General features: G+C 40.2%; 6 protein-coding genes and 3 non-coding genes across 29 annotated transcripts; 2 read left to right on the top strand and 7 right to left on the bottom strand.

Moving 5' to 3' along the window:
- Nucleotides 1–59,488: 59,488 nt before the first annotated feature.
- mfsd8l1 (major facilitator superfamily domain containing 8-like 1) lies at nucleotides 59,489–81,998 on the bottom strand. 6 transcript variants are annotated; one of them, XM_034531583.1, is made up of 12 exons: nucleotides 81,609–81,998; nucleotides 80,556–80,741; nucleotides 80,375–80,437; nucleotides 79,745–79,864; nucleotides 79,513–79,592; nucleotides 79,071–79,428; nucleotides 78,907–78,980; nucleotides 78,398–78,611; nucleotides 77,961–78,083; nucleotides 77,746–77,876; nucleotides 76,729–76,837; nucleotides 59,489–59,558 (listed from the first exon to the last, which is right to left on the bottom strand). In XM_034531583.1, exons 1-11 carry the CDS (start codon nucleotides 81,682–81,684, stop codon nucleotides 76,757–76,759), a joined length of 1,506 nt encoding a protein of 501 aa, XP_034387474.1. In that variant the 5' UTR covers nucleotides 81,685–81,998; the 3' UTR covers nucleotides 59,489–59,558; nucleotides 76,729–76,756. The 6 variants fall into 6 exon arrangements, with proteins under 6 accessions (XP_034387474.1, XP_034387473.1, XP_034387475.1 ...); XM_034531582.1 differs by lacking the exon at nucleotides 59,489–59,558 and adding an exon at nucleotides 71,695–71,969; XM_034531584.1 differs by lacking the exon at nucleotides 59,489–59,558 and having other exon boundaries at nucleotides 75,133–76,837; nucleotides 80,556–80,748.
- Nucleotides 81,999–83,741: 1,743 nt separating this feature from the next.
- polr2h (info polymerase (RNA) II (DNA directed) polypeptide H) lies at nucleotides 83,742–86,357 on the bottom strand. The gene is made up of 6 exons (XM_034530565.1): nucleotides 86,168–86,357; nucleotides 85,477–85,569; nucleotides 85,254–85,337; nucleotides 84,810–84,903; nucleotides 84,590–84,673; nucleotides 83,742–84,136 (listed from the first exon to the last, which is right to left on the bottom strand). Exons 2-6 carry the CDS (start codon nucleotides 85,547–85,549, stop codon nucleotides 84,019–84,021), a joined length of 453 nt encoding a protein of 150 aa, XP_034386456.1. The 5' UTR covers nucleotides 85,550–85,569; nucleotides 86,168–86,357; the 3' UTR covers nucleotides 83,742–84,018.
- Nucleotides 86,358–86,728: 371 nt separating this feature from the next.
- LOC117729467 (lisH domain-containing protein ARMC9) lies at nucleotides 86,729–110,705 on the top strand. Of its 16 annotated transcripts, none has more exons than XM_034530553.1 (26): nucleotides 86,756–86,917; nucleotides 87,124–87,292; nucleotides 87,759–87,884; nucleotides 88,183–88,353; nucleotides 88,736–88,891; nucleotides 89,103–89,195; nucleotides 90,924–90,948; nucleotides 91,297–91,454; nucleotides 91,725–91,823; nucleotides 92,412–92,447; nucleotides 94,406–94,440; nucleotides 94,528–94,639; nucleotides 95,011–95,103; nucleotides 97,281–97,371; nucleotides 97,999–98,122; nucleotides 98,453–98,592; nucleotides 98,991–99,067; nucleotides 99,566–99,640; nucleotides 100,057–100,147; nucleotides 100,585–100,637; nucleotides 101,377–101,475; nucleotides 102,171–102,286; nucleotides 103,033–103,202; nucleotides 103,677–103,782; nucleotides 106,384–106,574; nucleotides 108,896–110,705. In XM_034530553.1, exons 2-26 carry the CDS (start codon nucleotides 87,218–87,220, stop codon nucleotides 108,916–108,918), a joined length of 2,535 nt encoding a protein of 844 aa, XP_034386444.1. In that variant the 5' UTR covers nucleotides 86,756–86,917; nucleotides 87,124–87,217; the 3' UTR covers nucleotides 108,919–110,705. The 16 variants fall into 16 exon arrangements, with proteins under 16 accessions (XP_034386449.1, XP_034386447.1, XP_034386445.1 ...); XM_034530550.1 differs by lacking the exon at nucleotides 108,896–110,705 and adding an exon at nucleotides 107,587–108,473 and having other exon boundaries at nucleotides 87,229–87,292; XM_034530551.1 differs by lacking the exon at nucleotides 108,896–110,705 and adding an exon at nucleotides 107,587–108,473 and having other exon boundaries at nucleotides 87,223–87,292.
- Nucleotides 110,706–116,456: 5,751 nt separating this feature from the next.
- On the top strand, nucleotides 116,457–120,253 carry b3gnt7 (UDP-GlcNAc:betaGal beta-1,3-N-acetylglucosaminyltransferase 7). Its single transcript, XM_034531016.1, has 2 exons — nucleotides 116,457–116,814; nucleotides 117,672–120,253. Coding segments are annotated over exons 1-2 (1,257 nt in total). The 5' UTR covers nucleotides 116,457–116,812; the 3' UTR covers nucleotides 118,927–120,253.
- A 3,513-nt stretch (nucleotides 120,254–123,766) lies between these two features.
- ncl (nucleolin) lies at nucleotides 123,767–130,685 on the bottom strand. The gene is made up of 16 exons (XM_034530678.1): nucleotides 130,518–130,685; nucleotides 129,399–129,497; nucleotides 129,202–129,310; nucleotides 128,941–129,054; nucleotides 128,422–128,634; nucleotides 128,056–128,199; nucleotides 127,830–127,913; nucleotides 127,541–127,664; nucleotides 126,956–127,092; nucleotides 126,538–126,664; nucleotides 126,253–126,389; nucleotides 125,978–126,107; nucleotides 125,521–125,660; nucleotides 125,264–125,390; nucleotides 124,806–125,101; nucleotides 123,767–124,692 (listed from the first exon to the last, which is right to left on the bottom strand). The coding sequence occupies exons 1-16, from the start codon at nucleotides 130,533–130,535 to the stop codon at nucleotides 124,628–124,630; spliced, it is 2,064 nt and encodes a 687-aa protein (XP_034386569.1). The 5' UTR covers nucleotides 130,536–130,685; the 3' UTR covers nucleotides 123,767–124,627.
- LOC117730215 lies at nucleotides 126,740–126,876 on the bottom strand. Its single transcript, XR_004609433.1, has one exon. It is a non-coding gene; the product is annotated as a small nucleolar RNA SNORA57 (small nucleolar RNA).
- LOC117730216 lies at nucleotides 127,303–127,439 on the bottom strand. Its single transcript, XR_004609434.1, has one exon. It is a non-coding gene; the product is annotated as a small nucleolar RNA SNORA57 (small nucleolar RNA).
- Nucleotides 128,733–128,870, bottom strand: LOC117730214. Its single transcript, XR_004609432.1, has one exon. It is a non-coding gene; the product is annotated as a small nucleolar RNA SNORA57 (small nucleolar RNA).
- A 4,796-nt stretch (nucleotides 130,686–135,481) lies between the features above and the next one.
- Nucleotides 135,482–138,835, bottom strand: nppc (natriuretic peptide C). Its single transcript, XM_034531150.1, has 3 exons — nucleotides 138,623–138,835; nucleotides 137,250–137,543; nucleotides 135,482–135,893 (listed from the first exon to the last, which is right to left on the bottom strand). Exons 1-2 carry the CDS (start codon nucleotides 138,713–138,715, stop codon nucleotides 137,271–137,273), a joined length of 366 nt encoding a protein of 121 aa, XP_034387041.1. The 5' UTR covers nucleotides 138,716–138,835; the 3' UTR covers nucleotides 135,482–135,893; nucleotides 137,250–137,270.
- Nucleotides 138,836–144,179: the final 5,344 nt, after the last annotated feature.

Here is a 144,179-nt window from a genome sequence, read left to right as displayed (position 1 = left end):
TGAGAGCAGATGGGGACACAGGTAATGCCAAGAAATAGAAGATCCTTGGGAAATGTTTAAACAGGACTCCTGTCTGGGCAGATGCATTACATGGGTGGAACCAAACAGGAGAAAGGTTATTGCCATTGCAAATAGATGTGCGACGATATCAAACACAGTTAGTAGTTTTGCAAAGGTTCTTCAGACAACGCAGTGGTTGTTATTACACCAATCAAATTGAAGGCACTCACAAACAGGTTAAGTTTCAGAAAAGCACTTTTAACAGTTCATTTAACTACAACTCACCATGCATTTGGGGCAATACATTCAAATTATGCTGAATGAAAAATTTAGAAAAAAAGTAGTCAATGAGAAAAGTTCTACTCACAAAATATCACAATTACCTGAGTCAATTTACATTTAGACTAGCATTTTGCAGCAATTTCCACGCATGTCCACAGGTACCAGACCGTTCGATGGAGTCTCAGTTAGTGATAATGATAATACACCATGAGTGGGGGCTTGAAAATGTAAAATAGAGGTGAAAAAGATATTCTGCCAATGGCGCTTAATCAGCCAAGGAGGAACAGGCAGCTGGCTGACAGGAAGCATTTTTCGAGACCCAGTCAGTCCCAAAAGTCTCTCTCTCACTCTTGCTTTTGTCTTGTTGTAAATTGTCAGTTCAGTTTCTTTCAACTTTAATTTGGTCCAAGTCATTGGTGACCTTCTATTACCCTAAAAAATGTACTTGAATACTAAGTAACTTAATCTTTAGTATTATTAATATGAATATTATTACTACTATAATAATAATATTTTAAAAACTAATGAAGGCTCTGTGTTCTGTCTTTGAGTTCTACTGGATTATAGATAAATGCTGGTAATAATTGTAGAGGGTTGTTCAGGCCATGTAGTCTGGCTCTGTGGCACTCTGAGATTCTTGGATGAATAGTGCCTTACAAATATAATGCATTATTATTATTATTATTATTATAGTCTCAAAAAATGTGTCTGTACTACAACATAATTAGATCACAACTTAAAACCTGCATTTGTTAAATATTAAAAGTAGTTTTTTTTAACAAACACTATTTCTAAACTGTAGTTTCACAACACATGTTCACAACATGTATCTGTTATGTCTGAAAATCTATTCACATATAATAAATAAAGAAACATAGCAAGAAGAAATAGGACAGCAGTTACCCACCTTCTGAAATTAATTTGTTTTCTATCCACAAGAAGTACATTTTCTTAACATTCATCAATATTTATTCGATGGATATATTAAATTCATGGAGAGCTGCAGCTCCATGTTAAGAGACTTAAAGTAATTAAAGGAAGCTGGGGATCCACCTCGTAGTTGTGAGCACCTGCATCTCTTCTAATGTGTCTCCTGACACATTTCTGGTCACGCAAGAGCAACCTCAGCATAACTGGCAGGACAGTATATACTGTATATGTTTCTTTGGATGGGAAAGCTTTACTTCACTAATCAAACAATTCCTAACGTCATTGTTTACAATGTCTTGTGAAGGAGTCAGATCCACATTTATATATTTGCCAGTTGGTATCACACCCTACTCTTCTGTTATGGGATATTTAATGTTCACCAGTAAGATAGTCAGTGATGGTTTCTGTGCAAACACACACACTATCTATCCCTGTGCCTGTATCTCTCCAGACCGCTCATAATGACACAAACAGTCCTGCTCTCAGTGAGATGCATAACATCTGTGCTTATCTCTGTGCATTACAGTGAGTTGTGTTGGAGCAATGTGATATAGGCTACTTTGCAAAGGAAACCCAGCCAGCTATTTGTATGCATAATGCAGATAGTGATGATTTACAATACAAGATATATGTGTTGTTTTGCTTTTTTTGCAATGGACAGGCATGCAGTATCTGCTGAAAATGCCCCACAACTTCACCCTGTTAAGGGCAAAATCTACAAATTCATGATCTTGTCGTAACGCAAGTAAAACTTTTGAAGGTGCGTGGTTTGCAAACCACAGGTGAGTAAAGTCCAATCGATCAGCTTATCCTACCCTTGTCCTTATCATGGTCCTGCTGTTCACTGAGTCTAGATGTGATCAAATATTTAGAAGGAGCTGATTCTCCTATGGGAAATCTTAGCAAAGAAGAACTTTTCTACCTGTTCTGCCTGAGTGACTCTACTGATGTTTACATGGCTTACAGATGGAGGCCTGACCCCTCCACCACTGTCTTCCTCATCCTCCCACGCCACCAACCTTTGTCTGACACCATTACCAGTTTCTCACATCCTTTTGTAGCATAAATGAATCCTGCTTCCCTCCTCTCATCCTGCTTCTTGTACTGACCAGGGTGGGATTAAATGATAATTCACCCTTTATTCTCTTTTGGAACACTTAAGGGGCCGATTCCACTCTTGCATGTCTGATCCTCTTATATCAGCGCAGTCACTGTCACATGTTTTCACAATTCCTTCATTTTATTTTCCATGCCACCACTACCGCAGCCAACATAGCTTTTAGGGTGCCAACTACTTGTAAACATGGTAATGAAGTGAGGGGAAGCATAACCAAGAGATGGAAGGAAAAAAGGGGATTGTGCATCTTATTAGAGTTAAATATCGAGTGGTGTGCTGCAGAGTTCAGACTTAGAAATGAAAATAATCTTCGGTCCTTCTCTTCCTCTCCCTTATTTCTCCTCTCTGTTCATGTATAGCATGCTGATTGCACAAATACATTGTTATCAGTGAATAACAAATCAAATTCTGTGATCCCTGGCAAAAAAACTAATTGTCACTACAAACTGTATCAAATGGGACTTGGTCTCATGTCAGTGCACACATCCTGAAAAAATGTGACAAGGAGACTCAAGCAGCCACTTGTCCAATACAGCGTAATCTCACTTACATTGAGGATTACACCGTTTTTGATAAAGATCTCTACGTTTTCCTCTATATCTGACAATATTGTTATTCCTGAGCGGTAGAAGCTGCAGGAGAGCAACTTGTTCACTAAAGTTTGACAGTTAACCATTTGTTTTTCCATTAAATACATAGATGTATTCAACCCAACAGTTATTCTGGTGAATAACGTTTGAATAATCCGTCATCTTCAGGTTGATAGTTTTTTTTAACGTTTTTTTAAAATAATATTTGGTCTGCAATGCCTTTTGGTGAATTTTAAGCTTTTTATCAACTTTTAATGTCCTTTTTATTATTTAGTTTCTTTTGAAATGTGTCTTAAATTTTCCATGAATACTTAATATGTTGTCCTCTTGGGACACAGAAGATAAGAGCAAAAGTAAAATAGAACTGATTTCTGTTGATACTGAGAACCTGACTTCCAGCCGGTAGCAGCACACGGGTGTCTGATACAATCAACTTGAGATGAAAACCACAATGGAAGGTTTCTCTTCTGGGTTTTATATCTTTCTAAGTACATGCTTCCTTTCACTTCTAACCCCCTATGGCCACGGGAGAACAAGAAGGTTAATGTAGTATAAATTGATTCTTGTCCCATCATAATTTGCCTTGTCTCCATGTGGCCAGGCCATTGGTCGCTGTTGTTAGAGGATTTGAAGATGTGGGGGGATATTACAAATCATAAGAGCGCATTGGAGCAGCGATCAATAGGGAGAGCTGCAGTCAATCTTGTTTATTACTCCTATTGCAATTTCAGAATTCAGATTTTAAGGCAGGAATGGGAGATGAATGAGTGGGCACTGCAGTGCGAACACCACAGATTACCCAAACAGAGAGAGAGTAGAGAGAAAGAGCAGGAGGTGGAGGAGGCAGTCGCCATGGAGATGATGATAATCCTGGACACGTTAAAATAGCGTTTTGTTCTCCCCAACGTACAGGCTGCAGAGAGACAAACAGAACAATGTGCGGTTAATCTTCCCCGTATGCCTGGCTGACTCCACACAAATGTGTCGACTCAGGGTCTTAAAGATCAACATGACATTGGGATGCTCAGCTCTGAAACCAAAGAGAGCTGCAAAACCCTTGAAAACTTGGAAACAAAGTCGCCAGTGACAGAAAAATAGGAAATATAAGTGAACATGACTTATTTCTCAACACTGCAAGAAGTTATTGAAGTTATAGGCAAAGGTGTATAGACAGGATGCAACAGCAGCCTTTACTCCATTTAATCGCACTTCATTCTTTGACCACAGGACGGTGACTCCAGTGTGAAACCTTTAAGTGAAATGTGCAGTCCATAGAAAGGTCAGAATGATATTAGGCTTTAAGGGCAAGACTAGAACACAGCCCGACACACACACACACACACACACACACATACACACACACACACACACACACAGAGAGAGAGAGAGAGAGAGAGAGATTAACGTCTAACAATTTGAGACCCCTGAGTTTCAAGGTACCAGAGGAACAAAGAGACACTAATCAAGTGAGAATCAGATGGTTTGCTAGACACAGCTGAATGGTTAGATATGATATAATGAGTCATTGGGATTAAACCAAGTTGACCAAACCACTTGAAAGCTGCAAAGAACTGTAGAGTTGTAATGCTTACTAATATTGGCAGGATTACTAACACTTTTGGGGAACAAGGGATTATTTGATTGATAGTTAATATATAAAAAATATCATGCAATGGGATTGCAAAAGAACCAGAAGATTGTTTAATTTGTTGCAACTTGCCATTGGAGCCAAATTATGGTTCAAGGTTTCCCTGTCGGTGGATATTTGTGTCTATATTGAAAACATTTTTGCTCCTGTTATTTTCTTTTCTTTGTATACTTTCAGCCTTGCATTAGCTATGACGGGTTGTCAGGTTTTGATGGTACAAATTGGATGAAGGCCTGGGTTTTTCATGTGAGTTATTAAATCTAGAATTAGGACCCTACCTCAGGAAACAAGTTTGGGATATATATTTTTACAAACCATTTCACCTTTCTGTGATTTATCTAATTTGATGAGTATATGATATCTTCCACAAATACATATATACTGTATGTTCTCCGAGAATACTAGAGGGTAAAACCAGAGAGCAAAACACATCATATTTTTATATCCAAATAAATCTTAATTTTCACTCCCTGTTTATCTTCACCTGGACTAATTTGATTTACATCAGTAAATCAGAGTCTCCTAGCTTTCCATCTGCTCTGTTTTTCCATCGCCTGCTGTGTTGTTTTGTGCTGTATTGTGTTTTGAGCTGCTCTGCCTTTGCTTCTCCATCTTCTCGTTGGCTACAGCCTGCAGTCTGACGATGACACTGGAATGATATTTAGATATACACATTTAACTTGGTAAAGCAGTTATTGAACATATGCTAAGGTCAAAATGTAATTCAATCTCTCGCTAAAGTATTGGAGCAGTATTACAATTCTCTTGGCAACTCCACGGAATGCACATTTGTGTATGTATTGCACATACATATGCGTAAGTGTGTGTGTGTGTGTGTGTGTGTGTGTGTGTGTGTGTGTGTGTGTGTGTGTGTGTCATGTGCCTAGCCTTCATAAACATTGTGGCCCCCTCTGTTTTTCATCAGAATGTCTGTTTCAGCCCGAGCAGAACCAGAGACACAGGGAGAAAGCAAGGAGGAGAGAAGGGGAGAGACCCTGCTGCATCCCAATCAGCCTGGCTCACTGAGGCAGAACTGTGCCTAAAATGCCAGGACTGAGGTGGTCTGCGCTTCACACTCCCATTTCCAATTTACAATCACCACAGCCCAAATGCAATTCAAATAATAATAATAAATGGGGTAAAACTGGATGGATATGCTGCATGGTGAGTTTTTCAATACAGGGCGCAACTCGGGCACATTATGTGTCAGGGAATGCAGTAGTGCAGGTTAAGATGAGCAGGCTGACATTTTTATGTAATAATACAGCTGTTTTATCAGTCTCATAATGAAGAGGGGCTGCAACAGAGAGTCTTATCTATCCTAATTGATATGCTGGAGATATGCCCTATATGCCAAAATGAAATACTTGTGGTACCAGTTTTTTACAGAAAACCTACTCGCACAGACAGAAAGTTCACAATAGATTATTCTAACAAACTTTATGAATTACATTTTTCAGCATTTGATGCCAGTGTTTTAAAACTATATGTGTACTCCTTGTGGCATTAAAATAATACCTGATTAAGGTTGGGATAAGTCGGTGGTAAAAATCAATAAATAGGTAACTTGTTGGTCTGAAACAAAGTAAAAAAAGTCTCCTGTGTGAAAGTAGGCCATGCTACATGCCAATCCCCCCACCCTCACCTGCACAGTGATGGACAACATCTTTGTACAATATGGGCACACTAACACTGCCAACACTTTTGAATGTGAATTTCCAAAGGACACTAAGCTGATAAAGTATCACAAACTAAAATATTAAGAAATATGTTGTGTGCAGTGGAACATGATTTCTGAGATTACATTTTAGAATCCTCAAACTAGTTCTTGTCATCACAGGCTGCCAGAAGAAGTCAAATACAAATGCTCTCAAGTATTAAAAAGAATGTGTGCCCACAAGCAAATATGGTAATTTTTTTTTTTTCTCCCAAAAGTGCAGCATGTGCTGTTGAGATTGTTTGTGAATGTAATTGGACCCTTATTTGTATACATGCGTTGGTGGTTGCAGTAAGTACGAACTGCTGCAGTGACATGCAGTCTGTGCACAATCGATTCAGGCAACACTTTGTACCTGAACATGTTCAGCTTTGCAGCTGGCTCTTATGGAACCCATTTAGAATTGCACACACTGATATTCAACCCTACTTCTCTCAGTTGGAGCCGGTCCGCGTGCCCAGGTTGTTGCAGCCGCTTAAGGCTCAATGTTTCATGTCAGGCATTCAAATGAATACAGTTGATCTAGTGTCACCAGCAACAGAATTATCTCAGGGAAACTGGTTAATCCTGTGAAATGGTAGAGTGCCTTACACGGTTACATTTCTCCTCTCCACACCTTCCCCCCTGTCACACACAGACACACACAGAAACAAGCATGCCCAAATGCAATTCAAGAGGCAAATTGAAAACAAATTTTGGTCCATTTTCCACACAATGAAATGGTGGCTGTGGTAATCTGGCCAAACGACAGCGCACAAAGCCAGGATCAATCTACTCTCTAATCCTATTGTGTTTCGTGTACCTGCTTACAGTGGCTCAGGCTTGTATCCCCATCTCCGCTGCATTCCCCTCTATTATGAAGCACCTGTTAAAACAAGCACATTCACCTGAAAGGAAAGCACTCCGGGCAATTAGACCTTTGCCTAAAAGGAAAGTTGGGTTCATGAATGTCTTTATTGACGCGTAACAGCCTGGCTTTGGTTTCAAAACCCTCTTAATACAGTACTAATTACTCTCTGTTGTGGTTCTTGGATTGTGCTCACTTTCAGTTGAACAACTCTTCCTCTATATTGGTTTCTATTCCAGTTGTTGTTAAAGTTTTTTCGTACCGTTTTACAGTCACTAGAGGCAGATCTGTTTCATACAGTCTAAAAATAGATGCTTTAAATGGGAATCTGAGCTCACTGTGTATCCCACGAGCATCTTACCCTCTCTGTGTGTATCTAACCTTCAGGGAATGAATGATAAAATCAGGTGGAGCGAAAAGATGAATCCATGTCTCGGAGAAGTAACTGAAGCATATTACTTTTCAAAGAACGTTAGCTCACTTTCTAGTAAAACAACATTTTGATAAGGATGTGGGACCATGGACTTTTTAGAAATAATGCTCAAATCAGGAAATATTTATGCCATTGTTTATTTTATTGTTTTCATGAACCAAGAAAAATTGCTTCGTATCACCTGGTGTGTACTTCTGTTTTCCTTCTTCTTTTTTTGTTACTTTTATTATGAAAGAAATATATATATATATATATTTATATCCAGTGTCACTCTGAAGAATACTTGGTGTAAGCATTTACTCACCATAAGCTACAACACAATGTTTAATATAATGAGATTATTAAATAATACTGAAAGGAGTATGTGTGATTTGCGTCATGTGCAACAGCATCAAGAATCAAGGTATCAACCTCATCCACGCAGAGCAGAACAATTAAATCGTGGCACGTTTAGCGTGGTTGCTTCAGCAGCAACTCCTCATCATCGATCCGTCTGGCAGGTTTTTTGCCAATTACACGCAAAGCGCTTTCACAGAAGTCATAAACAAACACACTATTTGCCACCCTACCCCGCAGAACAGTAAGTAACACCCCCGTAAACTCCTGCTTTCTCCCTGCTATCTGTCCCCTTTCCTTTCCTGTGCTATCAAACCCATTTCTCAGTCTGCGACTCTGTCCTCTGAAGTGGTACAGGAGCTTCAGCAGGTGTGGAGGCGCCTGGCAGAGGTGAGACCAGCGCTGGCGCAGCTGGGAACAGCAGGTATAGTGCCCGACCAATGTGTCGGTGCTCGTAATGCGGCAGCAGGCAGCGCTAAGCCATGTCAGCCAGGCTGCCAGTGCCCTAACTGTTGTTGTGTCCTCTGGCGAAGAGAGTTCCTCCTGCTGAGGAGGAGAGAGGGTACAAATTATGTTGATTTTAAAAGAAATGTATTTGCACTGAATCAGTTCCATCACTTTTCGTTGAGTACAACATGCAGATTGTCATCGAAGAAATTAAAAAGAAAATATTGGATTGTGATGGCTCATTCATTCGTTATATTCATTGCACACAGAATTCAAAACCTAAAGGTTCTCCCAGCACATTTTCGAATGCCAATGGCTTCAATCAGGAGGCAATGTGTCCAATTGTTTTTGTCCCTCAAAATTACACGGTTGACAAACAAACACTGATCTCATCAGTGTTAATCAATTTGGCTATTACCCAAAAGTTGCCAGGCGTGATGCAATATGGATCTCAACTTATTACAGTCTGAACTTCCTAATATACAGCAACCACTATTATCTAAGCAAAGTGACTGCATTTTAAAAATCATCCTTATGTTTCAGAGGACATACTGACGAACTATGAGAAATAAGAAGAAAACAGCAGTTGCTCCCAAATAACTATGCTCTCTGTGGATGTTACTCATTGCTTTGTAAACTCAGTGACTGAAGGTATAATTCAGGGGACACAGACACAGTGTTTTAAAGACCTGTCTCAATTCAAATCCTTTCTTCTTCAACACTGAACATGTCATAAGGGGCTTGATGAGCCTATGCTAGTGTCTCTCTGAATATGGCTGAGAAATGAGTTCCTCTCACATAGACCTTTGCCTGAAGTTGCAATGCACACGTTTATTTTGGTCAACTGCTAATTGTTCAGGGAAACCCAGTCAGCTTCCTAAAGTTTGGGAATTATTGAGTGAGTTCATCCTATTAACCATTAATTAGTTTTATTCACTGGTGAATATATAACTAATAACATAACTAAATGCAAATAAGAATAGAAACCAGACATAAACTCCACCAATTGCTCTTACAACTTGGATATAATAATAATAATAATCCATTTAATTTATATAGCGCTTTGTAAGGTACACAAAGACACTTTAAATGTTACATTGATACACCTTAGACACAGCTACGGGGAGCAATTCGGGGTTAAGTGTCTTGCTCAAGGACACATCGACTAGGGCGGGGATTGAACCACCAACCCGCTGATTGAAAGAGGGACCTGCTAACCACTGACTACTGACCCACAGTCGCCCCATATTGATAATACACATTGTGGTGAAACTGTAGCATCTGAATGAAATGGCCACTATAAAGTCAGACAGTTTATGTAAATATATGCAAACCAAGCCAATGTTTGCATGTTTTACTGATCATATTCTTTCCTTGCATGTCATTGTTAGTCATGTCACCTTTTACTATTTGACGATGAGTCAAATAAGTAAAAGTATGAGCCTATATGGCTCACGGTAGGCATTTAAGTAAGACTGCATGTAGCAATATATATCTCTGTCACTCTCCTGACAGTGTAGCTATATGTGCATACTGTATTTTATTTATTTAGATAAAAGTTTCTGTCTGCAGGTACATTTCCAGATCTTGTACTCTGGAAAACCCAGCCTAGAAATGTACATTTCCGGTATTTAACACAGGCTCTTATCCTGTAAAACATGTAATAAGAGAGTGGAGAGGGATTCAGAAAATTGCCAGGGGACATTTCATCAAGATGCTTGACTGTTAAGGACAAATAAATGAGACCTTAACTGCCCCCTGGCACAAAACAAACATTATTTATCTGTGAGGAGTTAGACGGTGTTGGAGGTCAGAAGGTTCCAATTAGAATTGTTTCTTTTACTGGACCGAATCTTCAAGTATTTTGCCACCTCACTCCCAGCTATACACTAAGCCCCTGTTTATGCTGTCACATACAGATGATTCCCTTGAAGCAGGACCCCCCGCTGAGCAACAAAGACAGGACAAAGTCCTTCAAGAGGTTTGAGAGAAACAGCGGAGGCAGAGTTCAAGAAAACAGGAAGCTAAGGAGAGTGCAAAGTTGCTCTGTACCAAAACATTAAAACCACCTACAGCCCCAACAGGACGAAGGGGATTTAACTCTGGGCCTAAATGTAAACAAGCTACCGTAACCTTTGCCCCCTCCACATTCATCCTATTCATGACGATGAACACGTTCAGCATGGTTTCAGAAGAGAGCACTTAAAAATGGGGTTTTAGCTTTATGTTTCAACACAGTCAGTGTGTTACAAATAGAGTGTGGGACACTGCAGTGTTGGTGGAAATACACAGGAACACTAAAACACACTATTTTTTACATGAATGTAATTGTGTGGTGATGAGATCTTCGGCGATGGCTCATTGTCGGTATAAGTGATGCTCATTAAATTGTAAGCATGCCACACTAGTTCTACTCAGGCCTGCTTCTCCAAGAACTTTGCTGCAGAGCCACAGTGGTTAGCCTTTGAGGTTTAGTCTGCGCCTCTCCAAGTCTAACAGGGTTTTTAAAACATGGAGTAGCACATGGCAGGCAATTGTACAGTTAGATAGATAACTGTTAGAGTAAGTTTGCAGCAGTTATTGTGTTCCCTTAATTATCAAGTTATCCCCCAATCTATTGTCCCAGAGTGTATTTTCATGAGTCAGTTTTTATTACCTCCCGTTTCTAGTGCAGAGTGTTTCACCTTAAAGATAAATAGCACACCTTACACAATGGATTAGGAATGACACTTAGTGGTTACAAATGCTAAAACATGCTTGATTATGAATCATTTATATTATCTGATGTGTTTATGGGAGAGGGGGAATGTGTGTGTGTATATTTTTGTGTACATAATCATATCTGGCCTCATCTGTGGCCTTGTGTCACAGCTGTATGCTTATGCAACTGTTTGATCCTCTATGCACATTTGACCAAGACAGTGTTGAGAATAAATGGCTCCCTGAATCGCAATGTGCCAATGTTTAAAAGACAGAGTGTGGCTTGGTTGGACGAAATGCACCTTTATTCTGAGATTGAATCGATAGAGGCCGGCTGATCTGAGTGCACCCTGACACTGCCAAGCGCTGCCTACCATCATTTACTTCCAACACTTTGGTTAATGGAGTCACACCAATGTCAGATGGAAGGGAGTTCGTTGTGGCGGCCTGCCTGGATAAACTGTCAGATATTAGCTGGCCCAAATGATCATTACAGGACCTGAAACCAAGCCCTGATTTCTATTTAATACACCTGATATAGTGTAATGATGTGTTGCAGGGGCAGAGATTGGATTCGAGACAGGGTTGGGAATGTGGGATAAGAGGCTTGTTACGTTCGTAGCTACTCAATGTTATTTCCAATGGGTTTCATTGAATTTCCCTTTGCCTTGTAGAATATGTAGTGGCGTCTTTACTAAGAACTCATTCAAGGGTGCTGAGCAAAATGAAGGAGGGAATATGTCAATATGTGGATTTGCATGACAGAACATTACAGGATCAAGCTGACCTTGGAGAAAGAGAGTCCAGATTTACTTATCTTTGATTATTGCCAACTTTCCCTTGATTCAATGTTAATCACATTTCCATTTGGCTCGGGGATATTCTCATTAGATCAGGTCAATTCAATTTGTGAAGGCAGCAAATAGTCAGTTTTTTCATTTCACAATTCCAATTCAACAGCAATCTTGGATTACGCCAGGGGTGGAAAATGCCATGAATGAGCTATAATTATCTTAATGTCCAGTGTGCAGGATCTAAAGGGCTTTATCGGCAGAAATTGAAAATCATACTCATAACTATGTTTTCATTGCTGTATAATCACTTTTGGAGATAATAATCACAAGAATTGTAACGTGAACCCCTGCATGAAAAATGTGGTAATGGCAGCTGCCATCTGAATTCCGTTGCTCCTAAACTAAGCAAGGCAAAGATGCCCCAGCGTTACCATGGTTTTGTACTCGATGTCTCACATTGCCACAGGCTTGGAATGGAAGGGATGAGTGGACGGGTATTCAGTTGATCGCAATCTGCAACTTCATAGCTAGATGCCACAACATCTTGCACACTGGATTTTTAAGCTTTAATTAAAAAGAGAAAGGTTGTGTACTGTGCATCATTGACCATCATTCACACAGCTCATCTCCTTTGAAACAGTACTGGCCGAATGCTTACCATAATCATGTAATCAAATATTAAGATTTATTATCTTGATTTCCTTTTTTTTTTTTTTATTGCTGAGATAAGACAGTTACAAATATTTTTTAGGCAAATTGTCACTTTAAAAAAATTACATCAGCATGGCATGCATATAAGGGACATTTTTTAGTAGAGGATTTCACACCAGGAAGTGTTATCTCACCTCTCCTCCATTTTATCCTAAATGAAAGCAGGATGATGAAAACCTGCTAGAAGCCATGGACATTAAACTCCCTCTTACTTCTCAGCATCACGACTGTGAATCAGTGGAACCAAGGTCAAACAAGACAGAGCCTAACCTACTTTGTCATTGGATCAGACAAGGTGATGTCATCACGCTTCGGGTCTAACAGAACAATGAATTAGAAAGTTGGGTGTTTTATAGCTTGTGTTAGCTCAGTGACATTGGCCTTCTTTATAGCCTGGTTCTAAAAGGTAGGAATGAAGGATATGGTAAAAGTGACCGTAAAAGTAAAATAAAAAATGTCATGAACGACATATGTTTAGCATCAAAATAACATGACATTTTCTGTAGTCAGATGTGATTGGTTGAGTTAAGTTGATTAGTTGTGAAAAGGCAATTAGAAAGACTGATATTTTTCATCATGTCAGTCAAAGCAACATTATACTGTTATTAATGTATGAGTATAGCTGGTGTAAAACAAAAAACAGAGACATTTGCCATTAAATAAGCAAATCTGAGTGATTTACAGCAAATATTCCTTCACAGACAAGTGTTTGTTTGCAGATGGAGGTGATTGCCTCTCTTCCTTCCCATCTCTCAGAATGAACCCATCTACTCGACTCAGCGAGGTTATGATTTACATTGTGCAGCCCCGTTTAAAAACGTGTCACCCTACCGCAGAGCTCGCTATAAATCAGAGGTTGTAGATTGAGATATACCCAGATGATTATTAACACAGGGTCTGCGACCAGTGATGAATGCTGCCATAATCTGCTGATGCATGAAGAGGAAAGTACATTATTACCTCCTCCGTATAGAGCCATGACAATCCTACATTTTAGGCACTGCTCCCTGGCACTAAGGAGTAGGTAGGGGATCGTCTTTATCACTAAAGGTGTGCCGTAGTTTCAACTGGCTTTTACTGTTTACATGAAAGTAGGATAGGTTGATGTGTGATTGAACTAAACATGTTAAGCATAGCGTTCAACAATAGCCCACTTTTAGGTATGTCAATCTGTAAAGAAAGAAAATCCACCCTATATATTTTTTCCCCGTTTTTTAATAAATATAACTGTCTTTATTATCTACTGTCCTTTTCCTCAGTCTTTCATTTTTTTAAGTTAGTTGTTTCATACTTGTTGCCACAGATGGGCAGAAAACAGTAAGTTTGTAAACTTTGGGGCATGTATGGAAAGATAGTGGATGGAGAAACACACTTCCTTATAGTTTGGTTTTCACTTTTCTTGTATTTCTGTAAAGGACTTCTTCTGTCTGTTTTTCCCTTTGTTTCTAATTTCCAGGCAGCATGCAATATTAATGGTACTTAAACATTCTTCGACATAATATATTCATTTTGTATCCTCTTAGCACAGACATTATCTCCGAAACTTCACTTTTGATAAACTTAGTTATGTGTTGTTGGACATTGAGCTCTTTGCATTCATCTTGAGTCGTTCTTGATGACAGTGTCTACTAAGTGTTTAAATAAAAGGCACAAGATTATAGCTTGAGCTGAGATGAGATGCAGCCACCCATGTGTAAAAGTAAAAGCTTGAAAATCCCAAACCAGTAGGCTGCCAATACTTGGAACTGGTTTCTCTTTGCATGTGTTTTCTTCCCATCTGTGGAACAGAAGTGAAAGAGAGATGGAATGCTTGGCTCACTGGAAGGAGAGTGTGAAAGGGGAGGGAGCGGGGTCAATTACCTGAAAACAATTACTGTGTCTAACAACCGCCATCCATCACTTGCATCCTCCCTCAGCACCGCTGCAGCCATCCCATCCCCACATTTGGGTTGGCTTTCCCGCCAGATTGTCCAGACACTCTGTCATCCAAAAGAGGCCCCTCCTTGCACCAATTTAAAACCTGAGTGGCATTCTTAAACAATCTCTACTCGGATCCTCCTTGTCCTACTTGTCCTCTATTCTCCCCTATGTCCCTCACTTCAGCAACCTCTGCCTGGAGGTAAGCTGTCCTTAACAGTCAAGTCTCATGGGGCGAGGTTAAAAGACCAGATTGAAGGGTAGCCTTAGACCAGCCAGTTTATCAGGTTTGGAATTGTGCCAAGATATATATTGGCCAATGGGATGACAGACCGAATGCATGCTCACAATGTTTAAAATATCCAGTTGGAGATTGCCGTTGGAAGCTTGCCAATTTCCGAGATGTATTACTTACAAACTACCTGGTTTTGGCAACTGTTGAGCTTTCTGCACCTCTATGTCTCCACTAGTCTAATATAAATGGCATAAATTAACATTTCAGACTCTCATATTCTTTTTTCAAACATTTTAATAAATCATATTATTGACAAGTTAACATTGACCCTTCCCTCCTATTTCTGTCGCAATGGACCCTACATGGCTTGCCTGAATGAATTGAGTAATCTCCATAGAAAACACTCAGGACAGGCTGTAACAAGAGCCAGAGACGGCCCAGATTGCCTGAACTGTAATAAAACAATGAGAGTTCCCTTTGGGCCATATGGGCACTGCAGCTATGCAAGACCGTGTCGGCGGGCTGCCACCCTCGCAATATTAGATGGAGATTAGATCGGAGGTAAACTCTTTTTTTCTAGACCAGCCCAGAGGAAAGCTGTGAACTTGCTTTTCTTGTTGTATCCCACCTATCATTGAAGCACACATAGATTCAAACATATTCTCACAAGCACATAGGAGGATGTGAGGTGACTTAGATAAAAATGCATGATCAGAATAGTGATGAACGCCCAGAATGGCAGAACAGGTGTTGCTGGAAGACAGGTGAGTGGGTTGAGAGGGAGGATTGCTGAAGTGCAAGGTTATGTGGCTGCATGCCTAATGTGGGGCGCTGTAGCCACGGTCTTAGGGTTACTAAGGTTAGACCTTTGGTGCTCCTATTAATCATTACACCCTGTCTGTGTGGGTGCGTGAGTGTAACTGTGCGGTTCTAATATTTATTTCATTAGTCTGGTTTCATCGTTTTGCCCTTGAGAATAGGCCTGACTGAAATATTGATGCCATACTTTGAAAGTGCTATAGAAACCCAACACTTACTGTACACATTAGCCCATTTCTGTCCAGCAACTTTAAACTAAAATAATCTCTGAGTCTTCCTTTCTAATTTAAACACGCACAAACAGACATGCATATTAATTAATGTACTCACACACTGTTACAGAGGCACACAGAAGGTATTACTCCTCACCTGCAACTCCCTGACGCTCTCTCGGAGACGAGGAGAAACCTATCACAAAATGACTTGTCTTTGTCCAGTGGTTCTCTCTTGTCTTTTGGCCTTCCATGTCTTCTGACAACCTGCTCCATCTCTTGTTTCTTTACCTATGTATGTAGCCCTGGAGCCCAATTACCCACCAAGAACACAGAGATCCTATCATAAAGCCAGGTCACGCTCCAGTGTTCACCACGCTCACTATACAGGGCTGCAAAATTCCCAACATACCTGCCACCGCCTGGGGCATGGAGTTGACGAAACACTCGCCAACCCACCTTTTATCTGGCGTCAAGTCCAAATTCATCCACTGTTTGGATCTCAGAACCATTCACCTGAAGGGCATTTTGCTAATCGTGTCTCATATCTTCTCTACTGGAGCCTGGCAGCTTAATGCTTGTTAGCTAAATCTCACTCGCCACTGGAACAGATTGGAGTGTTATCAATGGACTGTGGATAACAGTGCTTTCAAACATTTAAGCAGTTGCCTTTAATTCAATGGTTTCCATTGTAGTAGCCGAAGGGCCACAAGTTCTCCTATTGATTGAATTGAGGCCGGCAACAGATTAAGAAAGTTGTGCAATGTAAGGTTAATGATCACTAAAGTGCCTTTGGTGCTTGACCACAAATTACTCAATTGTCTGTGAGCACCCGTTTTAGAAACCGGGTACCTCCCTTGATATTTCCTGGAACATAAGCACGCCAAATTCATTAGTATTCTTTCTGAGACCAAATATCTTCATTGGGATGATTTAGGTGTAAAGGTCAGCGTTGAAGACGTCTTTTGACACTATGGCCTGAGGTGTCTGCCAGACAATGTCACAATCAACACACTCAGGAGTATGCTGTACCCTGACACAGGACCACTAAAACGTAACCAGACTTGACAGTTTACTGCCTGCCAGAAAGGTCAAGCCCCCAAGCTATTCATCATTAGCCCGGGATATGGCCAGAAAGCCAATTCTGGGAGTTGAACCGCAGTTCGGTGTCCAAAGTGTGAAGTGAGCTCAAAGGACCCGAAAGTACTAGATTGCTCTTGCAGATGGAAGCTGCTCAGTCACAGCTTACTGTATATAGGTCAACTGCATTTGTTCCAGTTCAGCACACTACAGTAGGGTTTAACAGAGCAAAAAGTCATAGTGCATAGTGCAGGGGGTGGTGCAGAAGACATCTGCCTCCATGACTAGTTGTTTAGAGGAGAGAGAAGGATTAGAAAAGGGGGATATGAGGGCATGGGGCAATGATGTAAGAATCGAAATTGATGTTTTGATATAGGGGTTGATATGACACCAAGTGACAAGCCCTCTAGCAGCTCCAGTAATTATGAAGGGTGCAAAGGATGAATTTAGGTGGGGATATTATAGAGCCAAAAATTCTGCGTGCAGACAAAGTGGTGGAGTCAAGATTGGACTTTAACACAGGAGGATCCAACTGTTCCAACTGAGTGTTATGTTTCTGAAACGGGACCAATATGATTCCATAACCTTCATCACGTTTATTATTGATGACGAAACCATGATGTTTCCCCAATCATAAAAACCTATTACAACCAAAACCAGGATCTTTCCCTAAACCTGACCAATTTGTTTTTGTGCCTAAACCTAACCAAACCATAACCAAACATTTAAAGTATTAATTTTCCAACAGAGTCTTACAATGGTTTTGAAAGGCACAAGCAAACAATTATTTAAATTTAAGGCACAATTACACAGGGACCATTGCCTCAATGCAAAGATGCAAATCTCCTTCGCCACTGGAAGTAAGTGTGTTTTCAGCCAATCGCTCGCATAGAAGGGAAATCAATTTTGTGCATGCGTGACCTTGTGAGACTTATGTACATTAAATAAAAGCAATTAATTAAGACATAATCCTACAAATCGTGTTTATCACGTAAAAGAGAGGAAAGGCTAAACATAGTAGCATTAATGTGCTCTGCCACTTTACTCTCCCCTTTGCCGTCTGCCTTCTTTCTCCAACTGTTATCCTGATGAAATAACACACGCAATACGACTCCGAACGATCAATCGTTTGTTTTTCAAGACATAAACTTACAGACTCTCGTGACACTTCACTGCAGCAGGGGAGGCATGAATTTACGGTGTGAAAAAAAAGCTGGCTTTGGATTGCTGGTTGTGGAGAGTACACAGCTGTGAAATTCCAATAGATCTGAGATCATATTATGAAACTTCACCAACCCTACCCCAAGTATGAAGAATTCATGTTGTCAAGAAGGAATAATTTCACTATCAAATACATTACCCAGAAGCTAATAAAATGGTGGAGCGGTACCACTCAAACTATTCTGCCATGATGACAGGAAATGGAGCCTGGAGAATGTGATACATTTGTTATTTAATGTTTACCTTTTCTGAAACAAAGTTCCCTCTTGTTTCAATGTGATGACCATGACTTCCTAATAATGGGCTGTTATCCTATGGTAAACTGTGACTGTCTGTTTCCAAGGACATGTTTCCCTTTGATTTATAACTCCCCAGCACGGTCATAATCTCAGTGTTTCCTCCACTCCGATTTAAAGCTAGTTCCACTATACCCCAGACGCTTGCATCCATATTTGAGGTCCATCTCCAATCCATTGCTGGGCAGAGAGAGAAAGAGGAGATTCATCATTATTACTGCAGAGACAGGTCTATAACCTCCAGGGACCAAGAAAACAATAGAATAAAGTTTGCCAAGGAGCCATTCTGGAAAACTCATTGAAGGACTGTGCCAAACTTTTCAATTTATTTACTTTTGATGTGTTGTAATTCAAGTAATGCCTTGTTCAACACTGTTTTTAAAGCTTATTCTAAACTTTTCCCCTCTGCTGGTGCAGTCCACTATAATGTATAACGGGAATGGGCTTGTGAGAAAAGTACCATTTACGTTATTTTATCCTTTCATATGAAACAAAATATTGTAACCCAAAGGTTGGAGGAGAAGGGTTTTCAATTTAAAAATAGAGTTATCGCTGGTAAATTGTGTGCTGGGAAAATAGGAGAGTGAATGAGTCATGTTTTCTTTTCCAAAGCACAAATAATTGAGGTGCCCTTGAGCAAGTAATTTACCCTGCATGCTCCAGTGGAAACGTTCAGTATACGCTTTTTTCTTGGAAAATCTGAGTTATGTGTGTCTGTATGAATGTGTTACATGAAAAACTAAAACAGAAAATGCGGATAGAATACAGTGATAAAAAGAAAAGATTTTTTTAAAAAACAGGACCAGAAACAAAATTACTATCAAATCTGATACCACTTGATTACAAGCTCACATTCCCAAGAAAATATAGAGCAGTATCTCAAGGAATACCATTCAAGATATTCTGATCTTTTACTTCATGCTCCCCCTCCCTTTTCCAATTTCCTTTTTTCTATCCTTTGTTACCCTGTGAGTGTCATCACTTCCTTATCTTCCCGAATGGCTGTGGAGCGAGCAACGTTCGCACCATGTACCACCCTGATGTATTCCTTTCCATCTTTGCTGGCCTATCAGATGTAGCACATCTACTGAAAAATGTTGTTTTCCTTTGTCTATAAGATATTTTAAATGCCTTGTTTTCATATTATTTGGCTTTAAAGTTGGATCTCTTCTTGCACGTTTTCTATATTTCTTGGAGTAAGTAACTATAGGTTTCAGTCAAGCCAAAATAAATAAGGTTTTTTGCTGGTGGGCCCCTTCCTCAAAAGTGTTGAGGAATGATGCAGGTACTCAATTAATATGCTTGCCTGCTATTGGGCATGAGATGCAGCAACAAACATCATGTCACCCATGTTGTAAGCAACATTTGTGTTTGAAAAGTTTTCTTAAAAGTTTAGAGGAGCACTGGAGCAATCTCTTTCTGTTTCTTGTCAACATTATCAACACTAAAATCGTTGTCTTCGCTGTTATTGTCGACACACCTGCTAACCTGCTTGCAAAGCTACGAAGACACCATGCTGCCATATCATTGTAAGTCACAACAGAGAGGTGATAGGCAGCAAACGGCTGCACAAACATACCTGGCTAAATGCACTACTGGGATAGGATCGAACAGCTTGTCCAGCACTTGGAGCAAACACCTTTTTGCTAAAATAGCTGCCGGCTGAAATCACCCATGTGTGTGAGATCTTGAGTAAACGGGAGAATCTTGCCGTGTAATGTCCTATCTTCAACAAGGCTACGGATGCATGACGTACACTGGCGCATGAGATAAGTCCTCAAGATGGGAGAGAGGTGTGACTCTAGATAAGCCCAGGCAGAAGCTGAGGGAATGGGGGGGAGGATGTGCTGGGGGTGGGGGGTAGACAGGACAGGAGAGTTACTGCACATTCAATTTTGCAGCATAGTTGCCCATCCTCTGATTCAGTTTTCCCAGTTTCTTCTGATTTTATGAATCTGTGTTTGACAATAATGTATCTTCAAGCCTCCTGACTGATTTTATCAGAGTTCTATGTGGCTTTAATTCAGTCTGTATTCAATTGGTTTCCATATGCTCCCTAAAAAACAATCTTCTGGGACATTAAACTTATCTAACAATTAAGTGTGAGATCATTCTTCAGCTGAAGCACACCACATAGATTAAGCAGGATTTAAATGCCATGAAGTCACTCTCTTCATTGAAGACTCCATCAGTTTCAGCCAGATTGAAAGAGGCTGGCGCTCTTGGATCCAGGACTACGGTACCTTAAGGCCTTGATCTGAGAGCCATCTGTGCTTACTCCACTCATGAGCCAGTTGTGTGTTTCATAAGCTTTCCACAACCTAATAGCTTTATTTATGTGTCAGTGCATACTAAAAGAGGAGGCATGAAAACAGTGCACACCAGTTGAACAAAGTTACGTTATAGGCCAAAGCAAAGACAAACCTGGAATGTGGTGAAACAAATCACAGATAGTACTTTTCCGTGGATTATTTCCGTCTCTTATCAGGAGTTTCACATCAGGAGTCGTGATGAGGTTCAAGGCCTAATAAGAATATCTACTATTAATATTTCCAGTCCAGTTAATGAAATATAGATTAAGACAGCCATTTTCCAAATGAATGCCTGCCATCTGATATGAGAAAATTTACAGTAGCTATTAGGCTTTGATAGGGCAGCTGATAAGTGAGTGCAAGAGAGGTTTTCTCAGATAAATAGAATTTGACATGTAGCAATTTGATGAATTTACTTTTTGTGGTTCTTGTCAACTCACAACTTTGCTATCAAGTCACTTCATATTTGGTGTGAACACAGTCAGGGCTGCTTCCACCAGCTCACAAACTAGTTCAGTATACAGTACTGATGCATCTGATGGATGCAGAAGATCCATTTTTAGCTTCATGAATCACTGAGCAACAAATACAAATTACATTAGACGACTTGTAATAAAAGTAACTTACTAAAGGTAAAGTAAAGTAAAGTAGAAGTAAAACAATTTTTTTAACTGAAATAAAATACATTCATAAAGGCACTGACATATTTCACACACAACCAAGGGTTGCATACATTTGAGCCATACTCGGCTGCATCGCATCGGTGTCAATGGAGAATATTGTACAGCTGCATCTGGTCATGGTTTTCCTTTGAATGGCACGTTGTGAAATGTCAACCATGAGGGTTAAGTGTCTCCTCATCCTGCTCCTGCATTTGGAAGGTGGTTTCCTGCCATAAGACGTCACCTAGCTGTAGCTCTAGTCAATGCAGAGAGCAGCTCTCAGTTGTGGCAATGAGGGAGAACCTCTCATGGATCAGATTTGGCCAACATTCAAACTGAAGCTACCATGTTGAATAGAAAACGCCCTTGCATAAGGTTAGAATCAAGAACCGGCGTAGCAGGACAACTCAACAGACAGTTAGACAAAAGTGCATGATAATTGAGTACACAGCGTTTACGTCAATTTGATAAACACAGAAAAAGCTTTTTACTAAAAATGTACAAGTTGAAAATAATGTTTTTGTACAAAAGTACTAACAAGGTGTATGTTAGGATGCCCGATCGTCCACGGAGGCCAATGAGCCGATCAGGAGTCAAAAAGTAGTTTGGGATTATTTTATTTTATTTTCCTTTTTATTTCCCAGGAACTATAAATGGGTGGTCGGGCCCCCGGGGAAATATTTTGCCCGAACACCCTGAGAAGAGGTGTATATATATACACACACACAATATTTTTCTGCCACCTAACTAGACCTTTACCACAATTAAGTTCAATATGTCACTCACTGCAGTTGTCCGTTTGTCAGCAGGGAGAACAGAGGACCACTCTGTGTACCAGCTGAGCACATTCAGCATCCACAGTCCAACAATAAATACATCAAATAAACTTGTGTCCTCCTTGGGTCTTTCTTCACACCACATCTCACACACTACACATGGTCTAGGTAACGGCACTGCGTCGTTACAGTGTGCATATATAATCTTTCCTTAAATAATGTTTCAGTGATTCTACTGCGAAAGCAGTCAATATCATTTAAACAGACTAGAGAAAAGAAGCAGGGAGGTAGCTGGATGGGATGTAAACTCAGTCTTGAGCTTGCACACATGATAGACAATTTGTATGCTTGTAGTAGCATTGCACATTCATAAGCATGCTTATAGTCTCATTTGAATGTGACTTTTACTCATAATGGAGTATATTTCAACTGTGTTTTAATATTAGATCTGAGTACTTTTCTCCAAATGTTTGGGCAATTGGTTTTGTCATTGATACTAAATGAAAACAGAATTATGAAAAAATAAAAACGTTCTGCTTTTTGCAGACAAATAGAAAAGGGTGTGCAGGATTATTTATATTTCACAAATTATGTTTTTCTTTTTCTTTTTATAAATGTTGTGATTGACATAATCCCAAACTCTAAACCTCTACACTCTCCAGAATATAAACAAGGGCACTGTAACAGAGGGAGGAAGCAAGTAGTGAAGTGATAAATTGGGGTACCTGAGTTTGTCTGTTCCCTGTTTCTCCAACAACTGCCTCCAGTCATGAGTGATACAAATTACTTTCTGCTACAAATTAATTCTGTTTGCATGACACACCCTGGAGTTATGTCCATGTCTTGAATTTGTTGTTGTTGTTATGCTCCATTTTTCTCTGTCACCTGTTGCAGCCAATTATTACTATTGGCTTGGTTGTTGTCTGTACCCCTGCCAGGGTCTTGACACGTGGCAGTCGTACCGCAAGTCATTAATTAATGACCACTGCACACAGGAAAGAGATGCGAACGCTGATGAATTTGAGCTGGCCTGAAAAGACTGTGCTGACTCATTCTGTGAAAGATTAACATTTAATTTTCCATACATCATACATCTGTGAGGGAATAGATGACCTCATCTGTGTCTGTAAAATATGCATTGAATTAGAAATCATAGCAGTTGCATGTTCATGCACCTCACAGCAGCCTAAAACAATCCATTTATATTACAAATGTCAAGCTGTTTAGTCCAAGTTTTTTGTTTCTCATTTAGTCATTTCTTCAGAGATAACTATGATGGTCAAGATGGTTCTGCTGGTGGTGAAGATCAAGATGACGGTGATTGAACTACTTGTGATATTACCTATTTGTTTTAAGGAGATGCAGTATTGCACAAAGGTAGAAGAGAGGAAATTAACTCCATAAGTCACAGAAATGAGAAGATAAGAGATATAGAGATCAGAATCTAGCCAATGAAAAATAGCATCAGTGAGGGGAACTAAGACAAATGGGGGTAGTAAGAGGAAAAAAGGGTCATAGGTAGTTGGTGGTGGGAAAGATATAAAATAGAAGAGTACAATTGCAGAAATTAAGTGAGAAGCACCAAACCAATGAAGACAAAGCATATAAAAAAATAGATATAACTGAACAGAAGAGAAAAAAATCAGGATGGAACACAGTAAGTTGATGTGAAAGTAAAAGTAAACGACAGAACAATAGAAAACGGACGGTTTGTAGACAGCAAGAAAGAGATGGAGGAAGTGCAATTGGGACAGGTGGCAAAGATAAAGACAGAAAACAACAGAGCTCAAGAAGAGGAGATGAAAGAGAATACGGACTGGACAAAAAAGTAGGTTAGACACAGAGAATGATAGAGAGATGGAAGTATCATGTATTGGATAAGTAGCAAAGGATGTGAATAACAAGGAAGGGAGAGAAGGAGAAAGATGGAGGGGGTTTGTTCTGTTGGTCCTGACTCTGAACCGCCTGCTAAGCAGATGATGATAAATGAGGCAGTGGGGAGGCCGGCTCCCCGCTCTGTTTGCCGAATGGAGAGCCGCACACAAGTCTTTTCTCTCTAATTACCTCTCACTTACCATTAGCGCTGCCACAGCTACTCAGTTCCACAATCAGTTCCCAGTCCCGCCCTGTGCACCATCTCCCATTGGTCCCCAATAACCGGGAATCTCCACCTGACTTCACCGATTGGTTTTCTCTTATTAGTACACGCTCATAGGCACTCTGAAGGATGCACATTCACAGGAATACAGGTCGGCTTCCATTAGATCAGTCACAGAAACAGTGCTCTACATCTGGCTATCACAGAGTCTGGTAAAGCTAATTTTCATCATTATATTAAACAAATAACACTGCGCCATGCTACAGTAGGTAACCCTGTTTCGATTCTAATTAACCACAATGGCTACTTGAGCGCTGATTCATAAATAGCGTGTCAAAAGTCATTTATCTATTCTGTTTAGAGCTGAGATTAACTGGAGGGGAAGAGGGTTTGCATTGACAAGTGAGTCAAATAACTAAAAAAATTAAAATAAAACTTCCCCTCAGCATATAATAGACTAACTTCCCACATAGCTCACTGTCCTGCATAGTCTTATTTTGTATACCGATAGCAAGTCAGGGTGAACTATGCTGTGGTTTAGTTGCAGGTTAAAAGCTAAACAGAGTATTGGCATATATACAGATTACAGATATTATGATGCAATTTTTGAAGATAAAATCAACGGCTATTCTTTTCCATGCTTTTACTTATCTATCATTATTAATAAGATGTGAGGTCCAGCTCCAGTCTCTCCTGACTATTAATGATCATGATGATGTGAGTTATTTGTGACCACCAGAAAATATAAGTACACAATATAAGTCACTTGCTGCATGACTTAGATAAAAGGAATTTCATTTTCTCCCCTGCAGGTGAAGCAGGATGACCATTCTATAACCCTGGATCTATAAGCACAGGTGGAGCACTCCACTTTAAGATACAATAACTGCTGTAGTTCAGCATAAACCCAGCAGAACTCAAAAGGCAATGTTTCAATAGTTTTTTTGAAAAATAAGTGACATTTTCTCACACCCCTGCCAAGCTTTAAATAATTATTTAAATGATAGTGGCGGCTGGCCAATAGAGCCCCCCTTGAGCCACAAAATAAATTTAAAAAAATAACAAAATAATTAGAATAATATTAATTATATTTATAAATTATACAAATTGTCAATATTTGTGTTTTGGACATATGGAATATACCTATTAATATTTGTAAAATAGGATATCTGCGCAAAATATAGGCTTTTCCTGCACTTCCTGCACCTCCTCTCTTCTCCCCTGGCTGCATGTATCAGCTGCACTGAGGCCGAATCATTCTGGCCCAGAAGAGACGGGTCTAAGAAGCAGTTTAGCCAATTACTGATTAAAGATATAAATGAGTGATACACACTTTAGCCAATCCGCGTCCTAAAATAGGTTCAATTTTGGGCCAAAGTCATCTGGCCCAGAGCTGCGCGATCTCGTCGGACACCTTTTCTTTTCGGACATGAACGGCCAGCGCTCGCGCGAGAACACCAGGACACACATGATAACTCCGTCAAGCAGCCATATTGGGCAAAGTGAACGTCACTACCAGCTGGACGACGGACACAGGATTACTGTGAAGAAACACAATGAGGAGGTGGATAAAAAACAGGCACACTTTAACCCTAACAAGGTTAGGGTTAAAAGTGTGCAAGGTCCATCTTAATATATAAATATTTTCTATTATATATATATATATATATATGATATTTAAATGTATTATAATATATTTATGATATGTATATTGTATATTTACATTAGATGGTATTTATATATCATATTATACTGATTACTTATTATATGATATATATATATATATATATATATATATATATATATATATATATATATACTGAATTAAGTATATCTTAAAAATAAGATGTCCTTATTATGTCAGTGTTGGAATAAATGTTAAATATTTAACTACAAAGTAGAAATGCATGTTTGATACTTTTTTTGCATTTGAATCATACTGGGATATTTGCTGAAATTAATTGGATGGCCCTACCAAAAGAAATTCCACCAGCCGCCACTGGTTAAGGTTGCAAAACCTTGATAAGCTGTGATGTGGTACAGTAAATTATCTCAGTGGACCAACTAGCTTCCTGCCTTTTTTTGCTAATGCCTGACTTTCCATGTCTGATGAGGAATCTTCTTTCCTTTTCCAAATCAAGCTGCCCTATGACATTTTTTTTTCTCCCAAAGCTTATCTCTGTCTTGGTATGGTTGTTATTGATTGACCCAGAGAAGTCTGGACAGTCAGTAATTAAACAGAACGACTGGTGGGTGTAAAATTAGCCTTTGTGTCATTAGACTGGAACGACAGAGGGGGTAAAAGAACAAGTGCGGCTGAGATGACTAATGACTGAATGCCAATTAAAAGGCAGAGCAAAGAACTGATGAGAAGAATGGCTGAAGATGTCAGAAAGGCGTATGGATTTGTCTTGGATAATGAACTCTTCAACCACCATTGATCTGCTGCGAGACGGTGGATCAAGGATCCACTTTGAAGGAGCTCAGGGGAATCAGATAGTATACCTCAGATCTTTAGATACATTTGTAAATATCACACTGGGACAATTATTTTTTCAGAATAATCCCAGGAACTCTATGAATGCAATATAGTTGTTTTGATGTCTCAGCAATTACATGAGCAGTCTCTGGAGTCCAAATCCTTGAAGTTCTTCAGGGTATTCATCTCCACTTTTTGATGAATGTTGTGAACTTCAAGTCACCAAAAACAGTGTACGTTACTCCGATGCATTAGTGCTAGTAGTCTATAGTTATCTTGGCATGTCAACGGGATAATTGGGAGTTCTAAGCTTTAAATGACAAAATATGTTCTTTCAGCAATATCAGTTGGAAGACTTGGACTTGTTTGATGTCATCTATTGTTAGCAAGCATTTAAAGGCAAAGTTCAATATTTTATAATGTCAGACTCACTGTGCAAGTTTTGCATAAAACATATTGTATCTATTATTATCCTCTTATTTGAGACATTTGTATTCTGGTTGGTTGTTTAGAGTCACATGGTCCAGAGGGTGGCAGCCATTTTTCTGTCAAGCAAACCAGAGAACAGCATTGTTTAAGACCTTCTCATTTCAGCCTGTTCAATCTGCCTGTGTACGCCTTGGAAAATCTTCTTTTGTGAGGAGGCTAATCCATATATGTTTATAGAAATTATCTCTCCTCATATTTAGATTGCGGAGGGCCTTTTTATATGTTTTAAGACTATCTCGCCAAAGTAAGTGTGATTCTTCTAGATTGGTGGAACGCCATATGCTTTCAAGCTTTGGTGATGTTTGCGGGTCTGAGGGTTATACCAGGGAGCAAACCTTGTTTGCCTCATCGTCTTCTTCTTCAGAGGGGCTATCAAGTCTAGTGTCATTTTCAGTGAGCCTGTAGCACAATCAACAAGATGATCAATCTGGGACGGACTATAGTTAGCACAGGAGTCCTCCGTCACATTGAGACGTGGTATTGAATCAAATGCAGAATGAATCGCTTCTTTAAATTTAGCTACAGCACTGTCAGTTAGACATCTGGTGTAGAAACTTTTGACTAACGGTGTACACTCCGGTAGTATTAACTCAAAAGTTATGAGGTAATGGTCTGACAGAAGAGGGTTCTGTGGGAAGACCTCAAAATGCTCAATGTCAATGCCATATGCAAGAACAAGGTCGAGGGTTTGGCTAAAGCAGTTTTTCCAGGTTGGATGTGAAAGACTAAGAACAAGGCTTTCAAATGAGTTGTAGTTTAATTTAGGATTAGGATGTATTAATAGGCTTGAGTCATAGATGGCTGCAACTCCACCTCCTCAGCCGGTGCCTCAAGGAATGTGAATATTAATATGACTTGGAGGAGTTGTCGTATTAAACTGAACCGCTCTTAGTCTGGGCTTTCCCCCCTGGGCTTTCCGCTTGCCTACCAGGGGCTGATCTACCAGACCACATAGCTCCCAGGATCACTGAGCCACTCAAACTCCTCCACCACGTTAAGGTGGCGATTCGATATTTGGGTTGAGTCTGGATTCCAGTAGTACCAGTAGAATTTGGGTTTAGATTAGAATTAGATTAGTAAGATTAGGTTTCAAATTTAATGTAATAATATAATTAATATAATACATAATATAAATTAATATAACATAATATAAAATATACAATAAACTTCTCCGTAGGAAAAAAAGTTCTAACTAGTGGACGCTTTGTACCACCAACGTGCACAAAGGTGCGAGGGCCTGTACATCGCTGCTTGCAGCTTTAATTAATTGTATTCTTATTATTTCATAGCATTTTTGTATTCTTTATTTACTGTCTCACAATACTATCATTACTACTGCAAATAACTTGATCACATGGAACGCTGTCTCTTCAATGAATGGACATCCAAGTGTGTGTCGACAACTCTATGTTCCTTCATCATTGAAGCTACTTCAGTCAAGCTGATTAGGTAGAGTGTAGCTATCTCTTGACGTTTGCCTTACTACTTACTTAAGTATTTAGTTTTGAATTTTGAATAAAATCAGATAATATACTGCTAATTAGTTGTTTTTCTTTTAAATAGTGTGCATTATTTGCATATCTGCCACATCCAATGGGTCATATACATCAAATGTAGCATGTAATAGAGGAACAATTCAAGAGCTGTGTTTCTTTTCGTTCTAAAATATTAACACATGTGGTGTTTTTATGTAATATTTACAACAGTTTGGTAAAGACCAACAAAAGGAGTTCTGAATGAAAAGGCCATGACGTCAGCACAGCTTGCTAATCTCTGGAACCAATACTTCTCTCTGGCATGGCTGCTTCCTTGGCTAGTTTAATGAAATCAAGATTTGAGGAACAGGAAAAGGAGAAATAGCTCAGCATGGAAATGAATTGAAAGTCTGTTTTAAACACATACGCTCTGATTTCCTTTGGTAATAAATGTAGGTTGTCACAATAATAGAACCTTGACACACCATCTTGACATTTCCCAGCGGTGAGTTTTTTGAACACTGGAGAGAAAATCTAATGTGCAGTTTTATGAATGTTACAAAGCATGATAACATCACCGTGGGACAGTAATACTGACCATTGCATTGTGCTAATATTAGTCTAAATCAGTCTAAAAGTCCTGAAGAAACCCACTCTTCCTGAAGAAACCCACTCTCGACCCATCCGAAGTCAATAACTACAGACCTGTCTCTCTCCTCCCCTTCCTTTCCAAAACTCTAGAGCGAGCTATCTTTAACCAAGTCTCCTCCTTTCTTCACAGTAACAACCTTCTAGACCCCCACCAGTCTGGATTCAAGACAGGCCACTCAACAGAGACTGCCCTCCTTGCTGTCTCTGAGCAGCTTCACACTGCTAGAGCAGCCTCTCTCTCCTCTGTCATTATCCTTCTAGACCTTTCCGCTGCCTTTGACACAGTGAACCACCAGATCCTCATGTCCTCCCTCCAGGACCTGGGTATCTCAGGCACAGCGCTCTCACTCTTCTCATCCTACCTCACTGACCGCTCTTACCAGGTAACCTGGAGAGGATCTGTGTCTGAGCCTTGTCCTCTGACTACTGGGGTCCCTCAGGGTTCAGTCCTTGGTCCTCTTCTCTTCTCTCTGTACACCAACTCTCTCGGCTCTGTCATTCGCTCGCATGGCTTCACCTACCACAGCTATGCTGACGACACCCAACTGATCCTCTCGTTTCCCCAATCCGAAACACAGGTAGCAGCACGAATCTCTGCCTGTCTGACCGACATCTCTCAGTGGATGTCCGCTCACCACCTGAAAATTAACCCGGACAAGTTAACTGAACTTCTCCTCCTTCCAGGAAAAGGCTCTCCCACCCACGACCTAACTATTAACTTCAACAACTCAGTGCTGGCTCCGACTCTGACTGCCAGGAACCTCGGTGTGACACTCGACAGTCAACTCTCCCTGACTGCCAACATTACCGCAATAACATGCTCCTGTAGGTACATGCTGTACAACATCAGGAGAATACGACCCATTCTCACTCAGAAGGCGGCACAGGTTCTGGTCCAGGCTCTGGTCATCTCACGGCTAGACTATTGCAACTCCCTCCTGGCAGGTCTACCTGCTAATGCCATTCGACCTCTACAGCTCATCCAGAATGCAGCTGCTCGACTGGTCTTCAACCTCCCGAAACCTCTCTCTTGGTTTCAAACAGTCTGAATTATTGAATTCCAGTGTAGAGGTTACCATCAAAGGCAGCATGTCCTAAGTTGTGATTGTACACAGAAATATACAGACTAAGGTAAAGTGTCAGCGAAATTCTTGGCTTATCAAAAGTAAGTTCAGACACAGTGGATGCATTAAGTTAAATGTCAGCCAGATTACACTAATATTAGCTATTCTTCTCCTGGTCTGCTTATCACAACTGCATCTGTCCAGTCAGTGACACTGCAGCAGACGTATGGCTGCATTGAGAACCAAAGATTAACTTACCACCTCCCTTTTTTTCTTTTGATAGTGGCCATATGTAACCTGAGCCTCCAGATGGTTTGTTACATAGAACCATCTGAGAGGCCGTCATTGAAATTTGGAAAAGGGCAGGCAGTTTTCAAAGAATACTTGGCAGGTAATTGGATAAACCATCTGTCAATCAAACTCTGCCAAAGCCAGACAGAAGAAGAGCAAAACAATGTTTTCCACCGAGAAACACCGACAGTGCCATGAAGAAATATTGACCAGTTCTGATATAACTGATGCTATTGCAGCATCTACACTACACTGTTTGGCACTTGTCCGTTGCTGTCAGTTGCTCCTGCTTGCCGGACACAAATGTTAGTTGAAGCCGGACAAGATGGATTCTTGTGTGATATGTCACACATTTCCTTGCATTATTTTGTCTGAAGAGCTCTCGGAACACATCCATCCATCCATTTTTCAATACCGCTTATCCTCATTAGGGTCGCGGGGGCGCTGGAGCCTATCCCAGCTGACATAGGGCGAAGGCAGGGGACACCCTGGCCGCCAGTCCATCGAGGGCACATGTAGGGACATACAACCATTCACTCTCACATTCACACCTATGGGCAATTTAGAGATCAATTAACCTGCAGCATGTCTTTGGACTGTGGGAGGAAGCCGGAGAGCCCGGAGAGAACCCACCCTGCCACGGGGAGAACATGCAAACTCCACACAGAAGGACCGCTCCGACCGGGAATTGAACCCGCGGCCCTCTTGCTGTGAGGCGACAGTGCTAGCCACTACACCACCGTGCAGCCCATTATTTTGTCTGAAGAGCTCTCGGAACACATGTTGCACTTTAATTTATATAAGATTGGGTAAAAGCTTCTCACATCCACATATAAATTACTTCAATGTAATTCACTTTTTCGCACTCTATACTGTCTTGGTACTCTCATAGCCCTTTATCTCAGACAATTTATCAGCACACATCGCTGGGAAAGCTGAGAAGTCAGAACGTGTCATAAGTCAGTAAGTTGAATGACTGATTCTCGAAGAACAACCAATGGTCTTGTCTGCTGCTCCAACTTTGCAATCACTCAATCGCTCAGACAGCAGTGGAGAGTAGCAAATGGTTGGGGGAATGTATCAATTCTGCCCTTACATATGGTAAAATGCCCTTTGTTTGGCCTCGCAGTATTGATGGAAAGCCTATAAATGTAACCATGGAAACAAGAAAAGTTATTACAGGTCATGTCTGTTTTCTTTGGTCATGGAATTTCTTATCAAACTACTACTTTATCTAATGTGCAAAATGCCTCTCCGTGCAGGTCTTACATGTTTCTAAAGGTTTGTGAATTGGGTAGTTGTGAATGAATAGGTAGTTGTTGGTTATCTTGCCTAAGGCCAATAAGCAGGTTAATAATCAAACCTGTGACATTTTGCTTACATTATGAAAAATAAATGTGAATGAAGACATGACTACATCCACACACACATACACATATCATGTCACCATTGTCCTCATAATCTGAATCCTTAAATAAACCCAGCGCCCAAGGCTCTGAGGCTTATTAATATTGCAGCTCCGTCAGTATTCATTATGAATGAGAACAAGTGTGAAGACTCAGAAAGGGCTGCAAAACTGTAATGGCTTTAACAATGCAGGTCACAGAGATAATCAGCATGCCACGCCAACCTCAGCTTAACTGGCAGGTTCACACTTGGCACTGCTTAGAAAAACCTTGACAGGTTTCTCTTGTGTGAGTAAAATACCTGTTAGCATAGCAGATAGAATAAGGGATAATGTCATCACATTTAAGACCTCTGCAGTCATGTGAAAGAGGTTGAAAAAGGTTATTGAAAGAACAGTGACATGTGAGACGTTATGTAGATAAAGATAAAGCAATGTCGCGTATATTTATTTCTGCTTCGGTGATGAATGAGAAACATTTGTTTCTTGCTCAATATGATTAAATGTCAAAGTGTCTGTTTCACCATTTAACTCTGCCTCTGTCACAATGGCGTTCACATTTGCTGAGCAGAACATGTGGACCTCTAATAACTGGAATGTATCTTTATAAATTATTGACATTTTCTTTCCATTAAAATGCCCTGTGACATCTGTGACGCCTGACCTGGCACTGGAAACCGGTGGCAGTGGAGTGCCACAAGGTGCTGAACCGGGTCCTCCTGCACTTGCCTCACAACTTTGAGTGCTTCCTGATTTAGATCAACAAGGAGAGGGTGGGAGAGAAAAAGGAAAGAGAAATCAGCCACAGTCAAAGAGTACATCTTAATCCTTTTCTGACACAAAAACTGCTGTACCTTGTTACTGTGAAAGAAGTAATATCATTAGGAATAGTTCAAGATGTAAGGTTTGTTTTGTGTTGCACACTATTCTGCAATTGGAGAAATAAAGTTTAAATCAAAGTGTCATGTCACTGTTTCCACTGTTTCTCCTTCATTGTCACCCTCACTTTCACTTTCTTTATTTGCTATGTCTGAGCTTCAACTTGCCGTACATTTGAATATTCAGAGATGTGCACAATCTCATCCAGTCATTTGCCTTTACTCTAACCTTCTTCAAACAGACAGACACATACTTCCTCTGTTTCTTTTCTCTGTCACAATCTCTGACTCTAGTACACACACACACACACACACACACACACTCACCTCCATCCTCTGGTGGAAAAATGACTGTATCTATGCTGCCAGCTGCGCTCTCAGCGGTGGCTGTGACCCCAGACAGAGAGCTGCTCTCTGCTGCGCCACGGGGGATACAACGACGAAGCTTCTCCAAACATTTATTATCTCATCTGTCCTCTTCACTGCAACTGTCATCACCGTTATAAACTTCCATGGATTGGAACGCTGTACTGTTGACAGACAGTTTCTTGCTTTAGCCCTTTGGTTTCAAATACTTAAGTACTTTAAGTTGGTATGTTTTCTTTTTTTTGTGCAAACATATAACCACATGGAAAATTACGTAAATCTGCTATAATTGATATTTTTATTATAACAATGTATTAAATGCCGTGGTGAAAACAATGTAATTATATGAAAGGGGTTTCTCGTTATGATGAACCTACAGATAAGCTCCACTGCTCTCCTATTTCCAATGAAATTCAGGACGTTCACTAAATGTGTTCTACAGGCTGAAATTGTAGGGCATATCTTTGCTTATGACCGGTTCAAAAGGGAGTCTGTAAATATATTGCAATATGCTTAACTCTGCCAACATATATTGTTATTCTGTGAAGCCGAGCTGCTAAAGAGCGAGTGTCAGTTATAAGGTGTAGTAGATACAAAGAAAAACTAGAAAAGACAGTTCTGTAATAGGCAGAGCACATTTCCTCAGCTGTGAAGATGAAAACTGTATAAAATCACACTATAAAACTGAAGTCCAGCCATAACCACAACCTCCATCCATCCATCCATTTTCAATACCGCTTATCCTCATTAGGGTCGCGGGGGCGCTGGAGCCTATCCCAGCTGACATAGGGCGAAGGCAGGGGACACCCTGGACAGGCCGCCAGTCCATCGAGGGCAATAACCACAACCTGTTTCCAGCTAAAACATGTTGATGCTAAGGGATGACAAAGATGGACACAAGCTCATTATCACTCCCAATGCATCAAATACTGCAGCTTGTTCAGTGCTCCTCGGCGTCTGAAACAGACCAACGGATGCATGTGCATATGATGGATGTGCACGTGATGCCACCGGACTAAGCATGTAACGATCATATATTGACACCCCGAGGGGTACGTATGGCATCACGAGTGTGCGTTGTAGGTCCGTAGGTCTAAAACGAAGCGGAGCAGATCGATAGACACACACACAAAACACATCACTTAGTTTGGATTCTTAGCTTGCCTGCTTTTTGTGGTTGAAGAGAAAGAGAGAGAGAGAGAGAGACTGACATATGGAGACAGAGAGAGAGGAATGCAAGCAGCTTTTTCACCCTAGCTGATTTTGACAGAATAGTTAAAAAGTATTTAGCACTCTACTAGGGACTATTGTTTATCTCTTGTTTTGTAACCATGGACAATGCTGTTTGTTTTATGTTGGGGCGTGTGCATTGGGCGTGGGAGTGTGTGTGGAAGTGTGCGTGTAGGTGCAGCGCTGTCCGTAGTCCTGAAACGGAAAAGAGGAAATTGATAGACAGACCAATGAACACACCACTTAGTTTGAATTCTTAGCCTACTTGCTTTTTGTGGTTGAAACGAGAGAGAGAGATATGATTATGTTGTCTTTTTGATTTTTGAAACGGTGGCCTTTTGCTGTTGTTATTATAAGGACTTTCTGAGGCTATGCATGGCTGAAACAATTCATTTCATTTTATGAATAGTCCGCTCACTCACTTTATCATGGCACCTGGCCTATGTTTCAAACTAAAAGTGTTCTGTAACATAGCTCCATACTCATACATGAGTAATGGGCCTGCGTCCGTTTTTAATGCATATGCCCTCCACCCTCTCATACATGCCTTTAACTACACCCTGTTCTGATGGTTCTATGGACCACAGCATCAAAATTCAGCTGACGAATACGATACAAAGTTGTTTCAAGTCCATAATAGTACCAATATTTGTTTTCCCTGTTGGAATATGATTACATTTGTCGAAGAAATAATGCAATGCTTGCTTCAAAGATAGTGATGTATCTCAGAGAAGATTCAAAATGGATGCTGCTCTGTTTAGATTTCACTTTTCAAGCATAAAAAGCTAAAAAGTTAAAGAAATGTCCTCACTGTCGTGTACACGCAAGGAACCTGGTGCATCAATAAACAGCAGTGCTGGTCTAGCAGATCTCTCGCTATGCAACAGGTGTCTTTTACTACAGATTTGCCCACTGAATAATTCACAAGGCTCTTCCACCTTTAAAAGATGCCCTATCTTATTCATTATTGAGGCTCCTTTTCACTGTGGAGGCACCTTCAATTATTCAACAACAATATAGAGCCGAGCAAGGGGTTAATAGGGATTTTGCTGGCAGGGGAAGTAAAATGGACGGTGGAGGGTGGTGATGTAAGGTAAGGGGGGTGAAAAGATTTATGATACAGGTCTAGGGGCAAGGTGAAAGATTGTGGCACATGGAAATATAGTTGTGAGATTGAGGGTAAGATTGAGGTGGAAAATGGTTAGCGATAATGGGGAAGCATCAGTAGCACCACAGTCAACATGAAACATGTGTGGAGACATGTATGTGTTTGTACTGAAAGAAAAAAAAACCTCTTATTTGGTTCTGTGTCCTGAAGTTTATTGTTGCGGGACATTTTGCATGCTCACTTGTACTAAGAGGATCCTCGAGGTACCAGGCCCACCCGAATGTTGTTTTAATTTCAGTTAGTTTTGTCCCTTTGTATTCTTCTTGTGAGTGTTTCCTTGCTTTAACATGAGGGCGTGAGACTGTGGGTAGCTTCAGAAAAATTGTATGTACGTTAATCCTTCCTCTACTTTTGTTTTAGATATATATCCTTTGGTTTTTCTATTTATTCTATTCTATTTTATATATAAGTCCACATACGATAACCAGCAACAAGCAATGCAATTTTCAGATAACAATCATGCCCAAAACAAACATGTGCCAAAACAAAAAAACTTGTTCTTAACTTACAGTTCATTTAAATTTTTTTATTTTGAACACACTGCAAAGTGTGCAAACAAATTTGAGAACAAATGTCTGTTTCTCTCGAGGTTATACCCCCTTTAGGTTTAAAATAGCTTGGCTTCCGATACCAAATCTTCTGGTTTCAAAAAATGCCTTTCTCTCGTGCCCCTCAGCTCTGCTTTACTCCGGTTATCTCCCTCTCCATGGCACTCCTCACCTACTCCTTTCCTGCACAGCAGGAAGTGAGAAAGGTGCTCTTGCCAAAGGCTCAGGCACTATATTTACCTGACAACGACGACTGATGGAGGTTATTCAGGCCATGTGAACGAGACATAAAACGTGGATTGTAAGGCTTTAAATCAGTGTCTTCTTAAATTCCAGGACATTTTGACAAAAATGTTTAATTTGGTAATTTATAGATTTTTGAAGATTATACAGTTCATTTGGATTCATATTCTAAATTGGCACATCAGTGAAAAATATTTGGTATTATCACAAATATATATATATATATATATATATATATATATATATATATATATATATTTATATATATATAATGTGTTACAGCATCCTTTCTGCAGGATTCAAGAGGTTGGAAACAGCCATCACATCCAGTTCCTCTGACCATTAATTCATTAAATTAATCTGTACAGTCTTTCCTGTAATTGATCAAAAGCTATCATTTTGCAATGTTATCGTTATCATCACTAATTGATTTGATGATCCATGTGTCCCATTAACAATGTAATAGATGGGAGATTAAGAATTTAACTGTCCATTGCCATTAATGTGATCAAGATGTAATAAATGAATGAGCTACATTTCATTTAGTTTAATCAAACTCAATTTTATGCAGTCCAGTTTCAGCCCATATATCCCGTCAGCACACAGATATTAGATGCTTAAAGTAGAATGATGTGTAAAGGTTTTAAAAATATTATAATATAGACTTCAGTTTTTTACGCTATGGCTTCTCCATACAAATATGAATTCATCTGAGTGGTTTTCAAATAAATTGTAAAACACAGAGGTTGAGCAACATTATCCCTTTACTCAGACATACTTATTCAAGTATGAAGAGAGCTTTATTTTGGAAAAAAGAGCTAACACTATAATCACATATTGCCTTTTTACTTACAAAGTAATTTAGAATAAAAGCACCAATTTAAGTACAGTGATAGAGAAACTTGCTGAAGGGTCATCTCTCTCCTCTCTCTCGTCTCCTCTCTCCTCTCTCCTCTCTCCTCTCTCCTCCTCTCCTCTCTCCTGCTCTCTCTCCGTTTAATGCAATTAGAAATGCTGCAGCTCCCCTATTGGCATAGATCAGGTGGGATCCTTTTCGTAGATCAAAGTTTTCCAGCCTTATCAAACATACAGAGCTCTGTAATGCAATGCAATACTGCAGCAGGAAACAGTCCTGACCATGAACATTTGACACGTTTAAAGTGGTAATCTGTATTCATGATCTGTGCACTCCGGTTTGCCTAAATGGCAGAGCCAACAGAGCGATGCCGGACATGTCATTAAGGCATTATGAGTGTAATTAAGCATGCCTAATCTCAAATGTCATCAATAACGGCCTCATTCTACAGTACATTTGAGCCTATTCACTTTTCTTTTTATTCAGGAAAATTATATAAATTTACTGAGATCAAACAGCAGCGGAAATCCTTTAGTCACGAATGTAGTTAGTGGTTTATTGAAACAAAAGCACCCTTTCTCTTGAATCTCGAGTGCTCCGCTCTTGAGCTCCCTTTGTCCGACGATGCCAGCGATGCGCATTCAAGACGCTCAGCGCATTTCTTTTCCCTGAGATAATTGAAGAGGTTGATGCCTCGTTTGACAGCTGGAGAGCAATAGACACTGTGAGTGTCTCTCTTTCTTTTGGGGCCTTCCTCCTGATTTTGGAAAGCCCGGATAAGTACCTCTCTTCACCCCAAGCTCCATTCCCAGTGAAGCTCCAAGCTCCAAGCAACCAATTTTTCATGTGGTCATGAACTGCCTGGATAAGTGTTTAACATTTGATTTGTAGGCAGCCTCGGTTTAATCAAAATGAAATCCACATACAATAACCAAAACGTATAGTAGTAGTGTGCATGTATTTTCAGCATTTCTGTGAGACATAGACATTGATATTGAAATAAGGGCAGCATCCTTGAGTGAATAGGAATCCAAATTAAATTAAAAGAAAGCAGCAGCAGAGTTGAGCATGAAGGCCTGTAGTGTGTGAACACAGCCTAAAACAATCACAACTTTGAATTGATTTCCTCCCATTTCTCCTCCCTTTGCTTCTTCTAGATGCTGAAAAGGCAGATGTAAACCTTTGATACCACCATATGTCTCTCAGTCTGAATGCATATGTCAGTAAGGAGAAAGTAGGAGAAATATAAATATGTATGTGTAGATTACAGGTGGGGGAGGGGTTGGGGTTGCTGGTAAGTACATTTTGCCCCAGGTGACAGTTTGAACAAACTCCCCATGAAGCTCTCTGCCGAGAGAGTTGCATGCTGGGCCGCGCAGAAACAATAGACTAATTAAGGCGAGGCTCTCGATTCAGGGTTCATTGCAAGTCCCTGGATCTCGGCTGGACGGTGGAATGAGCAGGAAGGGAGGGGGTTTTCTCTTCCAGATTAAATTCAGATCAAGGCAGCTGACACAATCTGGCTTTAGTTGTGGCTTAACGAATGGCTCCAATGGTTTTCTCTGCAGGTTCTATCTGCTATGGCTGCAGTATACACAAATACACACACATTTGTGTAGTACCTGTGTAACTCAATGAATGCAGCATGGAACTATCAAATTTAAATCTCACTATATAAAGAGCCAGAAACTATTACACTGTCCAACGAAAAGGTATGTATTATTGCCTTTTTCCACATTATACAATCTCTACTATACTATATTGACACAAAGTGCCTGTGTGCGTTTCAAAAATGTCACATGCAGATTGTTAAATTGAGGCAAATAAAGACCTGGATTTAATCTATTCCAACCATATCAAGAGGAAAGATGGATTTGGAAAGTAAACAAGGGCATATGGTAAGACTTTAGGGAGATTAAGCTTTTTTATGTGGCGTAGGTGTAGGAAACGAGAGAGACAGACTATAGAAAAATCAATTCAACTGGGATATGAATGCAAAAAAAGGGGGAAACTATAATACACAGTTCAAACAAATGAGGTAAAGCATGTACCGTAACTCTGCATGATATTCTACAAAGTGAGTGCAACAAGAGGAAGAGCTCAGATAACAGTTTAGCACTGGACAATGTGGTCTGGTAGGAAACAGCATACATACTTACTTACATTTATTTAGGTCTTTACAGGATGTTTTGAGGCTATATATGTATTTGTAAAATAAATAGAACTACTGTATGGTGTGCTATCGGTGACATTGCATAGTAAAAACCAGGGAAAATCTGAAACGATCGCATTACAATCTATGGAGCACTCTCGTATGTGTCGAGAGTCGGGATTTAGCGAGGGGTTAAAATGTGTATATTCTTTCCATAAATCCAAGTGATGACATTTGGGAATCATGTTTAAAAGGTTTTAATAAAGTAAAATATTTAGTTTGTTACCATTTTGGAACAAATAGCAATTAGTAATGTTCAAGCTGAGTACAATCCAGAGCAAAAAGGGGGCTGAGAAACTTCTTGCTTTCAAAAGATTGCAGGCTTGTCTTTCTTTGTGATTGTGTGTTGCTGCTGTGTGAGTTGTGTGGGTCCTTGTCATCGAAGGTATGGCCGTGTCTCCTGCTTCCATCCCTGTTTTTTTCAACAGTTACTTGTTTGGGTGATTTTCACGCAACGTTAGTAATAGAGAATAAAATAGTTTGGGGTGGATATTACCATTGCAGGGAGACTGTGCCTTCACCAGACAAGGCTCACATGTCCCAGAAATGGGTGGACCGAAGGACAAGTTACCATTATTTTTTATTTTAACAATCTATAAAACAGATTTGGTCTCCATTTGGCAAAGTGGAAGCAAACCCCATCATGGCTGAGGTTAGCCAACTTTAAATTAAAGAAAGTTGTGTTTCAACTTAACCCACAAAACAAGAAACAAAAATGCTGCCAACAGTTCCTCAGTTCATATCTTCAAAATTCAATCTATGAGGGTATTTTCTTATGCAACACAAAGTAGATTTCAACTGTTTTTTAGGAAAGTGTGTATTTTCCAGCAAGGATCAGATAGCCTAATGTAAATTCAAAGGTAACTGCCAGGTGAAGAAAGAGTGTTAAAACAGGGCTTCTATTAAAAAATATCACTTTCTTTTGAAGATGGTGAGATGTAAGCTAAAATAAAAGCTTATCTGATTCAATGGGGTTGATTAAAGCTGCCAAACCTTTTGTGCACAGCTACACTGGTCTTATTAGCTTAAATCACTAAGAGCTGAAGAAAGATTATCTTCACCTGCCCAAATAGAAATCTGTTTGATTAGCTCCTCTTTACTCAAATGAAAGAATGGGTACATGTGTGAAATCTTCTCTACAAAATGCAATTCATCCTCCAAAAAGAAAAGAAAATGGGCTTTCCCAAACAGAAGGTTAGGCTTACATGCATAATATGTTGGTATACTTTGTAGAATAGAAAGGTACATATGTATGCAATTTAGAGCCAACAACACAATTAAACTGGCATTAAATCCACTCAAGGTCTTTTTTTAAAGAATATTATCCTTCTTCTTAAATAGCAACAACACTTCAACTAATCAAATGATCTCTTGAAATCAACACGTTCTAAATCAGTGAGCCACAGAAGAGCTTAATGTGGCTGGGAAGATACTATGATTAACAGTGTTTTATATTTGTATTTCAATTTGAAACAATATTATTTTTATGTACCACCCCCAATAACAAACACCAACATATTCCATCCATCCTCTAAACTCCATCCATCACTCTTGTTTACCGACAGTTTATTTTGGGGTTTTAGAATTGTTTGTTCCAACTTGGCTGTTTGAAGACTGGGAAACAAACACATGCTGTCATCTGTCTGCCTCTCTGCCTGTCTGCCTTTCTGTCTGCCTGTCTGTCTGCCTGCCTGCCTGCCTGCCTGCCTGCCTGCCTGCCTGTCTGTCTGCCTGTCTGCCTGTCTGTATGTCTGTATGTCTGTCTGCCCGTCTGCCAGCACGGACTGTGAGGTTCCTCACAAGTGACAGGTTGTATTCAGCAATCTGCCTTGTCTGCTGATTTGAATTGGGATTTGGTTGTGCAAGCACTGCAAGTTTGTAGTGCGCATTTATGTACGACGCAATTTGTGTGCATGTTTATTTGGAGTGTGTGTCTGCACATGTCAAGCAGATTGAGTTTAACATTTTCAGATGCAAGGCGCTAGCTTGTAACAGAACTGAGATGTGCTTTTGGAGCCAGAAACAAAACAACTAAACCAAAAGAAAAAACTTGTGTGGCAGAGAAGTAAACAATGGCATCACCCCCAACATTTCAATATCGAATATGTCTTCCCCTGAAATGAGACATTCAAAGTTACATTCTAACGCCACAATCAAAGCTTTGAAAGTAAATACATTACATTTGACACAGTCTTGTCTGCTGGCCAAGCCAGTTGAACAGGCAGGAAACGGACTGCTGAACCCAGCTGCTATTTGGTAAAGAGCAGGAGGGAGCCGACTGGAGCCGGAAGAATGTGGACGGGGGGGGGATTTTATTATTGTCATATTATATTACGTTATAAAAAGTTAGGAAAATGTCATAGTAGAAGTATAGTATGCCATAAAATTAATCATAGTATAATTTGTATGAAAAATGTCCATGAAAAAGTGTCATTCATATTATAGTATTTCATAAAAGTCATAAAAGATCCTCGTCATATAGTATGTTTTAAAATATCCTAAATATATTATAATAAATTACATTATAACAATATTTATATATGCAAAAATAAATGATGTAAATATCATAGTGTATTATGTCATTAAAGTAGTAAGAAATATCATAGTGTGCCATAAAATGTAAATCAAAATGAAATAGTGTAGTCATTAAAGTCATTAAAATGCCACATTATAGAATGCCATACAGGTAATTAAAAATGGCATAGTACAGTATGCTATAAATAAGTAAAAAAAAGATGTTAGTGTAGAGTCTGTAATAAAATGTCATATAAATATCATCATGAAAGTCATAGACTATCTAATAGTAAAGAATTTCATAATAACGAGTGCCGAAAAGGCTAGAAAAGCTGGTGCGCGGTTAAAATAGAAGCGCTACGTTACCATTTTTATAATTCTCAATTATCTAGGTCCAGGTCCGGATACAACCGCGTCTGGAGCGGACTGCAGTACACCTATTAGGTGACCCGTGTAATATAGTATAACTTATAGTATATTGTTACATATTTTAGCATACTTTTTTTACATTTTTATGATAATTTATGGTCATGGGGTTTACTTTTCTGGTTGACTTTTTTATGACTAATAATGTCATTTATTTGAGAATTTGTATGGACTTTTTGTTATGTCATTTTTATGGCACAGTGCTGCTCCTTTAGTGTTTTCTGGAGGACAGAGAAACCAAAAAACAGACACACAACAATTAAAACATTTTTTTAAATCATATAATTTGATTGTTGCTGTTTACAGCTGTGAACAAATGATAGTGTTATTCCAGTCCACCTTTCCTCACCTTGATGTCCTCATCTCCATCCAGTCTGCTAATGGTATTGTTAATTCATGTCTAATTTGAATACAATTAAGTTTGTATGAAAGTGTGTATTTTTAGGAAACGCTTAATAATTAATTAATAATTCATATTATTGGAGAGGACTGGATGTGACTTTGTTTTTGAAAGTTTTTTAGACTTCAGCATTGGCACACACTCAGACCTCGCCAATAGATGGAATTTGCACAGCTGGCACCATTGGAAAACTCCACCTATCATGTTATAGGTTGTTATTGACCATCATTCATCATTATGGTTGTGTTTGGTTCTACCTCAGGTCGGGATATATGGAAAACTAAAGCCCATTTGTGTCATGGCCGAACAAAGACTAGAACCCAAATGCACGACTCAAAGCAAAGTAACAACAAAATCTCAGTTTTAATTAACTGGAAACATACAAACAGAAAATCTACATGAACAAAGTAACAGAAAATCGTGACTGATGAATTCCATGAAAATGGCTGGTTCTCTGGCACAAAAGACCAGACGAACTGGCACAGGACAAAGGGAGACGCAGGACAATATATACACAGGGTGAGGGCACAGTGGAAACAATCAGGAGGAGGCAGCCAATCAGACCAGAGGAGAAACACACAGGGGAAGGAACAAGTTGCCTGAAACAAGAGGAGAGTTGACTTTCACAATACACAGGAAATCACAAGACAACATGGACACAAGACACAAAACTGATTATTTTCCTGGACATGACAATTTGAGGATGTATGCCTGTACTAATAACTAATGTAGACTATAATCTTTGAGATTGTTGAACAATGAACCTGAACCCCAAGTTGCTCCCCTGGCTCTTTATAGGTAAGGGTTAGGATAAGTTTGTCTGCAGAGGTCAATTTCTTCTTTTTTTTTAACACTTTTTTGGTCCTTTTCATCACAGATAGAACACATATATACAGAAATGAAAAACAAGTCAAAATAAAAAAAAGTAATTAAAAAAGCGGGGTCTGGTTTGCTCTGTCCTCTCAAAAACTTGATAAATCCTGATAAACATTCAAGCATTCTTATCTTGTGTTATCGTTGACAAGTAGAGAGGTGCAGAGGTGCAGAGGTCAAATGTCATGTATGTACCTGTATATATGTGATGTAATAAAGGTCCATCCTATCCTACAGTGACGATTATATTTCCTTCTCCTTGCATTGCTGTTACACGTTGTCTATCTTTATCTAGATGCAGGAGAGCCACCACTAAATGATTCACATTTTTAGACCACCTCCTGTTGCTATTACTTTACCACACTATTACTCTATGTTGTTGGCCTATAGCCATCTTTAATCTGTTGTGTTTTTTTTCAGGAATTCTGATTCATTAAAGAACATATTTCTATATTTTGAAATGACATCACACTTCTGCATGTTTGTGTATTCCTTTATCCTTTCTTGTTTTCTTGTTTTCTTTATTCCTCCAGACAAAACAATTGAAAGGCTGTTTACGTCACATATTCTTTGTATTATAAGTAAGACGATATGCAAATTGTTCAAACCAAGAAGTGCTGCATTGGTGCTGTCATCTGAAACTAAAGGAAAAGCAGACAGCAAATGAAATTGCTGCTGAGGGAATAGAGGGAGGGGGGAAAACACTGCAACATTTTATATTGTAAGTGGCTCCATCATCTATAGCCAAATAACTCAATCAGCAATCTGTCCAGACATTTAGAAAATGGGGTTCTCCTTCATTGCTGACTTCAGGCATTCACTCCCACTGTGATGGAATGACATCAACCAATCCTCTACTTTTATTTACTTTTGGCAATCCATCGCAAAATGTAATATTACAGCACATATTTCCACATCTGCTCTCACTAGTTTTTATCAGAGGTCAAAATGTTTCAAAAGCTGCCATGTGATTGCTGTCATTATAAGTTTGTCACGGAAGAATGATAAAAAAAAAATGTTGGAATCTGCTGTGTTGAGTTTTCAGTCTCTGCTATTAGGTGCCTATGGACTGTAAATGGGGTGCAGTGCACTGTGGAAGCTGCTGCCCTACAGATAGATTACACTTGTCACTGCTGATCTACGTGAAATGGCTGGCCATTACCGGAATGAGCTCAGGCCGCATACAAATGCACATTATATAAGCAGAGCACAGGTGGACAATCGGAATGAAATAGATATTTGATTGAGACAAGTATTGTGTATTGTAGTCGACATAGTGAAAGACAGATGGCTACATGCTCTGTAGTATAGTGTGCGTGAATACACACATAAAGACTCACCAATGGTCATCTACTCACATACACTGTATACACATGGAGCCCCAAAGCAGATACAACCATCAGTGGGATTAATATACTGTATGTGTGCTGTGGTGCATTGGGCCAAAGTACCCAGTGTAAACATGTCACTCACAGTGAAGCCAAACAGGCTCATGGATCAACCCAAGAGTCGGGGAAAAGATTTAAGTCTGTGGTTGTGTGTGTGTGTGTGTGTGTGTGTGTGTGTGTGTGTGCATGGTGCAGCTGACTAGCACTAAAACACTTAGGTGTAAGCTTGGAGGTACAGGTATAGTGGATGTTTCCTTCCTGGGATATGTCAGATTACATGAACTACTGTATTGTAGTCTGAAATAGCTCATTCCTTTGTGCCACAGATGTCCATTTGTATTTAAAAAAAAACTTTTAACATTCATTTTATTTAATTTGACATTAATGATATACACTGTTCCAGTAAGTGACCTGTTCTTGTACAATCAACAAGGGCACTATAGAAGTATTTTAGTCATCCCACATGCAGCCAAAACAGATCCCAAAATTCAACAATTGCTAGAGAAGAGTCCCCTACCATTTGAATAGAGTTCTTTGGCCTTTTTCTTTCTTTTTTTTAAAGCAAAGTATGTAAAAGGCAGGTGAAGGGGCCAAGTATTGGTGGTTTTGGTCTTTTCATAGAAATGTATGACAATAACAAAGATATAGAATATCATCAGCCTGATCCTTTAACACTACAATACAATTTTGCACTGAGCTCTTAAATGGTATTACAATAAAGATGTCTCAAACCCTTTTACTGTTCATATATATTCTGAAAGCTTTTTTAAAGATCTAGTTGCAATATTAGACTGCCTTTGTTCAATGGAAGGTTGCTTGCTTGACACATCTTATCATATCTATATTCTGAAAGAAATCGTATCTCGAGTTTGATGATGGGACTTCAAAGAGAGACCTTTGAGCCTTTTCCATAACTTTAGCTGAACAACAATTTTTCAGAAATTCCAATAAGTGGGAAGTTTTATTGATTCACTATCGATGAACCTTACTAACGTGACTAATGTTCATCTGTTATACAATGGACAGAGGCCAATGCTGGCAAATATGATGACAGTGGATTGTGGAAGGAGAAGCAGACACAGAGGATGTGGGCAGCACCAGGAGGAGGAGGGGTCTGTATGGGAAGTTAGAGAGGTCAGTGTCAATCACACAGGCCTTGGCAGTGGCTGAGTGGGAGGTGGTGACGGACCAGAGCAGGTTCCCGTTATCAAGAAAAAGGGCACAGAGGGGACACGCTGAGACGGGCGCACGATGAGTGAACCGCGGCTAGACTGAAACAGATAAATAAATTGGGTGAATTTTTAAGTAGAATAAAGAGAGACCGAAAGAGAGAGAGGAGCTTCACTGTTCGGGGTCCAACATCAAACAGGACCCGAGCTGTGGAGACCCATTAAGTGTGAGCTAGAGAAGGAGCGAGATTGAAAGAGAGACATGTGGACATGAGAGAGATTGTGGGTTTAGTGCAGAGAGCAAGAGAGATGGAGGCTATCACAACCGTTTTAGGGGATACACTGAGACAAGACAGGGAGAAAGATAATAGAATAGAACAGGTGGGGTCTTTGTTGTCCCGTTCTTCACAGCTGCTTTGAAAGCTTGATTACTCAATCTCTGCAACCAAATGGAAGGAGTTATCTCGGCTTTCTGGAAAGCAAAGTACACACAGGTCTGCCATGTGTCTTAAAGTAATATAGAAAGCCTGGATCAAGGCACAATAAAACTGAGATAGAAGATACATTTTACAGCTAATACACGGATCTAATCTAAATCTCGTGGAGAAAAAAAAATCAATAAAATGTAGCTCAGTCTCAGCCGACTTTTATTGGAAACAAGGAGCAAATAATATCATTTCATCCCATCTGAGCGTCTCGGGCTTTAAGCCACAGTGTGAATCGGCAGTGAGGTGTTCCACCTGCAGTCTTCTCTAGCAGCCATTTTGAAACAACAGGAGGAAAGGTGGAGGATGTACTGAAGGAGACAGAAAGCTGAGGTGGTGAGGATATGAGACACAGACCCACACAATCATACTCAATGAAATGTTAGAAAAACATTTAGTTTGATCTGTTTGGCAGCTATTTAAGGAAAGATAAGTAAACAAACAACGAATTGGGAAAAGGTTTTCAATGCCCACTTTTGGTATTCAGTTTTCAACACTCAGACACATTTCAGTCAGAAACTGAAAGTTCAATACCCCTGCCTATTCCCATTTGGCGTCTAATATCTGTATCTGTGTATCTGTATATGTGGAATATATTTGGAAAAGGATAACAATCCACCTCTGTAGAAGCAGTGTTTTCCTCTATTTCTAGCAGTTTGAAGTGTCAATGTTCAAATCAAGAGAGCCAGCCCAGACAAAATGAAAGCATCTGTACTAGCTTCAACATATGGGGAGGTGTCATGTGTGGACTGACGACTGACTCAGAAATACTTGAGAAAACAAGAACTGCTTTGAGAGAGAGAGTGAAGCACGAGTTAATCATACACTGGAACAGTTTTACGAAAAGAGATCTCATTAAGTCTCATGAAGAATTTTCTTTGAATTGGCTCCTAGAGAAACAAAAAAACATGGAAGCAAAGCATTTGCTTGTCAAAAAACTTAAACATGCGAAGACGTGACAAGTTTTTGGCATTGGGCAGCCACTTACTCGCCTCCTGTAAAATGTGTGAACTCCTCTAAATCACAGAGAAAAAGTATGAGAAAGACTAAATCACAACCTATGCACGCACACAACCTGCCAGTGAAGCCAAAACAGTGTCATGCAGCGCAATACGCGTGTCCAGAAACATTACAAGTGACGCATCTTAATGTGTTTCATCTAACCTCGGAAACAAAGATATGCTATCACTTAAACTTTCCTGGCGTCATTTGGGAGAAAACTGCCGATAGTCTTCCAACGGCTGCCTCCTGAGACTCATCTGTAAACACACCCAGTTACGATTGCATCACACATGTACCTCCCAATACATGTGGACAGTTAAGCAACAAAAGCCTTCCCATTGAAATCCATACATATTAGAAGCCACCCACACTCAACCCATACTCTCTCTTTCCCTTTCTCTCCCTCTTCTCGTCCCTCCCTGTCTCTCTCTTTTTCTCATGCTTCACCCAGGATGTCCGGATGAGCCTCTCTAACTCCTCAATACAGAAATGCCCCCCTCTCCCTTCACTTCTTTTCATGTCTCTGTTGGCCTGCTGCAGTGAGGTGGGAGCTGACAGCCAATAAAAGAGGGCAGCCTGTTTCTGCTTCCTCAAAACATAAAGAAAAAAGGGCTGATCCTTTCTCTGTTGAGTGGTTTGTTTTTCCTCCTTTCTATGTACTTTGTTCCAGATTTTGGCCTCTTTTAATGTGGTCTTAATCAGAGAGAGGGAATGATTTAACATAATTCATTACCCCAAGCTGGCAGGCCAAAGCATTTTCTGCACACACAGCAGCGGGACGTTGAAGTCTATAAAATTCTATAAAAGCCTAAACAGAGATATAGTGTTGGTGGGTTAGGGTGGGGGTTTAATGACTATAGTCAAGTCATCGTGTTCATTCAATTACAAAGATTAATTTCCTCCTGCACGTAGCTGACGGCTTTGGTTTGCCGCATTGATTGGATCAAACGCAGACCACAGATAGCCGCGGTCAGCGATGGGAATAAAATCTGCACTGCTAAATACATTCAAATGTATACATTTTCTTGTTTAAATAGTTTTTTGGTATCTGCAAATACAAAACCCACGAAAATGATGTATCACAACATCAATCTGTGCATCTGTTCTTGGAATCGAAATGCTATGACATGAACTACGGGATAAGTACAAATCTGCATGTTGTTGTACTCAAGGCCCTCTCCACCGAAACCTGAACTCTTAAAAGTTCTGTTAATATTTCAACCACCAGCACATCATTTTATTGTTAAATATTTTAATTCACTTCACTCAAATTCACAAAGGTCAAGCTCATGGTGGCTCGAGAGCAAAAGTCATTATGTTACATTTGGGCACCAGGGATATCTGTACGAAATGCTGTTGATTCAATCTAGTATAGTTTTTTAGCCAAGATTTAAAATGCACAGGGATTACATTTTATCCATTTTTATTGAGTGTTTTACTATTGTGTACTAAATGAAAAGTATAAATAAAGTAATAGCATCCTGGTACTGCAACATCTTAACATGTCTGAATACCTCAAAGGGAAAAGTTCCAAATAAGCCATTTTAAATTCATTACACTCTGCTGATCACAGGTTTCACATTTGCATTTCAGACAGGGCTTATGAGTTTGACCCGTCAGCCCTCCATCACTGCACCACGGCTCGAACAACTGGCCAGATAAGCAATGCAAAAAATTTAGTTTTATAAACTTAGTTCGGGAACAATGACCACACCCTGAACATATCTCATTTCCTCTGCACAAAATATATAAGCACAACTGACCCAGTGACTTCCTCTTCCACTTCAACATTCCCCCCCCCCCCCCCCCCCCCCCCCCCCCCCATAACCCCTTTCTCTTCCTATACATCTTCCTCCCTCTTTCTCCCCATCTCTCTCTCACATGATTACAGGAACCATGGGGGACTCCGCAGCGTCGGAGCTTCTGAAAAGAAAGTCCCCACCGGACGCCAGCGGTCCATCGCGGCTCCTCCATCTACCATTCCATGTTTTACCCTCCTCGTTCCTTTACCCTACGTCCCTCCATCAGTTGCTCTCCCTAAGGTGTCTTCCTTCTTTACTCCCGTTAAAGGGTTTTTTGGGGGGAGTTATTCCTGTACCAATGTGAGGGTCTGGGACAGAGCATGTCGTATGTGTACAATGTGTTCAACCACCCATCCATCCTGACTTCAACGTGCAATAAACCATTTGAAACCCTTATCACTAATTAATGAAATACACAAGAGCAGCAAAAAGCTGTCTCAGGAAAACCTCCATCACGTCAGAGTTTCCCCTGCCTGCCGTCCTGGGCCTCTCACAGCTCAAACGTAGGGGTTGTGGAGACAGCAGGGCTGCTGGGTCAGCAACCGGCACTCACTGGTAAACAAATGCAGGAGGAGGAGAGCGGACAGAGTGCTGATGGTGAGAGGAGAGGAGAAGAGAGGTAAGCAAATATACATTTTGAGAATTCAAGAGTGAGTGCAAAGGACAAGGGCGAGGGCAAGAGAGGTGGGAAACACAGTGAGAGAGAGGAGTGAGAGAGAGAGGAGAGAGACGTGAACTCAAGGAGAGGTGGAAGGAGGAAGTTAGGATCGCAGAAGCAAATTTGAGTTGAGCAACTAATGAGTCAGCGCTTGTTTGAGAGCTTTGCAGAATACAGAATTGAGAGTTTGAAACCATGGGGCGTGTCAGAGGATGTGTATTATAAGGGTGTATTCAGACAGAATGCAAAGCTAATTTTAAGAAGGTGCAACGGCATTTCATTTGGAAATATGCAAGTCGGCACAGGTTCACCCTGTTGGGCCATGCACAGTTCAAAGGTTACTACTGCAATTTAGCTAGTTAGCTTGCTGTAGCTGATGCTCTGGTTAAATATAGTAACCTAGTTACTGCTGTCTGTGTTCAACTCTGATGATACACATTACATCTCTTCAGTGACGTGCGGTGAGGTTCGTGGCTGGTGAAGAACTGACTGGCACTAAGATTTACATATATTTGAACTCAATAGAGGAGCTTAAATCACCATTCAAGGCATTCATGGCAGCTTGCACATTGATTACTGGTTGTTTTTCATATTTCATATCAGCCTTCTTTACAAAAACACAGTTAAGATACATATTTGATTCCACCAAGTTATAGCAGCTCAGAGAAAGAGCGCATTTTCTCTGCATCCACTGTGTGTTTTTAATTTCCCATGGCATTTCCACAATTCATACTCGTTCAATACAAATAGAATAGGCTATATAGCCTCCTGCAGTGTATGCGTGGTCTTACCTTTATTTGTAAATTAAGTCCATTCGTGTGCCTCCCCTCTGTGCTTTTTCACTGTGGTTTTATGTCAATCAGCAAGACTAAATATGTTCTACACATTCGTGAAATAAATTACCTATTCTATTAAAAGAAATGACATACAATAAAAGTGTCAACAAATATTGCAGTGGTGACAAACAATGGGAAAGCAAAAGGCTCAACTCAGTCTGTGAGGGATTGCACAATCTGAGATGAGGTACAGCTGTGTCCTCTCTGTTTGAGCATGCGCACATTCAGCAATTTTGATTATAGAAATGCTTGAAATTATTGGAACCATACATCAATTACATTTATAGCACAGATCAGTAGAGAAATATTAATATATATTTGCCTCACCTGCCTCCCCTGACCGTGTGTCCCTGCATCTCTAACCCATAATAAATGCCCAACGATATCAATGTGTTGGTAGTGAGAACAACAGCCTGTTTCCGATGGCCTGCCCTCTATAGGCACCTCTACGCCATAAAGAGGCTCAGGGATAGGACGATGTGTTGTTCACCTGACACTCAACATCAAAAGATCATCATGTCATGGGTTGTTGTTCTCGCACTAGTAGTGGCAAACATGCTCAAACAACTGTGCTGTGTCAGTGAATTCATAGAGCTTCACTGCTTACTGGCTCTTTTCTTTTGTTTCACCACAACCTAAAGATAAAGAATCTACCCTGAATCTGAAATGAATTCATCAAGACAGGTGCTGGTAGCGATTAGCTCACCTTGGAAAACTGATACACAAAGATACGCATGCATCGGGGTGATATGCTCGGCCAGATGAATCACAGTAGAAAACCGTTAAGTCTCATTCCATCACCCTAAGGTGAAATGTTAAGCAAGGTGAAAATCCCTGGAATCACCAGTCTGGAGATTGTAGACATTTTCCAGTTTATCTGAAAGATGAACCTTCACAGACCGGGTCAATTCATGTTGTACTATTAAAGACCCACACTGCTGTGGAACAATCAATACAATGAACAAGGCTCCTACTGTGAGGGCTTTTTTTTCTACAGTGAAGAAGAGTGTGTGTGTTCTTCAATGTCTGTGAGGTCTGTGAAGCCAGACCACCTACAGTTGTCCTGCCCTAGACAACTTTAATCTTTTACTACTGCAGACACATAAATATAAAGCATCTATCTGCAGTCTAAAATGGAGAGTGCAGGATGGAAGATTTAAGGTGTTTTACCCTCCCTGCTGAGACTCAGAGTCAAATGTCGGATTCCTTGATCTCCCCCAACTGGTTTATAGGCCTATTTTTATTGCGTCCACAATTTTTTTCCTGCATAGGTTATCTGGTCAAATTTGTTCATGCATAAAACCACTCTGTCTCCTTTATGCTTTACTATTTGGCCGCATTGCAAAGACAGTAAAATGCTTCTTGAAAGAAGTCGTATTTACTTTAAAGAAGATAGCCACCAGTCGATGGATTGGAAAGCAGCATCATTTCAGGCTTCAAAGAAACAAGATATTCATTAAAAAAGTTGTCGGATCACATCCCAAAGAACATTTGCAAGAAGAACCTAAAAGAAAAACCTGAAATACTACAGTTCCAATGCCGCATTACAACACTGAAACCCTACACACAGGGTTATTTCATTTTGCAGACATGATGTTAGACAACCTGAAATAAATCCACTAGAATATTGTTCAAACACAAAGAAAAGATAAACATGTCAAAGCACAAACACTTCCTCTATCCACCTTTGTGTCATTTCCACTTAACCACACACACTTATACGCACATATACTCACTCACACAATATCCATCTAACTCCCGAATCCCAGCCTGCACTTTAATTCCTCAACAAACCATTTTGAGGAATTAAAGATCGGAGAACTGAACCACTCCCACGTCGGCCTATAAAAGCTGTGGTCACATTCTAAGACGAAAGCTTCAAGACCTGAAATTGTTTTTTGTTTTTTTTGTGACTCACCAGGGACACATAGAAATACACTGACATAGATCTTATAGATCTCATTCAGCTGTCAAACTACTGTCTCCTGGCCATATTTAAGCTTGTGTAATTATAAAGCCGGATGACAAGTTGCTGACAGATGGTAGATAGATGGGCTATGCCCTTGAGTTTGGACTGCGCCCACATTGCCTGTTCATCAAAAACATAATATAACTGTAGGTGCAGAGTCACATACAGACACCAAATCCAAGGACACAGGAGCATAAGAGGTTTCCACATAAACTAGATGACTATTATACACTCCGCACTAACGAAAAAACTGCAAGTCTGAATGTATTCAAACTATTTCTTTCCCCAGGAGAAATATACGACCACAAGTGTCATAAATGTATTAGCGCGTAAGTATCTTTGACAGCAAGTAGTCTCTTCTGGGAGCAGTTGAGTTAATGCTTGTTGGGTGAGAAAATGAAGAATTTTAAGATGTTGGTGCCATCAATCCACAGCATGTTTTTCATCTGAGAGAAGAGACGGGGGCAGCCATAATGTTATGTCATCTGTCGATAAAATGCTTTCTTGCTCCCACAGCAACCATGCAATGCCATCCTGTTTTGAGCATATTGAAATGCATATCGTCATATCCATAATGCATCAACTATGTGGTGAGGAATATTTCCTTTCAGCTGTTTTGAATGAACCAAAGGATGGCAACCAATAGCATATGCACACATAGCAATGTTTGCCATTACGTGAGCAAATAGTTAATTTCCAAACACACATTGCAATCATTTAGTCAGGTTTGCCTCACATAGCCTACAGTAACTGGCCCCATATCGCTGCAGGAACAAGGTCAGAGACCTTTAATAATTCAGTCCCTGCAGTATTATTACAGCTGCTACGGCCACTCACAGCAGAGCCAAGAAGACATTTGACGTCGGCGTTCAAGTACAACAAAAGAGCACATAAAAAATTGAGAAGCGCGGTGCCAAAAAAACTTAACCATCTCATCCCCATCTGTTTTGCTTCCAGATAACTTTCATAGACAAGCCTGGAAACTCCGGCTTTCACTTGCGGTTATCGAACTGCTACTGCTTTGTGATGCGCTGAGTAAAACCAAACTATCCTCTAAAATATGACTGGAACTCATCTGCAGCTCACACTTTGTCAATAGACAGTGGAGGAACACTGCACAAATCACAACTAGGCAACTGGGTAATTTCAAGAATTCAGCTACTCAAATCACCTGATGTTACTGCTGCCCCATTGGCCCATGTAGATTGCAATTTAATTTGAAAAAGAAAATCATTAACTAGGGAATTAAAGTGGTCTGTCAAGCATAGCAACACAAAACACTGAGACACTAATTCGTGATTCGTTATATCACACAGATAAAGACTATATCAGCCATTTGGTATATTACCCTGGAGGCCAAGGGAATGAAATGTTTACGAGCACACATTACTTCATCTCTCATTATTTGCAAGAAATATTTACTGGTGGTCTTTTAATTTCCTGCCTGGTTTCAGCAACAGTCTACTAAAAGTTTAAACATTCTGGTTCTTGTTACTTGTTATTAATCAGGCTTTGGAGCTGTTCAAATATTTCTGTTAACAAAAAGACAATTGCATTTGTTACGGGGAGATATTGGAATGACAAGTAATTCATTTCAGGAGAAAAAGTTCTGTCAAAAGATCTCAGTAAAGAACACTGAGTTTCATATAGAGATAGTTAGCATAGGATATGCCGTCATTTGTTGAATGTGTCTGTGAGTGTGTGTTCAGTGTGTGTTCAGTGTGTGTCTTCAGCGCAGGCCTCTGTACCCGTCATCCTGTCTCCAGAAGGATTTAATCTAGTCCCTCAGGCCTTGTGCTCAAAGGCAATAACTGACAACTGGCAGGGGGTGTGAGAGATATGCATGGTACAGTGTACTGTAAGAGAGAGATAGTGTGTGTGTGTGTGTGTGTGTGTATGTGTGTGTGTGTGTGTGTGTGTGTGTATGTGTGTACGTGTGTGTGTGCGTGTGTGTGTGTGTCTGTGTGTGTGTGTGTGCGTGTGTGTGTGTGTGTACGCAAGTACATGCAAGTGTTCAGGATGGTTTTATATTACCTTGTTTATTTTGTCTGTCTATTGTACCATTGTATTTGTGTATTTGTACCAACATGTATGGTGTGTGTGTGTGTGTGTGTGTGTGTGTGTATATGAAGCTTATAATTTAATATCTTTAACAGCAATCAGGAGTTCATATTTATATGGATGGATGGATGGATATATATATATATATATATATATATATATATATATATATATATATATAACATTTTGGATTTGAGCCTGGAAACAAGGCTTTGGCCACAAAATTAAAAATATTGAGTCAAGGTCTACTAACTGTTATTTTTTGGAGCTTTTACAGAAGTTAATGCAAAAAAACCATCATGTAATGTGAACTGTTTTGATTTAGTTTTTTTATCAAAGCCGCATGTATTTCCAAAAAATACATATACAAAGTTAGGTTAGGTTGCAAGTTAAAGTGTAAGATTAATCTTTAAGGACGGCAATCAAACAGGTTCTTCATATCAAATTATACCCTCCATCCACGGACCACTATACCACATCACAGTTTACATTTGCTGGATATGCCTGTCGCTAAAAGCCTCAATACGGATTGACATTTCATGTAAAGGCCTCACTGTTAATTATAACAGTGCACAGCTGCAGGTTAGCGTTGGCTAAAAATGAGTTATCAAACCGTGAGGCTGTGAATGGTCGCACTGTATGAACAGCGGTTTCATATGTCAATCTACAGGGAGGCTACTGTTGCACCGTTAAGCCTGGCCATTGTTACAGTTGCTACTGTTAGATAGGGGGCACACTTATAGTCTGGGATCTGGTGTGTGTGTGTGTGTGTGTGTGTGTGTGTGTGTGTGTGTGTGTGTGTGTACAATGTAGGGTGTCTCCAAATGTGTTACGGGTTGAACAAATTGTGTATTTCTGTGTGCGTGTGCTCACATAAGCGCACCGTACAGTGTGCACAGCATGCATGTGTCGGCACACGCACGTGGACACACATGTGTCTTTACCTTGTGCATGTGTTCGTATCAGTGTTCTCCTCGGTCATCTGTGTGCTTTCTATTGTAAGAATGTGTCAGTGTGTTCTGGCAGAATTTCAGGTTCCTGCGCCGACAACAACGGGACACCCAGTTTCAGTGCCAAGTCACACTGTGGCCCCTAATTCCCCATAATCCACCCTGTCTCCAAGCAGGTGATCCTTGTGTCTTTGTATGTGTGCATATGTGTATGTCTTTGTGCCAAGCCCTGCTCTGGTGACATCACTGTGGCTACTCTCACAATGCTTTGGAGACTCATTTTCCCCATCAGCCTGTCACTCCTCGCAGTAACCAGAAAGCTAAGCCTGTCACAACCCTGGTTAAGCCTTATCATGTGCTTTGTCTCTCGCTGGGGGGCATATGGCTATTAAATATCAAAACAAGGCCACTTTGGTAGTGCCATTAGTCATTTTGTCAGCTACTAGTGTAGCATTTCTCCATCAGGGCTTTTCATTGGCTTTGGAAATCTATCACCCAACCGTAACTGCCTTACCACAGTCAGGCAGCTGTCTTACTTCATAATATATTTGTCATAATTCAATGAGACCGTATTTGCCTTAGTTGAGTTAAAGCTCAACTGAGCGCTAGATTTTAAAATGACAGATATATTTAAGCTCTGTGGCAACATTTGCAAAGCCACAACACAGTATTGTTGAATGTCAGAAATGGCCATATTCAGACCTCTGCGTGCATAAACGCAACCCCTTCATTTATTTTAATAAGTATAGCTTACTAACAAGTTAACAGATAGAATAAACACATATATAACGTTTTTATTAGTAAGCTTTAAAAAGTGCTAAACTGAATATGAAACATCTTTAGTTTCATATTCAGTTGACAGACAAACAAGTTGTATTGATCTTCTCATCAAAAACTCAACAAGAAAGCAAATGAACACATTTCTTAAAATGTTGCACTATTTCTCCAATGAAGTGACAGAAAGCTTTCCTCTGTTGAGATGGACAGCCAGCATTCATTACCATTATTACAACAAGCAAAACTCCAGTATGGTTGCCAGAGGATGTGTTACATTACCTGAAAGTTCTTTCTTGCTAAAATAATACCAGATGTGTAATATAGGAGAAGCTGAACCTCATGGAGGCACACATTCATGAATGCACCCAGACAAATGCATGCACTCCAACATATGTTCAGACCCCAGAAGGCCCACATAGACATCTGTTCAAGAACACACTCTTGCAATCACACAAACGCGCAGGACATCATCACCCACACCATCATTTTACCCCCACCGACTTTAACATGCCCACTGCATTTGTCAATCATCCAGTTACACCAGGTGTCAATCATCTTCCTTGCTGACCAGCCATCGTGCCGTGCAGTCAGAGTGAACATCGGCCCCCCTGCTGCACTCCAGCATGAACTCCTCACCCCAGCTATAATGCACTTGGCCTCCCTCCAACCTTCCTTCAGCCTCCCAGCTTTTACCTTTCTCTCTCTATTCACAACACCAGCATTTATGGACTCAACCAGATCCATCACTCAGAGTAGTCTCTGTACCATATCCCCCCTTTTCTATCCCCCCATCCCTGTTTCGGCTCTTATCCAACTATTCCTGGTATTTAGCCTGAGTGACAGTGTTTAATAATGTGTTCAAGAATAAAAGGGCATTATTAAAAGGGGGGAGGGGGAGGGTGGCTACTAAAGGCCAGCTATTAGGACGGCCAGGTGAGAAAGCATGTTTGTATGGTGGGCACTTGTTCACAGGCACAAATGGGTCATGCTGGTGGTAACGGATGCTGGCACGGATGCGTAATTAAAAAGAAATCACACAGAAAGGTGTAATAGCTTGTTCAATCAATAGACATCAATTATCTGAACAAATGCCCCTCAGTGTGCTCAGTTCAACACTGCTAATGTAGTAATGACAGCGCACTATGGCGGTAATTCGATGTGTAATTCTATGTGAAGTTAGCTATAGTCAAACATCACAAAAGGCATTACCAGCATGTCTAGGAATGTGTGCTGCGCGGCCGATCCTGGCCAATGATAAGGCACCATCTGTTACCCATGAGTGGAACTGGTGGGCTGTCCGTGCACACAGATGCAAACGCACACCACTCTTGTGACTTGTTCCAATGGCCTCCCTCCATTGCCTTGATGAGGGGTTTTGGTGTTCCAAGCCATTTTTGTTATGTTTTGTTATTGTAACGTCTTTTGGCGACACACACTGCCCTTTGTTCCACGCTTTGGTTTCTAGCCGGGATTACGAAAAGCAAAGGGGGTGAAGGAGTGGCTATGAACTCCGGTCTCCAGTCTCTATCTTCAATGAATTTAGGGACACATGGCCCATCACAGCAATTCCATTCCCCTCCAACCAATTTGATTGGATGTGCCAGTGCCAGCAGAGGAGAGCGAGAGACTTACATTGTGAGCATAGGAGTGACGAAAAAAAAAAGAGATCACATTATATCAGTTTTTCCTCATGCTGTGTAAAGTCCCTGGTTGTTGTGCTTGGAAGAGGTTCAGAGTGTGAGAGGGCTGCCATCGGGCACAGAGCGAGGATAAGGTGACTCCAACTTAGTAAAATGGTCCCAGGATTGTATTTCCACAAAAAGCTTTAAAGAAAACAAAAAAAATGGCATGTGATGAATGTTGATTCATTTTGAAAGTCATTTTTCCCCTCCTCGCCTGCCTTATAATGTCACACAACATTGAAGCAGGGAAATTGTCCCTTTCAATCAAATCTTCTGATTTATTTTGTTCAGTTATCTGATGGAGGGTTGGAATGAAAAGCTGTCCGCAAATAACTTGCCAATATCGGTCTGAGGCAAGTCCCTTTTGGACGTATAACCATATGCCTGATATTAGGCTGTTTGCTTGCCAAATATGAGGTTGGAAATGAAATATGAAGAAAAAAAGTGTCCTTAATTCAGCAAGAGAATTTCTTCATGTAATCTCTATTAGGTAGTGGTGAATTTGAGGCAGACATCTGCCATCTTGTTAGCTGACATTGCAACACTGAACGGCCCGGTTAAACATGGAGACCAACAGTTCAATTGGATTTTTTTATTGTCTTCAACTTTTGTGCAATGGGAAAATAATATTTCCGAAGGCAGAACAAATATTCCAGAAAAAAGATTTAAACAATGTATTGATGGATTTCAATAAATTATTGCAAGTTGTTGAATGTACGCGCTCTCCACTCTGGTTGTCGAGAAGTGTTTCTGCTTTTCCTCCCTTAATAATCATAATAATAATAATACTTACTAATTTATATAGCGTTTTTCTAGACACTCAAAGACACAAACTGAGCATACATCCAACCCACACCACTCTTGTGGCCAATTACTTTGGAGGCATTCATGAATGTGTGCCTCTAAAGTGGATAATAAGCATACATCAGTTCACCTCAGCCCTTTAATGTCCCCAGCTCACCTGAAAGTCACTTCTTCTCCCATTAGATGGAACTTAACAATCTCCAACTTCTGGTCCCCAAGGTGGTTGCCTGCGTGACAGTGACGGAGGGACGATAAGTAGACGGTGGAGGAGCAACAGGAGGATCGTCGAAGAACTTGTCAGGAGATTGGTAGAGAAGCAGCAGGAGGGCGACACAGAACTCAACAGTGGGAAACAGCGGCGAAGAGGTCTTCAGATTAGTGGGAGGCCACCAGGGTGGCACCAGCAGGGGGTGTAACGCGAGAAGTCAGCGATAGAGATAGTGGGTTCGTAACTGGAAAGTTGTCAGTTCTACTCATCCAACCAACTCAAAAGATATGCAGAATGAATAAGTAATGCAGACTCTCATGAACAAATATGACAGTATTTGTGACATTTATAAACCAGTATGAAATACCACAGTGGTCACACTTTTTATGATCTCTGCCCTCTCTTTTCACCTTGAAGAAAGTGTTAAACTATTAATAATGATAGTTCATATAGAGCAAATAGTTTGTAGCAAATGTATTGTGGTCCTTGAAGAATCTTGAGCAAAGGCACCGGATCTCCTGCTATGCTGTCGCTCAGTACAAAGGTGTAGTGGCATGGTGAGCCTCACAGTTATGACAGGGCAGTTGTGTATCCAGGCCTCCCCCTGCAATCCCCTCAGGCCCTTATGGTAAACAAGCGTGTTCTTGCCGAACCTGTCAGGTTATATAAGGGGTTAACCAAATTAGTATTTTACGTTCGAGAACTGTCCGATTATTGGCAGGAGCCCCTTGTAGCGGCTGTCTCAAATCCAATGGCAGCCTCCCAAGTGTTTCCTGCCTGCAAAGTCTGTGTACTGGTGGGCATGCTATCACTCCACAATCTTAATGGCCACCAACCATCCTTCACCCACTGACAACCTGTGAGGTATTGGTTTTCTGGGTTGGAAATGGCCATGGGGGAAGGAAGACATGTTATGTGATCATGCAGGTGTCCTTCCATTTTTCCGGTTTTGTTATTAGTTTTTTTTACATTATCTTTTCCTTGTCTTCCATTGTCTCTGCCCAGCATTGCAGTCCACCCAACCCCAATGGCTGCCAACTCATGTCACTGCGTTAAGTTGAAACAAACTGGGGGGCTTCGCCAAAACAATCTCCATGGCGTAGGAAATCATAAAATTCCTCCCCAGAAAACACGCTGCACACTGACAGAGTGTATTAGCAGTGACAAGTACGAGTGTGTTTCTGCCTTATATGTTGGTATTTTTTTTGCGTGAGTCATTGCATGTGAGTTTCTGTGCCTGGGGGCCATGAAGGAAGAAAATATGGCAGGCAGACCCCACTCACTAATCCCCATGTCTGCCCCGCCTCTCTTAACCTTAGCCTTCTCTCCACGCTGGTCGGTAATTTACGTCACTCTGCAGACGCCTCAGCTGTCCTGCGTCTTCACTGTCAAGGTGCTAACAAACCATGAAAGGTGTCGATATGGAGGTCCTCTGATCAAAGTTTGGCTTGCACATGAAAGCTGTCATACTTGTGCGCTCGTCTGGCCCCGGAGCACTGTGCGTGATGGCAGGTCCATGGCTCTGTGAGGAAAAACTGATGGTGGGCCAAGCGGCTCAACACACTCGGGATCTCAGCGACCCACTCTCAATGCAGATGTTAGCAATACTTTGGCTAAAGCCAGCACGGTGCTGATCCAAACCTGTGGATCTGAAACCAATTAGTGGCAGCCTAATCATGTGCCTCCCGGCCCTGGCTTTTGTTAGAAAACTAAATAAAGAGATGGAGAAAAGTGAGGAGAGGGAGCCAAATAAAAGGGGGGGTAAAAAAAAAGTCCAGAAAGTGGAGAGAAAAAAAAAGGGGGCCACGGGATTGTTTAGAGAAATGATCTGGCAGCAAGCGGCTTATATAGTCTCAATTTAATCTGTGAGGAAAATGTTCTTCATCTGTAGAAATAAATAGGGATATGACAAAGTGGACAAACCGGAAATTTGGGATGTACAGGACCTTGTGTTTGCTGCACTGCTGGCCACATGTTTGCATGATTAACCACACCCATAACCCCGCCTAATGCTCACTTATTGAGGAATACAAATACAAACACATGTAAATAGAATCACAGTCGCTCACACACATATAGATGCATCATTGTTGCTGTTCTCCAGTCGCAGGTGGAGGGTTGGCATTTAAGCAGTCAGCAATGCCCCGCTGAGCTCCCAGCAGATTTGCAGTTCATCACAGGGTCATATCTCTCTCACTCTCTTTCTCTCTTCATTCATTACTCTGCCCTGAACAGCAACATTGCTCAAAGCGAGGTAAAATATTGCCCCCTAGTGGAGCATATCTGTCATTCAAGAAATAGTCCAATCGGCCCTGTAAATCTTTCAGCTAATTTGAACCAATGGCCTTTGTGTGAACCCTGCGTAAATCAGAGTTCATGCTGTCTGAGTTTACAGCTAAGCTTCTTTTTATTCTCTAATAATAAAGCTTATACACATGAGTTGAGAAATGTGTTTGTTAGTTTTAAGCATCCTATCTGTTGGTGATGATGTCAACAGAGAGCGTTCGAAAGGCTCGCAGGTTCCGCTGCCACAAGGTCGGACCACTGTATAATAAACATGCACATTGAGAAAGAAGAGAACATTTCATATATTTTAAATATCTGTTTTTTTCTAAAGGAATACCTCCCAGGTCTATCTTTTAACCTCCCCAGTCATTTCATGTTATTTATAATTTCCCCCAACAGCCCTTCTGAATTTTCTGATCTATTTGTGAGCCTAAATAAAACATATCTTGTAGAAACTGTAAATACAGTGGGGTTAGTACTACTGGTAAAGTTAATATTGAGTTCCATTAAATATAACAATTGGATGTGGTTTAGTCTAGTTTTACTTAATAAATATGAATTTGTATGTCGGTGATTATGTCATGCAGAGACTGGATGAGTGTATTTCATGTACATATCCTTATTTTTGCAAATATATATATAATATATAATATATATATATAATATATATACATATATAATATATGTTATATATATATTATATATATATATATATTATATATCCTCGATGGACTGGCGGCCTGTCCAGGGTGTCCCCTGCCTTCGCCCTATGTCAGCTGGGATAGGCTCCAGTGCCCCCGCGACCCTAATGAGGATAAGCGGTATTGAAAATGGATGGATGGATATATTATATATATATATATAATATATATAACATATAATATATATATATATATATATATATATATATATAACATTTTACAATTTCACATATTTCTACTGAAAGTCAAGCATTACTTTATTAAGTCTTGAAGATAGGCTAGAAAAGGCCTATATTTTGGCTTTTAATCAACATAACTTTTCAAATTCATCATGGCAGCCGGTAAGTAGTGTTTGTAGAGAGGTGTCTTTTATTTTAATTTGTGTTTTTAGTTGTTAGGTAGTTAACATATAAATTCCACTGGTATTCCTTTAAATCAAAATATTGAAACTGTGTTTTGAAGGAGCAGGTGTTATTCAATATTTATTAATATATGAAATCCTGCATTAGAGAATAAAAAGTAATTTAGTTTAATTTGAATTATTGTTGCTGAAATAAGGTATTTTGTGTGGTTTGTTAATGTCTTTTTGAGGTTTGGTGTGTGTCAGTGTTGTTGGTTCTTACACACACAAATTCAATATTAATCCGTTTTAGGGGAAAAACAAACATCTATTAAAAATTAGACAAAAAAATAAAACTATTTTTAAAAATGTATTCGTTTATTTCATCAAATGTGTGCCAGTTTAATTGTGTGTTTTTTATTTCCTTTTGTAATAATTGATAGGAATGATGTTGGTGGTTTTATATATTGTCTAGTATCATAAGCTTTTAATTTGTCAAAAAACCCTAGAGATAAATGAATAATAAATTAATCTAATACTGAAAAGAGTAAAATAACAAGCAAACAAAAGTATGTAAATCAGAAAAATTATGGTGTGGAAAATGGTGTCCAATACTGTGGTCCCAAGTGAGCTGACCCAGGATTTTGTGTTTGTTGTGCATCTTCTGTGCATTACTTCTGCTCTGCGGCACATTGGGAACACAGCCGGGCTCATTGTCAATGTGTATCATTGTTGTCCCGACACACACACATGACTGGCAGCAATGAGGACGTGATGAAGGAGAATGGAGGGGAGATGCTAATGAGCATGCTCAGTGCTAGCAAAGACATGATGCACTGGAAAGGCACACAGCTATTTAGAGAGAAAAGAAAATGGGCCGTTGCCACTCGGCGGCCTCCCTGACTGCATTTTCACACAACAACTGGTCTGCTTTAGTGGACACTCTTATCTTAATGAGGCTCAATCCTTTGTTCAGCCCACAGTGGATCCACAGATAGGATTGTTTAATGCCCCCCCGCGTTCCTTGTGTACCTCTGTTGGCTCGCTGTCTGCGCTGCATTAAGCCAGGCAGGCCGCCGTCCATGTCTGAACTACTGAGACATGACACATCAGTGTCAAAGTTGTCATCTATTCTGGGATGAAGAGCCTGTTAGGAAAGTTCTCTCTACTTTCCTTGAGGGATTGGCAAAGAGATTTGGTTTAACTGTCCCCCTCAGCCACGCTGATACATATTGAGGAAAAGAAGCCGAGGTAGTATCCTGAATATTCGGAGAAACCCTAACTGTCTGGGTCGTTTGTGATGTTATACATAAAGGGGAGTTTGTCAAGTGTTATAACTGTCTGTTTTATCTGAGAATCAAGTGAACAGAGTAGAGAATAGCAGAGGTCGAGAAAATGTTATGCTGATTTTTAATGTGACTCCAAAGGCCTGGAGGACTTCCTCGGGCGGTGCAGAAAGACATAAAGCCCAATATTAACGAGGGCACCAAGTCATCATTTAAGGCACAGCAAGCTCGGTCTCCGTTACTTGAGTCCACCATGACCCCGCTGCCCACTGATCCCAGATCTCTGCAATGTGTCTATGTTCTGCTAGCTGGCGGACATTTACAGAGAACACTAAAATGAAGGGTGAAAAGTTCATTCGCTGTGTGGCACTTTTGGTCTTTGCTTCCCGTCTTTATAGTAACACTTAGTGAAAGAAGCCGGCATCGGCGAAATGCTAAATCCAAGGCAGATTGAGTCCAAAACAGCACCATGTAAACCCATAAGAATACCTTTCATATAGTTTAGTTGCTGAACACAGAAACATTATCATGTGAGAGAATTTTAAAGACAAATATGTGTGAAGAGCTTCTCAAACACGATTCAACGACCCACTGAGATTAAGAGTAAGACCACCGGTCCACCACTCTGACTGCAGGACTTAGTTATCAAAACGTTACAGTTAAATGGTCAGGTGCTACATAATGTCTCAGACACAGCGTAGCAGTACTGTCCAAATAAAACTACTTCGAAAAATAGAATTTAAAAAAATCAGCAAATGGGCAATGTACGTGTGTTACAAAACTATTAAAAAAAAGAACATTAAGAAGTTTCCCATTCTAGCAAAAAATGCCACTCAATTTGTTCACAGGCCATACATAATCCAAGAAATGAAATACCCCACACAATTTTGTTTTACTTGCACCTCTTACCATTTAAACGACTTGAGCACTCTTCTAAAAATTAGACTGGGCACATTTGCAACATCTGATCTTAACAACTAAAAAAGTCTTCAACTTGCTGAAGATGATGACGCTGTCGCTGTGTGAGCACGGATACTCTTTTAGTCTTTTGCACATGTAAGGCGGTACATAAAGGTAGAAGGTAAAGTGTGCGGCTGACAAAACAAAACATGTAAAACACACAGCTATCTTGTTTTGTTACATTTTTATATTATTTGCATTCAAGTGTTTTCTTATTTATTTCTGTAATTTATTTATCTTTATTCAAAGTTGAATTTCACTTTGCCAAAGTAATGAGTAAAGTTAATAATTATGTCAAAAATGTGTCATTGAATATGAAATGCCTCACAATGTATCTGTAATATCTCAAAACTGTAGTAAACATGAACTGTACTTGTGCATGTTACTATAAAGATAAACATAAAATATACTTTTCATCATTTTGTTTTAATTTAAAGCATTGTTTATAAATACTTGAGAGGATGCTGCTGCTTTTTAAATTGTTTAAAATAGGACAAAAATATTTGTAAATAAAAATATAGTTGGCTACAACACCAAATTCAGTAGTTCTAGATTGACACCTCAGTCAGAAACAATATTCTCGTTAAATCAGCAGCTTCATAAGCCAAAGGTAGTTAAATCTGTAAATATATATGTTTTTTTTACTGTAAGTTTGAGTCCATTAAGAGAAGTTTAAATCATTTTGTTGTGGCTGTAACAGTAAAGAGAGCCTAAGAACACTTCTGCCAGCACTAATTCACACTGACCTGAGGGACAGATAACCAAAGCAGCTCCCGAGTCCATAACAAGTCATTTAAAGCAATGATTTTAAAGATTCAAGGCCCCATAAAATCTGCATACAGACCCAGAAGGAATGAGTACATGTCTACACGTAGAAAGGACAGGGAGATACATGAGAGCAGTCTGTGATAAGCATACAAGAGTAAAACTAAGACATTATAAAAAAGCACCAAGATCAGCAGATCATATAGAAAAAAACACAGTATAATAAATAGTAAAGCATGTAAAATAAAAGGCATACGGAGTCCACATGGTCTGCAAGTTACACAATGTACATTTAAAACTTATGACACAAATATTTTGTTTGAAAAAAATGAAATAGCTAAGTGAGTAATATCTTTGCCACAACAGCTGCGTGTTTGCTTCACAGATAAATCCTATGATGATTTCTTGCCAGTTATACTTTTCTCACAAATTTACATAACACATGTTTTGGCTGTGAACACAGAAATGACTTGACAGTTAATTAGTCACCTCATTTCACTGGAGTGTACCTCACCTCAGTGTGTGCTTTGGTTTGGTTCTTAGTCCATTTAGTTAATCACACAGCTAACTGCCATTAAATATTTACAGAAGTACTCAAGGAGAAGGTTTTTACATGCGTATGGTCTAACACCCAAATGGATTGTCTTAATTGAAATGTATCTCCAGAGAATACGTTACCACTCAGTAAACACAATGGAGTCAGAGGGGTTCCGAAGGGCACCATCTTTGGCCCTTTACACTTATGAAACAGTAGTTTTGTAAAATTAGTTGACATACTGTATGGTTGTTGACTTTGTAACAGGAAAACATTGTCAATAATAAGTAGGCTAGATATACAATAATATATTGTTAATGGCATAGGGCAGACAGATATCACTCCACAAATCATTTGGCCATCTAAACAAACTATCATGTATCAGGACAATTTCTCCAATTGCCCAATGTGTGTAAGATAAATAAATATACATAGATGTAATGTGGTTTATTGATTGAATATAGGTTTAATTTAATACAAATAAATACATATTTAATCTTGAAATGTTAAGGTTTTCAGGGGAAGAAATGCTCAACAATTTTCCCACCAGAATTTATTGGAGTAATTTGACCAATCATTCAGAGAACCTGTGGGTCATACTGATCCTTTTAAATTAATAAAAAATGTTACACAATTGATTTTTAATGGGACAGTTGATTTACAAAACAAATTGAAACATATTGATTACTAGAAACATTTACATATTTGTAGGTGCAAATATCATCTTCAGGACTCTCATGGCCTCGGTATTTCTGAAATCCTGACGATAGTTATTGCAAAAATATATTTTTGCCAAACAATCCAGATGTAAGATTGTCCAGTGAATTTCTAACAACCCGATTGATCTAGCTGGATACTACATCGTATAATAATTTAAACTCAGAGGCAACTACATGAGAGAGCCTTTCATAGAGTCATTTTGCTGTCATAGGATTTGTATTTACCAGTTTAAAGCTGTAACACCATGTCACATATGTACTAACACATGTAATGTTTAATAATTAATAAGACAATTTATATATTATAAATTAACAATTATTAATTTAGGTCTACTAAATGTGGTTTCTTAGCTCAGGTCTTGGGAATAGGGTAAAATACCTTTGAGAAAAGGGCAGAGGATTTGGATTAGAGACGACAGGCAACGTAGAGTACGTGACACGTGAATCACAGATAAGGGACAAACAGTGAAACATGAGTTGGAAAAACAATTTGCATAAGAGCAGTGGTGTTATGACAGTCTGGGAAATAAACAGAATGAACTCACAGATCACCAAACCAAATGAGACTTTGTGAGAAAAAGTTATCAAAGTCTCTCATAATCCGTCCTTGTTTGTTTGTGCCTTAACCAATGTACTCCATTTTGGAGACAAAAATATTCTAAACCATGAAAAGGAAGAAGATTAAGTTGAGAAGAGAAATGAAATAGAGTGTGGTGGAAAACCGGCATTAAATCCAGGCATTGTCCACGGTTCACTTTTACAGCGAGGTTATTGAGAGGCCACAGCAGGGCGGTGTTATGCGGTGCAATTGCGGGGCATTTGTCTTGGCACCGCTCTGGTGTGACCGCAGTGTCTCGGCACAACATGAGAGCAACACTCAGGCGCTGGTTCACTTTAATTTGATGAGACATTCATTGGCTTGGCCGTGTATTTTGCATGTAAGGCTGGTCCGACACAACGCTCTTTGGCATGTCCAGCACTATCACACCTCACTGCGGCGGCACAAAGACAAGAGAGGTCGCAGGTGAAAGTGGCAAGTGGGCAGCTGAGAAAGAACGAGGGGAGGAGAAGGGTGGAAAAAGAGAGGAGACGTGGGGAGTCCCACCGCTAGGTCAGGAGTTCAGAGTTGGAGTTTTGTCACCTGCTCGACTTGGCACGCAATCTTACTCAGGAGCAAGTTCTCCTGCCTCCTCCACTCCCTCCTTTCTGTCTCCCTCTGCCTCTCGCTAATTGGATTTAATGAGCGATTTAACAACATAGCACTGCCCGATCAAATCAACCTGCTACTGTCCACCGCGCTTAATCCTGGGTCACTGCTTTTTAATGCTGGGTGTCCCAGGCCCCTCCTTTCCTTTAAGACTCCTGCAGCCTCCATTGCTGCCTCACACGTTCTCTCTCTGCTCTCTAACCCTCCTGTCTGCCTCTCTCAATGTCCACCCGGTCTAACCCGGACCAGTCTGAGAAATCCCCAGTCCAGAAAACAACAATGTTCTCACAAGACTGGTCGTATTTGAAGGAGGGTGTCCTTGACTGTTTGTTGTTGAGCTCAGGGTTAGATCTCACCTGCAGCTCTAAAAGAATCGATCTCCGGCTTTGCAACGTAAGCTCAGCAAGTTTGCGTTGCACCTTAAAAAAAGTTCAGAGCAAATGAAGGAAAGACCCGACTCAACGGGGATCAACTGATGCCTCCGTCAACTACTGCCTTGGTATACCCAGGTTTTAGTTTCTTTTGTAGTTAATTCACTTTAATTTCTCACTTCTAATGAAATAAACTGCAGTTTAAAGCAAATCTTCAGGCGTGTTAGTATTTTATTAGACATCAGGCTAGGAATGTTCTCATCTGACAGAACAAGATGATCTTATGTTAACGCCACATAATGGGATGAAATACGTACTTGACATGAACGCACAAGATGATTTTAGAACATCTACATTTTTTATTTCAGCCATTTCGTCCCCAAGTAGATTTATCATAACTAGTGGTAGAAGTTCAACTATTTTGCTTAAAGTGTTTGAAAATGTTTTAACACTTCAACTACAGTTTCTGAAAACTTTGGAAACGGTGCTGCATAGTTTCAGAATTTGTCAAAGTTGCATTATCGTTGAGAAAACACACTCCAGACTTTCCCTATCAATCTACATTTAAACGGCATTACCTTGTAACAATAAAGACACGTTATTGAAATCAGTGACTGTGATGGATTAGACAACGTAAGCAAGTTTAAAGAGTCTGCAACTGATTTTAGTTTTTGCCAGATGGAACTGATGAAAACCAAAGGCTCCCTTGAAGGCAAAATATTAACTCTAAAAACACTACAGCATAGTTTTCAAAACAGCTACAGTAATAAAAGAGATATTTAAACGGAAGTAAATGGGTTTCAACATGCCATGTCACTGGTATTGTCCTTCAAGCTCACAGCTATTCACACACTGGATGTAGTGACAGCACATGCCATCTGACCACCAGGTCCTCTATATGTTTCCATCCATACTCTTCTCTGCATTTACTCCAGTTATGATGACTTGCAGAACACAGGCTCCTGATACAATGCAACAGTCACTCATGCATGTGGTCAAAGCTGTAATTAGTTCAAATATAAAGGTCTCACATTCATGACACTGTATCAATCTTACAAACACATTCACTTGGCTATTTACATTATATTCTGTACTCATTCTCACAGAATGTATGATTCATTTCTCAGTGTGATAATATTTTTTTTTTTGGAGTTTAACAAGGGAGCCAGGAAGCATCCAAGTAAGGCAAAGCAGTGGTTCAGTTGAGTTAGTTTGGAAAAGCTGCTTCTCAACTGATGCCAGAAGCAGGTTCGTTATTCGGTCAAAGGAGAAATGTCCAGGAGCTGAGCGAGGCAGTTGTTACAGGGCTCTACATGTTATTATCTCTGCATTTGTTTGGGGATGTCATTACAAATGCACAAAGGTAATATTTCCCTAAAGCGTCCTAATATAACAACACCCCCACCCCACCATGTAGCATGACAGCTAAGGTGACATGTAAATAAATACATTTTCATTATTTTGGCACATATACTACTTATAGATTTTGTATAAATATTCTAGCATACATATATGAAAACATTTCTAACACAATGTTGACAGTTTTAAGTGCAAATGTAACAAATGTAAATGAAATACAGTTTCAAAGTCTCATTTGGATTTAATATAAAAACCTCAACTGTATTTAAAAAAAATGTGGGCCTTTATTTTAAAATAGAAATACACTGTAAAGGAATGTAGTGTGTTTTAGCGAAAATGAAAGTGCTTGATAGGTCCAATTTTAGGTTTAAGTTTATACGGTATGTCCACCCAAATTATTTCAATAAATAAATGTGTTCCTTTCAATCTTTTAGCAACAGATAAAGATGTACAAATATACGCTGCAGTCTGTGGTCACACACGTCACGTTCGTTCACACAAGAAAATGCCAGCAGGTTGTTCAGAAGTCTAATGTCATGTGACTGGCCATGTCGTACATGACGGCTGCGTTCGCCACATTTGTATCTATTACGAACATTTACATATTATTTTTTTAATAGATAGACACTTGAATACATATCATACATGCACCTAAATTTGATTTCAATTGAAAAAAAACATAATGTATTGTCTCTCAACTATATGTGCTGAAAAAATCTGCACTGAAACATTCGCTCATTCAAGTGCAACATAGCTTGTGGGTAAAACATCAGTGTAAAAACACACTGGCCCATATTCTATTCTCGGTATTTTTACATGAAGCTAAAATTCAAATACACAAGATGAATTCCTGCCAGGCAACATGCCTGATGGCTTCCTGTCAGCTTGGTCCTGCAATATGTCATAACCAAAATATAAAGGCTCGCATTGCTGTTGACATATGGTCTAACTTGACCTTTCAGACTGAGCCATTGGCAGCAACGCATTTCTAGGTACAAAGCAAGATGAGCAAATGCATCTTAATGTGCAAACAGTCTAAATGTGAGTCTCTTCTGTGAGAAGTCATACAAAGGACATTACACTGAAAGGCATATAAAAGAGCATTATCCATAGCACGGACAAGGAATTACATGTTTAATTATTTAACGCTACAGATATACCAAAATACGACCATAATACGGTTGTAGAAGAAACAATCATGGTTTCTTGTCACGTTAAAAGACAAAACAGAACAAGCAGCAGTATGTCGGGGACAATACACAAACTAAATCTTTATTTTATTGGAGGTAAGTGAGTCTTGTATGAGTATCCAAGACGTACAAATATGCAGTAAACATCGACACCGTCTCTTCTGTGTAATGATAATCTCACTATAACTGAATCTTTGGTGTCCTGTTGCATCCAGCAGCTCTACAGAAGCCCGTCGCTGGGGCACTGAAAGGCATACCACATTATGTTTTAACGCCGGCGTCCATATTGTACCCGACACCCACTTTTCATTGCATTAAAACAGAGAAAGATTCGTATGTGCATATATATATATATATGTTCCTCCTGCGTAATATTTGAGAGAAGCATTAAGCCGCCTTAATCTTTTTGACTCTGTCTCTCTTTTCGTTCTGTTTTCACTCCTCTCTCTTTTTTCTTGGCTCCTGTTCCCATCTGCCCTCCCCAAGTTTGCCCGATTCCCCCTTGGTTCAGCGGCAGGGCAGTGGGTCACGGCACTGGCTCGATTTTCACACTGTTCCCTCTACTGAACGCCACATCAAGTTAATCAGGGTTAACAATTGCGGCGGTGCCTTGCTGAGCAGGGCTCCCATCGGCTTAGCGTGGCCTGGCTCTGGTGATACAGATGGGCTGGTAATCTCTGTTCTGGGAGGGTGGCGGTACATCGTTGTTGCCTGGGTGGGATGATGGTTGTCAGAAGTAGTCAGAAGTATGTGACAAAAATGGGGAGATTGGATATTAGTTAACCCTGAAGAGAAAATATATTCAGGAAATATTCCAGCTTCCTAAACTTCAATGGCAACAAAAGACAAAGTATAAGGCGATTATATTTTTCTCATCCTCTCGCTGTTTGGTGGGTCCTCTTTTTTTTTTTCTGTCTCCATTCATAATGTGTTTACCTCAACAAATAATCTCATTTATACCTCCAGAGCAGACCTATCTTCAAAACATAGCCAACACAATGTTTCATGTGAGGAATTGGGAGATTCACTGAGATGCATAAAAGAAAGGAAAGAAGATAGAATAGAGCTACAATGAAAAGCACAAATTAGTATTCTTTTCAAAAACCGGCCAACATAAAGAGTTAGAAAAGGTGTCAAATGGGACATAAGTGTCCTAAATCCCTCCTGTCCCGCTCTACTCTCATTGACCACGCGGGTCAAGACTTGAAACAGAACTCGTGGCATTTCAAGGATCAAAAAGACCATCAGCATTACAAATCCAGAGCAAGTGCATGATGTCTTATGATCAAAGAGAGAAAACTTCCAGCACTGAAGATGACTGAAGCATGACACATTTGGCAAAAGCAGCTGGCTAGCTTGTACAACACAGACCCGGGTGCCCTGTGTGCCCGTGTGTCCGCGGTGCCCCGGCCATAGGCTACGCAGACTTCATAATTCATTCAGTCAGAAGAAGCGTTACACAACCGTGCTTTCCTGATGGGACCAACGGAGAAAGAGTCCTGCATGTCACACAGCCTTGGGTGACCAAAATGGAGACTACATTTTCAGCTGGACTTCCATTTCTCACAGCAACCAAACCAAACTGGATTCTCCAGATGACCTTTTTAACTCGATTAAAGTCTAATTGTGGCATGAGATTGCATTGTATGTTACCCTTTGCTATGGCAGACATCCTGTCGCAGCATATCCCACAACTCAAGCAGTCTGCAAGTCCCTTTTTCCCCATAACTGTCTTGCTTTCCAGATGTCGCAGCTCTGCGGAGTGACATATGTATTATTAACACAAGTTTCAAGTGCTACTCATACAGGGACACTCACAGACTTTCACAGGTTTCTGTCGGTGCCACCATTTTGATTTGACTGTGGCTCAAGCAGTTTTCGCAAAAACATTAAGAATCCGTGACACTAGAGCACAAACTAAATATTTCATACGCTTGGCAGCTCAAAAGCTTTGAAGTCCAGGTTTAAGAGCCCTTCTATCCATTTATTACCCATCTCAACTACCGTCATGAAAGTCTTATAATGACCAAATTGAAGGTGTTATTCATGAACTGCTAAGTTGTCCAATGAATGGAGAGAGGGTCTTGTAAAGTGCAAGAGCAAGAAAAGGGAGATATGTGGGAAAAGTGGTGGCTGTTGCTGCAGTGTGCCTTTGTCCACACTCCCATGAGTAAAATATGTATGTTAGACTGAGCTGCAATGTCCTGCAAGTGCATCATCCCCCAGTTAGGGCAATGAGATTGAAAAAAAAACAAAAGACATTTAAGTCCCACTGAACTCAACATGCCCTCGCTACCCTCGCTGCCCTCGCTGCCCTCTCTAGTTGAAGAAAAAGACAGTTCATAAACAGTTCACGTCCATTCTCATCGTTGAAGTTGGCTGTATATGCCTCGTACCATGTCCCTGTGATTGGCAGGGAAGGAGGAGTGAGCTCACCAAACTTAACCCAACAGCCGCTGCCGATATGACACACAACGTGTTCGATAGCTCTGACCCTGATACGCAGGGTCACTGTTCGGTCAGACTGCCGCTGTAGGCTGTGTGTGTGGTGGTGGGGGGTTCCAGTTACGGGGAAAAAAGAAGATAATAATATCCCTTTAACTGGCCCTGTGTCGTAACATTTCTGAGCCTGCCCCGCCCAACACAAAAACGGGTTCAACAAAAGTTCACGTCTATGGCCACACCCATTCGCCAACACGTCATCAGACAAGCGGCGTGTCATCATGAGTGAGAAAGACGCCAACTACGCCCTACTTTCTGGTTCTGGTGGCGAGGTCACAGCGACCTCCAGTGGGCCCCGTGCACCTACCCATTAACCTTTAAGAACAATGTTAAGAACACCAGGTTTATAAATGTGCTGGTTTTCATGCCACGTTTGTAAAAACATGCTGTGGTCTAAAATAATCTGCAAACTAAGAAGGTCTGTGGTCTATTTATGTAATAAGATTCCTTCTAAGTAACATTATATATATATATTTTTTATATATTATGTTGATTTTTCAAAATATTGAATAAAATGTATATTTTTTCTTAGATAATGCATGCTATTTTTACATATAATTGCAGAGACACTTCCAACATAATATTGCATGTCACAAATACATTTTATTAAATTTGCATTATAGAATCGTATAGAAAACCAATATTTATCTATAAATATGTACTAAAAATAAAATCAAAATATATACATGAGTAAATTCTGATTATATGTACAATATATATTGCACATGTATAGATTATTATCAAAGAAATATCCATATATTAAAAACAAGAAAATAATGTCAGTTAAAATTATCCTACTGGATTGTAAATTAAATATTGTGGTGCATCCATCATCTATAGGGAAAATAAACATTTGGAAAAAAGATTTATTAGATTATTTTTTTATTAATAGATTTATAATAACCATTGTCATTAATATTGTCCACATTATAGACAATTAGTAATATAAGCTTGGAACTAACGTTGTAACAATTTATGTTTAACATAAAAAAAATAATATCTTTATCGATATTTTGTTCATAGTCCCTTACAAATGAAAAAAATACTGGACCTAAAGAATAATAAATTGACGATGACTATAAAGATATATTCTGAATCTTACAACCAACATTGAAAAAAATGAATCTTGAAAAGAAAAAATAATACAAATGTTGGAAAAGAAAATAACAATAATAAAAAAAATTATTGTAATTAATGTCTCAGCATATTCATCTTTCACAAATAGCACTCCTGTTATATAAAGTGTGTGCGTGTGTGTGTGTGTGTGGGGGGGGGGGGGTTACCATTGTAAATATTATCACAAATTAAATGTAAATATAAATATATATATATATATATATATATATAATTCCATATAAACAGTACTCTTTTTTTCAATTTGTAAGCCCTTCAGTTGATAACATTTTACATACTAAAAAAAGGCATGATCTTAAATAAACACTGTATATTAAATATGAATGTATTAATACATTAATACATAATACTCTTCTATATTTTCTTGTAAATTATATTATAATTAATAGCATTACGATTTTTTTCTGTGCACGGCACACACACACTCCGTTTCTTGAGAATAACGAAATACAAGCCAATGTAGTGCAAATGAAGTTAATTTTTTTCTGTAAAGAGACATGGAAATAAAAACAAATTGCATGAACATGTTAGGGGCCAAAATATTTTTTAGAAATAGTATATAACATATGTTTTGTGATTATAAAACCTGAACAAATCACCAAGAGATATAACAATAGTTATTTCCCTGATTGGTGTTCATTGTTTGTACTAAAACAACAACTATACTATTTTTGCACAACAAAGTTCCCAATGAAGCAGTTCCCTAAATGTGTTTGTGTGGGATAGTGCACCTGACCGACAGTTCAGACCGTCTGAGGTTACACTACAAGCATTAGGCTCAGCAGGAAAGACGGGGATATAGTTAATAGAAAGACTAAGAGTGCCCACTAGTGTTGAGGATAAGTACTACATCAGCAGCAAACGATTCGATTTCTTTTTAAGCAGAACACTTGTGTTGTCCTTTGTCAGCCTTTAAGATTAGGAAGATCATGAATTATAATCTCTGTTGTATTTAGTGTTTCCCTGAGAATTGTATTAGTGTGAAGTTTCAAATGCAGAATAGGACAATAAAGACTCAGGATAACAAATTGTTAAAACCCACATTAATTCAGTTATTTTATGTTAGTAAAAAATTAGCCTTTGTCCTTTATTATAACAGACGTAGATGGAATAAATATGAGTAAAGTAGTGGATTGAAATTAGTTGAATTCCTTCTGATGTATCAGCAGGTAACATATTGGTCTAAACTACAAATATTTTAATTTGGAGGATAATAAAGCCTGTTTTTTCTAAATTCCCACATAAAGAAACCTGTGGTAATTTCATCTTGATACATATTTTAAATGCTGAGGAGTCAACACATCCGGTCTTCATGTTTTTTTTATCAAGTATCAAAGCTAAACAGCTCATTTAAAACCTTAAAGCTCAAGGGCATGGGTCATCTAAATCCACACACATTCAGTGTGGTCATTAAAATCAGAGCGTGATGCACCAAGTGTAATACCGGAACACAAAAGGATGGAAAGGTTTTTCATCTAAACCTTGCACACACAGCAAGATTCCATATTTCCATGGGAAATGTAGATATACACCATACGAGTCTATTGATTAACCTCTGCAGACAAATCGGAGCAGTCCAAGTATTAAGTAATCTGCCAGGAGGAAGTGAGGTGTGAGGTGTGTGTGATGTTGGTGTGTGGGTGGAATCCCCCTGCATGCTTGTCCCAATGCAGAAGGTGAAACTGTGGAGGCATTTGTATTGTTCCTGCGTTATACCATGTATACATGCAAGAATGTATCTTGCATTAATAAAACGCAGGTCTTATTGTTTTTGGAAACATAATGGTAAGTCAATGTCATCTTTACTAAATATATTATGTTCATAAAAGGCTACCTTCCATATCCATTATTATTGCATCGCATTAGCCACAGTTGTCCGAGTCGTCCACTTGCTCCTCTGTAGCTGGTGCAACTAGCCGGTCGTATGAGAAAGCCAGCATCACCTGTATAAGACAATATTAGACTAGTTTTAATACAAGAAAGAAGAGGACATGTAGAAATCTCATGAAAATAAGTTTTCTATAAAAGGATTTCTCGTGAATTTGAAAATGATATACGAGAATAAATATCAAAAAGTCTGATGCCTGAGAAAATAATTGATCTTCACACAAAGCACTTCACTTCACTCGGCTGCAAAATGAATCCTGCAAACTGACAGATTTGGAGAAACCTTAAACCTTGAAGCTTCAGGGCTGTCGGTGATGTCACAGCATGACATTAACAATGACAAAATGAAAGACAGAAAAGACACGGCTGTGAAGGGAGCGTCCCGGTGGGCCTAATTTAAAGGAAAGGTGGACTCCTTTTCACCTGTTTACTCACTCACACACACACACAGCGTTTTCTTTTTTTTTCAGTGAAAGTGGAAACATTTGGTTGCTGGACTATGGTTTGCCCACGCTTCATTACAGGCATTATAAGCATCTTGTTATGCTCGTTTGTTGCCGAGTGCAAGAGAAGCTGCTGGCAACTTGCATCTCCTGGTCCCAACTGGAAACCCTTTCATGAGCTTTGTTTGTTTCCTATTTATGCTAATTGAATTATTATTTGAATTTTAGCTTGAAACAGAAATAAGATCCACATTTACACAAATAATGTCATCCATTGTAAGTTCTGTATCTTACATATTAAATGACTAAATCAAAGCAATTACCTACAAAAGTATTGAGATTCACTGCACAGCCCTAGTGGTTATTAAGGTTCCACTAAATTAGATTTGATCAAATATGTGCACAATAATAATGCCAAGACGTTGGTGGCGAAATAGTCTGTTTTAACCCTCACAGGGTGCATTTACTAACAATTCGCCAAAACACACATTGATGACATCTTTTGGTTTCCTGTTGCATACCGTCATCAGTAACAGCAGAGCCATCATGACCCCCAACATGACGTACAAGTTCTCGGTTAGGCCACCAGCCCACAGAGGGCCCAGGATGGTAGCTAGACCTCCCACCGAGCGACGCACTCCCTGACTGAAACCTGCAATGCAAGCAAGGCACAAAGACTCAACACACCAAACAACGCGATGATCCCTATTTTCCAATGGACGGTGCAGTTTCTCACCTTGTGTTTTCTCAGAAGTAATTTTAGAGAAGAGGGAAACCTGAGCCACGGCTACAAACGGCAAACCCAAAACCTGCAGAAACACCCCAATGATGAACTCCGTTAACTGCCATGGGGAACTACCTGCAACAGAAAACACCAAAACACTGATACAGCCAAGTTCTAATGGGGTATTTCAAGAGTTTGACCGGGATGGTTGTTGTAGAACGTATACATCTATGGTATTCAGTGTGTGTTTACCAGATTTGAGGCTGTTCTATATTTAGCAAAGTTATTCAAATAAACATGTAAACCTGCTTTATCAAACAGGCTGCATCAGTAAATAATGCACCATTAAAGTGACTCTTTGTGGGAGATCCGGGTTTTGTAGCAGCATCAGTTACAGTTGATGAAGATCCATGTGTAAAATCGCAAACGTTTATTCTGTGCAGTCTGACCTAGGGGTTTAGCCAAGAAGACGAGGCACCAGACAGCAGAGATGTTGCAAATGGTCAGACCGATGGCCAGGACTACTCGCTCAGCAACACGCTGGCTCAGCCAGCGCACAAACAGGAAGCCAGCGATCACCTCCACACTGCACAGGCAGTACATCACACTGTTCTCCAGCTCCCCGTAGTTGAAGTACTTCTGGGTCATCGGAGTGACCATGGTCTGAGGAGGCAATGTGGGGAGATGTTGGTACGGTGCAGAAAAGCACATATTGACAAGTCAACTGTCATAAAGTCAAGAAAACATAAACTTCCTGAGTAAGAATGTGTGCCTGAAGTATCTCATAATAATTCCTTTCCCAGCAGGGTTCCACTTGATTCTAAATTATTTAGAATCAATAATCAACTAATTTAACACAGAAAGATGAATCTACTAGTTTTAGGCATATTTATCTAAAGAAACATAAAAGAGACTTTTTTTTATGTGTATGTGTGTGTTTTTGTCCGGATGTCTGCACCTCCAGCGCTGTCTGATTGAAGAGGGTGATGAACTGAGCAGCCAGCAGCACGACCACTTCTTCTCTCAGGAACTCTACGAAAAGGATCAGAGGTGTTGATTTTGTGTTTTAGAACTTTTCCCTGAGTTGTTATGATATTGACACATACACTGTACACCACCCACCTTGGGATATGCTGACATTCTTAAAAGGGCTGGGAGACACATGGGACTCTGGTGGTGGCACGGGAGACGGCGGTGGTGAGATATGATTCAACGTGGCATTTGAGGCAGAAGAGGAGTCGTACCCGGGTGGGTCGGCTGTCACAACTGAGCCGTAGGACCCTCCCAGCTCCTGCGACCCCATTAGCGGCTTTTCCTCATCATTGTCCTCTTTCACAATCCCTTGATGATCATCCTCCTCCTCCTCCCCGCTCTGGCTTGGAAGACTCCCTTTGGCCTTGCCCTTCTCCAGAGGCGGAAGGTCCCAGTACATGAAGATCACCGCCACTTGAAGGAGAGTCCACATCAGGCACATGAACAACTGCAGGAGATGGATAAAGAGTTACGACATTGAGGGTCCGTAGGCTGTGCTGCAAAGTGGAAACAACAGAAAGCGGACCCTTACCCCTGGCGCAGTATATTTATTGACCACAAAAGGACCCAGGTGGAAATCAGACAGCCTCAGGAAGATGTTAAATGCTGGACCTGTTTCAAAGCCAATGTTAAAACATGCATTTGAACCATATGTCAGCACAAAATATTTGCTAATTATCAATCACAATCTTGGAAAGTAACAAAATAATCTAAAAGCAACTATAATCATACAGGCTATTTGAAGAAAGCAGAGGCGCACTGACCAATCAAAAGGCCAGCTTGTCGACATGCCATGACAGCAGCAAATGCAGTGGCGCGGTCCTCAGGGGAAGTGCTTCGGGTCAGGAAGCCAAAGATCGACGAGCCAGCACCTGTGCCGATTCCTGGAGAAAATACATATTTCATGAGTAAATTACAGTACTGAAATATTGGGGTTGAAACCTGGAGCTCTGCAGAGGATGTACATTCTTGTGGTATTATCTCACATAATGTATTATTAATATTATATACCTAAAATACCCAACATCAGAGGTAAAGTGACATACTGTATCACCACAGGTAAAGGTTTCAACGCATTATCAATGTGAGGACATTTGAGGATTTGTGGCTACTATGGAGTATTCTTACAAAGAGAAACATGCATGTCAGTGTTTTTAAGCATTTTGGATATACTTAGCTGGTCAACCACACATTCTAATGTTACCAATGATATTGTGTTGGTTAAATATGCGTCACATCTAAAATATACTGAACAGCAACATTTTATTTACAAGTAAAATTGTAATCTTTACATAATGATACTGCCAGGCTATACTGGTATAAAAGGTGTATTCTACTGGCTTGCCACCAGCTAAATGAGTACTAAGTCAGAGTGTCATTTGGTGCATACCCACCTGCCACAAGTCTGCTTGACAGCAACAGCCACTTAGAGAAGCCCATGAAGTACATAAAATTACCTGGAGAGCAAAAAGTTGGAGAGAAATAAAGTTAGAACAACAAATGAAGTTGTGTATTCAAAATAGGAATACGGTTTCAAGGCAGTAGTGGTGTGCATACAAATATGAGTGGACTCACCAATCATCTCAAAAACGTTGGCAAATAAGATGATCTTCTTGGTGGTCCGTGTTCGGTCGGACCAGTGGCCAAACAGCGGTCCCGTCAGGAGACCGCTCAAGCTGAATGCCGACAGGGCCAAACCCAGAAAGTAAGGTGCTGCATCCAATGTCTGCAAATACCTCCATATGGTGGGCAATATTACCGCTGGGGACTCAAAAGGAAGGAGAATTAGTTTTGATTTGCCTTCTGAAGTGCACTTTCATCTGTAGTAGTGTTACACTTCAGTGTCTGATTTCAAAACAGCTGGACAACACATATGAAGTGAACATTGGATTATAAATCTGCTGATCCTACATTGCCTAACTCAGCGATGCTAATTCATCATTTCCTATGTGGAGTCAATCGGCCATACTGTGGCTTTGTTGGGCTGCATCCTTGTGGCATCTCATCAGTGTTTATTGCAACCATGTGACTCTCCTGAGACCTATAGTGACATGTATCAGTGGCTGAAACAATAGATTAGATGTCTGTATGTTTTAGTTCTAGGTGCCACTTTAAATGTGTTCCATGTCAGTGCTAGTAATTCTGAGAGAGCGGTTGCTCCTTCTCCATTTCAATGACTCAATAGATTCCAAATTCAACTCGTGGGTCATAAGACACACTTTAAGCCGCAATGCTGTAGCTCCTAATGAACCAAACTAAACCGTGGCAGAGGAATCTGATAAAACCATGTTGTACAATTGAATCGTGCTTCTTTGTTTAAGTTATTAGGACATTATACCTACAGGAGTGACAATGGAAGAAAAAAAATGAAATGCAATCTAACACAAGAGTCCTGGAATACATCTTATCCTTCTGAATTGTATTGAGAGAAGTTAAAGGTGTTATTACCATTATAACAATACCCAAGGACCTTTAATAACCACTCTACATTAGGAACAAATAGTCAATTAGGATTAGTGATAACTTTATAGCTTTACATGCACGGAATAACTATATGTTGTTAGCACAGAAATGTAAACATTTAGATTTCAAAGGGAACGCGATTCATTCAAAATAAACTAATTTTACCATATTCCACACCGCTGAGAAGAAATATAAGCCCAATGGTGAAGAATGTCAGCTTCTTTTTCCGTCGATCATCCATCGTGTTTATTGGCTGCTATAATCCTAGATTTGAAGATGCGTGTTCATTCCCGTCTCTCCACGAAACGCCTCTGTTGACATAATCCCGACAGCAGCGCGGCTCGACCCAAACGCAGCGACATGTCGCCGAGCTTTGTCCACGGACAGTTTGAAACGTGCCTTTGCTCGTGGGGAAAGGAGAGCGTGATGTGCTACACGACTCCAAAGCTGTGTGGTCGTGCACGGCTCTGGTTTATATCCGCGGAGTGGAGTAAACTCCCTAAACCGGTATAACTCGAAGCACCAGCCCGGAGGAGCAAACCAGCGGCTCCGGGAAGCTCGTGCGCAGTTTAATCACAGCTACATCACTTCCGGTGGGCTAGAACCACCACGCGCTGGACCCTCGCTCTTTCGCTCCACGACAGATTGAATGCACGCGTGTGAAAGTGCACGCGCGTCGCGGATACATTTGCCTGGCCGTTTAATGAGAATACTAATTGCCAAAAAGGACACCATGATGAATCCTTCTGCGAGTTGTATTTAATGTTCACGGTGAAGTCATTAGAAATCATGTAATGGCTTGAAGGGAAATACTAATTAAAAAAAGCTTTGGAAATGCTCAGAAGTGTTGCAATGTAAACCTTAGTTGTAGAAAATGTACATAAAAAGAAACACAAGAAAGACAAATTTAGATGTCACGATGAAAAAAAAGCCATCATTTATTTAAATTACTGATCATCAGCACAAAATCGGCTGCAGAATCTGCTAAATAACCTAGAACCTAAATTAAACAATTCAAATCCATTATTTCAAATAGGAATCCCAACATTTATATTCTTCTAATAATTTGGTCGTTGTAGTGATATCATTTCTTTTTTGTTGAGGCAAGCTCATTCTTCAGCTTCACCACATGCTTTGCGTGTTAAGGCTTTCCATGCACATATCAGGAGTTCGTGAGTCATTGTCAATGTTCCTTCCAATCCTGTGACACCAATTAAAGCTGACATTGAGAAGCCTGTGTTACACACGTTGCCTCTTTACCCTTAATTCAATCTTCTGTCTCCTCAGTTCACATTTTAGAATGCTGCCATCCAAGCAAATATAGGACCATTAAATTTAATACAGAATCTGCAGATTGACTCACAACACAGTCAAACGAATGAGAAAAAAGTTTTATACAAACTGACAAACAATGACATCAGAGAGGGACGGAGTGACTGATTAATTTGTCTCTTCAAAAGATGACATTTAAAGCATTGTATCGTATCCTGTCTTGTCGTTCTTGAACATTGTTTAAGGCACCAAAGGTTTGCCATTTGCAGAGACACAAAATGTATTCAATGAGAAGTAATAATATATGGCCTCTTCACATGTTCTGCTTTGTCACTGTGATAAAAGACAAAGTATATAGGGTTAAGAAAAGCACAGGGTCAGTGTGGGCCTGTGGTATGGAAGAATACACGGGGTCTGGGAATCTCCAGTACATTTGCAAAGCGGGAGAACACCATAGCACTGAAGGCCAAATAAAGTTGCAGCTACTCATTCCGACAAAGAAATAAAAAATAACATTCTTGTCTGACGCAGATTTTAATTGCAAGCCTTTTGATATGAGCAAATTCCAGGAACTTGTAAGAGACGGTGACGGCAGTTCAGTTGTTTTAAATTTCCACTTTTCAAAGCTGTGTCTGGATTACAAATCTACCAGAAATGTGCTTAATTTATTGGATGGAAGGATTGCATACATTTATGCTCAGAACGAATACTTTTTGATGTGGTATGGTCTATCAATTATATACATTTCCAAAACAAAGCAGTGTTTAAGAACATTGCCCTGTCAGGTAGTGATTGGCCCAGTTAGCGCCAGGTTCTTTATAAAAACTTGTTCCCGCCCTCTTCACTGTTGTAGACAGCGGGCCTGCAGTACAAATATTGAGAAACATGGTATAAATATAACCAAATTCAACACATTTGTAAGAGCCCATGAGCAGTTGCTGAGGTATATGGTTTGTTAATAAAACGAAAAGAATGCCAAGATAAGAAAAAAATATATTTAAAAAAAGGTGACTGACCACCTGAAAATTATGTATAAAAGAAATCTTTATTTACAGTTTGCCAGCAGATGGAGGTTGCAGTCGTTATTAAGTGTCACAGTCTGTAATCTGTAGTCCATCTCCTTGAAGGAAACATTTTATAACTAAAAGAGTAAAAAACGCAATGTTTTCTTCGGCCTCTACATGGATGATGGTCACGTGCTGCAGACTTGAGAATACGAATGTTCAGTGTACAGTTCATTGTGACTTTAAAAGTTGACTGTGGCACTTGAAGAACCAGTGGAGTGGGCAAGCAGAGTTGATCTTTAGAAGGCCAGTTTCTTCATGAGGAGGTAGACCCTGGCGTCCACCTCAAAGCCGTGAAGGTTGTTGGCATCTCCTTGGAGCCTCATGAGGAGGCCACCAAAAGACACATAGGCAGAGCTGAAAGAAGGGGCACATTCATGAGACGTGATTAAAGTTACAAATGAGAATGAGTCAAATGTTGGTAATAATTTATACATAATATATCATCATCTCTCACATAGCTGTTTGTTGGGCAGGTTAATGACTTTGGATCAATGTAAGACACAACTGATGGTGATCATTTGCAGAGAATAGTGGACGAATGACACATTTTCAACTCAGTAGATTTAATCATAGTATAAATATGTAATAATGTTTCATCATGCCCAAAATGTGTAGAGGCTGAACAATGATTTGCATCTATGTTTCTGTGCCAATTTCAATATGGTCCTGTAGAATTGTTGCAGAAATAATGTATCAATAATAACTGCAATGCTACTTGTTATTATGCTAACGGTTATGTATTTGTTATTATATTAAAGACATAAGCTTAACTTCATAGCTTCAGTCAATGCAAGAAACATCACTCACAGGCGCGTTGCTGCTTCTGTTGAAGTCTCGTCGCCCTCAATCTTGTAAACCTTTCCATACATCACATAATCAAACTGGTCCGCTCTGAGAATGTAAACAAAGTTAAATGAGAGCACATATCTAAACCAGCAAAAAACATTGTATATCACATGGGGAATATACAGAAATGATATATACACTGATGTTAAATGAATCAATAAATGAAGAGCAAATGTCTAACCGAGACGGTCGGTCATCCTGAGGATTGTACTCTCCGTCGTCTGGCGTTCCATCTTCATATAACGTGCTGGCAATAACCAGCCTGAACTTGTCACCTTAATGAAATGGACACATGCAAGAAAGTGAGTTTCTATTGTGGGCTTAGACACCCTGAGTTATTTAAGCCCGATACTTTGTATCTAAAGGGGCTCTGACATATAGGGGACATTAGAGTAACATTTAGCTTGAGTGAAAAAAAGCAACATGAGTGGACCTAAACACGTAGGTGACCACTTTAGGAAAGAGTAGAATGATTGCTTTTGATTTAGGAAGAGCAAATTGACTGATGCCATGTGGAACAATAAGCGACTTTAGAATATGATTGTGTTAGACAAACAAAACAAAAAAAAGACTTACAATCATCATTTAACTTGAAATAAATAGACACAAACATATTGCTCCTTACCAAGATCAACCGGATAGATTTGAATGTTCACATCCAAGATAAGGTCCATCTTAAAAGATTCACTTTCACAATGCAGACGAGATACTTGAGAAAAACAAGTGGTAGCAGATTTTGAATTAGGTCATTAGCAGCTGTCAATTGAAGGACATCAATTGAAAACTAAACTGAATACATGATAGTAAATAAATATAAATATATCAATTTCTAATGACATTTCACACACCTCTGTCAAACTTCTTGCCATCCGGATCAATGTCCTTTACATCAAAGATATCTTCAAACAGAATTCCAGCCATCTCTGTCCTGGTCTATGCACCTGGGAAGGAAACATAAAGAATATCATTATGCAAGCTTTGTTGAAACAAAATAACAACTTTCATGCCAAGTAAGCTTTAGACTTCACAAGTGCTCCTGCTGTCTCTTAAGGAACTGCTCTGCTCATTTAGATTATGCACTGTCAACGTTACTAGTTATAGTAAACTAGGAGATGTCGAAATTCATAAAAGCTACAGGTAATACAACTCATGTGCAGTGGATACCCAGACAGCTTCCCTCCTGAAACTGGACACATATCGCAACGTGTAGCTCAACCCAGTAGATACAATAGTGATTACAGAGAGAAACACACTTTACAACACTAGTTGAATCACACTAAAGGAGATGAACCCCATTATGTTAGAGTCCATGCGGAAGATGAACCTCAACTCCAGCTTTACATGGCACGTTTGGACTCTCAACTCTCAGTCGGTGTTGATTCTACAGAGTTTCTGCAAGGACTAGCGGAGTTATCGCTTGACCAAGTCTGAGGGTCTTGGGACGTGTAACGTTTCAACTTCCGAAGTAACGTTAGCTTATCCCACAACCAGGCTAGCTGTTAGCTTCACATGTTGTAAGCACACGCTTCCCAAGCTTACCTTAGATAAGATGACGTCCTTGTGTTATGTTGTGAACAGAATAAAGCCACAGTCACCCAGTTTCTCTCTGTGGCAAGGTGTGTTCGTCTAAAGTGTGCGCGAGTGCAACTTCATTCATTAACGTCACTGTGTTGAAAACCAGCGGTATAGACCGCCGAGAAATGTGCTCGACCTCTGAGACGCAAACTGCTTCCGGTTGAAATTAGACATTACGGTTGATTTACCGACTGATGTGGGAAATTAAATTAAATGGGATTTTTTTTTATTTATTGACTATGTCTAAAAATAATATATTTTATCAGAAGTAATAAGAACAATCAACGTTGTATCGTTATGTCGTTAACGCTACTGCAACTTAAAAAAGGATATAATTGTGCTTTACACGTTATTTGTTAAATAAAGTACGTTTTCCTGGTCGAGCACGCAGTATTAACCTTTTTTTAGATTACTATTGCAATCGCCTCTTGCCAGCTTCTCTAAGAAATTAGTAAAGCTATACATCCAGATACAGTTGTTTTCCTCTAGTACGGTAAAATGTCATAATGTACGACATTTTCCTCCACTTTACGGCCTGCATTTTCCAACAGTTTGGTTGCTAGGTGTTTTAGCGTCCTATCTGTGTACTGTTGCTAGCTAATGGCTAGCTGACTAATAGTGTAAGTGAAGCCCAAAAGCCTTGTCTAAAATGGATTGTAGAAGTTTTAAACGCGGAAGAACACGTTGAAAGCGTCAATAGTCGATATAAAAAAGGTGAGAATGATGTTACGTTCGCTCTCAACGTCAGATATTGTTAACTGATTAGCTTGTCTGCTAGAAACGTTACGAGCTCGCCACATTTCTACAAACGTCGGTGTTGTCGCAGATGTTGACTTAACGTTAGTTAGCGAACATTAAATGCTTTGTGATTAAGTTGTTTGGGTGCTACTCTCACATGGTGTGTTGTCCTATCCTCACAGGCTCTGCAGAATGCTCGATGGAAGTACATGCGTTATTTAATGAGTGTAGACGTCTTTTCTGTCAGTAGACGTTTTAAAGGTGTTGGTCATTCACATGAGTTCCAGGGAGGCAGCCAAGATGGGGGACATCTTGGCAACAGAAGCAGATCTTCTTGGGATGATCAAGGAGGTAACGAATTGACATTTTGAGAATCCACACCGAGCAATATAAGAGACTGAATGAGCCAAAATAGTAATTATGTTATAGAAATATGCTCAAAATGCCCCCTCAATATATTGATACAAATATAAATTCATACAAAATAACCCCAGGATAAGCTGTTGTTCGACTGCTCTTGATAGGCACAAGCAATGTCAAGTACTGTAGGGTGTAGGCCACTGTCTCCATATTTCATTACTTTCAACTGTTTAAGTGTATATTTTAAAAATATTACACTATGCATAGAAGGCTTTCCCCTTCCTTTAAGTGGCTTGGGTTCAGTTTTGCCCCCCCCCCCCTTTTTTACAGTATGTATCATTGATGTATCATTATTACTATTATAGAGAGTTTTGTCAAGCCAAGAGTTGTGAAAACAGAACCTAATTCTACACTGGTTATGGTGGAATTAATTTCATTTGTTTCTGTCTTTTCATAGTACCTTAAATTTGTGGAATTTGAAGAGACTGTGAACAGTTTTGACAAGGAGTGCAAAAGCAAAGACAAGCTTGTCTCGAAGCCTCAAGGAAATACTCTCAGAGACTCAAAGACTCGTGGCATTCAGGTAAATTCTACAATTATTGTAACCTGTTATTCCTTTTGTTTGTTCATCATTCATGTAGGTGGCAACTACCGGATGGAGAAAGATAGTCAAGACTGGCTCTCTTGTTTAAAAAAAATATTTGTAGAATTAATTGTCATTGGCCCTTTCTCTAAATGTTCAACTTACATTTGTGTTATCATGTATCAGTTATCATGGTGTGATATGTAAATAAAATGACTGTTAAAAAAGTCGCATATTGACGTTGACTCTGTATTCCCACCCGCCCCAAAACTTTCTTCTTTAACTCTGACTTTTCTAGAAAGACCTCCTAAGCTCTTTTGATGATGGAGATCACAAAGTGTTCTTTGAACTGTGGACAGAGAATATTCCCTCTGAAATAAAAGATACAGACACCGAGGCCCAGAGCCTGGAGTTTTATCTTCACATCCACTTCACTATCTATCCACTGAGGAGGCACCCTGGTAGACACGTATGTAGATCCATTTTTTTGTTTTTGTTTAGTTTTAATGTTCTTATAACAAGAGCATTACTTAGTTTATATTATCTTCAAACACAATCCAGCTGAATATCATGATGTGCTCTCTTTCAAAATGTCCACTAAGCTGTGCTACAGGCATGTTCTCAGTGGGCCACCATTGATGTTTCGAACTTCTATAATATGCCTGTCACTGTGTAGCTCTTTGCAGTTTGAGTGTTCAGTGGTAGTAGCAGGCCAAGAAACAATATCTAATTGAAAATAATTAGTGCATGCAACAGAGGAAATATTTTTAAATATTGGATTCGGCTTAACTGACATTTTGTAATTGACTTGAAATAAATCAGTTCATTTGAAAACCTGAATCTTTGTCCAGGACCGAGCTGAGTTTGAAGAGAGGATTTCCCACTTCAAGCAGTACCTGGAGACTCGGGGAGCAGCACTGAGCCAGACCACAGAGTTTCTGCCTTACTATGCCTTGCCCTTCGTTCCCAACCCTACTGTCCACCCGTCCTTCAAAGATCTTTTCCAGGTACACAGCTAATTATGGAACATTACCCAGTTGGATATAGTAATACTGTAATGTAGTGTAGCACTAGTAATTATACATTCAACATTATTACCCTGTGCCACCTTCATAGTAAATAAGACCCTATTTACTATGTCCTCACCACAACCAACAACATAAATAAAAAGAATGAACATAACCGTGTCTTCTCCCATTCTACACTCTTAATATGTAGGATTCCTGGATACCACAGTTGAAGGACAAGCTGAAGCCGTTTCTATCAGTGACACTGAAGCCGTCCAACACCCCAAGGCTGATGAATTTATATGTATCCTCTAATGTGACTCACTGTCATTCCTGAGAAACTCATCAGAGTACAGATATGTGACTTGATATTTCAACTTTCAGGCAAATGGGTGACATGCTCTTTTAGTTTGATGTCTGTCTATTTTAAAAGAAAAGAAAGATACCACAGCTAAATAGCTTTATTGGAAAAATCATTTAAAAAAACAAAAATCTATAAATTATATCTACTTTCACTGCCATTAAGTTAGATATTTGTAAGCGGTATCCTGCTGGCACTGCGCTAAAACCGCGCTATAGTGTGGACATTGGTCTGGCTATGCGAGACTAGCGCTGTCCTACTAAATTATCAATGGCTAACTCTGGAATTGTTTATGCAGCACCTGACAGCCCTCACAGATGTGGCTCACAAAACTATATAATAATGGATCAAATCTCTGTAGACTTATTAAAGGAGACGCACTATTTGAGAAGTAAGCTCTTTTCACAGTGTTCTGGCTTTAAAACAATAAATGAGTCAGTGGGGAAAACAACAACATTTAGAGGGGAACATCATAGAAATTAAAAGTGGTGGTTGTTATTCCCTCTTCTTAATTGAACTGCACATTTACATCTCAGATACAATTATTTGTGACTAAAGAATTCATTAACATGGGCTGCACGGTGGTGTAGTGGTTAGCACTGTCGCCTCACAGCAAGAGGGCCATGGGTTCAATTCCCAGTCGGAGCGGTCCTTCTGCGTGGAGTTTGCATGTTCTCCCCGTGGCAGGGTGGGTTCTCTCCGGGCTCTCCGGCTTCCTCCCACAGTCCAAAGACATGCTCCAGGTTAATTGATCTCTAAATGTCCCATAGGTGTGAATGTGAGAGTGAATGGTTGTATGTCCCTACATGTGCCCTCGATGGACTGGCGGCCTGTCCAGGGTGTCCCCTGCCTTCGCCCTATGTCAGCTGGGATAGGCTCCAGCGCCCCCGCGACCCTAATGAGGATAAGCGGTATTGAAAATGGATGGATGGATGGATGGAATTCATTAACATACATATGTAGTCAATGTATATGCCGCAAACTGATTTGCATCTAGAAATGTCTGTGTGTGTGTGTTTGAGTGTGACAGAGCCTAACCTGACACTAACTCACCCTTGCTCCTTCATAAAAGAATGATAACAAGAATTGTTTCTTTTACTGGAAAGCCGATGGGTCGACTTTCCTCCTTACGCATGAAAACTAAACCGTGAAAATAAAACCCTATCCCTACTGGACAGCGATGAAAACATACAGATTCATAAAGCAACTCTCAAGAGCTGACCAAAGAACATTTGTCAATGTCTTTTTGTACATCAATACAAAGTATGGGAGCGAGGTTATCTAACACGTATAATATTTTTATATGTAAACACTTCAGCAATTTTGGCAGCTGACGCGACATACTCTCACTTGGAAAGTCAGTGTCGGTCGAGTGCACATACGTACATGCTTACGTGTGTGTAAACACACTTTATGGCCACTGTTTGTTAATGCAAGGTGTTGCCCCCTGTTCCTTTTTTGAAGATCCACCCCTCCCTTTAAAACAAACTAGTGATGTTTGTTATGAAAAATCCACCTGCTTCAAACAGGATGTATGACTTATTCTGTGCTAGTTTTCTAAGTAGGACATTGTATCTTATACATCCTTGGATAAGGAAACATATACAGTAGAAATGTTTGACTTGTCTTCAATTGAGTGCTAATGCATAGTCTTTAACATGAATCATGCAGAAGGAGGGAGGCAGGAGTACAAAAGGTAAATATCCCTCTGAAGTAATCTACCGTTTGCAGTTTAAAGCAATTATTTAGTTTGTCCTTTTATTATATATGCCATGTGATAATACGGATCCCAACTGCAGACTGACAATACAACAACTTGTGTTTGTCAGTGAAAGTCTCAATGATTTCTTGAGTAGGTGCTTTCCTTTATGCCTTTTCTTTAATTTAGCTCTCAAATCTCAAAACTCATTTATAATGGTATATAAAAACATTTTGACCTTAATTTACACAGGCAACGTCACTTGATATATGATATGAATGTTGCATATTTGTTTGTGTTTTCGCTCTGCAACCCTCTCCTGTGTGTGTTTGCGTGACTGCACAGAGGCCGTGCAGCAGTTACATCTCCAACTAGTGGAATCGGACCGGCGCATCACCAGCTACGTGCGGAAGTTCAACAAGATGCAGGCGGACTATCACAACCTGATCGGAATCACTGCTGAGCTAGTCGACTCATTGGAGGCCACCGTCAGTGGAAAAATGGTACGTCAGCTTGACTGTGGGGCACAAGAGACACACACACACACACAATTAGGCTGTTCACAGTTGTATATGCAAATACTTAAGATAACAGTTTTTTTTTTTTTTTTTTATACACGGCATTGTTTTAAAACTGTCCTATTATGCACACGCATGCTCTTAACTACGAGATGACAAAGCTGTTAAACTGGGACCCGAAAAAATGGCAACCCTGCCCTTCCTCTACCCACAAACGCTGTCTTAAAGCTCAAGGGGCCTGCTGTGTTTGTGCAGATCTCCCCCGAGTACCTGCAGACTGTGTGTGTTCGCCTGTTCAGCAGCCAGATGAGGCAGAGTGTGGTGCAGAGCACGGACTTCACCAGACCTGGCACTGTGAGTGAGAGCACACAGACACCTCTCCTCTCCCTCTTTCTCCTCCACACCTCACTGGGTGGACAATGACAACCCACGAAGCCTAAACACTAGCAGAGGAAAGTGCTCTTAGGGCCTCGCGTCACAGATATTGGTCAAGTTGGCATTGTGTTTGAAAAGGCTTTTTAAAAGGGGGTTCATCTGACATTGTGCAGCCATGTCAAGAACAGTGAATTGTGCATGACACAACTCTGAATGCAAGGGAAAAAAACACCAGTCACAGTGTCTCCCGAAATCTAAACCACCTTTTTAAATGTGGCTTTGCAACCATGTGTCTAAACACGGTAGAGGATAACTTCTCAAATAGCGAATAACATTTTAATATCCTGTTGCCATGGTTTGATAGCTGTTACAGTGTAACTCTATTCCACAGATAATTTTTTTTTTTAAGTGTTCACACTGAAACCTTGACAACCCCGCTTACTGTCAGTAGCCTTCATTGTGGTGTTGAGCTATGGTTTGTGAAATCTTGTTTCTTTCTGTTTTGAACTGAACAACTTCTTTCTGTGTGTTTGTGTTTTTCCGTGTGTTATGCTTTTGTCCACAAAGGGGTATTACTCTATGAGTCCCTATGATGATGGCTATGTAAGTTTCATGTTTTCATCTTTACTCCTCGTCATCGCTCAGGTCTCCACTTATCATCTTGCTTATGCCTCGCCGTGTCTCTTCCTCCTCCTCCTCCTCCTCCTCCTCCTTTCCCTCACCTCGTGTCTGCCTCCCCTTCCTTTACTTGTATACATTTCTTGACCTGACTTGTGCACAGTGTATAATCCCTGTTATGTTCCTTTGGTACCTAGATTATTCTAGTTTTGGCCACTTGTTTGAATTAATTTGGTTCTTCCTCTCAACTCTCCCTATTGAATGTCTGTCTTCTTTTTTTAAAGGTAATTGTGGCCAGTTTCAGTTTTCCCCCCACACCATTTGTTTAATGTTATAGTTTTTAAAACTATTTAGACACCGTGACTGGACAGGAATGTCCAACAGAAGGTGCTTTGATGTAAAAGCACTTCTTTCACACTGTTGTCAAACAGGGTATTAAATTACAGCAGTTTGAAGCGAGACGACCAGAACGCTTTATGTAATTGTGATGGTTCTTAGCTCAATAGTAAGCACACATATGATAAAAAATATAATGGAATGTCAGGTCAAGCCTTTTAATTGTTAATTAATTGTTAAAGTGTAAATTAGAAAAATGTAATTAGTGCTTAATGTTCATTTCATTAAAGCTGAGAGTCCTTATCTGCTCTCACATGAGCAATCAACTGTTCTGTTTATTGCAATATAACACCATAATTGACCATAACTATGAGACTCTTTATGCCCTCATAATATAGTGATGGCTTTCCCAGATCTGTATTTTCTAGGCCACTATGGTTTATCTTGCTGCCAGGGGAAAGAAAATCTGTATGAGATCAGAGAGCATAGACGTTTACTTAGACAACAACATCAACAATAGATGGCCTTCAGCTGTCCCAACGGTCATAATAGAATTAATGGTGAGAAGACGTGCTAAAGAGGAGACAAGAGTAAAGCCGTAGCTTATGGAAACTGTGCATTGTCTGAATAATCACGTCAAGCCTTTTTTGTGTAGTTTGACCTCCCTGCCTCTTTGATCATTTGTTTGATTCCACTATTTCTCTATTCAACATATGTGTGTGTGAATAGACAGCAATGGAGAATATTTTATTTCGTTGATATGTGTTTATCATACGTGTATCTCCTAATCAGGCCCCTTAGGGACACGACACTGCTCTATTCGTCTCAGGGAAACCTTTCCCCTCTTCAGCATTCTTTGGCTCAACTGACATTTTACAGAAAACAATTTGGGAAGGAACCCAAATAAAATGTTCTCCTCCACTTCCGTATTTCCCGCTGCACACCAAAACAAAAATGTGGCCAAACCCTGCGATACGTCAGACGACACAGATCACCTCACCGAACACTGTTCCCACTATAGGCCGAACCACCCAGGCTTCCAATTAGATTTTAGGGCTCAAAATCCCTTTTTAATAGTAAAAAAAACCACGTAGAATCAGGTATTTCAACCTTCTTCCTAACACCTTCACCACAAGGTTATATTACTCTGTTCAGTAGTGCCCGTTTCCTTTTCGCTCAAACAACACATAGGCCTACAGTACGAGTACACTGAGGTTTAACAAATAGGATGGCTGTTTCACACTAACATCTTTTCAGCCAATACTTTTTAATTACACTGACTGCATGGGCGGTGTTGCCAAACATCACACCTACTGTATATGTGTAGGGATTCAGCATGTACCACACGCATGATGTATGCATGTCCAAAATAAAACCACAAATGACTTATTTAGACAGTAGCTGACTTGAATGTTTTAGAAGGATAACACTGGGATAACACTGGGTAAGTCGGGAGACCCGATAGTACGGATGATCAAACAGATGAACAGCCACATGGATTAGTGTTTTCCACATTTTAAAGTAAGAATGTGACAAACATAGTCTGAAATAATCAAATTCTAAAATAAACTCTGCTCTTCTTTTCTCAATGTTGCTCTCTCTCATAGGCCTCCTCAATGCTACGAGCATCCATTGCGCCGCAGTAAGTCTTACATTTGAAGCTGGCTAATCTGTTTAGTTTGAAAAGTGCCATGATGAAAACATGGCTAACTTTTTTGTTAATCTCCAGGAAATCCAAGGAGGTGCCAATGCTGCCCTCACTGGACTACGAGAAGCTGAAGAAAGACCTGGTCGAGGGCTCAGACAGACTCAAGTCCCTGCTGCTTCAGGCGCTGCGCTGGGTGCGTATTCATATTCTTTTTTTTACAGTATATGAGCATTTTACATAAAGGGTAGTGTTCTATACTGTACAGTGTATGTTGTAAATGTTTTCATGATGTTTTTAACAAATGTGGTTTTCTTTGTTAACCCAGCAAAGGTTTGCTGTTTTAACAAACAATATGCTTTTCACACAAAGCCCCCAGCTGCCTAATACACCGATAGGGTGCTACTGAGCAACTGCATTGCATCAGTGTGAAGAGAAAAATAAGAACAAGAGTTTTTTTGTTTGTTTTTTAACTTTACAGCATTAATGAGCACCGATCATATTCACTTAGCATGTCTCTCCTTTGAGTCTTCATTGGTGAGTCTGTTTTTTCTCACGTTATTTTAGAGACTGACCCGTTCTCTCCCTGGGGAACAAAGAGACACAGTACTTCAGGCCTTTATCAGTAACGACCTGCTGGAACGCTACAGCACAAAACAGGTGAGATTATAGCACTACAGCTTTTAATGCAATCTTATTGTGGCATGTTTAACACTATATATATATATATATATATATATATACGGTATATAGTTTACTATGTTAGACATCTCTAGACATCTCTACTGATGTGAACTGAAATGACAGTGATCTTGTTTTTCCCAACCTATATTTCATGCAACCATCAGAGCCAAAGGAGAACATAACTTCTTGTCCATTGGTCTCACACCCTAATTAGTCCCCTGGCTCTAATTTCAGGACCTGAGTTGGTGAATTGGCACCATTGGGCGCACACAGATTTGTTTCTCACTTGCCATTGACTTATAAGTGAATTGGGTGAAGAGCATAGACAGGAGACAAACTGGACAGAGCATTTCAGATGTCAACTGTATGCTTCTGGGATATTTGTTTTTATGACTGTTATGTTACTCCTTTCAACATTTGCATACCCTGTAGATGGAAAGGGCATGCTCCCCAGCTATCTATGCTATATATAGAGTCACTTGTCATCATTGTCTTGAGAATTAATCAAATTTGGCACCTGACTTCCTACAATATTATCTATGTATGTCATTTTCTGACTGAACACTTAACATGTCCCTAGCCTCATTCTCTTGAGAAATGTCCTCTTTGTATTCAACAAAAGGCCAGAGCTGGAAACCCAGATTTTATTTCAAATGTCACCCTTTTGAAAAGGCTTTCACGTGTCTGTCTTACATGCTTTATTGTTTTTGTCTTTTCTTTTCACATTCCTTTCACCTAGCCATTAGTCATAGATCGACCATTTTAAAGACAATCCCTTTATAGAAGAGTAAGTGATCCTCATCTCACACCTGAGCTCTTTGTTCATGGGTGCTCAGAGTCACCCATAAATTACACTTGGGTCATTCACTGTAAGAGCCACAATAATAGTGGAATGGTGTCAATTTCTTGTAATTAAATAACATGCATGACTGGTCTTTGTTTGACGGTGGCCAAAAGCATTAATTACCCAAGTTATCCCAGTAGACTGGTCACTAATTTCATGCCCCATCCAGTTTGATCGGGCCAGTTCCGTAAACTTCCATAACGCTGTGTGGGTCAACTCTCATTGCATGCTAGTTTTACTTAAGGACGTTATTCAAATTGTTGTTGTTTTACCTTTTCAGAAGCAGTTTTTATTTACAATGACAACCTGTCCAAAAAGGGAGTAACAGTAGGCATGGATACAATACTAAATAAAATAGATACAAAACAAGATACATCTCAAACAATCTCATACAAACATTGTTTGTCACGAGTTATTAAAGGAGGGCAATGGAATGAAGGTGTGAAGTTCTCATTCCAGTCGTTTGGAGCAGCAAACCCTGATGAGAAACAGACGACTTTCAAATGAACATGTTAACGAAACTTCTAGAGTGTAAATTGCTGGCAATGTTGGAGATGATGAGTGGAAATATGTGACTGTTTTTGCCAATGGCACTTTTCTAAATGAATCAATACCAGTGGATTAATCTGCTGATATTGAGTGATGGCCAGTTGACTATAGAGTACAGGCTACAGTGATGAGTGCTGAAAGGGGTATGCATGGATGGTAGATGACATTTAGTTTATTGAGAAGATTTTTAGAGGCAGACTTGTACATTACGTCACCATAGTCTAAACAGTCTAGTTTAAACTCATCAGCTGGCTTGTGACTGATACAGTGAAGGCTATCCTGACAATAGTTAGTATAGCTATCCTTTCAAAGTGTCTGAAATGTACACTGGGAAGTTTTCACACAAAGTAATCCAGGTGAAGTCAAATTTGAATGCACACTTCATTGTAAAAATACTAATTCAGTGGAATTACATTGTCTATATTTGTTAAATGCATTGGCAACATTAGCTACAGTATAGGTTGCTTACTTTTTTAACCTATATCATTTCAGCTCTCCATTAGTTTTCATCATTTTTCATATTCTTCTATATTCTTCTCTTACTGGAAAAGGAAAGCAAATGCATAACTTGCTCTGTGTAAAAGTATGGGAGATTTGAGCACTCTCAAAAACTGGACTAATTACTTTTTTTAAATCTTGAAATCTCCGCAGCTGTCGAGATAACATTAGCATTTATTTGTCACTCTTGTTTATAGTTACATATTTTACCTGGCAGCAGTAGATATAATTCTAAACTACCCCACATTTTGTCTTCTCATAGAAAACTTTGCTTCACTTAATGAGATCGAAGAACAAGATTGTCCGCCAATACATGGCTCGTCTTATCAATGCATTCGCTTCCCTAGCAGAGGGTAAGTGCTCAAGCATCATTATTTCTTTGCAACATGAGTCATTGTCTGACTGGATGCATTTGGAGACATAGATTCACGGAAGACGTCGAAGGATTTCCATTTGGGTTTGAAACCACTAATGATCCCCTGTAGCTTTAACTGTTGAATACATTTTGTAAACAGACAATGTTGTGAATGTATGCTGACACAAATTACTTTTATTATGCTATGAGTGGTTGCGGTATGATTATCTTCTAAGAGATTGGGTAGTTAACAGTCAGTCTCAATAACAAGGAAAAGTGGTTAAAAATATCTCTTTGGTAGCCTGACGTTTTCGGGACTTAAATACTCAGAAAACATGCAATGTGACCAGTAAGTTATTAAAATGGTAGAAATAGTTTTGCATCAGGCTTACCCATCATTGGTGAGTCCAGACAGCTCTGCTTTTGTTAAGATAATTCTGTGGTATCGTGTTGTCGCCATACACAGTGGCACTTTAAATTAATTGGGATATTTGGGTCTTTTTGTTGTTGAAGCCATTACTTGTAATACAAACTGGTGTATTTCTATATGGTCTAGTGAGGCTTTTAAAGAAGACAATTTCTTGCCTTTTGATATTATTTTTATTTAGTGTATACATTCTTACAGGTCGGATTTACCTCTCCCAAATCCCCATTCTTCTAAAACTTCTCACGGAGGCACTCAGGACGGAGGAAAAAGACTCCCTGGCTCGAGAGAATGTGCTTGTGGCCCTTCAGAAGCTCAGCCTCAGGTAAATAAAAAACTAATTTATATATTTATATTCCATGTTTATGAACAATATAATATTATTATATATCCGTTTGTGTAGAGAACAACCATCATCATCACCTAGTTGGAAACTGTAGATGGCCTAGAATCATAATAAACTTACATCAGCATGTGCAAGGAACATAACAGCAAGTAGCTTACGTGGTAGAGTGGGCGCCAATGTGCTTACCACATTGGCCTTGGTGAATTCAACCTGTGGACCTTTCCTTTGATGCAAGCAAAGGGCCACAGATGAGTAAAACAAATATTTCCGTTCAAATTGCCTTTAAACCTTAATTCATCTTAATGGAAGGAGGAGTCAGCAAACTGCCATGATAGCAGCCAACCTGATTGGCTGGCTGGTGGATGAGCTGCAGGACTCAGACTGCCTGAGTGACTACACCCTGGAGTATTCTGCTGCTCTGCTCATGAACCTGTGTCTGCGAACAAAAGGTAAATGTGAGGCACAGGTAGATACAGAACCGAGACACAGTTGAATATGTGTGTAATACCCCAAGCCTTTTTAGGATTCAGCACTTTTGAAAGATGCACTTTTTCAAAAATGCACTTTCAAAAAATGCACTTTCAAAAAATGCGCTTTTTGAAAAATGCAATTTAAAAAAATGCACTTTTGAAAGATGCACTTCTGAAAAATGCTTTCATTAGTGGTGAAGCTGTAGACACATGTCTAGTCAATAAAAATATACTTGTATTTGGATGCATAAGAATTCTTTCCTCTTTTGATCCATGTGTCCTTACCGCTGCATGTTCAAACAAGTTGTTACCATTTAGCCCAAGATCATTAATCGTGTGTGTGTGTGTTTTGACGCTGGATGGCTGTCTTTGTACAGGAAAAAGGAAGTGTGCAGAGAACGCCAGGCATGTGCTAAAGGTTCTAACTGACGTCCTTGGACATGAGAACCACGAGGTGATACACACATCCGTCAACACTTAACACACAGATGTTAATTCCGCAATACAAATAATGTGCACGCAGAACACACTCATAGAGGTTGAAAAACATGGAAGCAGCATCCAAAACATGAAATCATGCGACACCACAAAAGAGAATAGGCACACATGTATACAGCTTCACCACTAGTTAATCTATTGAAAGACTGTAACCCAAGCAGACACATGTCATGGTCATAAAACTATGTTTATGATGATGCCTGTTGTAGTCTCACCACTGCTAGTATTATTATTATTTGTATTATTATTATTATTATACATGACATACTGTAAGTCAATAAAAAATATGCTTGTATTTGGATCCATACGCATTCTTTCCTCTTTTGATCCATGTGTCCTTACCGCTGCATGTTCAAACAAGTTGTTACCATTTAGCCCAAGATCATTACTTACTGTGTGTGTGTGTGTGTGTGTGTGTGTGTGTGTGTGTGTGTGTGTGTGTTTGCTCTCTCAGATTCGACCATACGTGAATGGAGCCCTCTACAGTATCCTGTGTATTCCTTCTGTGCGACAGGAAGCCAAAGAGATGGTTAGATAACAGAAATGTCTTCACCTGCTTGGAGGAAACAGACCCAGTTTGTGTTTTTGCTCTGCATTTGTCTCCTTATGTCACCACACAACCGATGTTTGGAGGGGAAACAACAGGTGTTCACTGACATATGACACAGTCATTGTACCCGGATGTTGGTGAGCTGGAGAGTGTGGATGTGGTTGAGCCTGTCCTGTCCAACAAATATCATATTTAAGCAAATGCCTCAAACCTTGATGGTCATTATTAACACAATTACAATATATTATAATCAACAAAAATGAGCACTTTAGCCAATTGTTCCAATAGTGTATATTCAGTCACTGATTTTGATTGTGAAGCTAACTATGAAAAACAGCGGTAGCGTTTGTGTTTCTGCTGTAACGTTGTGACACGTGTTTCCCTCCCGTGTGCAGAGTGTGGAGGAGATTCTCCGCTGCTACAGCAAAGAGGAGAACCCAGACCTCAACAGACAGATTGAGTTCATCATTAAACAGCTGAACTCAGGTTAGAAGTGATTATTTTCTATGAATGTGTAAGCATACAGTATGTACTGACTTCATGTGTACATTGAAGAATAAAATAATGTAACTATTGGAAAGGACAAATTTAGAGTTTGGAGCCGCTGGAATTACTGGCAGTAGTCATGCACTGGTTGCCAGATCTAATGTTACATAACAGGTTATTGAACAACTACATGTATTTGTAAAGTATAGTGGCTTTTGTAAGTGGTTTATAATGTGTTAATAGCAGTTACCTGTTTTTTTAGATCATTGATGCGTTTCTTCATTCAAAGTCCCTACTTTTTATATTTGAACATTAACACTATATAAGCCTTGGGAAAGTATTGTACAACATGATGCAAAGTGACTTCTGCTGCTCTTGCTTTTTGGAAAATGGACTGACGTGTTTAATCCTTATGTTCTGGCTGTTCTTCCGCCCAGCTGATGAAGAGGGGCCCGAGTCAGATGATGAAGAAGATGAGGACGACAATGATGTAGGTCCTGCCCTGAACCGTCACACATTGATACATTCTTGCTTTACACATATTATATCATCATATCGTCATATTATATACCTATCTTTGCATTATCCAACCTTTGTTTTAACTCCTTATTTTAAGTTTATTTTAAGTACATTGGGGTATGGGTCTCATTTACAATATAGCAAAATAAAAATAAATCCTAATCATCAAGAAACACAGAATAAGACACTTAAATGATAACTACTCAAAGAGAACAATTAATAAAGCCATAATAACTAAAGCAATTAAAATGTAAATCAAAATAATCAACTAAAACAAGAGAAATAGGATCAAATTAAAAAGTGTGAAATTGCCCTAAATATAAAAGTGAGGTAAGCTTTAGATTGTTCAGCCTGTTATATCATGTTGCATGTTCACAATTACAGGACTTTTTTTACGAAAACGGATTAAAATGAAAGTGGGTTATCAAGATAGTGTGTGTGTGTGTGAGTGTGAGAGAGAGAGTGAGAGAGAGAGAGACTAGGCACCATCAAACTAACCATAGTCACAGCAATCAACAAACCTCTGAATCTTTTATCTAATCTGTTTGTGGTGGAAGACTTCTCATAACAGCTGTGTTAATTCAATTATTTGATTGCATAGTCAGGTAATCTTTTGTGACTATCATGCTTCAGATTTTTCTTTGACACACCATATGTTCACCACCAATGATGTCCTTTTTATCTGATTTGCTATCATTGTCTTGTGACAGGAAGATCTAATGGAGACAGACCTTGATACAGAAGAAGTTCTCCAACCACAGCCCAGGGAACCGTCTGGGGAGAGTCTGCTCACTACTGAGTACCTGGGAGTACGAGCACAACACATACACTCAGTACACTTCGCACCATGCAACGGTTAAATAAACACGTTGTTTTCTCAGAAGAAAGATAAATGACAATAAGGTACATGTTGAGTTGTGGTGCTTGTGTGTTCTATACAGTTCCAGCTAGTTCTGGATGCAGCAGCTAAAGGGAACAATACCTGTGATAACGGGAACTGTTCCAATGATTAGTGTCTAAAAAGGGAACCTCTACAAACACAGACGGACAACTATTTTGAAGAGATTGATGTTCTCACCATAATATTGCGTTTATACTGAATTAGTAACTAACCACGTCATAAATCTTCTGTTTGACGTGATTTGAATGTAAGCCCTGAATGGCTCTGAATAGCCTTGCGTCCTACGAGTTACTTATTATTGTAATCACTCTCCACATGCCAACACTGTTCACAGGTTTAACAATGAATTTGGGATTGGTCATGTACACGGGACACGGGACAAGCCCTTTACGCTGGCAGACGTCACATCACCTGTTGGACACACATCGAGAGCTTGGAGGGAAAATGTCTCTTAGAGTTCCAGTTATTCTTGTATTGTTCACTGTCTATGGAGCATTCCAGGTTTAGTGTCTGCATGACATCATGTCTCGCTGTTTAGAGATGGCACGTACGCAAACGGATATATAACCTTGATATACATGATCTTGTGTTTGTGTTGTGTAGATTATGACCAACATGTCAAAAGTGAAGAGGAAGTCAACTCCTTTGTCACAACCAAGCGTTGATGAACCCCTACAACGGCCAGTCACCCCAAGTTCTCATCGTAATTTCAACGTAGTGTAAGTTAAAAACACACACAGACAATGTCAGTCTAAATTGCCGTTCTTATGCTAATTCATGGTGTCTGAGTGTCAGGTGGACTGGAAGTGTGTGCAAGATGAGGTTTAGTTTCTTGCTCAAGGCTACTGTAGTACATTGTACAGTGGGCAGTTATTTCCGATGATGTGTAAAATAACACAGAATGCCATATCTGGATGAAGTCATGTGACGTGTGGCCTCTTTTCTTTCAAAGTGGATCATTTTTACATAACTCGTAGTCAGACCATTAGGTCATTTTGACAATGATCGTGCCGTCCCATTTGTTCAACCAGGAAGTTCCTGCATCTAATAAAACTAGTGCAGTAGGTGACTGAATTGTTCATGTACTGGAGAGGAATGAGTCAGCAGGAGTAGACTGGAACTGGATCTGCTTTGTACTGAAAGGCAGATCATTGACCATTAAAAACTGTAATCCAGACTGCGAGGATAAAAGAAAGTGTTATTTCAGATTAATAGATATAACAGCTGTAAGGTATCGGTGACTCACAGCAAGTTATTGATAGTACGTTATAAATCCAGCCTAACTCGAACCAACGGTAATGCTAATCTTTATTTATGTGTTTTTTTTAGATATAAAGCTGAACAAACATTAACAGGTAGCACCAATAAAGTTCAGGAAAACCGTAAAGATAAAGGTTTTAAGATGTGCTGTAAATAAAATAATACTCCAGAAGCAATAAATTGTTATTGTTTGTGTCACGTGTAGGGATTATCGATCCGACGGTCAGGGGGATGAGGTTAACAGGCACAGGGAATTCCCCTTCAGCAGACAGAAGAGCGAGGAAGGAAGCCTGCCTCCTTCTCAATACAACTCCCGGCCTCCTACGCGCTCCGGCAGTCGCCCCAGCACTGCAGACTCCCTCCGCCACAGTATCGGTGGGTGGATCATGTCATTTACCTCCTAAATGTCATTTATCAATTGAAAGCAGTAGAATATTTTTTTTTGAATGCCTTTGACCCTGTCAGAATGCTGTGACTGTTGTTCAGGTGTTTGCACTCAGATTGCTCATACTTCATACACTGTGTTCCCTAGAAATCAGCTGCATATTTATGGGACAATTTGATTTCACCTGCTGCTTTTTTTTATTTGGTTTATGTGGATGTATTCGATGTGATGCCTCGTGTCCACTAGGGAAGGAAGCTCTTGCAATTTCCTCATGAAACATAAGGGATGAAGACCAAAATGGCTAATGACCTATTTAGATTTTTTCTTATTAACTAACGGCAGCGTGGCATGCTGACCATAAATGTGTACAGTGTAGTCCAGTACTGTTGCATTTTAAATGTTTAAGTTATGATTAATAATTCCAAAAGTAGTGTGATGAAGCTCTCATATGTCCTTCCTCTCAGACTCAGAGTGTGGCCGGTTGTCCCAGGAGTCAGAGGTGGACGGGCCATACGAAGGGCGAGCCAGAAAAGGCTGTTCCCAGGAGGACCAGAATGGGCAGTCTGCCAGGTAAACGGACAGACGTATGTTAACAGCACACACACATACACACAGGGACTGTGTGTTTTCATGGATGTTGCTGCAATGTAATGGTTGCAACAGCAAGAGGTCTTCAACTTTAGCATCATTCCATGTTTATTCCTGTGCGGCACCACATTTGATCTCTCGCTCTGTCATTTTCTCAGAATCATTGAATTCGGTCAAGGTGAGCTTTGGGTTATGAAAATAACAGAAAAGATGGATTTAAGATGAATAAAGAGTACAACATAGGAAAGAGTGTATTAGTAAGTGAAAACAGAAATTAATACATATATAACACACTTCTGTGTGTGACATCAAAAGAAGCATAAGAATATAATAAACACAACAATAACACAATAAAACCAAAGTATTGTAAGTGTTGTAAGTGCATGTAGTCAGTTGTTTGGTAGCAACTACCTTAAGAGAATGATGCAAACAAATATAAACAGGGGGAGTCAGCTGAGGTGCTTGTGAAACCCTGAGGTGTGTGTGAGTGTGTGAGTGTGTGTGTGTGTGTGTGTGTGTGTGTCTGTGGAGAGAGTGTTGTTCTACACCCATCTGCGACTCGGCACCGCCATGCTGGTCTGTGGGTCTGTGACGTGCGTTTAAACAAGCAGTTCCCACAAAGAGACCCATTCAATCAAACCTCCCCACTTTCTCCTCTTCTTTAAATCCAAGAGGAACTTGACTCCTGAATTCCACCAAGAGTAATGTGTCCCAGGAAACCGCTTCAGTTATCCCTCCCTCATCCCCCATACACGTAAAACTACAATACAGACTTCAGTAGCCTCATTTCACCCCCGTTTGGAGGCAGGACTTTAATACTGAGAAGAGATTTCAGGACACACTCGTTAATGTTGAGACAAATAGAATCTTAGAAATATGGCAATTTGGCAAATATCAAAAGAGAAGATGTATATTTTTGCCTTTTTGTTTTTAGGTTAATTAATTCCTTTTTTTGGGGGGGGGGGGGGAGCTTGACTTCAAACTCATTTAAGGTAACACCTCGGGGTGCAGTCATAGGCCAGAGTCCATTCAGACTTCAGAGTTAGAGACTGACACCCCGTTGCTAACACTGTGGGTGTTTATGGCGGCGATCCCTTCGAATGGACCGATCTTAGGGCGCCGCCTGTATTTCATCACCCTTACACACCCGTATGCGCATGAACACAAGGGAGGAGAGAGAGATCTGAGTATGCTGCTGTAATCCTACAAAAGGACCCAGGGTCATAACTTTGTGGCCATTTATGCAACATGTATGCAAATTCCAGTTCCCTGCTCTACAGGGCTGACTGAGCATGCCGGTTTGTTAGAGCCTCCGCTGTTGTTCATAGAGCGATGGTTGCGGTTTGTAACATTCAAATATAAAAGATGATATGAGAGGTTGGAGCCGATGTGACGACTGTGAGCAGAAACAAGAATGAGCTGATTGAAATCCATCCATCTTTTATAGAAACAAATTTCTCCACAGGATATAGGTCATTCGGTTCCTGTCTGATAAGGACATCAGACATGATTACAAAGTCCCCTTGTTGTAGTTTCATTAACACAATGGCTTTTTGTGTTTGCTTTTTACCAAAGAAAACGCTTTTATAACCGTGTGTAAAGTAGCAGTCAAATATGGTGTAATTTGCATTAAAATTATGCAAATATTAAGTGTGAATACATCCTTGTATTATTCACTTAGTATTGTATTACTATTATTGTACGTGTATTAGTTACTAAAGGAGAGTCTTGCAGCACCGACAAAGGTCAAACTGTGACACTGGCTCTATCTGAATTTCAAAGTTTAGAAAAGACTCATGCCTATTAAATTTGTTTTGATCATTCAAAAATATGTAAACTGGTCCTTGAAGCTAGAGACACCCTACCCTGCCTCTGATTTGAATCACATTACTTATGATATTGAATGTGTTTTATGGTATAAAAAACTACGGTTCCAAGGTTAAAAAATAGCTTGATGTTCCCAAACATAATATAGTGTTGCAATGCATGCATATATTGATGAAGTCTGTACGGTATGGATAACTGTTCACACTGGGTATCTTGGAAGTATCAATAAAATAGTCTGGCACAATACCACCATAAGTGGAAGCTATCGACTGAAACAAGTGAAATGGATGCTATCGTGTGTCACGGGCAAGAGGCGAGTGCAAGGTTGACGTTGTACCCAGGAATGTCTTGATTCCAATGCTATGAAACCTTCTGTGACATCAGATCTGTTCATGCACTAGTGTCCCATGGCTACTGAGCAGCTCATCAGATACAAGGATAACCTCTCTGAATAATCCTCCTACCCGTAAGCATGTGAGAAATAGCTATAGTTGCTGACATAGAAAGAGAAATAATGTCTGGAATAACAAGGAACCAAAAAAAGGATCGATAAAGGACGGTTTTCGTTGTTTCCCAGAAGGCCGTCTTGCTTAATCTAGCCTTAATATAGTAAACAACGTGTTACGTTTAATTTTGACTATTTTTCCAAAGCTGATGTCTGTTTACACAATACCTTTTTTATTGATTATGACCTATTACTGTAGAAAGCAAATGTATTTCTTCTTGGGCTCCCTCTCCTCTTCCTGTCATCATTAGTGATTATGTCCCTGCATTTACAAGCCAGCCCATGATTCCCCGTACACCCGAAGCAGCACCCAGCCAGAACGCCGGTGCCCACCGGGCTCGAGGCCCCGCTCTGGCACCCCAGTTTTCCCACTCGGAGCCTCAGCAGAGCAACCGGCCCGGCTCCACCAGCTCCACAAGAGGAAGGGGCCCACAGAGTGGAAGTAAGAGGTCCAGTGCTTTGAAGAAAATCAAGTTGGCTTAGAAAAACTCAACCGTAGATTGAAAGATGAACTAAGAACTGTACCAGTAACTGTTTGTCAGTCTCTATTTAAGTTAATATGGATCAAATATTGCTGAACAGAATATGAAATACTTATATGTATATGCTAATATTATAATACAATGAATCAGGGGAATTTCACTGTCAAACTAGCCACAAATAAATTGGCTACAATTGGATAATCCTGGTCATTAAACAAGGGACAAATCAAAGTACTTCATCTCATTAATGCAGGAGAGAGTCCTCTAAATGCAATATTACCATAAAGCAGTCATGCTCATTGATTTATTGCCGGTAATTACCTAATACTACTATAGGTACTGAAGGGAGGGCTACATCAGTATCACCGGAAACAAAATGTAGACATGATCAATAACAGACTGAGTGGTTCACTTGGCCTTTGACCTTTTGGCCTATTTTATCTGCCTGTACAACTTTTCCATGGTTGAAAATATTATACATTTCCTGCTCCTTTCAAATTGAAAAAAAAAGCTGATTTACATTAACATGCAAGAAGACAAAAGTGGAATTTACTGTAATCAGTCAAATAATTGGTAATATAAATGTACCAATCATGTGAGTGAACTTGAGTCGTAATTCAGCAGTTTCAACTAGAATTGTGGAACAAAATCTGCCATCTGTCACACAAGCTATTGCGTAACCATGTTTCCAGTGTTTTGCCAGTAGTGACACAGTGTAGTTTAGAGCGCACGTATTCAGTCACAATTTATGTTCATAGCACTGACGGTTGCCTTAGCCACAGTTTAACTACATTTAACAGGCTCCAAGTTTGTTTGTTTTTTCATTTGAAGCTGAGATTTTGGACTTCTCAGCAAGCTTTGAGCATTGTGTTTTAATCTACAGTCTTTTTGACTTTCTCCTTTGCAATCCTACAAAAGGGCATTATTATATTGACTTTTTCTTCTTTCCTTCGTTTGTTTACTAATAAAAAGAGAGCAGCAAAGATGACAGTAGCTCTCACAAGAACACGGCTGGAGGAGTGGACAGTGTCATGAAGGGGAAGCAGGTGTCTCGTGAATGCTTAGGCCACCAGACTGTGTCAGATGTCTCTGAAACTTGTTTAATTGAAGGAAGATCCACAAAGGATACAACTATAGACTGTTGATGGTATTATTCAAGTTATTTTTTGTTGAAAGTACATATATGACCGTTGAAAGAAATAAAAGTACAACATTAGATCTTTCAGCCCATATGTATTTGTTGTTATCTTCACATCTCAAACTTAGAACTTGAGTCACTGCAGAGGCCTGACCCGCTGCTCTGGTGCTCTTAGTTGGGTGATAACATCTCCCCATGTTCTCATGCATCTTAACTGCATTTGATGAGCGAGTACCTCCGGCTCTTACGCCGGGTGCCCTTACCATAAAGCCTGTAATAGGGCCTAATGGTTTGTCCAAGCCCCCACAACCCTGGGTGTGTGTTGTACTTATGAGGTCTGGCAAGTGTCAGACATCTATCGACTTATAGGGAAGTCACTTAATCGTAGCTCCACTTAGAGGGCAATAAGCAGGCGCACTACAGGGCCAACAAAATAAGTACACTTTTACTGTGAGCATCTTTAGCTTTTATTGGTATGTTCCCCGCGAGCACCCTTCAGTTTCTTTTAGTTTTGTCCTGGAGACACTATCTTTTCAATTTATTTTCACTTGAATGCAGTTTCTGCGTACTGTCAGACGTTATTATGCCTAATGTTTTCTGCTTGGTGGAGTGTGGCTGCAGAGAGACCGACCACATGCTGAGACGGGACCCCAATAGGCCCACTTTTGGTAAACACATCCATTGTGACTGACAGAGATGCTTCTTTGGCTGAAGAAAGATAGAGCGTTTTTGCGTGCGTGCGTGCGTGCGTGCGTGCGTGCGTGCGTGCGTGCGTGCGAGCGTGCGTGCGTGCAAGCGTGCGTGCGCGAGCGTGTTGTATTCCGAGCTTCTCTGTGCTTCATTTACATCGCCGGTCCAGTCATGCGTGCATGTGAGTCCCTGTTTGTGTGCCTGGCGAGCTAATGGCCACCGCTCTGCAGTGCGCTCTTATCACCCACAACACCATCAGTTGCTAGCCACGTTCAGAGCTACCAGCTGATCATAGATTCTCTCTTAGTTCCTTATAAAGCTTCTTTAAAACGTGTCAGAAGGGGATCTTTAATCTTCTTTTTATCGATAAGTTCAAATCTGACTGTCCTTTACCGTCTCCTCTTCTCAAACCCCACATCCCTTCCACCGTTTCTCTTCTGTTTCCTCCGTCAGGCAGCCAGTCAAACAGGAGATGAAGAGGGAGCTGTCACCATGAAATAGCACAGGGAGCATCGGGCTTCCTGTAACATCATCCCCGAAGTTGTGATCAGGGTCAGGGCAACAGAGATGGCCGAGGACCAGCAGCAGCAGTCGGGGCTTGAACAATGCGAAGCCTTGTGGCTCTCCGTCTTTTCTTCCCCCGTTTGGCTTAAGCACCGACTTCTTCTGTAACGTGATATAGACAATAACCACAACCCCCAGCCGTCCAACCCTGTGCAACTTGTAGCCTTAGTTTGCCATGGATTTCTCTACTCTCTCATCAAGGTGATAGTTGGCACACCTAAATATGTGCAACATCCTCCAGCCATGAACAAAAAAAAAAAATCTGTCACAAGATGCAGGTAATCTAACTCTGAAGTATAGCTCTGAGTCGGGGCAGTTCAAGAGAAAATATTTTATCATCTTTCCGGTTGTCGCATCACTAAAGATGTTCTTTTCTTTCTTTTTTTTATAAATCCATAATATCTGTTTTTAAGTCTGAATACAAGCTGACGTGTTCAGACTTAAACACAATATGGTTTTCCCTGGTTTTGACTACACATAAAACGGGCATGAATGGTTTAGGATACCTGACAGAACTAGGCTTAGAGATACAATGTAATTATTTTTCTGTGAATATCTCAGTGTATTTTGTTTTAAAATGAAGCATGGCAAGGACTCTTCTGTCTTTTTTTGATTGATTGTACTGATATTTTTTTTTTTTAAGTTAAAGCTAATTTCTTTCAGTTCTAACAAATCTCTGATTTTCACTACGTACTGTATATATTGATTTTTGACTGGTTGAAAATATCCATCCACGTGAATAAATAATTGTACCGGCTTTACTTCAAATATGAGACATTATCTCTTGTCAGAATAGCTGCTCTTGTTTAATTTATGCTTCAGGAAATGTTTACAGAAAGACACAGGTCTTGACATGAGTGGTCAGGCTAGTGCATGTTTTTTTGTTTGTTTTATATTTAGAAGTGTTTATTGCTATTAACATTCACCAGCATCCATACATCTGACAAAAATAAAAGTGGAATGTGTAAACGTCTTAAATCCAACATTGTTTGCATTGTACATGTGCACTGTCCAGGTGCGGTGATGTACAATATATTTATGTTTACTGCTGCATTTTTGTTGTAATGTAATTTGATAGTAATTGATTTTGATACTGTTCAAGTGGTTTTAAATATATGTGCGACATGTCACCTGTTTTCTGGTCTTGGAATCTATATCCCATGAGCTGCTTTATTGAATTTCTACATTTGATGACTCATGCTGATGCAGTTTATGCTCTGTGCTCCATCCCAGTTGGCTCCTGCTAAGTCCTGGCAGTCTTGAATCATAAAACACCTCCTCTATCATAACGCATCAATCAAGATGTCACACAGCAGGAAGATGTCTGCTCTCGTATCGTGTTGTAAACTGAAAGCTGTGTCACACACTCGGCGACTCAGCTGTCAGCTCTACCCTCACAAATGTTGTGTGGGCATGCTGAAGTTTTCAATTACAGTCCCCGTGAATATGTATCATTAGCATTCAAGACACACTCTTGTCCCTCATTGCCACTGGATACTCGCAGTCGGTTCACACCAGCACTCTCTTACTTTAACCCATCGGCTGCTTCGATAGAAAGGGAGCAAGGTTTAGTTTCTCACGGGGCAACCGAGAGTTCATGGGCGACGAGGCTGGAAAAGTAATCTGTATAAATGTAAACTGTTCAAGGTTTCGCAAGCTGCTGGATCTGTGTAAAGCAAACAGTCAAACTGCTGTTCACTCTCGGCACATAAATGCAATGTAGATAAACAGCGGCAACTTTGCCACTCTGCTTTCTTTCACTTATGCGATCACTGATGAAAGTGGTATAAATGGAAATGAAAGAATGGGAAGGGTTTAAAAAAAATTTAATTAAAAAAAGCAAAAAATGAAATAGTGTAGAGTTTATTTGTGTTTCGCACTCTTCCAAAAACAGATTCTTCTCAACTAGCTCTCCTCGGTTCATCTCACTAGAAACGCACTCAGACTTAAGTTAGTGACCCTGTGGTTTCGAGGGAAAGTCGTCGTCTGCCCTCTTCAACTGTTTAAGTGTGTCAAAGGTTTGCAAAGTACTCCAATTTGTACACAGCCTAAAAGTACAAATTCATCAATGCCCTCTTTTTCCTCATCTTAGGGAGGTACAACTCAACACATTGACTGTTGCTCTGCTGGTGTTCCCCAGGTGTGTTGCATCAGTGACTAATTATAAGTCCCCCCCCCCCCCCCCCCCCCCCACGAGGGGGGGGGGGGGGGGGGGGGGGACGGACCTTCAGACGCAGAAGGACACAAAATCAAAATGAAATTAATGATAGACAAATTCCCTTGAGCACTTGAATGGGTTAATGTTAAATCATTAATGTTATGAGTAACCCCTGTGCTTGTTCCTTATTATGACCAAAGTCCAAATGCCTGCTGTGTCCAAGGACTTCAAACAGATTCAAGATCGTTATTGTCATAAGCACAGTTAACACACAGTTACTCCCTTCCACACAGACTTACAATAACTTAAACTTGAAGTACAAATTAAAAATACAAATACAAATACAAAAAAAGTATAGTATAAAAAATATATAGAAAATAAGGCACAGAAATGTGAGAACAGTATTGCACAATCAGTTCCACACAAACAGAAGCCCTATCAAAGATGTTCTGCATGTTAGGTTCCTGTGATCAAGATGTTAACGCCTCGCCAGCACTTCACAACAGTCAGTCAACATCTTTAAAGGCAGCAGGATTGATGTATCGCTATAGTTTTCCTAACTTTCACACGTGGTCCCCAGAGGCGTGACATATTCAGCGATTTATTTTGTGGACGCTGCCAGTGAGCAAGCAGCACAATGTGAGGAAACAGGCCGCACATGACAGACTGACGCACTTGTGGCCAGGTGGCCATGTGACCCTGGGCTGCAGCCACGGAGCTGCTGTCCAGCTGTAACGGGGACGGAGAGGAAGCTTCTGCAATCTATCAAAACAAAATATGGATAACGACTCGGGGTGGGGATTAAATACGGTATATGGAAAATCATCAAACAGTTTAAAACACTGAAGAGATTTATGACTCTGGGCCTCGACAGCAGGAAAACACACACAAACTGGCCATGATTATCCAGGAACACAATGAAAATCTAAATGTCTTTTTTTATTTTTTTTTATTTCTGCTTTTTAAAACCTGGGTCTCTGTAGTTTTGTTCGTCTCACCCTTTGACCATCATACCAATTCACTAATCTGAGGAAGCAACTGCCCACAGCACGGTTCATTAGAATGAGTATCACGTGAGGTCGGACAAACAAACCCCAACTTTAGCCATATTTCATTTGAAATTGGAAACAAAAGTGGACTTGCATTATCATACAATGCAATGGCAAAGATTTCAACCAAAACATATTTTTTGATTTGTACATTTAATTGTAAAAAAGTGTTCTCGTAACCTGGAGACTTGTTTCTCACCCGGCTCTGCATTTCCTTTAAAACGGACCACGTTTTTGTATCTCTACAAATAATCTGGTTGGTCAAAGCTACAAAACTAATCTTCAACAACAGGAGCATCCTCTACTGAAGAGTCCTAACTGTCATCAGGATCAGTGGCACCCATTTCAGATGTGTTTATCATTAGACAGCCATGTATAGCCAGCCACTGATAAAAGGTGACGCCAAACCAAGTAAAAACCCAACACTTCAGTGTCTCCGTCTCCTGAACCTCCTCCTTCAACTGCGGTTTTCTGCGACCGGAAGGTGCCTCCGGATGTTTTCATCCCTCCAGCCTCAGGTGGCAGTAATGAGCTTAACACAATGAAACAAAGAGGACACCAGACTGGGTCAAGGCTAGGCTTGATAGTTCATACTTGACCCTAAAAACAAAAAATGAGAAAAAAAACCTCTGATGATTTGGAGCCCGAGAAATTAGCAAATGTGAGGTAATTGGCAATTGTTTGGATGCTGCAAGATGCCATGTGATATATTTCTTATGACTAAATCAGTAATGTATTTGAAACTAACAGGAAACGTTGTCAGCACTTCCAATGCCAGGAACCGTAGTCTGCAAAATCAAAATCAGCAAGAAGTCTGCATCAATTTTTGAGTGATAAGGTGTATTTCAGATTGCTTTTTGTAGCAAGGTGCTGGTGACCTTATTAAACTGTTTTAACCCATGGGGGCCTCTCTTGTTTAGAAAGGGGGCTGGTGTTTACCTCTAGCTGCAGCTGTCCGTGACATTCATAACACAGCCTGATCACATCGCCTTTGTTCTATCAGCCTTTTCAGAGACGAACATCCTTAGCTGACGGCTGAGTGGAAAAGAGGGTGGGGGAAGAAAAAGATCCCCTGAAGCCATGTCTTTTTCCCCAGCAGTAAATTCTTTCATGGTGACTAGAAAAAAACAACCAAAACGGGAAAAAACACCGTCAGCAGGCAACAGGATGCACATGGCCCTGAGAAGGAAGGCTGGCTGGATCCAGGAAATGGAGAGAGAAGGAGAGGAAGGAGAGAATTTGGTTCGCAGCTGTGTTCGGACTGAACAAAATCCTGTTTTGAAGCACAGAGAGACATTTTGTTGTTCTATCCCCAGAACATAACGGTAGGTAGTAGGAAGAGCCCAGTTGGCCACAACAAGGGTCAAGTGCGGTTGTGGTGGTGACAGTTGTGCAATCCGCAATTCATCCATCACCAGTCCTCATTTGTTTTCACATCTGAGAGACCATAAGAGGGAAAATCAAACATCAGCCACATTTCTTTACAGTCCATTACTAAATTTTTTGGTGCTAAATTATCTTTGGGATTTCTCAGATTGTATCATTTAGGAGAAAGCTTTGTCTTGCTTTTGGTTTCCAGCAAATATAGAAGAAGACTTTGTGAGTCATGTTGCAGGAATGCATTCACCAAAAACCTCACCTTGTCATGACCATTGTTGACCGGGCTATAAAAGTGGCACATGAAACATTTTATAGCCCGTCAAGTATTCAAATCCTTTGTAACACAACGTCTGTGATGGGAAGCTGATACAAACTCAAGGAGTTTGCTCCTTAACACCAGGACCTCTTGCTGAAGTTAGCAGCATATCGGAAAGCCCACAGTACATACATATTACTAATAGTTAAGTAAATCATTGTGGCTCTGTTAGTTATTAAGAGCCACAATGATTATATAATTTCCATTGAGCAATTACAATCTTTGACCACGTTCCTTCCATTTTATGATTCCTCTTTTATGATTTATTTATATATTTTACTTTGCTTTTCTTAAAGCTGTATTTGTCAAACCGTGCCCACTTGAGAGCAGAAAAACAACAAGAGGACAAACCATCACCAAATCCCTTCTTGTATCGTTGCTGATGGCAAACGCGGTCGCCATAACAACTGCCTACTAACGCATCCAAGGCACACAAAGCAACGTTACCTGAATACTGCTCCTTTTTTGCTCTGTTTTGGTCCGTACTGTCTGTCTGCTGCTGCAACACATTCTCATTCCCAACTCGTCAAATGCGGCCGATTGGCCAGTGGCCCTCAGCTCAAACTATGGCCCTCTAGCGTCAATTTTAGACTCAGGGATGGCATGGCAGTTTTCTATTTGAACTTCCACGTTCACAGGAACCTTACAGTTTCCGCTTGCCACATGGATATGGACTCTTTTCAAATTTATTTTTTAATTTAGGTCTACATATAGCTTGTACTTGATTAGGCGTTAACAAAAGTAAAGTCAAAGTATCAACACTGTTGACTGTTTCACTGTGGTAAGGGTTCGGTTTGGTTAGCAAACAATGCATATAATACTTGTTTGTTGTGCATAAATAAAACGGTTATGTATACAAGGGGCATTTCCTCCATATTAACTAATTTACACATTAGGTATGTGTGTGATCTCTACGTCATTGCAGACGTGCCTTTAGCAAACCTGACTTCAGGAGTGAAGGCAGTCCTCCTCTGTGCGGAAAAATGCTGGTTCACCTCCAGCACATTGTATGAAAATAACAAAGGTTTATAATAATAATAATAATAATGCATTTAATTTATATAGCGCTTTTCATAATACTCAAAGACACTTCACATAATTAAAACATCCTAAAAGCTAAAAATAAATAAATAAGAATAGCTAAAATACAGGTAAAACAAATAAAACAAATAAATAGGGACTTTGAGTCGCTCGGACCCTGATAAGAAAACAAAAACAAAAAACAAACAATCACACATTAAAAGCAGTTCTGAACAGGTGGGTTTTGATTTGCGATTTGAATAAGGAAAGATCAGTGCAGTCTCGGATGAGTTTGGGGAGAGAGTTCCAGAGGGAGGGGGCAGATATGGAGAAGGCTCTGTCACCCCACGTCCGGTGCTTGGTCCTATGTGGGATGGACAGGAGATCATCAGAGGAGCGGAGCCGACGGGATGGAGTGTGGTGGTGGAGCAGGTCGGTGAGGTAGGAGGGGGCCTGATTATGGAGGGCTTTGTGAGTGAGGAGAAGGATTTTGTATTGGATCCGTTGTGGGACGGGGAGCCAGTGAAGGCTCTGGAGAACAGGGGTCATGTGATCACGGGAACGGGAGTGGGTGAGCAGGCGAGCAGCAGAGTTCTGGATGTATTGGAGTTTGTTTAGGATTTTGGAAGATGCGCCATAAAGAATACTTACGTATTATTATCTTATCTTACGTAATTCTTTCTAATTGATATTGTTGATTGATCATCTGAACATCTCTGGAGAAGTATAGGTGTCATGGGAGTAGCGGCAAGAATAGAACCCAAACGCCGACAAATAGTGAACAAAAGGCAACTTTATTGCTTGCAGCAAAAATCCAATGGACTACCTCACCCCCGTGATCTATGGTGATCATAACAGGACAACAACTGACAAAGGGGAAAGACACAAACAGGGATTAAATACACAGGGCTGGTGCAGGTGATTGGACACAGGAGGAAACAATCAGGGACATGGCAGACACTCACAGGGACAGGAAGTGCAGGGAAAAAGAGGACACGAGAGACAAGGACTTCAAAATAAAACACAAAACAAACTACATATCCTGACAATAGGGTGTTTTTTAACAGGGAGGCAGTATCTGAGTGCATGTACTCAAGTACTGTACTGTAGCACAAATACTTGTACTTTTTACTTCACTGCAGTTGCCCAGTTGCTGTAATGACAGTAGATTCTACATCATGGTACATTGTTATACAGAATAAAGTATCAGCTCTGTATAAAGTGAATAATCCTGATCTGAATAATAGATCCACCAAATCCCCCAATGAAATCGGATGCGTAATAATACAAACGGAAAAAAGCACATACGTCCACTGATGCAGGAGAAAGGAGATGAATGCAGTGTTGACCTTGTCGTGGGGTTGGACCAACCATGCAGGACCACACATGTTGAGTCAGCCCCGTGTGTGTACAGCGGGCATTTCCTCCCTCTGCACTCATCGCGGCATCTTGTGTGTGTGTGTGTGTGTGTGTGTGTGTGTGTGTGTGTGTGTGTGTGTGTGTGTGTGTGTGTGTGTGTGTGTGTGTGTGTGTGTGTGTGTGTGTGTGTGTGTGTGTGTGTGTGTGTGTGTGTGATCTGGATGTAACTGCAGCCTTGCATTGAACAAGCCGGACTTCAGGAGCGAGGGCAGTCTTCCTGAGCGCGCACCCCACCGCGCACATCTGCATCCATAGACGCTCTCCCCGCTCCGAGCTCTCAACATTACACCGACACGGTTTCGATGAAAAGGATTTTTTTTTTTAAATGTTTTAATCAATTTGTCCAACAGCCGAAAGCGACATCAACTCCAGCCTCAATTTAATTCCACGTCCCCCCGGGGGGCTCCATAATCCGTGCTTGTGTTGCTTTATCGTCCTCGAGACCATCGAAACCATACAAGACAATGTAAGTGTCGCCTTCTTCGTTTGTCGGCTCGAACAACTTCACAGCGGGCTCGTTTCAGTCTGTCCTCTTCTCTCTTTTCTTCTCGGGTCTCTACTTATCCACTACACATACAACTTCGGGAGACACTCATTAAGATTCAAACTTCTGTAAATTAAGTTCGCGCTATTTTAACCTCAATTATAGAGCTTATTTGAGCGCACACACACACACACACACACACACACACACACACACACATAACAGAATAATGAGCCATTAGTGTGGTTCCAGAATGGGTCTGGGTTGATCTTGTTTGCGGTTGATTGTGGGGCCACTGCAGGGGGTACGAGGACTTACGACTTTTTCTAAGTAACTTCCACACATTCTTCCAGAAGTGACACGTGGTTTACAACAAAAGTGGCAAGTGGATACTTTATGGGGAAAAGGCGACAACATTTCTGCATGTCATGTATGTTTAGAGCAGACAATGTTCAGGCCATTGCGCCATGTGAGAAGGAAACAACACGCCGCAGCGGGGTCAGTCAAACTGCTGCAAATATGTATCATATTGACATGTGGGAACCTTTTGTGATGACAATCTTTACCTTCTTCGCTTTATTGATTCTACATGAAACATTTTTTATAATGGCAATACTTTTTATTGATTTTGTGTGAACAGTTTATTATTTCCAATCTTTGAGACATATGCATGTGCACTGAAAAACAACCTAAATTATTTATCTGGTGTGGTACTCTTAACCCTATCGTAGTTACATTAGTTTTGAGATAAAAAAAAAAGAAAAGAAAAAGAAAGTACTATCAATAGGTATTTGAGTATTAACTCTTGAGTGCCTTCTGTGTCATTTGTCTTCCCCCAGGGTGAACAACAGAGATCGCTGGAGGGTGTACAAGAGGGGGAGTGTCATGTTCGTTCTGGCCGTGGTCGGGCTGACTGTTGTCCATAGAGGAAGCATCACTATAGGGGCTCCCTTCCAACTTGAGAGGCTGGCTCGCATGGGAGCCTCTGAGGGAGTGGAGCATGGAGCTGCTCGGGAAGACAAAACACCCTCGTACCTGGGGACAAAAAGCTTCTGGAAGGCTAGCAAACGCCAGCCAGTGCCTAAAGCTGGAGCCAATACGCGGCGGCCCAGGATCACTGAGGACAGCAGACCCAGAACCTGGGACGTAACCAACTCCAACTGCAGCGCCAACCTCAACTTCTCAAGTCAGGAATGGTTCACGGGCCTGGAGGACAATTTCAAGCAGTTCATGCTTTATCGACACTGCCGCTACTTTCCCATGCGCCGCAACCACCCAGAGAAGTGCACAGGGGATGTATATTTGCTCATGGTAATCAAATCTGTGGCCACCCAGCATGACCGAAGAGAGGTCATCCGAAAAACCTGGGGCAAAGAGCAGGTGGTTAACGGGAAAAAAGTAAAGACCCTCTTCCTTCTTGGTAAACCCTCCAGTGTGGCAGAGAGAGTGCACCATCAGAAGCTAGTGGAGTACGAGGACTACATCTACAGGGATATCCTCCAGTGGGACTTCCTGGACAGCTTTTTCAACCTCACGCTTAAGGAGACTCACTTCCTCAAGTGGTTCCACACTTACTGCCCCGCTGTACGCTTTGTCTTCAAGGGGGACGATGACGTCTTTGTCAGCGTGGAGAACATCTTGGAGTATCTCGAAAGCAGCAACGATGCAACAAACCTGTTTGTGGGGGATGTGATTTTCAAGGCTAAGCCCATTCGTAAAAAGGAAAACAAATACTACATCCCCCAGGCGCTATATAATAAGACACACTACCCTCCATATGCAGGTGGAGGGGGTTTTCTGATGGATGGGACCCTGGCAAGGAGGCTTCACTGGGTGGCAGACACCCTGGAGCTCTACCCCATCGATGATGTCTTCTTGGGCATGTGTCTGGAGGTGCTTCAGGTCACTCCTATAAAACACAACGCCTTTAAGACGTTTGGCTTGGTGAGAAATAAGAACAGTAAGTTGAACAAAGAGCCTTGTTTCTTCAAGAGCATGATTGTGGTGCACAAGCTGCTCCCATCGGACCTCATGCGCATGTGGAATCTGGTCAACAGTGACCTGGTCTGCTCGCAGAAAATAGAGATCCTATAGCTTGCTGGGACCACCGGGTATGGACAGCAGCGAGCGGAGCCGTACCTCGGTGGATAATATGATGCACGAGAGTCCCGGTAAACCCTCCTTTATGGGGGCGCGGCGGGACCATGGGCAATATGTAAATTTGAGTTTTTCCGGAAAAGTCAAGTAAGTTATTCAGAGATTTTAAAAGGTGTAGAATTGTGTATTTATATCGGCATTTTGAATGACTCACACTGTCAGCACGCAGATTCAGAGACAAAAGCCTAAGTTAAGTTGTCGCATCAACGGGGACAATAAGGTGGATCGTTACTTGCTCCTCAATTACAGGCTTTGTATTCTTTGAAATAATGTTTGAAATATGCCTGAGCATAACCTGATACACAGACAACGCCTATCATTCTCTTTCCTTCTGGTTGGATACGGTAGAGGAATTTCTTGGGGCAGAAACCTTGTGGCAGTGAGCTGTCATCAAATCACCAACGATAGCAAACCCATTAATGTGAATACACTTTAAAAATGTAGGGTAAAAAATGATTATGAGGACCAGTGGTAAACAGAACCATGAATATATACTTTTAGCATAATGTGGGAAATACTGTTTGGTTTAGTTTAATCGTGAAAATAACAGGACCGTTACCGTTAGTTGGTGCCCTGAAGTCTTGGGTTCCAAAGCCACTGCACCTCTAGGCATGCTAACTTTTTGGGTTTGTACTTTGTGTACCATAGTTTTACACATTACACATTGCCTTCACTTGGAGCAGTATGGCATGCTGCAGGGGCCTCAAGTCGAGTAAGAGAATGAAACAACTCTCTCTACCTCAGTGATACGGGCCAAAAAAATCCTTTGATTGCATCACTGGTCACCTTTTCTACTCAAAGTGTAACCAGGATACCGTTATCTTCATATGCAGTACATGGAGGTACGATTTGAATCACTTTTGTATCGTAGAGGTCTTTGCACTTTTTTTTTCTTTGGGAACGTGACTGACTTGATCTGGACATCTACCACTCCGACACTACTGGGAAAGAAACGTACATGTTGGCTGTCAGTGGGTTTGTATGTGCTGATATACTTGACATGGAGGGTTTACAACGACACTGTGAACTAAAACTACTGCTGGTACGAATACATGACATGTTAATTTAATCCCCAGTAAAAGGGGGGCGATTGTGGGATGGGGGTATTTAATTTAAAGCGTCAGATGAGCATATTAATGGGATGTTCATGATTATGTAGCTGAATGTTGTGGGTGTAGCGGGTGATGATTATGTCTAGGTAATGTAAATATATGAAAATAAAAATGTACATCCAATGTCATTTGTAAATAAACACCGTAACAGTACACTTGTCGTGGATTGTTTTTTTTTGTGTTTGGCGTTATCAGCATTGAACGTCCACAACAGGTGTTCAAACAAAAGTGGACGAAACAGTCAAGAAAACATATTATGCTCTAACGGCCAAAAAGTAAGTACTCATTTTATCAATGTTCAGCAACTTAGCCACAAGTATGTTCGGTTTTCTGTCTGCCTTTATAAAGACGTTAAGGAGCTAATTCCTGGATCTAGTGTTCAGTGACGGGTGCAGTTGCCAACAAGGAAGCATATCTCAAGAAGATCTATCTCGGTAATCTGTCCCATTATAAACAGAATGAACAGGTGGAGTAAACCTATTGAAGAAAAAGCGCTTAATCGTCTCCATTATTGCAGCCTTCATTCACATCGTTCACTGTCAAAGATTACGTTTCTCTTGAGGTCGAACATTGCAGAGGGCGTTTAATTAATCAGAACAAAGGGGAGAGCAATTGGGTTTTATTTGCAGCTGGAAGCCGATTGGGCCAGTTTCCTCGGTTTTTCTGGGTGCTGGGGGGAAAGATACCGGCGACATAAGGGTGTGACATTTGGGGTGGCAAGTCATTTATTGGTGTAGGTGAATTCTTCAAAGAAACAGGGTGTTCCCCGAAACCAAATTGTACTTACATTTTGAAATTGGATTGCAACTCGTAGCAGATTGAGAAATGATGTGTTATTTTGTTTAATAAAGGATATCCTTCCCAGATATTGTGTATTATGAATGTCAGTTAACAGTGAGTGTCGTGCCATTGTAGTGAAACTCATTCAAACCAAAGTTTGATTTTAAGTTTTAAGTTTAAAATCTTCCCAATAAAGGTTCATGCCGAATACATGAAATTAATTTAGGCTGATAGGATTTGACAAACAATAGTTGTATTATTTATGGGTCAATTACAATGTCTGGATTCCAAATTTCATTTTGAACTTCAAGCAACTCGGGATGCACTGTTACTTAGCAGTCAGTGATCAAGAGTGCACTGTATATATATATATATATGTGTGTGTGTGTCCCACCCATTTCCTCAAAGCTGTCTGAAAAACCTGCTCGTAGAGAGGAACCTGACACCCACAGCCCAAGTGCCAGTAACGGAGAGTTACATAACAGGATACATAATTGTTGCTGTACTGTCAGGTATCGGGTGAATTCAGTTTTTTCCCAACCTAAAGAAGCCCGATTGTGAGCGGACAAATTAACTTAATACACCACCAGCCAAGATGTGCTATCATCTTGTGTAAATGTCCCACTGCAGTGATGATATTTGACCTCATGTGAGCCCTCCAACCTGCCTGCAGACCAGGAGCTGATTATTTGCTGACACCAATTGGAGGAAGCTTTTGATGTCAATGGGGTTGGCTGGAAGGAGCTGCAGGCTTTCACGCAAGCCCTCTATTTTCTTCAAAGGCCTCTGGAGCATCATCATTTGCACAGCTAATGATGGAAATGTTGTTGCTTGGGCTAAAAAGAAAAAGGACATTCCTCAGTTTACTGACTAGAGCTTCTCTATCAGGTCAGGCATCACAAGGACATCTCATTTGCCTGGCCTGTTATGTCAGCTATTACAAATCATATGAACTGTACAGGACATGACTGCTGATCACTCTACAAAACAGTGTTCCAGGTCACCAAATGTGATTTTACGACCAGTTGTATAGTATAATTTAGTGGTGGGATTATACAAATGATGAAACAAATTTCAAATGGACCTTTGCCGTGTAGAGAAATAAAGAACAACTAATAGCTGACTGGAGGATAGGACAATATTTTCTTAAATATATAAATATTTATACAATCCTGGCTTGCAGAAGTAAATACACACCATAAACATCAGTAGCAAACAGTATATGAGACATGGGGGGATGAGAGGCTGAGCAGAAACACTTAGTATTCATTATAAATAAATAATAAAAAGCCGGCAGAGATACAGTTAGCCCGAGTCCGTCTGAAGGTATGTTTACCATGTGACAACCAAGAGCTCATCTGGACAGGGCTTTTGCATTAACCAGAAGTCGATGCAAAAATATGTTGTTTTAAACAATAAACCTATGACACACTGTTTTATAGTCACCATCTTATCAATGAAAGACATGTACATGTTGGCTATGTTTACACGTGACTTCCTTGAACTGTACTATTCAGTCAACCCATTGTTCAAAACTAAGATGTTCTCATTGGTGGCGGCATTATGCAAATATGAAAGGCTGTAAAAATGACTGAACGTCATACTCCATGTTATTCCACAATGTATTTTTGCAAACAACTTCCAGGATTGTAAGGCTTGTTTGAGATTAAAATAATGGCACAAAATAAAGCTGTATAAAAGTCTCTGATTTCAGTTCTACGATGAGCATTTCATCCCCATTTGCAACAGTTGCATTGCTCTCTGGCAACGATGAACCTGAGCTCAGCCACAGCTCAGTGTTACACACACACACAACAGTGAACTACATCAACTATTTGTACGTCCAGTCAGCCGATACAGTGCAGTCCCTGACTCCCCGTGTCACACTGGAAAAGCGACTTCATCGTACATCTGTGCTATAGGACACCATGCACTTGACAAAGATCCATTGTGAGGGGACTCTGAGCTGTATGCTCCCATTTAAAGAGGGTCCCATTTAGATCAGCTGCTAAACAAATGTGAAAGCATCGGCCCCCTTTCCTCAGTGCCCTGTTGACAAGCTTTATTAAAAAAGTTTCATGCATGTGGTTTGACATTAGCCAACACGTTATTTTGATAGTTTCTCCTATGATCACTATGAATTTACAAATTGAACATGCAAACTGGCTGGCTTTCACCTAGATATTTTAAATAGGGAAAAAGCACACAAAGAAACTACAAAGCATTATGAAGAGGCGAACTGAAGAACAGCAATGAAGGTGTACTCTGATGAAAAAATAAAGCTCACAGGCCCTACGAGACAGCCAACACGACCTGTCAGTTCAAGGCCAGTGTCAACAACTCTCTAAATGGCCGTATTCAGAGTGCCCTCCTCAGGACTGTTAATGAACAAAGAGCCCTGTTCAGCTACGAGGACCAAGTGATGACTGCATGCTACGGACCTGCCCAGCAGCTCAGTTTGTCACAATTACTGTTTGAGTCCACATAAATATAGGACTACAAATCAGACAGAAACAGTTTGACCTGTATATAGACCGATGAAAACCTGTAACCTCTTAGTACATATGGTATATGAGTGCTTATCCTCGTTATCACTGGAGGTCGATCTGAGCAGCTTGGGCACTTACTGACACTGCCACCTTGTGGATTAAAAGGGTATCACCCAAACAGCCATTTTCAGGGGCACGCACCATTAATGATTCACACTAGAGGTATTTCAGATTTCATGTGTATTTTTGGCTTGCATTGAGAACCATAACACATTTATATAAAACATCTTTAAATATGTTCTACTCCCATTTATGTCAGCGAGAATGAGCATTATAAAGCCCTTTCAACAATGCAATTTAACAGCACCATAAATCTTTAAAATTTCAATCAACAACTTGAGGTCAAGCTAGAATTTATTGCAGTGATGTTATATTGCATTGCATTACAATAGGTGTACTTTCATATCCACAATTATTTCCCTGCCGATACTTGTTCAATCTTTCAGATTGACATGGGTGCAATGAGGACAGGCATTTTAAAAATCACCACCTACAAGGTTTTATTAAATCATGTGAAAATCTTCACAGATTCTTCAAAGATTCTCAAGATGGGGAAAAAAAAAAAATTAGTCAATGCACTACAAATATTTTATGTTACATAGACGAGTCTGAGGCATTTCATCCTCTGACTCAGACACTGACTGTGCCCCACCAAATAAACATGACAGAACATCTTTGCCATTTTTCTGAACACCCAACTCTTGAGCACTGACTCAACTCTATCAAAATATGCTTTGCACATTACAGTAAAACATGGCAACTAAAGCAAACTAAATGACAAAATAAAAAACATGGATACAAGTGAAACTTTTTTGTTTTTTTTACAAAAGGTAAAATGAAATCATACAAACTGTTTAAATTTACACAATGTATCTGACAAAGACAAGCGTATTTTTCACAGCAAACTTGCCAGACCCGTTCCATTTTACTCCTTCGGAAAAACAAGTAAGCTAATGAGGGCGAGAGGCGCAGGTTTGCATTCGGGACATTCAGTACTCACACAAAGCTCTGGAGCTGAGAAGGTCAAAAGTACCATTCTGGCACACAAGGGTGGGGAAAGGTTTGAGGGTTCTAAATAAAGGGCTAAAATGCCCGTTAACAATTAAATATATATCAATGACGCTTTCTGGAATGTCCAAAAGCTCTGAAAAGTGATGAAACCAGAGTCCATTCAAAAAAGTAAAATAGACTACGGATTTAGTCATCAAACTTAGTTTTCTTCCCCTGGGGTTTGGCTCCAAATCCACCGCCTCCTCTTCCACCTGAATTTAGAAAAAAAGGCAACTTAGTTTACTGTCCGACATTTTCAATTCAATATATTCAGAATATTTTGTGTGATCCAGTCAAAGCAAAAAATATATGACATTTGTTTTACCTCCAAAGCTACCACGCCCACGTCCTCCTCCACCTCCACGGGGACCTCCTCTTCCTCTGCCGCCACCACGACCACCGAAGCCTCCGCCGAAGCCACCACCACCGAAACCGCCACGACCTCCTCTGCCACCACGGCCTCCGCCAAATCCACCACCGCCGCGACCTCCACGGAAGCCGCCTTCACCCTTGGGCTTGGCATAGTCCAGGGTTACCTTTCTGCCATCAATTTCACCGTCATCCATGGCCTCCTTGGCTGCCTTGCAGTCATCCTCATTGTGAAAGTCCACAAACCCAAAACTGCAGGGGGAGAGGCAGAAAGAGAGGGTTTGGTTATACTTCACTAAACATCTCATAAGAGGTTATGGTTTAAATATCTAAATCACTGTGTTGAGTGTTTCCATTCCGTCGCTGGACAGAGCGGCGCTCACAAGAGTGAATATGTGCTCTTCTACAACTTACCCTTTTGATGACCCTGTCTCTCTGTCTGTGACTATTCTGGCTGCTGCGGCGCCATCGAACGCATCCTTAAGTGTCTGATCGCTTGTGTCCTCGGAGAGACCCTTGACGAAGAGGGTTTTTGTTGGACCTGGTAGAAACGAGGAAATCATTAAAAATATGGCTTAAATGGCCGCTAAAAGACGTAATCCACCACAATGATCCCAATGTGGACAAATTCTGGACTGTTCAGATGCGCATGGTAACATGTTTAGACCTACCCGAGTTTCCTCTGCCCCCGTCTCTGCCACTGTTCTGACTGTACTCCAGTCGGACCGACCGGCCATCGATATCTGTGTTGTTGAGGTTTTCCAGAGCATCTGTAGCCTCTTCTGTAGTCTCAAACTCTACAAAAGCAAAACTAAGAAAAGACACATGACATTAGGAGGGTAAACACACCAAACCGAGTGTGCCAATACGACAACCAAAAAACTAAATGTCAGTGTAATATCCCTTAATTATACTTGTTGCACAACAGACTTGTTGCGCAACACCCACATTAGAGGGCGAGGCCTGCTCTGACTGTACATTGACTCTGCTTCTCGTGCGAATCCATACAAAATCATGGGTAAGATTAAGAGGAGCTCATGAGAAGGGGTAGCAGTTTGAGATTTGCTAAGAATTAAAACACAATAGAAAATCCTCCTTGGAGCCATGAACACAATATCAATTACTTACCCTTTAGGTCTGCCATCTCTCTGTGGAATCCTAATAGAGACGGCCTTCTCAAATGTGGCTTGTAGAGCTTCCTCGGTGGCAGTGAAAGATAGATTATTCACCACAAGGGTTTTACAGGATGCTGCTGCCACTACGAGGACAGAAGGAGGACAGGAGATCAGTGAGATGAAGACAAAAAAAACACTTAAATTATGCTATACTATGGACATGTATTTTATAGAAGTATATATACCAATGCTACCAAAATAGCTTTAAAAAATGTTTATGTAGTTTACCTGGTGTTGCGGGCCCTTTCTGGCTCTTATCTCCAACGTAGTCAACCATGATGGACCTCCCCTGTACATCAGCTCCCTGAGCCTCTTCCAGCATCTTCTCTGCTTCAGCCTCAGTTTTGAACTCGATGTAGGCAATGCTGTCAAATGGAAAAATAAATTAATTGTCAAGATACATATACACACACACCAAATTTGCTAGTCGGACATTTGTGTTCCATGCATTGATTCCTCGCAACATCATCCAGACTAACAAAATAACCTAACAATTACTTCTCTTATTCTTACCCCCTATTTGAACCGTTCTGGCCTGGAGGTAACCTGACATCCACAGCATCTTCAAAGACTTCCTTCAAGTCTTCGACCGTGGCAGAGAAAGGAAGGTTTTTCACAAACAGTGTCCGTGCATCCCTCTCTGTGGGTACAAATGTCAGCGTCAGTATTGGGATACACACAAGATGGTAAATGCCAAAAATGAATGAAACGGCAAGAATGTTACAGCGATTGAGGATAGAACCGGCAGACGATAACACACACCGGCACCGAAGACATAGCACTGCATTTATTTTTCCTCCGTACATTTCACACACGAGTACTGACAACCACGTGTGTGCCAAGAAATGGAGGGTGTGTTGCAATTTAATTTACTGTGTGTAATGGTAGACATTTCTTAAGTTGCCTGCCTTAAAAGTTCCTTTTTGTTTACCTTTCTTGCCTTCCTGTGAGCTATCCTTGCTTCGGGCCCTGTCCAATTTTAACTCCTGACCCATGAACTTCTTGCCGTTGAGCTCCATTGCCTTCTGCATGTCCTCCTCAGATGAAAATTCCACATAACCGAACTTCCTGTTAAAGATAAGTCATGGAATACCATTAGTCATTCCCATCCCAAGACAGAAAAGAGATTAAAGCAAGAAAAAGAAAAAAACAGTCCCGTGTTGATAAATTTCAATGTTTGATGATATCACTGTAAAGACTCATTTCATTTACAATGACAACTTGAAAATATGCATCTTTTAATCACTAACAAGTAGATCAAAAACTATGAAACAGCAAGAATGTTACAGCGATTGAGGATAGAACCGGCAGACGATAACACACACCGGTACCGAAGACATAGCGCTGCATTTATTTTTCCTCCGTGTATGCATCCCACGAGTACTGACAACCACGTGAATGCCAAGAAATGGAGGTGTAATGGTACAAATCAGTGCTATAATTGGCTACAATCCCGAGTTTGGATATTCCCCAAACACACCTCTGTACATTAAACAGTTCCTCATCAGTTGCTTACTTTGATCCACCCAACCGGACATCAGCAACCTCAAGGCCGTTCTTAGTGAAGAATTTCTTCATGGCGTCTTTGATTTCGTCAAACTCTTTGTTGGAGTTCAAGTTTCCAACAAATAGACAGAACCCTGGTAAATGAGAAAGAGAATTACCACAGAGTTTCAATAGTACCAAGCATGCCATGCCATGCCGATTCAGAATAATAAAGGTGACATCACACATCAGTATTAAGTCCCTTGTTGATCATCAAGATAAGATAAAATGTAATTGCTAGGTCAGTGCATCATTCCTACCGTCGCCTTCTGCCTTTGCTTTCTTTGCAGCGGGGGAGTCCTTCTTGCTATCCGCCTTCCTCTTTCCAGATGTTACTGGGGCTTCTGCAGACAAAGTGTTGCAAAATCTTGAATTCTGACTAAAATCAAATACAACTTTAAAATGATACTCTGGGAATCGACACATTAGTTATATTGATAGGCCAAGTTTTATTAGGTGAACCACAGTTGAATCACCAAAACTCACCCTCTTCCTCATCATCATCTTCCTCATCATCATCGTCATCATCTTCCTCCTCCTCCTCCTCCTCTGAGTCTTCCTTGGCCTTGACCATGCCTGCTTTCTTTGCCTTTGCAGGTGCAGGAGTGGTGTCCATTTCTTCCTCAGATTCTGGAGACCCACAAGCATTATTGTTTAGAGTCAGAGTTAATGTCCATGTGACTAAATTACTACTGAACACCGGACATCAGATTCATAATAAAAAGGTGACATCATACAAAATCAGTATTAAGTCCCTTGTTGATCATCATATAGTCTCCTATGATTACAGGGCACAAGTCGGGAACCACTGACTCAATAATTAATAAACTCAAAAGTAAAAATGTGTCTAACCATCTTCTTCATCATCATCGTCGTCAGACTCCTCTTTGGCAGCCTTTGCAGCTTTTTTGGCAGCTGGTTTGGCTGGAGTGGCCTTCTTAGGAGGTGGTGCCTCTTCTTCAGACTCATCTTCCTCAGAGGACTCCTTTGCAGGTTTGGCCTTCACTGGGGCCTTGGCAGGTTTAGCTGCTTTCTTGGGTGGTGGAGCTTCTTCTTCAGACTCATCTAGACAAACGCAAAAGATGCATGGTCAATCATAATCGTCTTTTTTTTTTAACAGAGACTTATCTTGATGCTTTACACATGCAAGATGGTAAATGCAAGAATGTTACAGCGATTGAGGATAGAACCGGCAGACGATAATACATGCCGGCACCGAAGACATAGCACTGCATTTATTTTTCCTCCGTACATTTCACTCACGAGTACTGGACAACCACGTGCGTGCCAAGAAATGGAGGGTGTGTTGCAATTTCATTTAGTTCTTATGGTAGTATTCTAATTGAAACTGTTAATGAACATTATACATACCATCGTCCTCATCATCTTCATCTGACTCCTCTGCCTTTGGAGGAGCTGCCTTGGCTGGTTTACCCTTTGCAGGGGTCTTTTTTGGTGGGGGAGTTTCCTCTTCTGACTCCTCTTCTGGAAAGCATAATAGATATAGATATTTGTTGATTAATGCGACACATACAGGAAGTGTGCTACAAAACCAAAGATCAGGAACCACTACTTAGTGGACCGTGTAGCGAGTTAATCTAATAAATGCATGCTTTGAATTCTGATGCTTACCAGAATCATCATCCTCCTCACTTTCTGCTTTTTTGGCAGCGGCACCATTTTTAACAACTGGGGTAGCTTTTGCTGGTGTGGCTTTCTTCACCACTTTAGGGGGTGGAGTCTGGAATAAAGAAAAACAGGTAAATCATTTTATAGTAAGTACAATATATTATGTTACAGAATATGGCTTTTTTTTTTTTTAAACATACCGCTTCTTCCTCACTGCTCTCCTCTTCACTAGATTCCTCCTCCACTTCTTTAGGTGGTGGAGGGGCTTTTTTCTTCTGAGTTGCCTGCTTGTTGGTTGCCTGAAAAGAGGGGGGAATAAATACAAAAATGTTTTAAATAGTCTAATCACATATTTAGCTTCCGACCAGAATCAACGGGATATGATTCTCCGTGTATCCGGCCTGAGCATGCTGGGTTAACATTGGAGTTTACACCATTGGCTAAAACGCCAAAACGATTCATTTAATATTATGCCAATGATTATGATTAACGTGGACCAGACACGAGCCGCGTTTAGTAATCGCCACATGGTCTTGCAGTAATGGTTCTCGGTTTTCGTTTGCCACCTCGTGTGTCACCCGGAGCAGGCGCACAACCCACGTGGAGCTCAGGAGGACGGGCTGCTAGCATGTAGGCTAATTTGCAGTTTACGGCACACTCTTAAGCGCATGCTGATCAGAAGAAGAAAATTAGCTGCGCGAGGAAGGTCAGCGCACTTAAATTCAAAACTGTTTATGAAAAAGAAAGCCTGGTAAACTACACGGTGATCACCCCGCCAACAAGTCGACGGAAATAAACTCTTGAATTGTTGGACTAATAAACAGCGTGCTAGTGCTAACAATTCACTGCACGTTAGCTAGCTTAGTACATTTCAGATATTACAATATTTTTTGTGGCGTTAATGTTGCAATTAATTACCCGGAGTGTGCGGCCCCACACAAAGCAATGCCTTTCTAAAAAGCCATGCTTAAAAATGGAGCGCGCGCATGAATGCCATCTTGAGTACTCGGTAACGTTAACCGCTAGCAGGCAAGGCCATAAAACCTACAGCACGGTACAAACATGGCCGATCTCTAACAAGAGAAATCTTAAGAAGGTTTACAATTTCATTGTGCATTTCCAACCACTCGAGGAGTCTTTCATTGCCGGTGTGGTTGCTCGAGAGAAAGCCATAGCAGAGAGACATTTCCCCCCGGTGTCGTTCCCGTTTTTCACACAAACGCAGCAACTTATTCAAGAAGGCCTCATGCGTAACAACACAGCTTTCGATCACGAAAGCAAAAGCATTAAACAGTTAAATTGATGCAATGTGGTCTTACCTTTGCTAGTTTCACCATGGTGCTGATGTGCGTTTCGATCAACCACAAAGAACTGGACGTTTGAGAACAAGTAACGAAATTGCTTGACGCGTACACGTGGCTCAGCCTACTCGGTGGGACATTGGGCAGGAAAGACTGAGAAGTCGAAGCCGCGCTCCTTACTCTCCTGCTCTGCGCGTTCACGGCGACCCGGTCACATGACTCTTTCCGCCAATCAAAGGGTGGAGCATTTGCATCGTGCCCGCGCATCGCTTGTACGGACAGGCCTTACAATGTATTAACGTTAGTCTACCATTTTTTGGATGAATACACTATGAATACATACGCGAACGACCTAAACAGCCACGTGATAATGTATCCGTTGCTAAAGTAGGTGTAAAGCAATGTTTGTATCTGAAGACAGTAGGCCTATGTTACGCTGAATTCAACGGTTTAAAGGTATTTTTGTATTAACTTTACATGTTTAGAGAAATGGTCGGCTATTTCATGAATGCATACAGGTGAATGTGTTGTATTATCACCTTATACCGTGTGGGCCATAGAGAACAGAGCATCTGTATCCCACGCAGCTGTTTATATGAACCACGTGGTATGAGCCAGTTGCCATCACCGATCAACCACATGGAGCCTACCATGCGGAACACCAGTTGCATGGAGCAGTACAACGCGACTTCATTTACTCAAAGTAACGTGGGGCTACTTTACCAATCTGAGGTAGCCCGGCCTAATACTTTATTTTAGTACTTCCATGTTACGCTGCTGTGTATAGCATGTCTATATCATGCTGTATAGGCTTGCTTCTTCTCTAGTAACGTTATGCCTGTTTAACGGTTGAATTGTTTGCTCCACTACATTGTTTTGCCTAACAGTTACCAGTTAGTTTGCAGATTAATATTGTACATATCATCATAAAATAGGATGCATTGTTAAAGGTTAGCCTAAACTACTTACCTGTAGGTCAAATAGTTCCAGCTCAACCACGATCAACAATGATATCTGCCTTTACATTAATGTATCAGAAATAGAAACAGCCTACTATTGCTAGTTTAGGTACATCTTGTTAAAGTAAAAAGCCACGGTAATAAGAAGTACAATTAATGTATTGTATTAACGCTTTTACTACAGCAAAAGATAATTATTATAATTCAGTAAAAGAAACAAGATAACAAATGTTGGCTACAGCCTTTGAATTCGGCTTCTCCACCGAGTTCAACAATAATGTCTACCAGTCCAGAATATAGCCACCAAGGCAGGGAAAACATTGAAGAAGGCCTTGTTGACAAAACCTCATAAAGTCTATTTAGTCGCAGTTCTGGAGCTTTTGGATGTATCCCTCAATCTTCTCCAGCAAATTAAGTTTGCCAAGTTAACATGTCATATCATTTCTATTTGAGCTCTGAAAGGACTTTTCATCGTTAATATATGGGCTTCAATGTAAATATTGAAAGTTCAATCTTAACCATTGCAGATGAAAAAAACATCTCACCACACAATTCATAGCCTTTCTACAACCAGTCTTCATTTGAAGCAATGTGTGTACTACATGATGTAGCCTCCAGTATCTGAGACTCATTCCCAGGGGACTCCAACAGCACATTTGAGTAATTAACCCTCAACACCACACAGAGGCAGCATTGCATTTTATATCCCTCACTTATTTCACAGAGCAGTGCTTGAAGAAAACCTTTCCATTCCAGCTTAATGTATCACAGTATTATACAGATATACCCTTCATTTCATAAGTGAGGGGTTATAGTATTCCTTTGTTTTATTTTTTCATTCATTAGTTATCTTTTTTAACTGAAAAGACATTTGAACTCTTTACCTTTTTGCACACATTTTATGGATCTCCAGTACAGTAATCTTTTTTATAGTAGATTGTTTTGTAGACTGTTTTATGTCGACACAACACTTAACATTGATCACTTGTGACTCATCCTGACTGGTTGATAGCATCAGAGCTTAGAACACCTTAAAAACTATCAACTTACTTGTCTAACAATATACACAAATGGCTCTGACACTTCACAGACGTTTGGGTTTAGTGAAAGTGTATTCTGCGTTTCTTATCTCTTGTTCTTGCTGCAAGTTCCCTGCTCTGTATTATAATGTACTGACTGGCCATGCTTACCACTCGCCTATAGTCAATGAGTTTAAAACCATCCTCGAATAAGAGCCTATAGTCAATGAGTTTAAAACCATCCTCGAATAAGAGCCTATAGTCAATGAGTTTAAAACCATCCTTGAATAAGAGCCTATAGTCAATGAGTTTAAAACCATCCTTGAATAAGATATAGTTTTTTTTAACACACTGAGGGTATTTTAGCCAGAATGATCACACATACTTCATCTTATTTAAATGTTAATAGATAAGTACATATATAATAATACAATTCAGGGTTTCCTGGTGGCCTAGGGGTTAAGCTGCTGACCATGGGTTGTGCCCAGCTGGACCTTTGTTGCATTTCTGTCATATTTCATAGCACTAACTACTCAGTGACGATAACAGTAAATCCACAGCAGCTATATGCTGGACTTGTCATAATGTGACACTCATTTTCAGATATTTCTTCCACAGGGTCAAGTACTCAATGGCTCTTCTCAGCTCTGCATGTCACAACTTGTGATGGAATAACATTGTTATTTACAAGCACACACAATGTCATATTTTTTTAATTCAATTAGTTACCTGAATAAAACGATCCCTGTTTTATGGTAGATTAGTTGAGGTTAAATGTGACCCCTAGGGGGAAATTCAATCGACTGTAGCAGGCAGGCAGTAGTGTTCAGTGTGAAGAGTATCGATAAAATAATTCAGGAACCATGTAGTCAATATCAGTCATGTGAGTCAGCATTTCAGTTCCCTCATGTTTCAGTGTTTATTCAACATTAAAAGCTGTTTTAGGTGTTTGGATTGTTTTCCACTTGTCTATTGAACACAACGTCTGTTTTCAGAGTCTTGTTACCTGTTAACCAATGCTGTTTTGCAGGGATGTATCACATTGACTGAATACAACAATTAGAATGTGCAAGGAGGGAGATTAACGCATCCTGGTATATACAAATGTGGCTGTTTGTTTAAAGTGTAACATATAGAATAGAAGAAAATGACAATAGCAAATATGGAAAAGAGTCCATGTCAGTGTCATTGTGGTATTCAAATTGGAAAAATGCTCAAAGATTGCAAGATAGGGCATAACAATCTCATGGCAAAGTGTACTTAAAAGGATGTCAGTCCATTAACAAAAGTTGAACAAAGCTCACAATGTGGAGTTTTGGGTTTGACTCAGTAGTGTTGATTAAGTTCTGGTGGGCAGCTGTGTCGTCCCTTTATTTGTGATTGACAGTTGTTATCATGTTTTGCACACTGATTTTTTCATCAGTTTTTTTTCAGTTGGACTGTGTAAGGTGTGAGCGTGTTACCTTTGTGTTTTTCCAGAGTAAATGTAGCCCTTATCTTCGAGTGTTACAGCTATATGTACTCAATATTATACAGACTACACTGTATATTATACACTATTATTCAGTAGTCACTCAACCTCTACAAATGAAATCAAAATGCTTCATAGATTGGTAAATGATGGGGTCCATCGTGTGTGTGCGACAAGTGTGTCTCATTCTTCTTCAATTCCCTCGACCCGATGCGCCCCTGCAGTGTTGGAGTTTATTGGTGCAAGTCGTGGGCATATATTATGTTTAAGTAAGTTTGATACACTTTTCTGAAAACTATTTGGACTATGTATATGTTTAGACACATGTAGAGTAGTGTGGAGGCCTTGCAACCCTGACTTGAGTTACACAAGTTCAGATTTAACCACAGTCCTTCACACTTGTCATGAAAGGTGGCCGACAACAACTCTGTGAAACACATTCAACACCAACGCTCGACTCCTTCCTCCTGTTGTAGAATCAGAATCAGCGCCTTTCTGGCTCTCAACTCCCTTCTGGGTAATTATGCCACAAGACTGTGGAACAACCTGTCTCACAAACTTCGGCTAGCTAATTCATTATTATGTTTTCCTCATAAACACACTTTTATGGACTTGCCTTTAAATGTTTCCATCTTATTTTCTCAGGTTGCTTGTTTGGGTCTTTGAATATCTCATATATTTATGCGTTTGTCCGAATGCTTTACTGTTTTCTTTTTATGCCTTTCACATTGGAAAATCTGCTTTAAGATGCATGCCATATGAATAGAGATAGGTATAATTACCATCATCATAAAACTTAAAGCTGTGAAAGTAAAGGCTTGACTTTCTTCCAGGTTCCAAGAGTTACTGCAACACAATCTGAGAAAGTACGGCTTTAAGAATCTCTTCATCTCTTCTGCCCCTTAAATCCAACCATAATATTCTTCATATTGCATTGGATGCTAATACTTTACAAGGACATCATGAACATGTCTGCTTTTGAGGCTTTGGCCATGGATTTTGGAATTTTACCGTTTTAAGTCATATTTCTTTTTTCTTTTGTAGTGTTTGTCTGTTTTTACATCAACATCCTTTGTATGGTATCTTATGTTGAATAAATAAGCTTAGACCGTTCTTCACCAACTTTAAAAGTGATACCTAATAAAGGTATAATACCATTAATATCCAACTCTGTGAGGAGCTGGTCCCCTATTGGTGGACACTCGCTGCTAATGAAACCTTTTCAAGATCTGAGCAGCATAGATATAAATAAAGCTGAAAACAAGGCAGTTCTTTTCTTAGCCCAAGCGGACATATCCAACACACCACTTTTTTGCCTGCAAACCGTGCAGAAAATCTTCAGTAACTATAATTTACCAACTTCGTTGAAACATAAAACCCCAGAGAGGATACATGTAAGTGCACATGGAATGTTCTTTTTATCATCTTTGAAAACATTTACAACTATTTGAGACAAAAGAAAAAAGTTACAAACAGAATTGACCTGCAGTTTGCATCCATTTTCAAAATGTTACATAAATAAAACTTATATTTATAAATATCTCTTTTTATAAACATATAAATAGTTTTTTAAAACATAAATACATTTATGCAGGGGAAGATGAAGTACATAAATGTACAGCAGCAGCAGCAACAATATACAGCTTTGCGGTTTGTAGTGTTTACACTATTGTCCGCCGTCTTGTAGTATGCATCAGTTGACCATTTGTATGGTATACACATATGTATATATGTATATATACCTGCATATTTATCATATATATATAAATATAAATATATATATATACATTTATATGAGGCTTTTGTAGCATCGTCATCTCAGTCTTTGTTTATGCTGGTCGTGTTGACTTTCGTACCGCAAACCTGTCACTTGGTAAGTTTTTCTTCTTTTCTCCTCAGGTGAGAATAAACAGAACTTTTGTTTTCCAACCCATCGTCCAGAGATCTAGAGAAAGAGAGGAAATGGGAGAAGTAGGTTTAGACTGAGCATTCGCAAACTACCCAACTTTGAAGTGCTCATCGACCATGTATTCATCAACGTAGCCCTCATGTTTCTCATCTGTCTCCAAATGTATTTGTCTGTTTTATAGGTATAAGATCGTAGATTGAGAGTGTTTGCCTTGCCTCTCAACGGCTCTCAACATTTCGAGTGATGTGATGACTTTCACCGCAATGAACACATATCTAACACAGACTTCCATATTTACAATACACTGCAGCCCATGGGTGGAGTGTCAGTTGATGAAACACACACACAATCACTCAAGTTAGTCACAAAATCACACTCCCCATGAGGATTTTCCCAGTTCGTCACAACCACCAACAAAAAAGCCTCAAGCCTCAGGACGAATTGTGCGTCACCTCACTTCCCCATTTCTTCATTCTTCACCACAGCCCCCTTTGTTGTTTTTGTTAAAATCACTTAAAGAGAACGGGTTTCCCAGAAAGATCCTGACCACTGCAGGGTGCCGTGTGTTTACAATGTCTGTGTGTTATCCTGTCTGCATCCCCTCTTCCCTCCTCCATTTCTCGCTTGTTTTCCAAGATGAAACAGATGGGAAAATGTATGATAATGGGCATGAATACTAGTGGACTTTCTAAATACCAACTTGTTTCCCATATATAGTTGACATCATTTTAAGTGAGCTTTCCTGCTGTCTTAAGGGGATTCCTGGCCAGGGAGGGAAAACTGCTAGACTATAGGTCGAAGCGTTGAAGTTATCAGAGGTTTGAGGCATTATGTTCTCTTTTTTACACAATAAAAGTCCATCAGGCGGCGGAGGTTAATGACATACAGTTACAGAATGTGTTGTGTTTAAAATGTAATATTCTTACATTAAGACTGTGAATTCATCGCCTGACGGAATACCAGCATGCATGGCCATCCAGCATATGGTCTCCATATGCTAAGCACTGTATTGCTGCCACTCAGACACGTATTATTAACTGCATAACCAGGGATGCAAAGCACACGCTGTGCTGAGACAACCGGCAAGCAAATCTGATTGATTCCTTCCTTCCTTCCTTCCTAAATGGAGTCCATAGACAAAAGAGAAAATAACTCAAATGCGTTCCTTCTTTCTATCCTCATATTATCCATTCTTTCTTCTTGTCTTTCCATCCCGTTGCAACATCCTTCCGTAAACTGGACACTTGACTATTGATTGCTTGTACCCCTTATTGTTTATTTCTCTCCTTACCCAAATACATCACCCTTTGTCCTCATGGTTTATACACGCCATTTCGTTAGGTTGCAAGGAATCTAAGTGTGATGTCGGACCGTGACTTGAAGACAACTCACCATAACCGCGCTTCTCCAACACTAGCAGCCCATGCCGCTGATAGTTCCTATCCGGTCCATCTTGTGTCCGAAGCAGCCACTCCGCGACGTGGAACCCCCTTTCTTGTTTCCTGATTTGTGTCTCCTCGGTGCAGGTTGGTCGTTGAGGAGACGAGCCCACATCCCTCTGGCCCGGGTGTCCATGCGTAAATCTCCCAGTAACCGTATCCGAGAGCGCACAGCGTCGAGCCGCCTCTCCCTCTCCTCCGACTCCAGAAACTCCGCCAGCTCCTCGCCCAGCAAACTTCTAAGAGACTGGAACACAGATTGAGAAAATAAATAAACCACGCCTCCCTTAGTCAAATACTTTGTGCAAAGAGATATTATTTTCATCATATTAAAATACATGCTTGGTGCCTCTTTGAGCAGAGACACTGTTTACATTGGGGCAAACCTCAATATTGCGCGTATTGAAGCTCTTTTAAATACCATGTGCTCTGTCCAAGAGGGACAATGCAATAATATTTGCTTTGCTTTACGCAAGGCGCTATTAACTGTGTTGGTTGGTACTGTCTAATCTAAAAGCAAGTTTCGAAAAGATCCACAATATGCTAAAGTTACTCAATTCAAAGGACTAGTTTGCCGCTCGGATTCTGCATGACAGCTCAGTTATGACATTTCAGACCTCGCTGTCTCCTTCATTGAGGACTCAGGTCAGGTGCCTGTAGCCCGCTCCTCGGGTCTGAACGCATGGCCGTGGCATCAACTTACAGCCATTACATATTTTGCAATCTAAGTTAATAACAAAAACGTTTATTTCAAATGGTAATATATGAAATATAGGTGTTATTCTACAGGCGAATCCTATGCGTAATGACGCGCAAAAACGTTTAGATTGTTGTAGTTTAATTTGTCAAAGAAATCAGAAACTATTATTTCCAAGTAGATAATGAACATCTTAATCGTTTAAAGTAGCTTCTTATATTGCCTATAACATATTTAAATTGTAATGGTTTCCGCTAAACATCTTATTTTCTTTTTTGGAGCTCTTGTAAATTGCTTCATTGGGCGCATAAATGCTCAATGACAAATGCTGGGGAGCATTGATGTCTATGTGAGATCAATTGATATCAAATATCCTGTCTCTTTATTAAATGAAGGGATATAAAAACCGATTTTCTCTGATGTTTTAGATTCAGGGTGGGGAAAAAAATGCCCGAATTGCCAAAAATGACTGCAATTATGAAATATGATGCGTAAAACAACAGTCCTGTGCGTCTGGACCACAGAACAGCTGCTCACTACTGAAGCGGTATTCAGCTCCCAACGGATGATAGTGCGAGGCAAATAGCCTTTAGTTCTCAGCAATACGAATATAAGTGATTTCTTCTTACCTTCTGTTGCGCCTGAGATAAAGGTTTTGCCCCAATCCTCACTGAAAGCAGGGTGACCATAAGTCCACACGCTACCAAGTATGACAAGTTCATTTTGCCAAGTCTTGTATTCTTTAAGGGATTCCGCTGGGCTGAAGTTTGGAAAGAGAGACGGTAGCAGCAGCCAATCAGCTGTTAAACATAAGAGGCTTCAGTCCGTCCTTTACTCCAAAGCTCCTCAAGTGCTTCTCTAAGTCTGTGTATTGGTCCTCACCCCTTTATAGCCAGCCCGTGGTGATGTCATGATAACCTGCGTAATGGCCCTCCTTCCTCGCCAACTCCCTGTTTTCTCTACCTGCCTCTTAGCAGTCATGCCAGGGGTTAATTAGCCTAAATGATAAAAGCTCCGGTCATCGGTGCTTTGGAGGAAATGAGATAGGCTTTGAACTTCACAATGTCCTTTTCTTTTCACTTTCAGACCTCTGGCTGAGATGCAGCGGCTGAAATAGAAGGTACTTTCAAAGACTGTGCGTAAAGAGCTGAAGAGCGACTTTGGCAGAGGAATAACTCATTAGATGCCAGCCGCGCAGTCATATATTCTACTGTTAAAGTGAGAATGACATATCTTCTTTGCAGGATAATTAAAATTATGCCACTGGAAGGAAATAACATATTATTATTTATGTCTTACGCTGCGGGGAATTATATCACTATATAAGTGTCATTTTCTAAGACTTTCTTGAACACATCTTAAACAAATGAAATGGCATTCAAAATGAAACCATGTGATACAAAGAAAATGTTACTGGAAAGTTGAACTTTTATGCAGAGCGATGACATCTACCACCGTGGTACATTCAAAGTGCAATGGTTCATAATGAAATTATTCAAATTAAGAAGGAAGCCTCATTATTAAGGAATGACGTTATGCGCTAAACCATTAGTTATGGGATTTGTGGGTTTGTTGTGTGGATCTAGCAGATATCTGGGTTCCATTCAGACCTGTCGCACTGTACTCACAGTGGAACCACAGACACATGCGGGTTCTCTGAGGCACCATGATGAGTGTTAGGACTGAGAACGTCTGTTTGTCTGTGTCTCTCTGTCCCGACAGCAACCTGCACAGAGGCTCCTTGGGTCATTACCCTAATTAATATTAGGTTACTAATCTGTTATTAGTTATGATGTTAAAGCTGCACTCAGAAACAAAGACAATTGAACCCTATATTTATCATAGTTACTATACTACAATTTTTAGTCCAGAATATATGGATGGCAAATGTCCCATACCGTCTTTACTGCACCATTTTTAGTGTGGTGGTATAACAGTTTTTATTGAATATTTTATTAATACATGAGCTCTCTGAAATCCCTTAGGACCCAATCGTGCTTTCAAGAAACCCTCAACAACTTATTTCATAGAACAAGTAAAGGTTCTTGGGTTCAGCTTTTATTTCAGGGTTGTGAGGAACCTTTTCTGAAATGAATCTTTGTAGCACCAAAAAGTAAAGAAAACAGGAAACAATTGAACTTGGAATACAGATGGTTTTACCAAAGTAGAACCAATAAGCTACAACCTTGACGAACCATCTTGTAATACAGTGTTGAGCTTGAAATTATCTAATATCATTTAAAAATGATAGCATAGTCTAATGTGGTGACTGTATATTTATCTTTTAATTTGAGAGGGAATATGATAATTACACTTTTCTGCAATGATTAAAGCTTGACTCACAGATAAGGTATGATGAGGTAGTATGAATGTGCATTTAAGGTGAAATAAAAAGTGTGTAAAAAATGTTCCTTTTTGCAGTGTGAAATGATTCTGCAGTCTAGAGCAATGCGGAGCAGCGATCTCAAGGAGCACCGTCTGTTTTGGAACACAGAGGGGCAGTATTTGCTGTGCCGAAAAGTGAAAACAGTTACATGTTTACTGGATCAATACCATCCTGTAAAGATACCTCGTTATTCACAACAGAACAGGAGCATATGATAAACATGTGTAACGTGATGAACGAACATCAGTAAATCCCTGGTTTTATGTAGCACATTTATCATACTCAGACTTCTATCGGGTTTTAAACATGCATGCAGAAAGTGTGTTGGATTTCTAGTGACTTGAGGAGCGAAAGGTGATGTTTGGACAAGTCATAATCTGATGAATGTGCAAGTGTCTGAAGCAGCACTTGGCTTGAAACCAAAAATGTGTTTCTGAATTTGAAAATAAAGTGTGCAAAACCAATTTGCAAACAGGACAGAATCACTAGCCAGGCAAATAAATAATAATAATAATGTATTCTATTTGTAAGGCACTCTACATACATAGCTATACATAGTTAAAACCAACTATAATAAAAAAAGAATAGTTGACAAGTCATAAAACTCAACTCAAAGTCATAAACGCTTTCCTGAATAAAAAGGTTTTTAGGCCAGTCTCAAAAGAGTCCAGTGGATTGCTCTCATCTTGACACACACATACACACACACACACACACACACACACACACACACACACACACACACACACACACACACACACACACACACACACACACACACACACACATTCAAAACAAAGAAGGCATCCCGTCATCTCACGCCCATATGTAATATTTTCTTCTTTAAGTCTCACAACATCCTTGGCTTTATCATTCGGTGCTTCTGCTTTGCACAAGACATGAATAAAACAGCATGACGTCTTCCTTGTAATTCTCTGATTAAGTTTAAGTTGTAGTGCTTGGCGCTCTTTTCTTCTGCCTCTTCTCAGCCGTGGTGATTATCATTACTCATACCAACTAACCAGTTCTTCCTCAATTCAATCCTGTATGCCCAGGAATAAGTAGAAGACTTTCTGGGAAAAAGCCACCATCCACTAAACAACAGACTCAAAACTCTTGTGAACTGGGAAACACTATTGTATTAACTTAACTTCCAATTTTGCACATATAGTGTGTGTGTTCAATAATGGGTCTGTGAGGACAAAAGGGTTGACAGCAGATTAGAGAAGCATTTAATAAGTCAGAGAATGTTTACTGAACATGCATCTCCTTTTTCCTCATGCTGTGCTCCCTTGAACACAACATTGAGGCACAATTCCACATAACCCTGCTCATTGCAAGCGGTCCTCTAGCTTTAAGCAGCTTCACCAGGGAAGATTCAGGGCAATGTGCCTTGCTCCAGGGCACTTCATTTTCATTAATTCCTTGCCAAAATCCTCCTATTGATCTGAGATGTTATTGTACTTGACTCATCAATGTGATCCTAATTTTGATTCTGCCATAAAGATTTTGATTACCGACTGTAATCAAATGAGAGCTGCTGGAGGAATGTTAAATGAAAGTGGGCAGAATGTGGTATGAATGTGGTAATCACTTCTTAATGGCAAGTAAATCAGCTAAACTAAACATGTGCAACCCACTTTGCTTTATGAAAACAAAAAGAAGTTATGAAAAGACAACTGTTTCCTCAATCACTAACATGTAGAACTCTGACATGAGTCACATATCCATACTTCCATGACATACTTTGGTGTCACACCGCAATGGAACTTGCACCGACTCACCCGTTTGTTGTCACAGACACATCATCTAGGCTCAAGGAATTTCTCTGTCTGTCTGTCTGTCTGTCTGTCTGTCTGTCTGTCTGTCTGTCTGTCTGTCTCTCTGTCTGTCTGTCTGTCAGTCTGTATGTCTGTCGTCTACACAGGCAGACCGAAGCTCATTGACTGGTTCACTTTTGCTGCTTAATACTGGATATATCATGTTAATTGGCAAAGGGATAGACAGGTCTGGTCCACTCTCCAACATGGTAAGTGGCGGTAATTCACCGTAACGCTGGTCGCCACCAGCCATAAAACTGAAAAAGAAGAAGATAGCGTGCTAAAGCTACATGACGGGCTAAATAACTTCATAACTTTTATTTCACTTTTCTGGAGTCAGCGAGCACCAAGTCTGATAACCTACACAGGATCAGTCCCTCCGCTATTGCAGCAAGCAGCAACACCACAGGCCAAGCCTTCGATCCATTCTGAACATGTTTTGAATAGTAACATCACTGGTTACTCAAAATTGCGTGAGACATTTTTGCGCAAGTTATGTGATGTTTTTCTTGAGTTTGAATTCATATGACCGAATAGATTGACATTAAGTATCGTCCTCATTTACAGCTGCTTTTGTAATTGAACTTGTGACATTTTGGTCAGTCTCTCATATGAATGGAAGCCTGTTGCTCTTTCACTAATATGCTGTGAAAATGTTTGTCAGTCACAACATTATATCTCTCTATATTCAGTGTAAGTACTGACACTGGGGAAGTTGGATACAAAGATAAATTAAAAAGGCGTGACAGCTACCATCAGGAGAGATGCTTTTTTCGGCCAATACTTGAAAGGAAGTCTCATTGAATTCTTTCTGCGAACTAATTGAGGGCCCCTTTTCAGTCCCACACACCCTTTGAGGTACCTAGAAGCAGTAGAGGATGCTAGGTCACTTCACATCTTAAACTCATCCACAGTCTTCCACGACAACAACATCGTGGAACTGTTGAACTCTGCTGACCTTGTGTCTATGACGACTTCTCTGGTTTTTGCAGAACATTTTTCTCTGATTGCTAATTCCTTTATTTTAACAAGTGAGTGACACATTCTTCCTTAATGTGTCACAATGTGGTCTTTTTTTAATATAGTTTAACAATGTTACACTGTTTTCCATATGACATCACATGGGTTACTGAGAGCACCTACTTTACTCTGTTCTTTTATTCCCCTTTTTTTCTGGCTCTGCCTTTGGAGTAAATTCTTATACGTTTAATTTTCAATAAATCTTTTAGCTTTCATGTTGCTGTACCTTGGTTTGCATTAGAAAGCTATACAAACCAGCAAAGGAGACATGTGTTGCAGTCGCCTTAGCAGTGAGTGTCTATGGGAGAATTGAGTGTCTTGGTTCCTCCTCTTGGGTTTGTGTAAGACAAACTACAAGGCTGTTATGGTCCTATAAATAACGGTTTTATTGTGTGGGTAATTTTAATGTTTTTTACACAAGTGCTCTGAAGGCTTTTGCATGAGCCAACAACAGGCTCGCCTTTAATGGCAAAAGATGGATACATTCCTGTAAACACACAAACTAGGGTAAAGAATTCAATTTTTTCAGGAAGTTGGTTTTGCTTTCTTGATTGTACATTTTGTGGCTTTATTTTTAAGTGGCAGATTTAAGAAATCGTATATTTTCTTATCTATAGAGCAAAAATGTTTGCATATGTCCCTTTCAAGTTGTATAAGATTTACAAATGAGGTTTTGTGAAGTGAAAAATTGGGACTGTATCTCTACTGGTACTGGAAAAAAATGCATACCTGTATACTTTCAGTTTTAGCATCCACTGTATGTCCCTACATGTGCCCTCGATGGACTGGCGGCCTGTCCAGGGTGTCCCCTGCCTTCGCCCTATGTCAGCTGGGATAGGCTCCAGCGCCCCCGCGACCCTAATGAGGATAAGCGGTATTGAAAATGGATGGATGGATGGATGGATGTTTGATTTAGGTTATGATCCATCACACATCCAAACCCACCCTTCTTTCAACTTG

Source organism: Cyclopterus lumpus, chromosome 4, assembly GCF_009769545.1.
Source record: "Cyclopterus lumpus isolate fCycLum1 chromosome 4, fCycLum1.pri, whole genome shotgun sequence".
NCBI classification, from domain to species: Eukaryota; Metazoa; Chordata; class Actinopteri; order Perciformes; family Cyclopteridae; genus Cyclopterus; species Cyclopterus lumpus.
Note: the sequence above shows the minus strand (reverse complement) of the source record. Positions and strands in the feature narration are given on the sequence as shown.

Excerpts from the sequence above, each read along its gene's own strand:
- mfsd8l1 (XM_034531583.1), bottom strand. The coding sequence starts at position 81,684 with ATGGATGATCGACGGAAAAAGAAGCTGACATTCTTCACCATTGGGCTT. Across the intron at positions 80,742-81,608 it reads TCTCAGCGGTGTGGAATATG|CGGTAATATTGCCCACCATA; the intron begins GTAAAATTAGTT and ends TTGAGTCCCCAG. Across the intron at positions 77,877-77,960 it reads TACTTCTGAGAAAACACAAG|GTTTCAGTCAGGGAGTGCGT; the intron begins GTGAGAAACTGC and ends CTTGCATTGCAG.
- polr2h (XM_034530565.1), bottom strand. The coding sequence starts at position 85,549 with ATGGCTGGAATTCTGTTTGAAGATATCTTTGATGTAAAGGACATTGAT. Across the intron at positions 84,674-84,809 it reads CAGGATGACCGACCGTCTCG|AGCGGACCAGTTTGATTATG; the intron begins GTTAGACATTTG and ends TTACATTCTCAG. Across the intron at positions 84,137-84,589 it reads ACAGAAGCAGCAACGCGCCT|CTCTGCCTATGTGTCTTTTG; the intron begins GTGAGTGATGTT and ends CCCTTCTTTCAG.
- LOC117729467 (XM_034530547.1), top strand. The coding sequence starts at position 87,218 with ATGAGTTCCAGGGAGGCAGCCAAGATGGGGGACATCTTGGCAACAGAA. Across the intron at positions 94,640-95,010 it reads TGCTTCAGGCGCTGCGCTGG|AGACTGACCCGTTCTCTCCC; the intron begins GTGCGTATTCAT and ends ACGTTATTTTAG. Across the intron at positions 106,575-107,586 it reads AAGGGGCCCACAGAGTGGAA|AGAGCAGCAAAGATGACAGT; the intron begins GTAAGAGGTCCA and ends ACTAATAAAAAG.
- ncl (XM_034530678.1), bottom strand. Across the intron at positions 127,665-127,829 it reads AGCAAAGGCAGAAGGCGACG|GGTTCTGTCTATTTGTTGGA; the intron begins GTAGGAATGATG and ends CTCATTTACCAG. Across the intron at positions 127,093-127,540 it reads GTCCGGTTGGGTGGATCAAA|GAAGTTCGGTTATGTGGAAT; the intron begins GTAAGCAACTGA and ends TATCTTTAACAG.
- nppc (XM_034531150.1), bottom strand. The coding sequence starts at position 138,715 with ATGAACTTGTCATACTTGGTAGCGTGTGGACTTATGGTCACCCTGCTT. Across the intron at positions 137,544-138,622 it reads TATCTCAGGCGCAACAGAAG|TCTCTTAGAAGTTTGCTGGG; the intron begins GTAAGAAGAAAT and ends TCTGTGTTCCAG.